This window comes from Peromyscus californicus, unplaced genomic scaffold (assembly GCF_007827085.1).
Source record: "Peromyscus californicus insignis strain IS unplaced genomic scaffold, ASM782708v3 Scaffold_18__1_contigs__length_77618521, whole genome shotgun sequence".
In the NCBI taxonomy this organism is placed as follows: Eukaryota; Metazoa; Chordata; class Mammalia; order Rodentia; family Cricetidae; genus Peromyscus; species Peromyscus californicus.
The window spans coordinates 6,286,618-6,430,796 of NW_026294480.1; the positions used below are offsets into that span (position 1 = coordinate 6,286,618).

The 144,179-nt window shown below is 40.7% G+C and overlaps 2 protein-coding genes and 2 pseudogenes across 4 annotated transcripts in view; 2 read left to right on the forward strand and 2 right to left on the reverse strand.

Moving 5' to 3' along the window:
• Nucleotides 1-4,183: 4,183 nt before the first annotated feature.
• Nucleotides 4,184-4,870, forward strand: LOC128113351 (protein PIMREG-like; annotated as a pseudogene).
• A 1,650-nt stretch (nucleotides 4,871-6,520) lies between these two features.
• Nucleotides 6,521-23,715, reverse strand: LOC128113349 (zinc finger protein 58-like). The gene is made up of 4 exons (XM_052742952.1): nucleotides 23,004-23,715; nucleotides 18,148-18,274; nucleotides 17,078-17,173; nucleotides 6,521-10,510 (listed from the first exon to the last, which is right to left on the reverse strand). Exons 1-4 carry the CDS (start codon nucleotides 23,007-23,009, stop codon nucleotides 9,324-9,326), a joined length of 1,416 nt encoding a protein of 471 aa, XP_052598912.1. The 5' UTR covers nucleotides 23,010-23,715; the 3' UTR covers nucleotides 6,521-9,323.
• Nucleotides 23,716-32,304: 8,589 nt separating this feature from the next.
• LOC128113812 (zinc finger protein 729-like) lies at nucleotides 32,305-120,058 on the reverse strand (annotated as a pseudogene).
• A 4,801-nt stretch (nucleotides 120,059-124,859) lies between these two features.
• LOC128113354 (zinc finger protein 58-like) overlaps nucleotides 124,860-144,179 on the forward strand; it is a 21,385-nt gene continuing 2,065 nt past the window's right edge. Inside the window, exons 1-4 of one of the 3 annotated variants that reach the window (XM_052742967.1) lie at nucleotides 124,860-124,985; nucleotides 131,258-131,384; nucleotides 131,892-131,987; nucleotides 138,299-144,179. The exon at nucleotides 138,299-144,179 is cut by the window's right edge and continues 2,065 nt beyond it. In XM_052742967.1, the coding sequence (XP_052598927.1) occupies nucleotides 131,261-131,384; nucleotides 131,892-131,987; nucleotides 138,299-140,442 (2,364 nt within the window). In that variant the 5' untranslated portion in view covers nucleotides 124,860-124,985; nucleotides 131,258-131,260 and the 3' untranslated portion in view covers nucleotides 140,443-144,179. Of the gene's footprint in view, nucleotides 125,066-127,517; nucleotides 130,508-131,257; nucleotides 131,385-131,891; nucleotides 131,988-138,298 lie in introns of those variants that run through there. The other 2 variants (XM_052742966.1, XM_052742968.1) reach the window with 2 other exon arrangements.

A 144,179-nucleotide genomic window follows, 5' to 3' on the forward strand; every position in this document is an offset into this window, starting at 1 on the left:
TCTTTGTATTTTTTCAGGAGCAATTTTCAGTCCCCAGCAAGGCAGAACTTTTTTTTTACTTCTTGAAACATGCTTTCTAATGTATCTAACTTTGGATCAGCTAATAGGATATCATCCATATAGTGATAAATTATGGATTGTGGAAACTTTACACGAATTATCTCCAATGGTTTCTGCACAAAGTATTGGCACAAAGCAGGGCTGTTTAACATTCCCTGTGGGAGGACCTTCCATTGATATCTCTTGACTGGCTGAGAATTGTTATAATTAGGTACTGTGAAGGCAAATTTTTCTCTATAATTTTCTTGTAAGGGTATGGTAAAGAAACAGCCTTTTAAATCAATAACTATTATAGGCCATTCTTTGGGTAGCAGAGAGGGCAAGGGCATCCTAGTCTATAGGGGGCACATTGGCTGAATTACTTTATTAATAGCTCTCAGATCTGTCAGCATTCTCCTATTACCAGACTTTTTTTTTGATAACAAATACAGGAGAATTCCAAGGGCTGGTAGATTCTTCAATGTGTTGAGCACTTAACTGCTCTTGAACCAGCTGTTCCAAAGCTTGTAGCTTCTCTTTTGTCAAAGGCCATTGTCCAACCCAGACAGGTTTATTAGTTAGCCATTTTAAAGGTAAGGCAGTTGGTACTTCTGAGAGTTCAGCAGCAGTTGTGCTCCGTTTGTATACAGCCTGAATAGTTGGTGACTGTTTTTTATAGCTTGTTATGATATTATTCCTAGAAACATGCATTGGTCTGTATTCCTTTTCTGAGAGTGTAGGAATTTTAATCTGGGTATTCCACTGTTGTAACAGATCTTGGCCCCAAAGATTTACTGCTACATTTGCTACATATGGCTTCAGCCTTCCTCTCTGTCTTTCTGGCCCTATGCATTCAACCCATCTCGAACTCTGTTTTATCTGAGATAGGGTGCCAATCCCTAAAAGTTGGACATCTACCTCTTGAAGAGGCCAATCCAGATGCCATGATTTTGGTGTAATTATACTCACATCTGCACCTGTGTCTACCAGGCCCTCCAGAACCAGGCCATTAATTCAAATTCTAAGCTTTGGTCTTTGTTCATTTATGGAAGTCTGCCAAGATATTTGTTTTATATTGTTCTTTGTAAACTGTGATCCATCTATCAGAGCTGTTTTATCATCCATTGCAGTATCAGTTTTTACATTAGGCATTGGTTTATTCAGTTGTCCTGGAGAGGAATTTCTTCCACAGTGGCTGGGAATGTTCGTACTACATTTGATTTGGGGGCCTGCAAGAGGCCCCCTGAGGCATTTCCTGCCAGTAAAGGGTTGCCTCGTATATCTATTTTTGATCTGCACTCACTGGACCAATGTCGGCCTTTGACACACCTTCTACATAATCCAGGAAGTGGTTGGGGTCTCCTGTTTAGGCTATTCCTAAAAGGAGTATGACTTCTAGGAGTACCCCATGTACAGTTTTTACTTATATGACCTGGTGTATCACATTTAAAACATTTGGTACCACAGGGCCTTCTTTCACCTCTGGGATTTGTCTCTCCGATCCAAGCCTCATTACTGTAGTTAAGAGACTCAACACCATTAGTATACTGAATCCATTCTTCCAAAGGAGCTGATCTGATCTTTAATGGTGTAAGTATTCTTCTGCATTCTGCATTAGCATTGTTGAATGCCAAGGACTCAGTTAATACTTTTCTTAATTCTTTATCTGATACAGCTTTTGTTATAGCTGTGTTCAGCCTTTGTAAAAAATTGGTGAAGGGTTCGTGCAGTCCCTGAAATATCTTTGTGTATACCTCAGTTGGTTTTCCAGGTTCTGGAATTTTTTCCTAAGCATTTAGAGCTGCTGTATGGCATAGGGATATTGTATGCTCATCATAAGTGGCTTGTACATTCCTGTCAGCGCAACATCCCTCACCAAGTATTTGATCTTGGGAGATCACAAAACCTCTGAGTTTACCTTGTTGTTCTAAATTTTTTGCCTCTTCTCTCAACCAGCTTTTCCACTGTAACTGCTGGCTATATTCTAGAACAGCTGAAATTAACTGATGCCAGTCATCTGGAATGATTCTATGTGAGGTAGACCATGAATTTAACATCTGTTTTACGTATGTGGAGTGTATCCCATATGTAACTACTGCTTCCTTTATATTTTTAAAGTCCCTTGTTGAAATTGGTTGTAATGTATATGTATTATATGGCTCGGGGTGTGTGTCATCTGCTGGCTTCTCATGGACAACAGGATAAGCCATTGTATGAGTGCCATTTGGAGATGTTACAACCTCTGTGGTCTTGCCCTTCTGCTTATTAGGTCCCTTGTCATGTTTACTGAGAGTTTCTTCTAGGGCTTACAAATGAGCACCTAGGGTCTGTTCTAGGGAATGAACCTCCTCTCTTGCAAGGGACCCCAGATTTCTCATGGAATCATAGAAGTTTTTATGTTCCTCAGAAACACATGATTCCATGGACCTTATCTTATCAATTAAGGATAATCTTTCTTCCTTATATAGTGTCTGGAGAGTTAGTGTCCATTAAATATTCACATTTACTATCAATAAGAACAATTTTCGGTACAAGCCTGTTTTGTAAATTCTGATCAGCAGATTCCAGAGAAAGAATCTTTTTCTGTAAGTTTTCATTGCTATCTTTTAAAGCAGATTCCAGAAAGAGAATCTTTTTCTGTAAGCTTTCATTGCTATTTTTTAAAGCCTGTATCAGTCCCAATAATGACTCATCTTTGTTCTTGTTATTAAACCAGTGTTTGAACACTGTATGAATTATTATGATGAATGCCAAAATGGTACAAGCCAGATATGCCTTAGGAAGGTTGTATATTTCCAGGAAGATGTCATTCATCATACAGGCAAAAAGGTTTTCAAATTCTTGTGAGGTAATGTTGTCAGCCATATTACAAGAATTACTCAAAATTTGTTAGTCAATTTTAAGGTGTAAAATTATCAAGTACTTTTACTTGAAACAATACTCTTGTTTGCCTTGTTTACCTTTCGCGGTTTTGGGGGGTGTAGTAGCACTTTTCAGCCAGCAGGTGGCGTTGGTACAGCTCCAAAGCAGGACCTGCGGGCGACCTGGACTGAACGCAGCTGAAGGCAGGAGGTGAGATGGCGGGAGCCGGAGCTGGCACTCAGGGAGCAAGGGAATGCCTCACTCACAGCGGTTTTTCTTTTTTCGCTGGTCTCGGGGCTAAGCTAGGGAACTGAGACCAGACTAGCTGCTCCCTTTTTCGGGAATGGAACCATGTAGGCGTTCTCTGGTTATATGGAACTTTGCAGGCGGGTTTAGGTACCCGCCAGCTGGGGAGGAGGCTGAGGGTGGGAGACCCCCAGGCCTTTGGAATTTGCCCCACGTGAGCGCCAGATATTGGTGAAATTATTAAGGCCACTCCACATAGTTAAAAGGAAGATTTATTTAGTGGGTAACATACAAATGAAGGGATAGGTAGGTCACAGGGTCTGGGGAAGGTATATTGCAGTCCAGAGGTGTTCTCTGGAGCTCTGCTTGGTCAACCTCCACCGTCAAGGGTCCAGTAACAGAGCGTGAGCTGGCCCATCCCAATCTCGGGTCTTCAGGGTCCTCCCTTGGCCCTGCCTTGTAGGCATGACAGTTGCCAAAGCCTCAATGGGGGTTAGAACTTCCAAATTAAAGCTGGAATGGCTACCTACTACATATATTGCTTACAAACTGTATGGCCATGGCAGGCTTCTTGTTATCTAGTTCTTATATCATACATTAACCCGTATCTATTAATCTATAAGTTGCCACATGGCTCGTGGCTTACCGATACCTTACATCTTACTTGTCGTGGCGGCAGCTGGCAGTGTCTCTCTGCCTCAGCCTTCCTGTTCCCAGAATTCTCTTCTCTGCTTGTCCTGCCTATACTTCTTGCCTGGCTACTGGCCAATCAGCATTTTATTTATACAGAGCGATATCCACAGCAGTGCTGTCATGTTCTGCTTCCATCTTTTAACAGTGTCCAGCCTCATAGCACATATCGACAGCAGGGGAGGCCACTGTTCATCATTCCTCTGTTGTTCTCATGGCAAAGTCAAGTGGAAGTTAAAAGGTGAGTCTGGAAATCTGCTGTGGTGGGAGAAGAGTGCGTGTCAATCTTCAGGTCTCAGGTATCAGGCAGGGAGGATCTAGCTGCAGAGGAGACTAGACCAAGCACATGGCATCTCAGTGGCAGGGCATGACTGCCGCCATGCGCAGATGATCACTCCTAAAGGAGGAACATCTAGAGAAGGTGGTGACCCGGTCTGCTGAGGGCCATCTGGTGACAGGTCCCCTGGGCTCCCTGTGCAGACAGTTCCAAAGGAGGCTGCCACTGAGAGCCGTCAGCCTCAACCTCGGGACTGGCCCCTCCTGCAAATGCCTGGAAACCCCAGAGCCAGAGCAGCAGCATCTTCAGGCTTCAGCTCGCTCAGCCAAAAGCACCTTGGGTGCTATGTCCCAGAGAATCCAGGAGTCCTGCCAAAGTGGCACCAGGTGGCTGATGGGAACACAGGTGAAAGTGAGGAAAAAACGAGTCCAGGACAGAGGGTCCTCACCACCCAGTCTGAGCCAGAAGAACACTTGGCTATACAGGGCCAAACAGGATGCCAGAGTCAGGGGACATCCACGCCTCTCTGACCAGATGGGTCTACGTGCCCAATGATGTCAGTGGCTAAGGAGGGAGGCTGCCCTCTGGAGCCCCTGTTTCTCCACAGAACCTTTCTGCTCTCCCAGTGAGTCTGACCGTGACCTAGAGCCTATGGGGGCTGGAATCCAGCATCTCCAGAAGCTGTCACAAAAACTAGACAAAGCCATCAAGGCCGAAGAGAGTGGTGACATGACTGTCTCCCTTATTCGTGAATGAGGACAGCAGGCATCCTACAGAAAACAGGCCCTGTCCAGCCACCAAGCCATCAGGATGTCCATGCCACCCACCCCATGAACTTCCAGAGGAGGCACTGGGCTCATCAGCATCCCCAGGCCACTGCTAATAAGGACTTGACTAACAGGGGATCCAGAAGCCTTCTATTTCAGCCATATCTGGGCCCACTGATAACCACTGGCCACAGCCCAAGAGTGATTTAGGAAGACCTTGAAGAGGTAATGGGAACTGCCCATGCTCTCCAGGAGGACTCATACAGCACCCTGTTCTTCAGCCTCACAGAGGCCCACACATATTAGGAATGTAGCATAAGATGCTAGACATTTCTGAACCTTGTAAGTAGGACCAAGGCCCTGCAGGAGTCATCCCATGAAACCACCCTCTTTATTCCCAGTGCAGAGATTCTTGGGGACCACTTTTACCCCTGATCCCACAGGGTCCCATAGAAAGAGGAGATATTTGTAGACTGCAAGCCTGAGCTCTTGGGCCTACTTATCATCTCAGTGTGGGGAACTGGGGTGTGCAGGAAGGGGAACACTGTTCAAGACCAGTTTCTGCTCTTTGTAAATTATTTAGGAAATCTACTATGTCATTTTATTAGAAAGATACCAGTGTGGCAGTTTCTAGATCACATTGCTTTTTCATAATGAAAAACTCTCTTTTGGAAAAAAAAAAAAAGGTGAGTCTGGCTGAATCTTATCACTGCAAAGCCATCCCTGTCTCCTCCTGAGGTTACACTAATACAGGGCTCCTTAGTCCTCACATCTGAGCCTTTCTGGGAGTCCACTCACTTCATCCCTCATGACGCCTTCCCAGGAGGATGCTGACCCTCTGTAAACTTTATGACAGCCAGATTCTTTTGCTGTAATCATTGTTAAAACAGGTCAGTTTGGACATATCCAAAACCAACAAGGTTTAAAATGATATTAGTTTGGGAGAATTTAATACATGTATATTGAATGTTTTATTCAGGTCTCCACATTCCTTCACCTATTGCTTCTTACCCTTAGAAACACATTATTCTCCCACCTTCCTGGGCTTTTTCTTCATTATTTCTTCATTCCACTTAGTGCTCCCTCCATGTGTAGGGGTGTAGGACAACTGACTGGAACCTGGAAGCCTCTCAGATTGACTGTCTCCCTCAGGAGCCATCAATTGCCAGAATCTTCTCCACAAGATGAGAGACAAATTGAGGCCCTTAGGCAACCATGCTTATTGTATGGTGGGGTTTAGCCTGTGGAAGTGTTATCCATGTAATAACAGACACAGTGTGTTCATGCATGAAATGGTACTGACATTCCTATCAATGTTTCAGGGTTCTAGAAATGTTTCTCATTTCTACTGTCTCACTGCAGACATCTACCATATCTGGCTTTGACATTCTTTCTGCTGCTTTTCCCTTAGGAATCAATGACTTTTGGCTTTAGATGTATGTGAAGCCAATGTGTGACACAGGTGTCACTTTTAGATTAGGGCCCTCCACAGGCTAATATTCTCTAAACTTTGACCAATTTGCATCTACTTTTATTCTTCATTTTTGGATCCTGCCGACAATTAGCTGGGTATCTGGGTGAGGGCATGCAAACTGTAGAGACAATGAAGAAGACAGAAAAGAGTCGAGAAGATTGCAAGTCAATGCCCGACAGTCCCTTGTTTATTTCACAGCCAGCTTATATACAGTCTTGAAGGACAGAGGTAGAACAATGCACAGCACAGGCATTCAACCACTATCTGTCCTGCCTTATGTCAAGGAGCAAGTAGTCTCATTTTCTATCTCCATGTACCTCCGGCTGGCATCAGCAGTCTGCATCTAGCTAGATAGTGTGTGCCTTCTTATGGGCTAATCAGGACATTCTCACAACCCTCGAGCAAGCAAGATTGAACTCTATTGACTAAGAATAGACTTCAGATTAAAACTGGGAAACTGAGACAGTTTTGGGCTCCCATACTTCATCTATCACACCATATAATATTGTCTGGTGGGTGTTGAAAGGTGCTTGACTCTGTACATGTAAAGATAACTTGGGTTCATTTAGTTAGTATCCACTTATTAGAATAACAGCATTAAATTCTCCCTAGGACTTATCACCTAGCCAAGCAAAAGTATATCACCAAATTAACATCACACCAATTACTGTTTGTGGATAAGATTTAAATCCAATCAGAAAATAATTGGTTCCTCTCATAACTTTCCTGTTATTATTGCTCTATGGGAACTGTTGTTTTTTATCTGAGGCACAGCAGCTGCACCTGATGCCATCTCTGCCTCAGCTGATGACTGCGTCTCTGCAGCTGCTGCCTTGCTGCTGAGGCCTAAGACCGGAAGAGCCTTCTTGTAGTTTTAACTAACTCTCTCTCCTTTTATTTTACCAATAAGGATTCAGGAGCCAGATACTGCTAGAGAGACAGAGATTCTTACACACCAAGGGGAGATATTACAGGAGCTTAGATGACTCCACTGGGAAAAACAACAGTAACTATGCCACAGCCCAGATCTCAGATTCCAGGTACCCTGTGGACAAAGTTAGGACATGTAAAGGTTTCATGTAATACTTATAGTTACAGAAGAAAGGGACTCATTAGTCAAGGCGGTTTAAAACATATTGCTTGATCAAACTGTTGGGGGTTACAACAAAAAGAAGTCTCTACTCTTCTCTGATGACATTCTTTTTTCTATAATATTCAAGGTCCAGCCTTAAATTTATACAAATCCAGGGGCCCAGGAAAGAAACTACCAATAGCGTGGGAATAAATCCAGTTGCTCAGAGCTCTTTAGTTCAATTCATTTATTCCTCAGTTACCATCATTCAGTCACCAGTTCAACTCTCTCAGATCTCTATTTCCTTAGTTCCCTTCTTGTTCCTTCAATTCTTAATTCCATCTAATCTTCAGTTCCTCAATTCCTCAATCCTTCAATCTTCACTTCCTAGTTCCCTCAATTCTTCATTCCCTCAACTCTGTTCCCTCCATTCCTAGTTCTCTCAAATCCTAGCTCTCTCCCATCTTCAATCCCTCAATCCTCCATCCTTCAGTCCTTCCTTCCTTCCTTCCTTCCTTCCTTCCTTCCTTCCTTCCTTTCCTTCTCCCGGGACTGGTCTATATCCGATCCAAGACAGTAACACCTTATATTTTGTATACAGCATAAGATTGTAGGGGTCTCCACTAGAGGCTTCCTGGCAATTTTATTTGCAACCCAAAAGGGGAGAGATTAAGAGTGGAGTCAGTTAGCAGTTGGGATAAATCAGAAAAGGAATTTATGTGCTATAAATATATCCTTATTGTGGTAAGGCCAAGGCATTATGAATCTATCAACTATAGACTTACAGGTAATAGGGTAGGCAAAGTCTGTAGGTCACTAAAAGTTAAAACTGTCACCTTTTTCCTCTGCCACCAGTTTCCTGATGGGGTGGGGGTGGGTGGGGGTGGGGGAGAGGGGGAGAAGAGTACTGATAGCTACTCAATCTGCATCACAGCTTGAAACACCTGCTGAGGGGAAACTCCCTTTGATCTAAGAGATTCTCTAGCGCAGTGAGAGAGAGAGGGGAGGCCTTGATTTGCACAAGAAACAAAGCTTGTTCATCTAGTTGGTAGGCATTTGGCCTATGAGACATGTAGTCTCCAAAAGGACATTTTATCTAAGTTGGGGGGTTCTCAGGCATCTAACAGATGACCTGGTAGCTGTCTGTTGCTTGTTCATCTTTTAAGACTTTGTTTGGGGTTGACTTTATCTTAGGAAGTAGCTAAAGGAGGGTATTTGCAAATGGCAGATACCCAAAACAAATGATAAAGAGGGGGCCTGGAGCTCAGAGGCAGAAGGTTCTGCTATGTGACTATTCAGGTGCTTTGAAAAGGAGACTCACACACACATACACACACAAACACTTTAGGAGAATTATGAGCACAAAGAATTCATAGCAAGACACAACTGAATATTAAGCCACAAAACACCAATAGACCTTGCTGATTGGCTTTCCCACTTGACCCTTGGCCTCGTCAAGGTATAGCTTATTATATACAGCTGGACTTCTATTTCATATTCCTGTGGCTCGCATAATTCTTAGCATTTGTGCTCTTGGAAGTTAGGTGTTCATGTGGACATTCCAACATAATTAACTTAATATTCTCCACTATGGATTCATTAGAGGTGGATAAAACCTGAATTATCAGCAAAGATTTTACCACACTTCACACATTCATAGAATTTGTAGTCAGAATGAATTATTTGATGTGTTTTAAGGATTGAAGAAGTAAACTTAAAACATTTGAAGGATTTCTCTCCTGTATGAACTATATCATGTATTGAGTAAGGATATAAAAATTAGCAAAGTCTTTGGCACATTCCCCATACTTTTAGGGATTGTCTTCAGAATGAATTTTTTTTAATGTCATCTAAAAGTTAAAAATAAGGAAAAACATCATCACACTCTTCACACTTTTAGGGTTTGTCTCCAGTATGAACTCTCTTGTGTCTCCTAAGGCCTGATCGATAACAAAAGGCTTTGTGACATACTTCACACTTGTACAGTTTCTCTCCAGTATGAACTGTTTGATGTTCCTGAAGACGCCTAGAACAGGAAAACCGTTTACCACAGTGTATACACATATAAGGATTGTCTTCAGAATGGATTGTTTGATGTCCTCTAAGGGATGAAGATGAGCAAAAACGTCTGCCACACTCTTCACACTTGTAGGGATTGTCTTCCCAGTGAATTGTTTGATGTCGTCTAAGGGATGATGATAAGGAAAAACACTTACCACATGCCTCACACTTGTAGTGATTCCCTTCAGAATGGATTGGTTGATGTTTTCTAAGAGATGAACATGAGGAAAAACATTTACCACACTCCTCACACTTGTATGGTTTCTCTCCAGTATGGACTCTCTGATGTGCTTGAAGGTGTGAAAAGTAGGAAAACCTTTTGCCACACTCTTCACACTTGAACGCACTATCTTCAGAATGGATTGTTTGATGTCGTCTAAGGGATGAAGATGAACAAAAACACTTGCCACACTCTTCACACTTGTAGGGTTTTTGTTCAAAATGGATTATTTGATGTTGTCTAAGGTATGAAGATGAACAAAAACACTTGCCACATTTTTCACACTGGTAGGGTTTCTCTGCAGTATGAATTCGCTTATGTACCTGAAGGATTGATGATTCATAAAAAGCTTTGCCACATTCTATACACTTGTATGGTTTCTCTCCAGTATGAATTCTTTGATGTTGCTTCAGCACTGAAGGAGTATAAAAGGATTTGCCACATTCTTCACACTTGTAGGGTTTTTCTCCAGAATGAATTCTTTGATGTTGCTTCAGCATTGAAGGATAGTAAAATAATTTGCCACATTCCTCACACTTGTAGGATTTTTCATCAGTATGATTTTTCTGATGTATAAAAAGTGATTCACGAGTATTAAAGGTCTTATGACATTCTATACACATGTAGGATTTTTCTCCAGTATGAAGTCTCTTGTGTATGGAAAGTGTTTTATGAGAACTAAGGCCTTTACCACATTCTTCACACTTGTAGAGTTTCTCCCTTTTATGAATTCTCTGGCGTTGAATATACAGTGAGTTACAATCAATGGTCTTGTAAATGTTATAATCATTGGTGGTTATTCCTATTGAGCAAAAGTTGAGATATCATCAGAGGCTAGGAAATATTCTTCATATTTAATGTTTGTCTTTTTAAAGGAACCATTTACTTATATATATTGAAACATCAGTGAGAAACTACAGTACATTTCAAAACCTATAGTCACTAAGCATAAATGACAAAATATTGGAGGTAGAAATAATCTATACTTCTACTAGAATAAGGGCACAACCAAATACAACATAGATATACTGGCATATTATTCAAAGTTTAATAGCTAAGCAAGGTATAAGGGAATTTTAGTAACAGAAATAAAACCACTAAACAGTAGAGATGTTCTATGGCTGGAATGGAAACCCATGAAATTATAAATGAACCAAGCCAGGAAAGGAGAAAGTTAATTGTGACTGTGTGAATTTGTATCATCTAAATACAAAATTTTTCTCCCCATAGAGTTTTATTTTAGAAGGAATAAAAGATATGCTGCACAAGAAGTAAATGGTTCACGAAAATATTGCATTTATAACTCATAAATTCAGGACAGTATTTTATGTTTTATTTCGTTGACAAAAAAATAGAAACCTGAAACATATCAAGTCGTGATTTAAAAAAACTTCAGGCTCACCTGTACATTACACAAATTTTACCGGAGACAAGATATTTGTCAGTGAATAGATGACAACATTACTGATTTCCTTGTTTGTTTATTTTTGCTTTTTCAAGATAAGGTTTCTCTGTGTAGACCTTCCTGTCCTGGAACTATCTAGACTAGGCTGGCCTAAAACTTAAGAGATCTATCTACTTCTGATAGTTGAGGATACCGAGGGGATCCTTATACCTATGCCTCCCACCCAACTGGTATGCAAAATACATTCTAGTTTAAATGTGACAGACTACTCCAGACAAGACCCAACAATTATCCTGGTGTTCTCAAGGTTTCCCCCAAAATAGCAGTGCTCATATACAAAAGGAAGTAGTCTACAAAACAACATCCACATTCCCAAAATATGAGTTATGGATGCTTATTATTATTTAAGGGGGATTGGTTACAAGTATGTATTGGTCATATCTTTTTTGTAAAGGCTGAACAAAAGAATTAAATTCAAAGATCTCTTTCTAACGGAAAAAAGGGGGATATGATATAGAAATGATGGGGTAAAAGGGTAGATTATTGAATCTACTTTAAGCCAAAAGACAACCATTGTATGCATTTTAGTTTATTGAATCAAATTTGAAGTTAATTTTTAATACTGTATGTATATTTCTACTCATTTCGTGTATTGTGTTGATACAGCTCATTTAAAAATGTAATGTGTAATTAAAAATACAGAAAAACATATCTGCTCCTGGTAGCACCAATTTACTTCAAAGAAAATGACAGGCATTGAAGAAACTCTGTATGGAGCTTGTTTTCTTTATGGCAAAAGCCAGCCCTTAGGGCAAAGAAACTGCCCTTTGTGGTGGTAGCTTGTTTGTGCTCTAACAAATAAAGCTTGCCTGGAGATCAGAAGGCAGAACTAGCCACTAGTTAACCATAAAAGCCAGACAGTGGTGGCACACACCTTTAATTCCAGCACTTGCAAGAAGGAAACAAGAAGTTATAAGGCAGGGGGGAAGAGAAGAATTGGTAAGTGTTGTTCAAATACTTAAATGGTATCATAATAAAAAACCTGGAGCCTGATATTGGGGTAAATGCTGAAAGATCAGAGAGACAAAAGAACAAGCCACTACTATGTCTCACCTCAACAACTCCATAAATCCTCTGACTGAATGTCTCTGAGACCTCAGCCAAAAGCTCTCCAGCCATAAAGCTTCAGTGAAAAGGCTTCAGTCAAAAAAGTTTTAGTTCCTGTCTCTTTAAGCCTTATATAACTTTCTCCATCCAGCTATATTGCTTCCTTCTTAGTGCTGGGATTAAAGGCCTGTGACTCCTGAGAAACGGATTAAAGGTGTATCGACCAATGCCTGTCTCTGTTTCTCTCCTAGACTCAGTCAATCTCATGTGATTCATTCAGGGTGGCTTTGCACAGCACCCTGGAATGCTTAGGACAGAAATGAAGAAGTAGGAAAGAAAATTGACTTATTTACTACAGTTATACAGGGCCCAAAAGAAACCTTCAATGATTTTTTTTAAACAAGCATTGACTTCAGCAACAAACAGAATGATACCAAATTCAGAAGCCAGACTAATAATAATTGAATCTCTACCTTTTGAAAATGTTAATTCACAATATAGAAGGGTAATTAGGCCACTAAAGGCAAGATCAGCACCCACAGAGGAATAGATTTGAGATATAGTCAATATTGAATCTCATAACTATGACGATGCTTGGATAGGAGTAGTTTTCAGAAGTTTGAAGAAACATCAAAATATTAGGTGTTTCAATTGTGGCAAACAAGGTCACCTAACAAAGGATTGTGCTCACAACATTGCTAAGAATAATCCAAACAGAATGCCCCTCCCTTCTGGGGTATGCACAAGGTGTGGCAAAGGTCAGCATTCAACTAAAGAATGTAGATCAACAAGGGACAGACAAAATAACTCTTTGACATCTAAAGTTATTTGGCCCCTGTACCAAATTTGGTTCAGTCATTTCCTGTGACCATGGGGGAACACATTCCTAGAGCAATTGAAGAATTTAATGCCTATTGTAAAAAAAAAAAAAAAAAAAAAAACTGCTCTGGTGCTCTGGATGATATAACACCTTTAGAAGATAAAACAAAAAATTCTTGAGAAACAGTAAAGCAAATATTTTGGCAAACTTCTATAAATGAACAGAGGCCAAAGCTAAAAATGTGAATAAATGACATTGCCATTGAAGGTCTTGTAGACACAGGTGCGGATGTAATAATAATTGCACCAGAATCTTGGCATCCAAATTAGCCTATTCAGGAGATATATGTTCAGTTTTTAGGGAATAGATCATTATCTCAAGTAAAACAGAGTGCAAGATGGGTCAAATGTGTAAGGCCAGAAAGACAGAGAAGAATATAAAAGCCATATGTGACTAGCACAGTAATGAATTTATGGGTATGTGATTTGTGACATCAATGATATATTCAGATTAACATCCCTCAAATCTCAAAAACAAACCAAAACTATCATATATTTCTGGAAATAATATAAAAGGTTATTATAAAGAACAGTCACTGACCATTCAGGTTGTTCAAGAACAGGGCACAACAGCTGCTGATCTGTCAAAGGCAACAAAAGCCCTACCTTTAAGATGGATAATCAGCAAACCTGTATGGATTGAGCAATGGCCTTTAACATCAGAGAAATTACAGGCCTTAGAACAACTGGTATAGAAGCAACTAGAAGAATCAACCAGGCAAGAAATGGAATTGGAATTCTCTTATGTCTGTTATTAAAAATAAATCTGTATAGTTTAAGGCCAGCCTGGTCTACAGAGTGAGCTCCAGGACAAACTCCAAAAGCTACAGAGAAACTCTGCCTCAAAAAATAAATAAATAAATAAACAAATAAATAAATAAATAAATAAATAAATAAATAAGAAAAATGGGGAATGGTAACAGATATAAGAGCTATAAATAAGGTGATTCAGCCAACTGGCTCTCTACTGCCTGGAATTTCTTTGTCTTCTCTATTACACAAAGAAGGATCTCTTATAGTTATTGACTTAAAAGACTGTTTCTTCACTATACCTTTAAAAAAAAAGCACAGAGAAAAAATTTTCCTTCCTGTTTTCTATTTATAATAATTTTCAGCCTGCTAAGAGATAACAATGAAAGCTTTTCCCATAGGGACTGTTAAATTGCCCCACCCTGTGCCAACATTTTGTATAACAGCCATTGGAAATGATACATAAGCAAATTCATCAATCTATAGGTTTCCATTATGTGAATTACATTTTACTGGCTGACTCAAACACAGATACTTTAGATTGTTTGAGGAATGAAGGAAAATTGTGCCTTTTCTGGGGTTACAAATTGCTCCTGAAAAAATTCAAAGGTAACATTCTATTAATTATTTAGGATACAAAATAGGATTTAGGATACCCTAAATAGGGTACCCTAAAGATTCCATTGCCCACAGACAGCAGGAAGTAAATTTAAGAACCATATTCCCAAGAGGTGATGTGTGTAGTTTTTGGTCATTCAATGGATTATGGATATTTGTCATCATTTAGGGTGGTTGGTTACAAGTTGTTATTGGTAACGATTAGGAAAAGAGCTGAACAAAGGAGATTCAATTCAAGGATCTTGTTTTGAACAGAAAAAAAAGGGAAATATGGATATGATAGCATAAAAGTATAGATTAATTAATATACTCTGAAAAGAAAGAGGGGGTATAGACATGATAGGATAAAAAGATAGATTGTTAAATCTGCTTTTTAACAAAAAAGAACAACTACTAGTTATAAAAACTTTACATTGGTTTGAATTTTTGTATATTGATATAAATCTGAGGTTATTTTTATTAGAACATACTGTACATACAATTCTACTCTTGTTCAAGGCATTGTACTTTTGCAACTCATTTAACAATATAATGCAAATTATTAGTCCTTGAATGTTATTATTATAAACTATTTAGGATAATGAAAAATGCAAGGTTATTAATTAGTCACGAATTATAATCAAACTTGTATTAAAGTTAGGTATGTTTTCAAGGTCAAAGAGAGATATATTTTAAATAGACAGGTCATCTTCAAACATTTCATACATCTACAGAATGTGGCATTTAAGATGTTTTAATAACATAGATTCCTTTTTTTTTTAATAACAATGAGACATTTGTGGTCTTGGCATCACCAATCTACTTCAGAGAAGATGGTGGGCATTGGGAAAACTCTATATGGAGTTTCCTTTCCTTGTGGGAAAAGTTAAGACACTGGGAAAGAAAGTGCCCTTGCCTCAATTGCTGACTGTATGCTGTCCAAAATGGACAAGCAGGGCACACACACACAAAAAGAACTGCCTCTTTCCCAAGAAATGGAAGGACAGCCTTTCAGAATATCCTGCTTCACATAAACATTTTTGTTATACTTAGTTTTACTTTGTGAAATTAAAACATTCCTTTTCAATTAGACAAAAAGGAGGAAATAATGTGGAATAATCTCTGCACACTGTGAGAATGTGTTGTTTTTATTGTTAATAAAAAGCTGATTGACCCATGGCTAGTAAGAATTTTGGGGGCAGAGAGATTGCTGGGAAGAGTAAGGGCAGAGGAGAAGGAGATAAACATGCCATATGGAGAATAAAAGTACCGTCACATGGCAGAGTGTAAATACAAAATATGGGTTAATAAAAAATATAAGAGCTAGTTAGTAATAAGCCTGAGCCATCAGGCTTATATAATATATAATTATTATATAATTATAAATATAATTAATTTATAATGATAAGTGTCTGAGTGGTTATTTGAGAGTGGCTAGAGGGACACAGCTGATCATGGTCCATTAAAAAATATCGCCTACACTCCACAGTCCTGATCCTATTACAAATCTGGAAGCCAATGAAAATATACACTTAGAGGAAGTTTGAGAATCAGCAAGAGACCTTGAGAAGAAGAGACCCCAAGAGCTCATTGGACTCATGGTAATGTTCGCATTAATGCTTCCTGTAGGGCTAGCCACAGTAGCTACCCTGACTGGATGTGAAACAAAACATTTTACTAGCTCTTATGTATCTGGGATTACCAGGGTTATATGTAAATGTTTCTAATTTCTCTAACAAGTTGTGACCTAGAATATATCCAAATAACAGTTAGACCTAATATATGATAAATATGTTTATCTGAAAAAAGAATAGAAAACAAACCCAAAAACCAAGGAGTCTTACAACACACTGAAATCTAAATCTACTAATTGCCATAAAAGTAAAGCACAAAATCACTGTATACAAACTAGTTTGATGGGCATGCTTGAGTCAACAGTTTAAGGCCTTGTAGCTCATCCTGTCCTACTCTTCCTAGGTCTGATGGTCAGGCCCTGCTGAACGAACTGGTGGTAAATGGGTTGAAAATACCAAACATCCTCGGTAAATCAGTGCACATAATGGCCCCATACAACCCCTTCTACAATAAGTAAGAACAAGTGCCGAATGAACTGTCCAAAGTGTCTCTGGTTTGTATGAGTTTTATCTAACTGCTCCCCTCTAATCAGTAGAACTGAAAGTGTTGCTGTTTCTGTCTCTGCCTGCCTCTCAGTGATGGAATTGTGGGTTTGGCTTAATAAATCCTATCATGCTCACTTTGGTGTAGAGATCTTTTTGGCATGAGTCTACTCTCACCTCTGCTACAAAAAAAAAAAAAAAAAAAAATCACTCTCAGTGTCACCAGCACTCAATTCTTGTTGCCTGAGTCTTACACTATAATACAGACTCAACAACAACAAAAACCCTGAAAGACACTGTAAATACAAACACAGCTCTCTGTTGGGGAAATACAAAGCTTAAGAGCCTCAACCATCATAAACAAATGAATGATGTGCTTTGATAAGAAAGACATGAAGGAGAGACCCAAAGAATGATTACCATAGTATCATGTTTCAAGACACATGGGAAAGCCTGCCTTTCTGTTAAATATTTGGACCTCAATTCTGCTCCCAAACCCCTCATGCCTACACACCTGGATGCACATTGGCTGCTGCTTGTCTCTTCACATATGAAGGCTCTTGTCTTTGCTCCAAAAATGTCACTAGGTATGGCTTAGACATAGCAAGACCTGTTTGTAGGAAAAGGGGAGAAGATTGCTTATGTGTTTTCTTACTTGGAATTGACAAGTCACTTCCAGTACATGGCTTATAAGGAAAGAAATGTAATAAATGATTGAAGACAATCAGTTCCTTGAATGTTTTCTGATAGGATCACTACACTACACAAAGAAATTTACAACATTCAGATTATGAGTTTCATTTAAAGAAATAACATTAAAACTGAATTATAAAACACTTTAGTAAGTGTACTCCAAGTCTCATGCCACTGAATTTCTAACAGTCCCACTAGAGTGAAGGAAATATACATCCAACAGAGAAAAGTTAAACACAAAAAGAGAACAACAGTGAAATGATTCTTATTTTTTTCACAATTTATTTTTCTTTTTCATATGTATTAGTGTTTTGCCTGCATATATGTCTGTGTGAGGATGAAGCTTTAATTTAGTTAACTTTATCAATAAAAAATTGAGAGTCAGATATCAGGAAAAGAACCTGAAAGATCAGAGAAGCAGGGGAGCAGCCATCACTGACTTGCTACATCTTCCATTCCTCCATCCAAAAGGACTGAGATCCTGCTCAGCCCCACCTTACCACTTCCTGTCCCTCTCTCTACAGTCCTCCAAACCTCTATGGCCAGATAGTGGATAGCTCTGCCCTCTGACTAAAGCAAGCTTTATATGTGAGAACACACAAAAAAAATATCACACAGCATGAGGGCGACAAGTCTTGGGATCACAGACAGTTGTGAGCTGCATATGGGTACTGGGAAATGAATCCGGGTCCTCTAGAGAAGCATTCAGTGCACTTAACAACTGAGCAATCTCACCAGCCCCAAAATTATTTTTAATACAGCAATCTCCCTAATTTTTCTGAAAATGAAGGATATGAAACTGGCTGTTAAAATGCTCCCATGAGATACCATACAAATTGAGGAAGCTACATGTTGATGGTAAAATAAGAATTTACAATATATGATCCTCACCAAGGAACACAAGGTTGCTGTAATTCTCCAACATCACATCCCTGTACAAATTCCACTGAGCAGGCTCCAGGCATTCCCTCTCTTCTGGAGAGAAATCAATGGCCACATCCCAAAAAGACAGCATTTCCTGAAATAAAGATCAATGAATGATATCACATTTTAGTTTAATTAAAACCATTAATAATATAAATACCAAGATGCATTGGGCTGGAGAGTTCTCCTGTCAACTTGACACTAGCTAGGGTCACTTGAGAACAGATTTCCTGTAGCTAATCCTAGGTGGCATTTTACTAATTACTGATTGAAACGACATAGCACAGCCCATTATGGGTGGTGCCCACCCTAGGCATGCTTTTCTGTATGATATAGGAAAGCAGGCAGGACAAGTCAATAAGAAGTGTTCTTCTGTGGCCTCTGCTCCATTTTTTTCCCTCCAGTTCCTGCGTTGACTTCCCTCAGTGATAGACTGTAACCTGAAGTTGTAGTCTAAATAAACCCTTTCTTCTCCAAGATGTCTTTCATCATGGTCTTGATCACAGCAATAGAAACCCTAACACAGGCATCATGGGTCAGTGGTAAAAAATGTAGGTTTTTGCCAGGATGAAAGAGAGCTAGAAATGTTTCTTACATAAGTGAGTAATATTCCTCAGACAAGTCTGAAGTGGTCACATGATCTTACACTGCACCTATCTTCTAGGAAACACAAGGTAAGAGCTCCTATAAGACCAGTTGGACATAATTCATTAAAGACAGATGGAATGTAAAAATAAATGCATACACAGAACATGCATTTAGTACCATATGCTACTATACACCACACATACACACATATCTCACAGGAGAAAGTCATGGTCAGGAAGAAGGAATTCCTCAACAGTTAATATGCCTAGCTGCTGCAAGCCATAGGAAAACATAATGGAACTCAGCTACTATCACAAAAGCTACTACTTGGAAAAGCAAAGGACTTCTCCAAAGGTCAAGCCATGGCTTAAGGAGTCTTGGTGATATTTAGCTAAAATAATGATTGTTTTGCATGCTTCCAAGAACTACCAGTGTATTTATCTAAAATGCCTATCAAGCATCCAAAGCCATACGAAACAACACCTGTCTCCTAGGTCAGGCAGATAGCTTTATTTCTTGTGCAATTTAGGGTGAGACCATTCTTTCTATATAACCTTACTAATAGAACCCTAACTTCTTACCTAACCACTTCTAGGAATGCAGACTGAGCACATAGATCCCTTTTCCATATACTAACCAGTCATTAGCACTCAGCTGACCTCCTCTTTTACCACTCCCATTTTTAGGACATAAAAGAAAGGCTGGTGGTCACTGCCTGAGGAAAATTTTTACCCAATAAAATTAACAGCAAACACTTCAAGGGCCTTTGATACTGGCAAAGTTCACTTTAAATGGAGAAAAAAATGCAAATTATGTCTGGTCTGAGGGGCACATTGCCATTCATTAAAAATTGTTACCCATTCTTCCTATAATTAGGAGGTAGATAGAGAACTCCACTTGAATGGTGGCTGGTCCTAGAGGTGAGCCTAGGACAACAAAATGAACAGGGCAGATGTAATAAGAACTCCTGAATCTTCTGTCGGTGTCCCTTAGAAATATCTTTTCAGAGAGTCAGATAAAACTGAAGACTAGCAGATCATTGGTGGGAAGTCAAAATGATAGGCAAAGAGAGGACTGGATTACTGATCAGGAACTAAAAAAAAAATTACTCTCTATTCAAAATCACCAATCTACAGAATATATAACACAGTCCTTTAAATACACAGCACACACATCATGGAGAAGCAACTCCTAGATCTTTTTCCCAGGGCTTTACTCACACAACTGTGCCATGAAATAATGACTAATTTTGGCTTCAAGCCACCAAGTTGTGCAATTTTATGACACAGAAAGTTGGTTAAACCATGAAAAAAATATGGTAGACAAAATATAGTATTGGCTTTGGTAACATGAATTATATAACTTTAGTTTCATAATGTATCACATGTTTTGCTCTGTACATTAGATGTCTAGCTATATTTGTGGATTTTAATTGTCAATATATTGTTTCTGAGTCTTCTTCAAGCAACAGTATGTGTAATATATCCAATAACGATTTGGGACATGCATCCTCATAAATCCAATTTAAATTCATATAGATGCTGCAAAGAGAACAATGGGATGCAGATTTTGAAAGAGTTGGCCTTGCAACCACACACACCTATCAATTCAAAATATGTTGCTGCATTTGATAATGATTATGGAGGACACTATGGCAGACACTTTTATAACCGGTAAACGACAATGTGATGAAAATCTGAGCAGCTCAGGTTTAGTCCTTTGCATGTCTTTGACCCCTGTTCAAACCTTGCAATGTCTCTCCAAGGCCTCTGACATAGTCATATAGCTCGACCAACATGAAATGAATGTCATCACCCAGCACACCTCCCCTCCCCAGTTTCCCAGATGTCTTACACGGCAAGGTTCATGCATGAGTTGTAAACACAAGGAACTCCTTCCCTCACATTGACATTAGGTGACATTAGAATACAATGAAAGAAGCCTGGGAGGAAAGAGATAGGATTGCTCAACAAGGGGAACTGGACTGGACCTGTGGAAGAGCAGGAACCAACATGAATAGTCTGCTTTACTGGTTGGATATGGTAGTGCCCCATGTGAAGGATAGTGAGGAAGGGGTTTTGTTCTGGCTGACTGTAAGAAGCATCTGCACACAGTGGAACCTCTGGAGTAAGGACAGGGGAAGGCATCCCAGTGCAGAAAAAGACCCAGGAATGTAACCACAGCAGCCACATCAGTCAAGAACTGCAGAATGGAAATGAAGAAATAATGGAGTCTCAGATTAGATATGAAAGGAGCAAACTGGAAGAAATCAATGAAACCAGAAGAAATCAGCATAAGGTCATTAAGTAAATAACCCAGATTAATATCCAGAAAGAATGAACAATCACTGCATATAGTGATGAATATTTAAGACAGGCAAAGAGGAGTTTTTCCTCACAGAATACATGAAAACAAGTATGTAATCACAGAAATTTAATACCTACAACAAAAGCATGATAGTGAAAAAAGTTTACATTACACATGGAATGGGCAACACAAGTAAAAAACATGAAATTAACAATAGAAAGTATTTATCATGTCTATAAAGTATGGTCAAATGTTTTCTGTCACAGACTTAGGTATCCTAGGCATCCTTGAATTTGCTATGAAGCAGAGGATGACCAGAGGTACACACACACACACACACACACACACACACACACACACACACACACACACACACACACACAAATGCAGAGACTGTAGCACGAATCTTAACAGGTCTTATTAATAAAATCAAACCTGAAGCCAGGTATTGGGGTTAATGCTGGAAGATCAGAGAAGCAGGACAAGCAGAACACCTCACCTTGCCAATTCCTCAGCTGATACTGCTTCCTCAGACTAGAAGTCTCTAAGTCCTCATCCGAAAGGATCTCAGCTGAACTGCTGCTAAAAGCCGGAAAGTTTAACCAGGCTCTAGTTCCTGGTCCTCACGCCTTATATACCTTTCTGCTTTCTGCCATCACTTCCTGGGATTAAAAGCGTGAGTAACCATGCCTGGCTGTTTCCAGTGTGGCCATGAACTTACAGAGATCCAGACGGATTTCTGCCTCTGGAATGCTAAGATTAAAGGTGTGTGTGTGAACATTTTCTGGCCTCTATATCTAGTGGCTGTTCTGTTCTCTGACCCCAGATAAGTTTATTAGGGTGCACAATATTTTGGGAAACACAATATCATCACAAGAGATGACAGGGATGTGCAATACAGTAGACTGGAGTTTCTTTCCTATCACAGGTCTGTTTACTGTAAATCACATGAATACACACAGTCTGTGAGTTCTTCCTCACCCCGCTGACCTGACAAAAATGCCTGGCACTGGAACCCAAGGCCATGAGAGTGTTTTACCTGTGTCTAGGTACCCTACTATTAGACAACTCAATAATTTCAATGAAAACATGTTGACACAACCATTTGGGGACAAGCAGACATCAGCACTTTCTTACAAATACTCAGACCTAAATTATGGATGAAGGACCTTTCAAAGATTTAAGAAAACCCAGCCATTAAGGTGAAGCTGGGTTGAGCTTCCCTAATCCCCATTCTTCTGTGCACTGGGTCTTCCCCTCCATATGTCTGCAGAATGTGTGTTCGCTCACCCTAGTCAAGGCTTTTCTACAGCAGCTGATTCTGGTAGAGCTGTCAGCTGTGTTCCAGAATTTCCCACTGGCGAGTTATTGGGACTCAGGTTTTTTTCCTCTCTTAATTCCTTAACTGGCAGAGAAAATGAACACGATCAAGACCTCAAGACCGTCACACTAGGCTGGCTACAGAGTTCAGGAAGGATCCAAAACACCATTTGCTCTACAGATTCTGAGAAATCTGACAGCGTCCTCCATGTGAGAACGGCTCAGCTAGAGAAGCATGCTTCCCCACCAAAGCTGCTCACTGAGCTCCCCAGCTCCACCTCAGGAGCAGGCAGTCAGCTGACCATCATTAGTTTGCAATCCAGGACTTGCACTATCATCTACTCCGCGCTACCAGGCAGCTCTCCTATGCCAGAAGCCCAAGGTGGCCTCGGGCTGCGCGCAGTGTCCTAAGGAAACTGTCACTCAGGGCACAGTCCCTATCGCCCTCTCCCCAGCCCTGAGCTGCAACCTCAGGTGACCCAGTCAGTTCAGCACAGCAGCTCCAAGGCAGCTTCTTCCGCCCTGCCACCCAGCCCAGGTTCGCTCCCTCCAAGTCGGACCCCGGCACCCCGCACAGTGCGTCAGGCCGCGCTGCACCCTGAACTAACCTCCATGTCTGAGACGCGTTGTGTAGGGCAGGACTCTCGCCAAACTTTGAGGAAGCTGTACCTGTGAGTGCTAGACGCCGGAAGGGGATTTCTTGGTCGGCTCCCTGTGATGTCACAGTCGCATGGACTACATTTCCCAGAAGTCTGAGCAAAGGAATTCCTGTTCTCCTAGTTTAGATGATGGTTAGTCTTCCTGGATTAGTTTGGCTGCCTGCAGAAGAGTTTGGGAGGAAGAAACACAATCCGGTGGACAGCTGTTTGGCCTGAGAAAAACCAATTGCACGAATGTCTGATTAAAGCAAACTTCATGTTACAGGAGCACCAGGAACTGGCCCGTTGGCTTTCTCTCCCAAAGTCGGTATTTCAGAGAGCAGCACCCCCCACCCCCCATAGTCTTTTCAGTTCCCTTGATGGGGGTTATGGTTAATAGAAAACAGATGTCGAGATAGTTGGCCGTTAGAAAGGATAAAATAAAAACAGCTGAAGTTCAAAAATAAATCACGTGGGAGGGGAAACATCAAGGTATCTAGAAAAACATGTTCATAAGGCAAAAGTGCAATCATTCCACAGGTTATTTTTGTAAGGCAAACGATGGGCAGGCATCATGGGGCCACAAGTTCAGAAGAGTTGAAACATGTTGTAAGACAAATTGCTAAATGATCTTATTAATAAAACCTGGTGCCAGATATTGGGGTAAATTCCGAAAGATCAGAGGTATAGGACAAGCCAAAGCCAATCTCACCTTACAGACCTCCAGCTTCCAAAGAGAGCTACTTCCTGTATACCCACACCTAGATGCCTTTCTGTTCTGCCATCTCATTTCCTCTATGCCCAGCTACATCACTTCCTCTTCCTGCCTAGCTCTGTCACTTCCTGTCTGTCTGTATAGACCTCCAGACCTTCATGGTTAAGTAGTGTTGGAATTTAAGGCGTGTTTCACCATGACTGGCTCTGTTCCCAGAGTGGGCTTAAACTCACAAAGATCCAGACAGCTGCCTCCGAAGTGATAGGATTAAAGGCTTATGCTACCATTGCCTGACTTCTACTTAATATAGTGCCTGGCTTTTTCCTCTGATCCTCAGATAAACTTTATTGGGGACACAGATAAAATATCACCACACATGTTTTGGAGGGTACATTAGGCTTAGGAAACAGAAACTTATTCTTGTAAGATATGGATCCTTAATAACTGTATAAAAATGTGATTTCTTAACAACAATGTGGCTTCTATTTTGGTTTCAAATGCCATGGGAAATCAGTCTGGTGTTCACTTCCAGATCCACAAAACACACAGAAATATTGGGCTTACTGATCATTTCTGGTCCATATGTTCTGATTTTAATCTTACTACAGCAATAAGAATCATGTTGACTCAGTTGTACTGTAAAATGATAAAGCAATACTGTGCGGGATAATCTCTTTGTACACTGTGAAGATCTGGTTTGCCAAGGCACCTTCTGATTGGTTTAATAGAGCTGAGTGGCCAATAGCTAGGCCGGAGAGGACAGGCAGGAATCATGGGATAGAGCAGAAGAGATGAATCCAGCTGCAGGGAGACACCAGTTACTGGAGGACCAAGTCGGGCATACAGAATGGTGGAGACATTTAAAGAAAAGCCATGGGGCAGATCGTAGATTAATGAAGGCAGGTTAAATTAAGTTATAAGAGCTAGCTAGGGAAAAGCCTAAGCTAAAGGGCAAGTGTTCATAATTACTAAGAAATCTCCCTGAACCTGTTCCTCATGCTGGATTACCTTGCCTAGCCTTTATGCAGGGGGAGGAGCTCAGTCCTACCTCAACTTGATATGTCATGCTTTGTTCAAGCACATAAGAAGCCTGCTTCTTTCTGAATGGAGACAGAGGAGGAGTGGATGGGGAGGGGGGTAGAGGGGAGTGTGAGGGGGAGATTGGAGGAGAGGAGGGAGGGTAAACTGTGATTGGTATCTAAAATAAATGAAAAAAAATGTTAATAAAATAAAATAAAAGGAACTCTCCCTATCTTTATTTGCAAGCTGGCAGTTCAGACAAGTAAGTAAAACGTGTATAATACACTAACATGGAAATGAAAAGTATCTTTAAAGATGATTTTGAATCCAACCTTGGTTCAAGGCTCAGGTGAGTGGATTCACAAATGTCCGTTGAATGAAGACACAGAGGCACCTTAAGAATGAATCTAGCCTTTTTCTGGCTGCAGGGGGATCCAGCCTCTAAGGACTGAAGCCCTTTCCCTTTGCCCAAGGCATTTTTACTTTTCTCCATATTTATACTTTAGCCAGTTGATTTCCATATGTTCAAAGCAACCTGAAAGAAGCTTCCAAAAATACAGTGCCAAGTGCAAATTTTTCGATTCATCAGGTACCACAGTTTTCCCTGTTTCCTGAACCAAGTTTTGCATAGGCTTTGTATCCTTGGGAGACTCTGAGACAAGATTCACATGGGACAACAAGAGATACAAAGGGTATCTGCAAAACAGAAGATGAATTAGGACCAGGTGCTACTCTCAAAAGCAGGGCCTGGCATGGCCCAGTGGGAATGTTGCCATAGATCTCTTTCCTTTATACAAAAATTAATTTTCTTGAACGTTATAAAGCCTCATCATAAATACTGCCTTTCTTTTATCTATTGGTCTTACAATCTCACATATGTAGACCAAAACATTTTAAAGCCAATATAGTTACTACTGCTAGTGTTAATGCCCACATCACCGGGACCCCCAAAAGACCACCACAGAGACTGAACCCCATATGTAAAAGCAAAGAGCCTTTATTTTCAAGTTCAGCGAGCTTGGACTTTCTGTCTGATGCAGTGGTGAGGACAGAGAGCCCGAGCCCAGGCAGGGTGGGGTTTTTATCATGGCAGAGGTTAGGATCAGGGGGTTTCCAGGGTTCAGGATGCTGATTGGCTGACATTTGTCTAGAGGTATAAGGAATGTTTGGAATATCAGTTATTTCTTCTCCAATGCAGCCCCTCCCTGGGTGGGGTCAGCTCATGGCTTTTCTGGATATGGGTATTACCTGCCAGTAAGCCTGGTGCAGAATCTGTGTCTGGGTCTCTAAGCCTGTCATATAGTTGTGTCATCAGTCTCTTTTGGGCACCCCCACACTAGAACAAGAGCAAGACCTGCTAGGATAAGAAACCTATTAAAGTGATTCATAGGAGTGTATGAGGCTATGGTGTTGGTTAAAAGACACTGCTCATGGCTGGCCACCGTGAGTGGCGGCCATGCGGGCGGAGGAGAGTGCTGATCGGAAGAATCACAAGTCATGGTTACCTTTTTAGAGCTTTATTGGGAGAGGGGGGAGCAAGAGAAGGGGAGAGAGAGAGAGAGAGAGAGAGAGAGAGAGAGAGAGAGAGAGGACAGACGGAAGGAGAGAGCAGAAAGAGAAGAGGGGAAAGGATACACAGAGGGCCTGCTCGCTTTTTAGGCTGGAATGCCATCGCAGGCTGGTGACGTAATTAGGGACAGAATCCTTACATCCCAGACTTTCGCTTATTATAAGAAAAGCAGACAGATGGGAATAGGGGCGTCATTCCTCTCAAAAACTGCTTCCAGCTGACTTTTGGATGTCGGTTGGCTCTGGGGGGGAATGGAGATGAGGAGTCTTCCGAGGTAGACAGGCTTTGTGGGATGCTGTCTGTCATCCGTTTGCTCTTTAGACATGTATCCCTCTTGGCTGTGGCTGGGAACTTTCTGTTTGACAAGATGCTGGTGACACAGAAAAAAGCTTAGAGAGAAAAGAATCATTATTATTTTATGTTGGTAGATCCGGCCTGTCCAGATGGATTTTGAAACATGTTAAGCTTTATAAGAGACAGATTATTTTAAAACACCTGTTTCCTTTACTAGTTTGGCATCCAGGAGACAGGAGATCAATTGTTAAAAGCATCTCACAGTAATAGATGTTTACATTAAAGTCTTTTTTGTAGCGCCCAGATGCTTTTGGGTCTGGGGGTGTAAATACATTTTAGCTGTTACAGTTTTTTACTTGATGATCTCTGGACTCTGGTTCTGTGGTAGTCCTGTATCATTGGCTGAACAGTGAGTTAGAACAGGGAACTGGGAAGAGAAAAGCTTGTGGTGCGTGAGAATTTATTATTATTATTATTATTATTTTTTGGAATTAGGGACAAGGGAAAGATCAGGGCCCTGTCTGTATGCATGTGAGAAACACAGGCAGTAACTCTAAAGGTGCAATTAAATCTGGTGAGGTGGTAAGGCTGTCCTCTGCATCCGACAATAAAGGAGAGGTGACATCCCAAAACTCCCAGGACTAAGTCAGTGGCTCTGGTGTCCAGAAGGAAAGAAATGGATTGCTTCCCTGCTGCATTCTGGATTCCCTGCCATGTCTGTAGCCAAGCCTAGGTCTGCTGGAGGTCTTAGCTGCTGCAGGCTGCAGGAATATATCATAAGAACTCAGCTGGTTATGGGAAAGTCACTACCTGGAGGGATCAGGGAATTCCTCCAGAGGAAGCCAAATCCCAAGGAGTTTTTGGTGTTACTTGGCTTGTTATATATCAGCTGTATTCTGTTATGAAGATCATGTGTGCCTTCATAGTTTTCTGAATTGACTTTTCCCTAAGAAGGGCTAACAGTGTGGACTAATCACTCTCTGGACATACACACTCCAGGTATTTGGAGAACAGCCTCAGGAAAGGCTTTCTCTGGAATCAGATTATCTCCCTTACCACTTTCAAGGACTACAGGAGACACCACCCAGGTGGGCGCCCAACTTCCGAGGATAACAATGATAACAGCCCACCTGCAAGTCTCCTGACTTAAATTCCATAAGGAGACACCACCCGGGGGGTGCCCACCTACTGAGGACTAACAATGATAACAGCCCACAGGCAAGTCTCCTGACTTAAGGTAAATTCCACAAGGAGACACCGCCTAGGAGAGGTGGACGTTAAGTAATAGCTTTACACAATTTAGCTCAGACCCTCCCTTTATATACCGGGACTTCCTGGGCACAGGACGGAGAAGAGAAAAGAGACTGGAAGAACTAGATGGGTAAGAACTTGAGAGGAACAAACTGAGATGGGGAAGAACTAGATTGAAGGGCTAGAAGAGAGGACTAGAGGAATGAGATGGAAGATGAGGATGAGCCAGATGGGGAAGAACAAGATGAGGAAGAGCCAGATGAGAGAGAAGGAGATGGGAGAGGAGCTCATAGGGGAAAGAATAGATAGATGAGAACCTAGAAGGGACAGAACTAGATGACAGAATTAAAATAGAACCTAGAGGGGACAGTAGATAAATATAGAGAAATCAGGCAAGAAAGGAGCTAGACATGAGAGCAGAATAGAAGCTGTGTAGAGAGAGAACTATCACAGAATAATAAAGTATATGAACTAAGGAGTCTTGTGTACATAGATTCATTACTTTTCATCAAAGATTAATTATCAGCTGGTTGTAGATTCTTCCCGGACCCTGGGAGGGGACTATCGAGGGGCTGGACCCCCATAGACCCCGATACTTAGCTTGATGTACTGCTGTGGAATGTTCTGTATGGCAAATGTGTTGCTAATTAGTTAATAAATAAAACACTGATTGGCCATTGGCTAGGCAGGAAGTGTAGGCGGGACAAGGAGAATAAAGCTGGGAAGTGGAAGGCTGAGTCAGAGAGACGCTGCCAGCCGCCATGATGAGAAACAGAATGTGAAGATACCGGTAAGCCACGAGCCATGTGGCAAGGTATAGATTAATGGAAATGGATTAATTTAAGCTGTAAGAACAGTTAGCAAGAAGCCTGCCACGGCCATACAGTTTGTAACCAGTATAAGTCTCTGTGTTTACTTGGTCGGGTCTGAGTGGCTGTGGGACTGGCGGGTGACAGAGATTTGTCCTGACTGTGGGCCAGGCAGGAAAACTCCAACTACAATGTACACATGCATCTTGGTGCCTGGGGGCAGTCAGCTGACTCGTTGTCTTTCTAGGAGGCACTTTTAACAAAGCTGTTGATGGCCTGGCAGGGCATTTGCTAGCCTGTGGCCTTTTCCTCACTTAAAACAGGGACCCAACAGCTTTTGGGAGTCAGTGAGTGCCAGCACTTGGCAATTTTGTTTTCGGGCATTTACCTCTTCCCTGGCACACCTTAAATGCCACAGATGACTCTCTTGCCTGTGGGGTCAGGAGCCTTGCTCTCCAGATGCTTAAGTTTTAGTTGGGGAGGTGTGGGGAACAAGAGATGGATTTTACTCCATGTCCTGATTTGTTTTTTTCCTGATGATTGGTGGCTTAAGGACAGATTTTAGAAGATCTGCCAGGAGACAGACTATAAACTGATCCTTTTGGAAGACTTGTCTGAGGCTATAAGCTGATTTTTGGCTTAGGAGCCATCCTGACTACTGTAAACTTATTTGTTTGGATCTTAGCCGCTGCCAGACCCGTCTGTGCTTTTCAAGGCAGTTTGAGAATGAGTGGGTGGAGTTAAGGTAAGTTAGGGTGAGAGTCGTAGAAACCACACAAGCCCGCCCATTTGTGCCCGCCCACTGCCGATGGAAGTCAGACAGAAAAGATTGCATGTGGCAGACGCAGAAGTGGGGAGGAAGAAGGGTTTAGAGCTTTAGCAGAAAGCTTGGAGATAAAGTAAATTTTTTATTTGTCCGTTCGCTGGTAGAAGTTCTCGCAACTCTGTTATGCATCCAGGTTTACCAGTACCTGCCCCTTTGTTCTATGGCTTTTGCCCATTTGCTGGCAGAAGTTCCCACAAAGCTGTTATTCAGCCAGAGTTATTGGTACCTGCCCCTATCCTCCAGTGTAGGTGGTAAATGTATCCGCCCCTTTGTGCCATGGCTGTAGCTGAGAGAAAAAAATAAAATAACAAACTGGGATCAGACTCCAATCTTGGGCATCCCCGAGAGTGGAGAGAGATCTAAGAATCAGCTCAAGTCACAGATCCTCTTCATTAAGGGATTGTGAGGGCTGCAGCTGTGCTGGAGTCGGTCCACCGTTGTATCCTAGACAGCATTTACCCCCTTGTCAGGAGTGAAAATGTGCCTGCCATTGCCAGCACAGCCCAAGGACAACCCCCGGGGTGTCCGTCACAAAGAATATAGCTCAGACTACAGCTTGGAGAATGGCAGACTCACTGTGTTAAAGAATCATCGTGGCTATAAACGAGATTAATGTCTTTAGAAGGCTGAAGGGATCAGGGAGATGGCCCAGTGGGAAAGCATTTGCTGTGTAAGCACAAGGACCTGAATTTGAACCCCCAGAACCACACAAGAACTGAGTACAATAGTGCATATCTATAACCCCAGCACTCCTAGGGAGAGATGGGAAACAGACACAAGAGAATCCTTGAAACCAAGCATTCAGCTAGCTTGGCACACCCAGTAGCAAACAATAAAGAATCCCTATTGCAAGCAAAAAAAAAAAAAAAAAAAACATGGTGGTATCATTAGTGCTAGCTGTGTAGGGGGTCCAGTGGCGAGGGATGCGCGTGCACTCACGGTCTCACGGTCTTGCTCTATGGTGGAGGAGGTGGCAAGCGGCAGCAGTCACAGCAGGTCTCGGTGGTGTATCCGAGTCTGAATGGCACCAATGTTGGTTACGCAGCAACACTGGTGGCTGGCTGGTGCCCGTGGCAACCATGGTGATGGAGGAGAGTGCTGGATGTATCCATGACAGGAAGAGTCAAGAGCCATAGTTACCTTTTTAGAGCTTTATTGGGGGAGAGAGAGAGAGAGAGATAGATAGAGAGAGAGAGAGAGAGAGAGAGAGAGAGAGAGAGAGAGAGAGAGAGAGAGAGAGAGGGAGGGAGGGAGAGAGAGGAAAGAGAAGAGGAGAAAGGGATGCACAGAAGGCCTGCTCGCTTTTTAGGCTGGGATGGCGTCACAGGCTGGTGAAATAATTAAGGACAGAATCCTTACAATGGCATCTGCCAAACTTCCTATAATATCCATTTGTGTCCTATCAGGTAATTTTTTTTTTTTTTTTGCAAAAGTCTCTTTAATTTCGTTCTGTAAATCATAAACCATTTGAGAATTAGGGTGACCCATCAAATATCTTAAACTTATCCCAATCATACTTGCTTTCATTAAATCATAAGGGTCTGATACAATAACAAGAAAACATTCCAATCACATTTTAATTTTATCTGCTCCTTCAAAATTTCTAACTGATCCCCTAAGAATACAACAGCTTGCCTTAACTCAGCTAATTCATTTACTATCTTATTATCAATCTTATTTTGTTCAGTCCAAAATTCTTCTGAATGTCTATGCCAGTGTCTAATGAATTCAGCGGTTTGGATTTCTTTATGAAGTGCTACTCCAGCTGTTGCTGTTGGACCTGTCAATGCAATGATTCCCATAATAACTGCAACATCCAATTCAACCACTGGATGTGTTATTTTTAATATTCATTCAGTGAGCTTCTGTACCATGATCATCACAAGGTAGTCTTACCGTGGCCTTGACAATTTCACTGGTATCCAGATTGCTGGCCTTGCTCTAAGAATATATAAACTATCAAAGGTCAAATATAAAACATACAAGAATTAAAACAGGTATGAAGGGTACAGTATTCAAAAGTGATGTTGTAATTATTTGGGTGCCATTGTACAGACTCTTTCAGAAGCAAGTAAGGTAATGGTACACATGTCATAAAAGGATGGCTTTGATTTAGTCTAAAAGACAGAGTGTACTTATCATTGTTAATGTTTAATTTTCCTTCCCATGCCTTAAGAGGGTGGAAAGCACTTGACAAGTTCTATAAGTTAGTCTGAATTGAATTGCCAAAACTGCAGGAAGACTTGCCATTCTAACTCCACACCACCAAATAGGTTCATTAACAGAAGCACTGATTTCTATAGTTCCGATTGTATTATATCATTTCCATCTTAACTCGAGTGAGAATCTTTTCCTTGAGGGAAGCCATGAGGTCTCCAGTCAATGAAGGCTCCTTAGGAGATTAATTAGCACTTGAAGTTTCTCACTCTTACATTGTGGCCAATGGACCCAGTCAGATTCCTTGTTGGTAACCCTCATCTTCCAGAATAGTAGATTTATGGAACTAGTAGCATTATTCTCCTGTCCTTTAAAACCAGATTCATGAAGCATATAAGACTTATTATGATAATCTTGGATAATATTGACTATGGATAGCCATATTTGAGAGGTTATAGTTAGGCCCTGAATTCCATTTCCCATGCAAATAGGAATTCCCTGTACTCCAACTTTGTAATTGTCAATCATTTTACCCTCCTTCATTGGTTGAACAGGACCTCAGTTGTCATGAGTGTTGGTTATTTGCGGCGCTCTTATCCTGCAAGGAAATGTCATGAAACACAACAGAATCCACTAACAAGAGTTTTATTAAGATAAGGTAAAGAGACAGAGGTGCACAGGCCTGTGGAAAGGACACATGAGTAAAGATGGGACCAGGAATCATGGCACCAGCCTATAAAGACTGGGCCGTGCCTGCGCACACAGGCCCATGTGGCTATTCCACCCATGCGAGTAGACCACATGGTTGTGCTGCGTGCTTTACACAACCACGCAAAGCCACGGGGTCCTGGTCATGTGAGACCTTTTGATTAGGTGGAAGTTCAACCATGCCCAACTGTGGGGGCATTTTGTGAATCCATATCAGTGAGGACCAAAAAGATTAATTACATTATTACAGAATTAATACAGAATTATTCATATCTCCCCAACTCACTGCTAAGTTACTTGGGGGGTTAGGGATAAAAGAGCAATAACTATGCTCCATCCCTTTTACCTGTACAGTTACCATGGAAAGCATGGCAAGAAATAAGTTTGTAGCATTTAGACTCTTGTGAGTCATGTGAAATATCATTTTTCCTTTGTTAGACAAATTCTTAAGCTGTTCCCAGTTGTGAAGATTAGTTTGTTGCAAAGGTCTCCTTGTGTCTCAACTTTGGCAGAGGCATCTCTGCATCTGCAGTATACTTGGAGATGTCTCTTGTGCATGCTAGATTTTTATCAATTTTGATTGGATCTGCAATTTTTCCATCTCCTGTGGAAATGTAAGCATAATCTAGGCCTCAACTTAACACTTTCCCTGGACTATTTTGATGTTAAAAGATTTACAATAGATGGCCTGATTGAATTAACATTTTGGTTTTTTTTTTTTTTTTCCAGAATCCAATAGTTTTTAGCAGCTTGGTAAAGCATTATGCAATCTATCCCTGTGGGTCCTCATATCCCCCTTTTGTTTAACAAGTATCTCTTTTAGAATGTGATTAGATTTTTCAATAATTGCTTGTCCTGTAGGATTGTATGGTATCCTAGTAATGTGTTTTATCTTGTAATGTGCAAAAAAATTGTTTCATTTTATCGGAAATGTAAGCTGGAGCAGTATCAGTTTTAACTTGTATCAGTATAGAATGTAAGAGCCCCAGAAATAGGTGCCTGCTGTGAGATGTCTTTCTGTACACTGTGAATACATGCTGTTCCCATTGGTTAGTAAATAAAGCTGTTTGGGCCTATGTCAAGAAAGCTTACAGCCAGGAGAGACAGAGAGAAGGGCAGAGTGAGACAGATGCCAGCTGCCACCCAAAGAGCAGCAAGATGCCATCAGACTGGTAATGCCACAGCCACATGGCAACTTATAGATTAATAGAAATGGGTTAAGTTATAAGGGTTAGCTAGCAAGAAGCTTGAACCTTAGGCCATCTAGTTCATAATTAATATAAGCCTCTGAGTGATTATTTTGTAAATGGCTATGGGTCTTGGGTAAGAGATTTGTTCTGACCATAGGCTGGGTGGAACACAGGAAATCTTCTGACTACAGGTGTCCTTTTCACTATGTGAGGGAAAAAATCCATTCAGTTCTTTTTATAAACCAAATTCACTTACTTTTTGGATATTTGTTGTTAATTTCTCCTAAGAAATTACTACAAGCTCTTTGCCAATCATCATTAACCTCCCATAATTGCCTAATTTCAGCATTGGCATAGGGTGCCACAGTCTCAGCTGGATCCATACCTGACAATTGATGAAGTCTTAATCTTCCCTTTATGATTAGTTCAGAAATGTTTTCTATATAGTTTTTTAATTTTTTTACTCTGTGAGCTAAGAAAATCCATTCCAAAATATAATCTTCTTTCTGCAAAATGAGTCCAGTAGGAGAATGATTTAAATGTAAAATTACTAAAATACACCTGTTTGTGAGGTTTAATGTATCCATATAGTCATTTTGTAATTTTCATTCTACCTGGGCTAATTCCCTTTCAACTTCAGCTGTTAACTGTATTGAACTGTTTAAATCTGAGTAAATTTGAGTCACCTTGCAAGATTTGAAACAAATTACTCAATTCTGAGGTAGACAATCCAATTGTAGGCCACAACCAATTAATATCACACAATAAATTTTGAAAATCATTAACAGTGTGCAAATGATCTTTCCTAATCTGTACTTTTTGTGGCTGAATTCTCTGTTTACTCAATTTAAATTCTAAATAATTAAGAGAATCTCCTCTTTGTGTTTTTTTCAGGAGAAATCCATAATCCCCAATAGGGTAAAAATTTGTTTATTATATTAAACATTTTTTCTAAGGTATCTATAGCAGAAGCAGCCAATAATCTACCATATAATGATAAATAATAGACTAAGGAAATTGTTTACATACCATTTCCAGTGGTTGATTTACAAAATATTGACATAAAGTTGGGCTACTTAGCATTCTCTGTGGGAGGACATTCAGTGATATCTTCTTACTGGTTGAGCATTATTATTAGTAAGCATTGTAAAAGCAAATTTATTTCTAGCCTGTTTTTGTAAAGGAATAATAAAGAAGGAACCCTGTGAATCAATCACTATAATAGGCCAATCTTTAAATAATAAAGAAGGTAAAAGGATTCCAGGCTGCAAAGTTCCCATAGGTTGAATTATATTATTAATAGTTCTCAAATCAGACAACATTCTCCATTTTCCAGATTTCTTTTTTATTACAAGCACAGGAGAATCCCAAGGACTAGTAGTTTTCTCTATGTGCTTAGCATTTGTTTTTTTTTGTTGTTGTTGTTTTTTAGTAATTGTTTAAGTGCCTGTAATTTTCCTTTAGTTAAGGGCCACTGCTTTACACATCCAGGCTTCTTAGCCATTTTAAAGGCCGAGCAGTAGGACTGCTGGCAGCGGCCCCTACTCTAAATTTGGATATCCAATTCCTGTCCAATCTTGCCTTTGTACAGCCTGCATAGCCTATGACTTTCTCTTATAATTCTTTTCAATACCTTCCCCAGGAATATACTCCTTTTTTTTTTCTTTTTGGTTTTTCGAGACAGGGTTTCTCTGTGTAGTTTTGGTGCCTGTCCTGGATCTCACTCTGTAGACCAGGCTGGTCTCAAACTCACATAGATCTGCCTGCCTCTGCCTCCTGAGTGCTGGATTAAAGGTGTGTGCCACCACCGCCGCCCGGTGCAGGAATATACTCCATTTTTAACTTCATTTTATGAACTGTTTCTGAAATTGTAGGAATATTAATTTGGCCTCCCCATTGTCGTAACATCTATTCCCTATAAAATAATGGCCATATCAGCCACATAAGGCTTTGATATCCCTTCTTGTCCTTCTGGTCCTATATATTTAAGCCACTCTACACCCTTGTTTTACTTGAGATAAGGTTCAAATGCCTACAAATTGAGTGGAGATTTCTTGTAAAGGCCAGTTGGGAGCCCAAGATTCTTATGAAATTATAGATATATCAGTACCAGAATCCAATAATCCTTCAATCACAAGCCCATTAAGTTTTACTTTTAATTTAGGCCATTCATCATTGATAACTGTTTGCTAAAACACCTTTTTTCCCTGTACTTCCAAAGCCTCCAGTTCTACATATAGGCACCACTTTGCCTTTAAGATATGGAAGCAATAATAATTGAGCATTTCTATCACCAGCTTCTATTTCCATGGTTCTTTTTACATATGCCATCTATAAAAGCAATAAAAGCAATCTCTATAGGATTTTAAGAGGTAACTTTAGGCAATACTCTGGAGTATTTTTATAAAATCTTAAAAAGAGTATCCTTTTTTATAGATCCCAAGTAACACATTAATGCAAGCTGCCAATTATTAACAGTGTGGATCACACTTTATCTGTATTTTATTTAGTGGAAAAATGATCTTCTAAGCTCTTTATTGGTGAGAGATTATTTTCTATGAGTTTTTATCATAGCAACCTCATTAATAAGCTAACAACCCAATCTGTTTCAGGTGTTAACATTTTTAAAAATTTAACCAAAATTTTCTAGAAAGCAACTTAAAGAGCAGAGCCACATTCTCAGTAATGATAAGCAGACAAGAGCATACTCAATATATACTTTAAAATTGTGAATCCTGTTCCTTCAATTTATCTACCATGAAATTCAAACATTCATCTAAACAATTATTAGACAATCAAAAGAAGAGAACAATCTCCATACCGTGGATGATTAATACCTCTGGAAATTCAAACAGCATGGACATATCATTCCATTTCTCAACTGCAACCCTTCCTCACCAGATGTTGGACCCATTTAAACTTCCTTTTTCTCCCATGAAGGAACTACTAATGATTTATTGTGGGGGTAGTTGACCACACAACTGCCCTGACAGGATTGGAGGCCCAGACATAGCTTCTGTGACAGGCTTGCTGGCACACAACACCTGGATCCAGAAAAGTTCATAAGCTGACCCCACCCAGGGAGGGCCTGCATCTAAGGGGAAATACCTGACATTCCATAGCACACACCTATACCTTAGACAAAAGTCAAGCAGTCAGGGTCCTGGACCCTGGAAATCCCCTCACCCCAACCTCTACTATGATAAAAAAAAAAAAAAAAACCACCCTGCCCGGGCTCAGGCCTCTCTGCTCTCACCACTGCACTGGACAGACAGAGAGACCAAGCTCCTGTTATGCTCAGATCACAGGGATCCCCAAAAGACCACCACGGAGACCAAATCCCACATGTAAAAGCAAAGATCCTTTATTTCAAGCTCCAGAGCTTGGTCCCTCTGTCTGTCCAACACAGCGGTGAGAGCAGAGAGCCCTGAGCCCAAGGAGGGTGGGATTTTTATCGTAGCAGAGGTTGGAATGAGGGGATTTCCAGGGTCCAGGACCCTGATTGGCTGACAATTGTCTGGGGGTAGCTGTAAAACAAAAAATAGGTGTGTGCTAGACTCAAAGACATCTGGCCACCCTATCTAATGGTTGGAATGTTTGGGATGTCAGGTGCTTCCCCACCCCTGGGTGGATCCCTGGGTGGTGTCAGCTTAAGGCTTTTCCTGGATCTGGGTGTTGCCTGCCAGTAAGCCTGTCACAGAAGCTGTGTCTAGACCCCTAAGCCTGTCATGGCTGCTGTGTGATCAAGCTGTTTTGGGGCCCCTCCACACTCCAAGCTTGAAATAAAGGCTCTTTGCTTTTACAGATGGGATTCAGTCTTCGTAGTGGTCTTTTGGGGGTCCCTACCATCTGGACATAACAATTCCCACCATTAGGAAAAAAACTAAAAACATTACTCATGAAGGGATATTTAATATTGAGTTGTCCCTGCTCTGAGGGAAAAAATAAAAAAATATTTAAACCAAAGTTAAGCAAACAGACAAGAAAACTCTAAGCTCCGGGCTGTGCTTGTTGAGGCGGAAGCAGTGAGGCCCCAGCTGTTGATTCCTTGTTATTCAGATGCTGCCGCTCTGTGCTGGCAGGCAGGTCTGTGAAAGAGCTGACAGGCCGAAAGAACTCAGAGTTTTTTATCCTCAATTTCTTATATCAGAAAGAGTCTTTTCTTCTTCTATTTCTACTGGGTGTGAAGATCTCGACTTGACTTTTACAGACCCCATCTTAGGGAAAGGGCCACCATCTCAGACCACCTGCTGTACTCAGGTGAGATTCCAGGAAGAATCTCAGGAATGTGCCATGGCAACTAGAACAGATCCAGGGAAGTAAAGTTTAACAAGATCCAGATGCTCTTGCAGACATCCTGTCTGAGATTTATGGCCTTTGAAGATATCTAGATAATCCTGCCGGGCAACCCAGATAATCCTGCTCAGCAAGTTGTGGTTCCCCACCAAAAGTCTAATCCAATGGTTTCAAATGTGGTTTTGTGCCCAAAGTCTGGAGCAGTAGTTTCAAAAATTCACCTGGCCCCATACCCCTTCTACCCAATCCCAAGTTGCCAATTTCCAGCTTATGGTGTTTCCCTATAAAAACTTTTTACTCCTGGGCATGTGGCCTCTGAATTTTCCTGTATTCATTGCATGGGAGCATAGGTTAAAGGCCCAGGTTCGAATCTGATAATAAAAAGACCCTTGTGTGTTTGCATCAAAAACTGGATCCTTGGCGGTCTCTGGGTGTTCCAAGACACAGGCACAACACTCCGAAGAGGCTTTTTCTTTCCTTTATGTTTCTTTTACAAGGCCTCTTAATCTTCAGCCCTAGTTTCCACATTTTCCCCCTTTTCACTGGGAAAATCCTTTTTTTCTTGATTAAAATTTTCTCCCTTTTGCATAGAGAAATTTCCTTTCACTTCCCTTTCCTTCCTTCCTTTTTTTTTTTTTTGTTGTGAAGATTTCCTTTTTTATTTTCTTTCTTTCCCTTTTCTCTATTGAGAAAGGTCTTTTTCCTTAATTTATTTCCTGTCCCAGGAGCCACTCTATTCCTATGTTTAAAAATTGTGCAATTACCAATTTTTTTTTTGACAAGCATTTTAGCAACTGCACATTTTGTTGCTCCTGAGATGGGGAGTTTAAATCCCCCATGACCCTGCCAATCCTAGAGTCCCCTTACCCTGAGGGTACTTCCTTCCCGTTCTTTAGATAGCTGGCTCCTCTTTACTTCCTCAGTGGATCTTTTGTCCTTCAAGCCACATGTTGGCGGCCAATTGTCATAGCACAGATGTGTGGGTCACCAATGTCCATTGAACGAAGACTCAGAGGCACCTGAAGAATGAATCTAGCCTTCTGCTGCTGCAGATGTGCTTGGGATGCTGTGAATGTGTTGCTCTGATTGATTGATAAATAAAATGCTGATTGGCCAGTAGCCAGGCAGGAAGTATAGTGTAGGCGGGATAAGGAGGGAGGACAATTCTGGGAGGTGGAAGGCTGAGTCAGGAGGTGCTGCCAGCCACTGCCACCATGAGAAACAACATGTAAAGATACCGGTAAGCCACAAGCCATGTGGCAAGGTATAGATTAATAGAAATGGGTTAATTTAAGATATAAGAACTAGATAGCAAGAAGCCTGCCACAGCCATACAGTTTATAAGTAATATAAGTCTCTGTGTGTTTACTTGGATCAGAGAGGCTGTGGTACTGGTGGGTGAGAGTGATTTGTCATGGCCATGGGTGAGGCAGGATCAGGAAAACTTCAGCTACACAAATGGATCCAGACTCTAAGGACTGAAGACCTTTCTCTTCACCCAGGGCATTTTTATTTTTCTCCATATTTACACTTTAGCCAGTTGATTTCCATATGTTCAAAACAACCTGAAAGAAGCTTCCAAAAATACAGTGCCAAGTGCAAATTTCTGGATTCATCAGGTACCACAGTTTTCTGGATTTCATGAACCAAGTTTTGCATAGGTTTTGTATCCTTAGGAGACTCTGAGACAAGATTCACATTGGGAAACAAGAGAAATAAAGAGTGTCTGCTAAACAGAAGATGGATTAGGGCTTAGTGCTACTCTCTGGAACCAAGCCAGGTATAGCCTACCAGGAATGTTGCCACACCTTGGTGTGCCTGAATGTGCTTCTAAGTGCTGACAGCTTCTGACAAATGGACCCAATCCAAACCTGTACTGGAAAATTTAGAGACCTTCTGTATAAATAAAAAGGAAAAAAACAAAACAAAACAAAAAATACAAAAGAAAAGAAAAAACAGAAATTATAACAACAAAAAACTAAAAAAAAACCCAACAATATAAATGAATAAAACATACATGGTAAAGCAGTTTGAGTACAAGTTAGGCTTTGTCTTAATATGCAGTTCTACATATAAATAATCCATGTTGCTCTGTACTGACACTTCATGTTCCAGACATGGATTTGCCACCACAGCTTGTAAAACAGTTTTCCTGTGAACATTGGAATCCCTACAGTGTAGGAGATTCCTCAGGGACACAGAGATGATCACTGAAGGAAGTTAAAGTTCAACTCTCTGACATTTCCTTATAAAGATCTCCATGATCCCTCTCAGGCTTTGTCACCTGTCCTTAGTCCCCTGAAACTCTCAACTGTTAATGTAAGTTAAAAAGTTGAGTTTTGGGAGGGCTCTACTACAATTTTAACTATGCTCTCTGAGCTTTGGTTTCTGTCTTTTCACAATGCCAGGTGTGTATTTGGCACCAGGTGTGCTGTGAGCTCATGCTTACAAGCTGCTCCTCTCCAAAATGGAGGGACTCAGCTCCAGGCTCAAACACGGGTGTGTAACGACACCTCACCCTTATCCATTGCTGAAATTCCCTCTGTAGAGATTTCATCTGCTGTGTTCAATTTCCTCTTCTCTGATGCTGAAAGGATTCCTATGTGACAGTATCTTGAAATTCATGGCTTCTGCCTTGAATTTACCTCAGTTTCTCAAAATCAGGACACAGAAATTAGTATTTCTAAAATACAAACATATCAAATAATCTTATTGGAATGTGACAATCAAATACCTAACTATATACCATAACCTCTACCCTGGCAGCTTCTGAGAGTTTCACTTTCATCTCTTACTGGGAAAAGCAGTCCACTTCTCTATGTTCTTCTAGAATCTAATACTCCAAAGAGTCAAACTGACTTTGTAACTCAAACAATTGCTTATCCCACTGTACTTACAATATTATGGCTTCAACATGCCATGGAATAGTGGGGACCTGCCATTCCACAAGGCAGATGTCATCTAGCAAGAAAAGATAAGAATAAGTGAGACAGAAACGCAGTGGGAAATTGCAAATCCTGCAACATCGCATGCACGCTATCTGAGGATCCTGATTGAAATGTCTGAATTCCAAAGAATTGTGTAAACTCCAACTTTCATCTCTTCACTCTGAAGAAAAGATAGCTTTTGTCTAGACTTTGCTATGTTTCTGTCATGAGTGTAGGATGGGTTTCCTGTAGCTGGAAGTTTCTCTGGTCCTGCCTGGGCCCAAGATGGATGAATCTCTCCCACTTGAGTCCCACAGCTGTTTGGTCCTATGTAAGCATACAGAGACTTATATTATTTACAAACTGTATGGCCTATGGGTCAGGCTTCTTGTTAGCTAGCTCTTATAACTTAATCCAACCCATTTCTATTAATCTATATGTTGCCATGTGGCCATGCATTACCAGTCTGCTGGCATCTTGTTGCTCCTTGGGCAGCTGGTTCGAATCTCCCCCGACTCCACCCTTCTTCATCTTGTCTTTAGATTGTATGTTCCTCCTAACCTTATCCTGTCCTGCCATAAGTCAATGCAGCTTTGTTTATCAACCAATCAGAGCAACACATATTCACAGCGTACGGAAAGACATCCCACAGCAGTTTCCAAGACAACTTAGCTGTCATTTCCATCTTTCATATTGAATCAGTTCTCTTTAACCCTGCTGCAAAGCTCCATGTTGACTTACATGTTGCACCTTAGTGTCTACATAAGTAGTACAATTTGGACAGTGCCATCAAGTTTGGCTTCAATCTTGGGATAGTTCCAGATCCCATAGCAAGGTTTCTTTTGTTATCTGGATTCTGTCCCTGAAGAAACTTTCCTGGAAGTATAGTTTAGAGCCTGAAACTCTACGAGGGCCACTCACCTTTCAAATTAAATTGCACTTCCAAAAGATAGAGGCTTCCATGGATGTGCTCTTGGCTCAGAACACATTTATCTTTGGCTCAAGGTATTAGAATTGCCAATATTGACCTTAATCTCTCTGACAATTACATCAGATTTCAAATGGTCTATGAATTTAAAGTCACTGTGGTCTTAGAATGAGAATGGCACCTATAGGCTCATACAACTGAATGCTTGGGCACCAGTCGATAGAAACTATATGGGAAGGATTAGGTGTGGCCTTGTCTTAAGGGATGTGTCACTGGGGGTGGATTTTGAATATGCAGGATCCCAAGACATTCCCAGTTAGCTTTATCTACCTCCTATTGTGGATAAATATGTAAACTGTTACTGATTGAAGGAAAGGCCTGCCCACCAGATACTATGCTCTCCAGCAGAGGACATTTGCACAATGAAACAATGAGCCATGATTTATTAATGTATCATCTCATGGCAATTAAAAAGACACTTATTTCTGTGATTTTCCAATGGAGAAGAGAAAGAATGTGTACTCACCTCAGAAATCACAAAATTTTACAGAAAAATGGATGAATGTTGAACATGTATCAGTTGAGATCACCCAGTCATATGAAGAAATATATTGCATGTTCTCATATGGTTAGTATAGACAGTAATATATCTACATATGTGAAGAAATGTGTATGTGCGTATACTATTTAAAGTAGAAAAGAGAATAAAGGCTAAATATTAGGAGATGAGGAAGATTTAAAGCAGGTAATGAACATGGGTTGTGAAAGAGGACATAAGAACTGATTTTCAGGTTCCAACTCTGCCATGGATTTTAGTTTTCATGGTGTATAAGTGCATACATTCAGTGCAGACAGTGTCAAATCCAATGTGAATGCCTCAGAGTCTGTTCTGAATGTCCCTTCTAACTGAATGTCCCTTCTAACTGCACAGAAATTCATGACCTCTGTAGTGTAATAGGCTGTCTCTTGGGCCACCAACCAGCTCCCAAATCATGCACGGAGACTTATTCATTATGAATGCTCAGCCTTAGCTCAGGCTTGTTTCTTGCTAGCTCGTATAGCTTAACTTGTTTCTCTTTATCTATATTTTGCCTTGGGGCTCTTTATCCTTCTTTTTTTCTGTATATCTTCTTTTCCTGCTGTCTCTGTGGCTGTCCGGTGGCTATTTGGTTTCTGGCCCTGGCATGTCCTTCTGTCCCTCATTCTCTTCTACTTTTCCTCCACCCTAGATTTTTCTTCCTATTTATTCTCTATGCCTGTGAGCTGCATATATCACTATTCTGCCTAGCTATTGGCCATTCAGCTTTTTATTGGAGCAATCAAGTGCCTTAGGCAGGCAAGATGAAACAAATGCAACACATCTTTACATTGCTAACAAAGGAAGCAGAAACAAATGTAATACAACTTTACACAGTTAAAGTAATGTTCCATAGGATAAACAAATGTAACACATCTTTGTCTGCTGTGGGATGGTCTGTATGTCAAATTACTCTGATTGGTCAATAAATGAAACACTGATTGGCCAGTGGCAAGGCAGGAAGTATAGGTGTTACTAACAGAGAGGAGAAAAGAAAGAACAGGAAGGCGGAAGGACACTGCCAACCGCCACCATGACAAGCAGCATGTGAAGATTCCGGTAAGCCACGAGCCACGTGGCAAGGTATAGATTTATGGAAATAGATTAATTTAAGCTATAAGAACAGTTAGCAAGAAGCCTGCCACGGCCATACAGTTTGTAAGCAATATAAGTCTCTGTGTTTACTTGGTTGGGTCTAAGTGGCTGTGGGACTGGCAGGTGACAAATATTTGTCCTGACTGTGGGCAAGGCAGGAAAACTCTAGTTACAAATTTATCTAGTTAAAATAATATTCCACAACATTGCAGTTTTCAGCTCTTGATAATTTTCACATATAAATCATTCTTTACTTTCAAATTAATAAAGTTTAAAAATAAAGCCAGGCAGTGGTGGCGCACGCCTTTAATCCCAGCACTTGGGAGGCAGAGCCAGGCGGATCTCTGTGAGTTCGAGGCCAGCCTGGGCTACCAAGTGAGTTCCAGGAGAGGCGCAAAGCTACACAGAGAAACCCTGTCTCAAAAAACCAAAAAAAAATAAATAAATAAATAAAAAATAAAGATTTAAATGAGAAATGCCAGCTGAGATATGAGTCTGTGCTATACTATTTAGTCCTGAGAGTATAAGTTTCTGCTATACTATCTACTCTTGATAGTGTGAGCCTTTGCTATATTATTTACTCCTGAGTGTATCTCTGCTATATTTCTCACATACACTGGTCCCTTGAGAAGCTTTCTCTACAGACTGTAGCTCTAAAAAATCATTCTCTTGTAGAACGAATGTACATTCATTAAGGTTATTTCCATTCATAATGAAATCTTCTTATATTCTGAAAAAATTACTAACTAGGTACAGACCCAAGCAGGAAGAAAACATTGACTCACATACACATAGCACACCCAACCTTTGTTCAAGGTGTACTGCTGACCACATCTTAGATATTTTTAAAAAAGAAAACTTTCCACATATCAACCTTTCTTTGTTATCAACTCTGATGGAGATTAAAGCCAGAATCATAGACTCTTTCATTGCCATGTAATCTAGAGGTTTGTTTTTCTGTTTTTTTTATTGTGCATATCATGTTAACAAAACTCAATGACAGAGATATGTGATGTGTTGTCTTGTAACTTTCTACCCACCAAGTTTATATGACTGTTACACCCTTTTCCTAACTTTAGTAATGATGGGTAACAGGAACAACAACAACTGTGATCACTATGAAGGTAGGAGGGAGGTAAAACCACTGTTCATCACTACTCTATGTAGTCATGGCAAAGCCATGAGTGGACAATATATGGTGAGTCTGCTGAATCTCATCTCTGTAAAACTGTCCCTGTCTCTGCCCTGAGGTTACACTCATGCAGGGCTCCTGAGTCCTCAGCATCTGAGCCCTTCTGGGAGTCCTCACACTTGATCCCTCATGACGCCTTCCCAGGAGGATGCTGACCCTCTGTAAGCTTTATGACAGCCAGATTCATGTGCTGTAATCGTTGTTAAAACAGGTCAGTTTGGATATGTCTAAAGCCAACAAGCATTAAAATGATATTTATTTGGGGAGAATTTAATACATGTATGTTAAATGTTTTATTTAAATCCCCACATTCCTTCACCTATTGCTTTTTACCCTTAAAAACACTTTACTCTCCCAACTTTTGGGGCTTTTTCTGTGTTATTTCTTCATTCCACTTAGCTTTGGATCCTATTCTGGAACTTGCTCTGTAGACCAGGTTAGCTTGGACCACCTGCCTCTGCCTCCCAAGTGCTGGGATTAAAGGCGTGCACCACCACCTGGTGCCACAGTGTGTTCATGCATGAAATGGTAGTGACATTTCTAGTAATGTTTCACTCTTCTACAGATGTTTCAACATTTCTACTATCTTAGTGGAGACATCTACTATATCTGGTTCTGACATTCTTTCTGCCTCTTCTCCCTCAGAAACCCATGACTTTCGGCTTTAGATGTACGTAAGGGACCTCTTTTACAATATGTGCCACAGGTGTCACTTTTACATTAGGGCCCTGCACAGCCTAATGTTCTCACACTTGAACCAATTTGCATCTCCACTGACAACACAATTAAATTTTCTGGTGGGTGTTGAGAGGTGCCTCACTCTGATGGTATAAAAATGAGAACTTGGGTTGATGTAGTTAGTATCCACCTATTAGAATAACAGCATTAAAAAAATTCTCCCTAGCACATATCACCCAGGCAAAAGTGTATCATCAATTTAATGTCACATTAGCTCCCGTTTGTGGAATAAGCTTTAAATCCAATCAAAAAGCGATTGGTTCCTCTCATAACTTTCATGTCATTATTGCTCTACGGGCACTGTTGTTTTTTATGAGGCACAGCAGCTGCACCTGATGCCATCTCTGCCTCAGCTGATGACTGTGTCTCTGCAGCTGCTGCCTTGACACTGAGGCCTTAGACTGGAAGAGCTTTCCTGCAGTTTTAACTAACTCTCTATCCTTTTATTTTACCAATAAGGATTCAGGAGCCAGATACTGCTAGAGAGACAGAGATTCTTACACACCAAGGGGAGATATTACAGGAGCTTGGATGACTCCGCTGGGAAAAACAACAGTAACTATGCCACAGCCCAGATCTCAGATTCCATGCACTCAATGGACAATGTTAGGGCATGGTAAAGGTTTCAGGGAACATTTATAGTTGCAGAAGAAAGAGACTCATTAGTCAAGGCAAGTTTCAAACACACTGCTAGAACACACTGTTGGAGGTCACAGCAAAGAGAAGTCTACTCTTCTCTGATGACATGCTTAGTGTTTGTGCTCTTGGAAGTTAGATGTTTGTGTTGACATTCAAAATAATTAACCTAATATTCTCCACTGTGGAGTCATTAAAGTTGGATAAGACCTGAATTCTTAGCAAAGACTTTAACCACACTTCACACACTTACGGAGTTTGTAGTCAGAATGAATCATTTGATGTGTTTTAAGGGTTGAAAAAATAAACATTTTAAGACATTTGTAGGATTTCTCTCCCCTATAACTATACCATGTGTTGAGTAAGGACATAAAGATTAACAAAGTCTATGCCACATTCCCCACACTTTTAAGAATTGCCTTCAGAATGAATTTTGGTCTTTTTTTTATGTCGTCTAAGGGTTGCAGAAGAGGAAAAACATCTGTCACAGTCTTCACATTTGAAGAGTTTCTGCCCAGTATGAACTTTCTTGTGTTTCCTAAGGGATGAGAAATAATGAAAGGCTTTGTGACATTCTTCACACTTGTAGGGTTTCTCTCCAGTATGAATTGTTTGATGTTCCCGAAAACTCCTAGAATAGGAAAACCGTTTGCCACATTCTACACACGTATAAGGATTGTCTTCAGAATGGATTGTCTGATGTCCTCTAAGGGATAAAGATGAATAAAAACATCTGCCACACTCTTCACACTTGTAGGGATTGTCTTCAGAGTGAATTGTTTGATGTCGCCGAAGAGATGAAGATAAATAAAAACATTTGCCACACTCTTCACACTTGTATGATTTCTCTCCAGTATGAATTGTCTGATGTTCTTGAAGGTTTGTAAAACAGGACAACGTTTTACCACACTCTGCACACTTGTAGGGATTGTCTTCAGAATGGATTGGTTGATGTCGTATAAGGGATGATGATGAGCAAAAACATTTGCCACACTCTTTACACTTGTATGGTTTCTCTCCAGTATGGACTGTCTGATGCTCTTGAAGGTGTGCAAAGGAGGAAAACCTTTTGCCACACTCTTCACACTTGCAGGGATTGTCTTCAGAATGTATTATTTGATGTCGTTTAAGTGATGAAGATGAGCAAAAACACTTGCCACACTCTTCACACTTGTAGGCTTTCTCTGCAAGATGAGCTGCCTTGTCCTCAATGAGGAAAGCAGTCTTAGTAAATTCTTTTCCACTCAGTTTACACTTGTAAAGTTTCTCTCCAGTATGAACTGCCTTGTGGTTCTCGAGGCCAGAGTGATAACGAAAGGCTTTGTGACATTCTTCACACCTGTATGGTCTCTCTGCACTATGAATTGTATGATGTTCCTGAAGCTTTGCAGATTGGGAAAACCTCTTGCCACACTCCTCACACTTGTATGGATTGTCTTTGGAGTGAACTGCTTGATGTTGTTTAAGGTACAAAAGTGAGGAAAAACATTTGCCACATTCTTCGCACTTGTATTGTTTCTCTGCTGTATGAATTCGTTGATGCACCTGAAGGAATGATGGTTCATAAAAAGCTCTGCCACATTCTTCACACTTGTAGGGTTTCTCTCCAGAATGAATTCGCTGATGTTGCTTCAGCATTGAAGGATAGTAAAATGATTTGCCACATTCTTCACACTTGTAGTTTTTCTCATCAGTATGATTTTTCTGGTGTATAAAAAGTGATGAGCGAGTACTGAAGGCCTTATGGCATTCTTTACACTTATAGGGTTTTTCTCCAGTATGAAGTCTCTGGTGTATGGAAAGTGTTTTATGAGAACTAAGGGCCTTACCACATTCTTTACACTTGTAGGGTTTCTCCTTTGTATGAATTCTCTGGTGTTGAATATGCAGTGAGTTACAATCAATGGCCTTGTTGTAAATGTTATAATCATTGGTTGTTGTTCCTGTTGAGGAAAAGTTGAGATATGAACAAAACTAGGAAATATTCTTCATACTTACAATGCTTAACTTTTTAAAAGGAAATTTTTACTCATACATCAATGAGAAAGTACAGTACTATTGTTGTTTATTTGTTTATTTTCTTTTGGAGCCCAAAATCCAGCTCCCAAATCAATCACACACAGAGGCTTATTCTGACTTATAAATGTCTAGCCTTAGCTTGGCTTGTTGCTTGCCAGTTTTTCTCAACCTAGATTATCCTGTCTCACTTTACTCTTACTCTGTGGCTGGTTTGGTGACTGGGTGGCTGCTCCCACCCTCCACGTCCTTCTCTCACTCCTAGATCTCCTTTTATTAATTCCTTCTGCCTGCCAGCCCCACCTGTTTTTTCTCCTGTCTCACCATTGGATGTTCAGCTCTTTATTAGACCATCAAGTACTTCAGATAGGCACAATAACACAGCTTCACGAGTTAAACAAACACAACATAAACAAAAGTAACACACTTTAAAATAATATTCCCCAACATAGTACATTTCAAAACCTATAGGCACTAAGCATAAATGCTAAAATATTGTAGGTAGCAATGATCTCTACTTCTACTAGACAAAGAGCACAACAGGATAGACTATAGAAATAATGGCATAGTATTCAAAGTTTAATAACTAAGTAAGTTGTAAGGGCATTTTACCAAGAGAAATAAGCCCATTAAACAACAGAGAAGTTATATGGCCAGACACCCATGAAATTATAAAGTAACCAAGCCTGGAAAGAGAAAGTTAATTGTGATTTTGTGAATTTGAGCCATCAACTAAATATAAGATTTTTATTAAAAAATAAATAAATTAAAAAAACACATAAGAGTTTTATTTTGGAAGGTACAAAAGGTATGCTGCACAAGAAGTAGATGATCCACAAAAAGATTAAGTTTATTGCTCAAAACTTCAGGACAGTATTTTGTTTTATTTGGATGACAAGAACATATATACCTGAAACATATCAAGTCATGATAAAAAAAAAAAAAAAAACTTCAGGTTCACCTGTGCATTACACAAATTTTGCCGTGACAACATATTTGTCAGTGAATAGATGGCTGATTTCCTTTTTTGTTTGTTTTTGCTTTTTCAAAACAAGCTTTCTCTATGTAGACCTTGCTGTCCTAGAACTAAATATCTAGACCAGGCTGGCCTCAAACTCAGAAACCCATCTACCTCTGTCTCTCAAGTGCTGGGATTAATGGAGTAGGCCACCATGCCTAGGCAATAAAATTAGGTATTTCTAAGATTTCTTTACTTACAAGAGTAAACTGCTATTGAGCACTAAATAGAGAGACAGGGAACAAGACATGAAAACAGGAAACCTGTGTTTACCTATGAAGTAACAATTCACAGAGCAGAGCTTGTAGATATTTTGTAATCTTACACTGTCCTTATGTACTTTACCAATATGTTCTATCCATCCACCAAAATATATAGGGCATGTATAACAAATGATTATAGGTTATACACACCTCTGAAACAATACCAAAGAATATCAAATTGCAAAGTAAAGAAAAACATTTTGAAACCACAAAATTTTGAAAGCTTAGTGGTAAGCTATGAAATCCATACTCCTAGATATGGACAGTTTTAATCTTTGAATACATATCCACAAAAGGCATGCATTTTAAACCCTTATTACCAAGTGTGTGATAAAGAAAATATTTAGAAGATACCTTCATCAAAGACAAAAACTCTGATGCGGTCACTTTCCTAAACATGTGTGTAAGTAACATGAAAGAAACTCATGTGTGAGGTTAGTTTCTTATACTGGTTTCACACCTAGGTATTTAGAAATGTGTGCAATTTTTTCAGATATGTAGAAAATAGTACAGAGTCTGTTCTTTAACTGTCTAAAGTAACTCTATTTTATCTGAGTTTTACCCAACTGGTTCCCCAACTAAACAATCCTGCTGAGAAAATGTTCTCACACAGCCTCACTGGCAGGTTTGGAAGATCCACTGTTTTGCAACGAGAAACAAATTGTTTGAATTGACGAAGGTAAAAGTTTTGGATTTTAGGTCCATGGCCTGTGTGTGGTATGATGTAATTGTGGGTTTGGCTTTATAAACACAATTAAACTAGGATTAGAGAGTGCTGGAATGACCAATGTATTTCCTGACACAAACCCAACATTGTCCTTCTGGTCTTCCAGGAGGGTAGGTGTGGGTATTTTTGGCTGGTCCAGATTCTGGTAAAACAGCTGACAGAGAGCCCTTCCCCGGTCACCTTCTAAGAGTAAAGATGTTGACTGAAGAGGTAAGGGATAAAATTCAGTTAAATCCACACCTTCTGTCATCTCTGTGGATGCTGAAGGAGTGACTGTGAAGGAGTCCACTCCATCTGTGCTCGCTCTGCTCTTGTTCTGGGCCTTACACTTTGTCACCTTTCCTGACCCTCCTTGTGGAACAGAGTCAGCCACTCTCTGAGCTCACTGTGGATTCAAGGCTACTGGACGCTGTGGGGTTCCTCTGTCCTCCTGCCTGTCCTCCATGGGCAGTGCCAACATCCTTTCTGAGGCTGTATTAGTGGGTCTGGAAACTCCATGTCTATTCCTCTTTAACCTGCTCATCCCTGGCACTGAGCTCCCTGTTATGGTATTCTCTATTATAAAAGAAGCTACTTAATGTAGAAGGTCTACAGGACTGACTTAGATTTTATACAGTACACTATAAAGGGATCAGGAGACTGAAGTTCCCAGTTCCTCCATGGGACATATTTATGTTTAAATTTTGTTTTGGTATAAAAGGTTTTCAGTTCAACAGTCATAATTTTAGAGTGTAAAATTTTTAACAGATAAATTACTTTTATTTATCAAGTCTTACTGATGAGAGTCATTATTTTGTTGTAAGCTGTTACAACAAAGGTAATTTAAGGCATAATAGTTAATGAGTCACCTAATGAATGGTGAAAAATACTTAGTGTGCCCAAAGGTGTGTTTATATTCATGCTAAATACAAATATAATTCATTTACAGACACAATATTAGAGGGAGAGAAAATTTTCTACCTTCCATTATCCAGTCCTCTGTACATGTCACCAAAGTTAAGCCTAAAGCAGGTAACTGAAACAAATTTAAGTTCAACTTCTTTTTTCCTTACTATGGAATAATATTAAAATCAGATATACTTAAAGTAACTGGTTATTGGGCCAGGGGTGGTAACTCATACCTTTAATCCCAGCACTCAGGAGCAGAGGCAGAAAGATCATTTTGAGTTCAGTGCCAGCCTGGTCTAAAAAGCCATCTCAAGGAAAGCCAAGGCTATAGACAAACCCTGTCTTAAAAAACAAAACAAAACAAAACAAAAACATAGAAAACTGGTTATTGAAATTGAACGCTTAGGTAAAAAGAATTAAATCTATACTACACTTGTACGGCAGGACACAACAAGATAGATTAGCATACTTATTCTCACATGGGACACAGATCTGCTGAATTAATGGCATTCTAGTTTCAACACAGGAGAAGGATGCATAGGGAATAGGACTTGTCAGTGTCTGCTTCTCCTTTCTCCCTCTGGCCTGCGAACCAGACCAGGAAATCCTATTCCTTATCTGTAGAGAAGATGAATCACTTCTCATGTTCCACAAGATGGAGTGGATTCTATCACTCTGAGGAGGATCTTAGATTCTGCACCACATTCTAAATGTGCCAAGCAATGGAAATACTCATTGCAATTTCTTAGCACTCCATGTCTCCTGAACTGATAGTTGACGATACCAACTATCAGGGGATCCTTATACCTATGCTTGACACCCGACTGGTATGCGAACTACATGCCAGTACAAATGGCCATGCCCTGACCCCTGGCTTTGAATTTGCTCTTCCTAACAAAGCTAACCCCAGAGCTGAGCTGTCCATGTTTGATTGTGGAAGGAGTCCTCAGCAAAGTGGTAGATAATATAAGACAGAGGCTCTGTCACAGGGCCAGTCAGCACAGCAGGATGAACTGTGGCACTCATTTAAACTAAGCTGCATGTGCCATGTGTGGACCCACCACATCAGGTAAAGAAAGCAATATGGCCTGAGGAGGAGGGATGTGAAAGTTCACCCAAAGTAGTCATTCTGAGTTACCTTCCAGAGACATCTGGGACCAGCTCCTCTACTGTGGAACAATCTTTTTGTACAATGGGAATATGTATTACTCTCACTGTTAATAAAAAGCTGACTGGCTGATGGGTAGGCAGGATTTTTTAGGCAGAGAGAACGGTGGGAAGAAGAAGAGTGGAGAGAGAGGAGTTGCCAGTAGATGTAGAGAGAAACAAGATGAATGTATCCTGTAGAAAGAAGACACCATCACGTGGCAGAGGGTAGATACAAATATGGGTTTATTTAAAATGTGGGAGCCAGCTAATGATGAGCCTAAGCTATTTGCTGAGCATTTATAATTAATATTAAGTCTCCACTTTGGTTATTTTGGAGCAGCTGCTGGGACAGGGAAACTCTGCCTACAAATGGCATTTCAACTTGGTGCACCCACAATCACATAAGAACTGAGAAAGCTTAAAAAAGATACTGAACACACAAAAGTGGGGCCAAATGCAGCTTCCTAGTCTTGTGTCCCTCATGTGGGAAGAGATGAGTCTCCTGGCAACTGCCTACAGACTTGAGCCACCTGAGCTCTGAAAGCACACTGTGTGGCAGGTTTGATGTTTTGCTCATGCAGACAGAAAAGGTTACACATGTTTAGGAAAGACAGATCCAGACGGGGAAAAAAAAATCTCTAAATGAGTTGCAGTGTGTTTAAAAATGTACAAAGGTTTGGGAAAGAAAAGTAAAAGGGTATAGACAGTCACAAATACATTCATATATAACACTATGTTTAAAGTAATAAAGTAAAAGCCCTTGGAAAGAGAGTAAAGTAATATAAAAGAAAAAAGCCACATAAAGATGGGAAATACACAGAGTGTCTAGATTCTGTATGTTGTTTTTGGATTTTCTGATTGCTAATGAAGGAACAACAGCTGCTAAGACACATTGGACTATGAAAACTGCTGGATTAAACCAACCTATACATTTTAAAAATGCCTTAACTTTAAAAAAAACCCAGGAAATTTCCTGGCTACAAACATAAAGAAATAAACATAGACAAACTACAAAACACGTGACATATATTTTACATGCTCAAACATAAAACAAAAAATCATCTTTGCCTGACTTGTGTATACCACATACTCCATACTTGTATTAATACAGATATGTGCCGGGCGGTGGTGGCTCACGCCTTTAATCCCAGCACTCGGGAGGCAGAGACAGGCGGATCTCTGTGAGTTTGAGGCCAGCCTGGACTACCAAGTGAGTTCCAGGAAAGGCGCAAAGCTACACAGAGAAACCCTGTCTCGAAAAACCAAAAAAAATAAATAAATAAAAAAAAAATACAGATATGTAGGTTACGTTTAAAAGTTTATGTACTTTCAGAAGGGGACCAGGCAGCAATAAAAATGGATGGCCCACATAATCCAACATCTCAGAGCGCCTCTGTTGCAATTTCTTCAGAATTGTGTATCCAAAACAGTTTCAAGGCTGTTGGCTGAGATGATCCAGCCTCATAGACTACACTAGCCAAGACCTACCAATTATCCTGATTTACTCAAGGTTTCCACAAAGATACCAGCACCCAGAGAGAACAGGAAGTAACCCAAAGAACGACACTCACATTCCCAAAATATGGTTTATGGATGTTTATTATCATTTAAGGGGGATTAGTTACAATTTTTTATTGGTCTTAGTAAAATAAAGAAAAAAGCCTAAACAAAAGAGTTAAATTCAAAGATCTCTTTATAAAGGAAAAAGAGTGACATGATATAGAAATGATGAGTTAAAAGGGTAGATTATTGAATCTACTTTAAGCCAAAAGATGATAATTAATCTAAAGTTTACATTGGTATGGATTTTGGTTTATTGATACAAATTAAAAGTTAATTTTTTTGTACTGTGTGTATGTTTCTACTCTTGTTTGGCATATTGTGTTTCTGCAGTGTGGTGATACATTGTGTACACTAATAAAATTTGTCTGAAGATCAGAGAACAGAACAAGCCACTAGATTAAATACAGAGGCCAGGCAGGGGTGGCACACACCTTTAACCCCAGCACTTGAGATCACACACCTTTGCTACCAGTATTTGGGAAGCACACACGCCATTAATCATAGCACTGGGAAGGAAGTGGTGGCTGGATGGAGAAAGGTATATAAGGTGTTAGTAGACAGGAACTAGACGCTTTTTGGATGAAGCCCTTTTGGCTGAGAGCCTTTCAACTGAGGACTCAGAGGCATTTAACAGAGGCTTCATGGAGTTGGGGAGGTGAGTCGTGGCAGTGGCTTGTTCCTTTGTCTCTCTGATTCTGAGTCTTTTATTAATAAGACCATTTTAGAATTTCAAGCAACAATGCAGCTCATTTAAAAATGTAATGTAGCCGGGCGGTGGTGGCTCACACATTTAATCCCAGCACTTAGGAGGCAGAGGAAGGCAGACCTCTGTGAGGTCGAGGCCAGCCTGGGCTACAGAGTGAGTTCCAGGAAAGGCGTAAAGCTACACAGAGAAACCCTGTCTTGAAAAACCCCCCCCAAAAAAAAAGAAAGAAAGAAAAAAAAAATGTGATGTGTAATTAAAAATAAAGGTTGGTAGTCATTTATAATAATTAAACTAAAAGTCATGCTAGGTATGTTTTAAAAGTCATAAACAGTTTTATTTAGATAGATAGATGGCCTTCAAAAACTTCACAGACCTATAGAATATGGCATTTAAAATGTTTTAATAACATAAAGCTTTTCTTGACAGCGAGACATGTCTGCTCCTGGCAGCACCAATTTACTTCAAAGATGATGGGCACTGAAGAAACTCCATATGGAGTTTACTTTCTTTTCTTTTTCTTTTTGGTTTTTCGAGACAGGAATCTCTGTGGAGTTTTGGTGCCTGTTCTAGATCTCACTCTGCAGATCAGGCTGGCCTCAAACTCACAGAGATCTGCCTGGCTCTGCCTCCCGAGTGCTGGGATTAAAGGTGTGCGCCACTACCGCCTGGCAGTTTTACTTTCTTTATGGCAAAAGCTAGCCATTTGGACAAAGGAACTGCCTTTGCCTCAGTGGCGACAGTATGCTATCCAACCTGGACCAGCAAGATGCAAAAGAAAGTAACTGCCAAACTTTGCCAAGACAAAGTAGGGCAGTCCTTCAAAATTCCCTGCTTCTCAAAATTGTCTGTTAGATATTCTAGGCCTGTAGGCCAAGGATGGATGCCCCAATATTACAATAAAATTTTCCGTGACTGTTCAGGCAGCCAGATGTCCCTGTCATTAGGTAACATTTCACCTTTCTGAGGTCTTTGATTAAGTTAAAGAATAAATAATTAGAGTTAAAGATTTCCTTAGTTATAATAAAAGGTAAATTAGATATAAAACTTTTTTGATTCACAAAGATGGAATAGATAATCTCTAAATTTGTCAAATACAAATGAACTGGATATGTAATTCTTACTTGAGAACTTTTGTTATACATAGCTTTACTATGTTAAACTTAAAATCTTCCTTTTTTTTTTTTCTTGAGACAGTATTTCTCTGTGTAATAGCCCTGGCTGTCCTGGAACTCCCTCTGTAGAGCAGGCTGGCCTCAAACTCACAAAGATACTCCTCCTTCTGCTTCCCAAGTGCTGAGATTAAAGACATATGCCACCACCACCTGGCAAAACCATCCTTAATAAGACAAAAAGGAGAAAAATGGTATGGAATAATCCTTCTGTAAAGCGTGAAGATGTATTGCTCTCATTGTTAAAAAAAAAGCTGATTGGCCGATGACTAGGTAGAATTTTCAGGGCAGAAAGAATGTTGGGTACAAAAAGGACAGAGTCAGAGGAGTTACCAGGATACAGAGGAGAAAGAGATAAACATTCCATACAAAGAAAAGGTACCGCCATGTGGCAGAATGTAAGTAAGACATATGGACTGATTTAAAATGTAAGAGCTAGTTGGTAATAAGCTTGAGCTATTAGCTGAGCATTTATAATTAATATTAAGTCTCTGAGTGGTTGTTTGGGAGTAGCTGATGGGACAGAGCTGACTGTGGTCTCGACAAAACCTCCACCCACACTCCTCAGCCCTGCTCCCATTACAAATCTGATGCCAGTGAAATTATACACTTGGAGGAAGACTGAGAATCAACAGGAGACCTTGAGAAGAAGGGACCACAAGATATCTTCCTACCACTGGACTACTGGTAATATTAGCTATAATGCTTCCTATAGGGATAGCCACAGTGTCTACACTGACAAGATCTGAAACAAAACAATTTACTAGCTCTGACATATCTGGGATCATCAAGCTTACACACAAAAGTATATAAATTCTCTAACAAGTTGTGTTTGGAAATATATGCCAATAGCAGTTAGACCTAATATATGATAAACATATTAACTTGAAAAAACAAAACCACAGATCCTTATAGCAAGTGAAAGGCCTAAATAGACTAACTGGAATGAAAGAGAGGCACACAATCACTGTACCCATAACTGGTTTGTAGAGCATCTCTGAGTCAACAGTGTAAGGCCCTGTAGCTCATTCTGTCCTCCCCTTCCTAGGTCTGATAGTGGGTCCTGCTGAACCAACTGGTGGTAAAAGTGTTGAAAAAAACAAAACAGCCTCTGCTTAATCAGTGTACCTAATGGTCCAACACAACCCCTTCTACAATAAGTAAATGCTTTGACTCTTCCCTACGATCACTGGGGAATGGGGCTGTCCAAATGAATCCAGGTTGTCTTAGTTTTATCCAACTGCTCCCCAGCCCCAAATTGGTCTAATCAACAGGACTGTTGAGCCTTCTGTCTCTCTCTGCCTGGCTCTCAGTGATGGAATTGTGGGTTTGGCTTAATAAACCCAATCATGCTCACTTTAGTGTAGAGAGCTTTCTGTTATGAGTTTGCACGAAATGTCTGCAAATAAATGACACTCAGTCTGACCAGCACTGAGTTCTCTTTCCCTGAGTCTTAAACTACAAGGGAGACTCAACAAGAAGAAAAATGCTAGAGGATGCTGTCAATGGAAGCACAGCTCACTGTTGGGGAAATACAAAGCTCAAGAGACTTAAACCATCATAAACTTTTGAGAGATGAGTTTTGACAATAAAGACATGAGGAGGAGACCTAAAGAATGATTCCCATAGTGTCATGTTTCAAGGCACATGGGAAAGCCTGCCTTTCTGTTAAATATTTGGACCTCAGCTCTGCCCCCAAACCCCTCATTCCCACACACCTGGCTGCACGTTGGCTGCTGCTTGTCTCTTCACATATGAAGGCTCTTGTCTTTGTTCCAGAAATGTCACCAGGTGTGGCTTAGACACAGCAAGTCCTGTTGGTACAAAAAAGGGAGAAGATTGTTTATGTGTTCTTTTACTTGGAATTGACATGCGCCTTCCAGTACATGGCTTATAGGGAAAGAGATGATGAGATAAATGATTGCAGACAATCAGTTCCTTAAATGTTTTCTGACAGGATCACTACACTACATAAAGAAATTTATAATATCCAGATGCTGAGTTTCATTTAAAGGAAAACCATTAAAACTGAATTGTGAAACACTGTCATTAACAAGTGTACTCCATGTCTCGTGCCATTGAATTTCTAACAGTCCCACTGGAGTGAAGGAAATGTACCTTCAACACAGAAAGGCTAAACACAAAAAGAAAAACAGTGAAATGATCTTTTTTTCATAATTTATTTTTATTTTTCATATGCATTGTTGTTTTGCCTGCATGTATGTCTGTGTGAGGATGAAGCATTAATTTAATTCTTTTTCAATAAAAAACTGGGAGTCAGATATTGGGGTAAGAACCTGAAAGATCAGAGAAGCAGGGGAGCAGCCACCAGTAACTTCCTACCTCTACAATTCCTCCATCCAAAAGAGCTGAGATCCTGTCTCAGCCCCACCTTACCACTTCCTGTCCCTCTCTCTACAGTCCTCCAAACCTCTATGGTCAGCTAGGTGTTAGCTCCATCCTCTGACTCCAAGCAAGCTGTGTCAGAAAACAAGCAAAATATCACACAACATTAGGGTGTCAGATCCTGGGATTACAGAGAGTTGTAAGCTGCCATATAGGTACTGGGAATTAAACCCAGTCCACTAGAAGACCCGTCATTGCTCTTAACAACTGAGCCATCTCACCTGCCCAGAAATGATTTTTAATACAGCAATCTCCCTAATTTTTCTGAAAATGAAGGGTATGAGAATTGCTGCTGAAATGCTCCCATGAGATATACAAAGTGAGGAAGCTACATGTTGATGGTGAAATGAGAATTCACTATGGATGAGATTCTCACCAAGGAAATCAAGGTTGCTGTAGTTCTCCAACATCACATCCCTGTACAAATTCCACTGAGCAGGCTCCAGGCATTCCCTCTCTTCTGCAGAGAACTCAATGGCCACATCCCAGAAGGACAGCATTTCCTGGAATAAAGATCAATGAATGATAGTGCACTTTAGTTTAATTAAAACCATTAATAATATAAATACCAAGATGATTTGGCTTGGAGAGTTCTCCTGTCATCGTGACACTAGTTAGGGTCATTTGAGAAGAGAGAGGCATAATTGAGAAAATGCCTCCCTAGGACTGCCCTGTAGCCAAGCCTAGGGTATATTTTCTTAGTGAATGATACACGAGATAGCACAGGCCATTAGGGGTGGCACTTGTGTCCTGGGCAGGCAGTTCTATACAGTATAGGAAAACAGGCAGGACAAGTCAGTAAGCAGTGTTCTTCTGTGGCCTCTGCTCCAATTCTTGCCTCAGATTCCTGTGCTGACTTCCCTCAGTGATGGACAGTGACCTGAAGTTGTAGTCTAAATAAACCCTTTCTTCTCCAAGATGTCTTTCATCATGGTCCTGATCACAGCAATAGAAACCCTAACACAGGCATTGTGTGCCTGTGAAAACAAATCTAGATTTTTCCCAGGATGAAAGAGAGCTAGAAATGTTTCTTACATAGGTGAGTAATATTTCTCAGACAAGTTTCAAGTGGTCACATGATCTTCAAGTACTGGACCCATCTTCAAGGAAAGTCAAGGTAAAAGATTCAATAAGCTCAGTTGGACACGATCCAATTAAGACAAATAAAATGTAAAATGAACACACACACAGAACATGCAATTAGTGCCATATGCTACTATACACCACACATACACACATTTCTTACAGGAGAAAGTCATGGTCAGGAAGAAGGAATTTCTCAATAGTTAATATGCACAATCACGAATGTGAAGTGAAATGAACATACAGAGTCTGATGCAGCAGCTCGGGCCGTCATCTGGGTTTCAGGATTTCTACAGATTCACTAATGGTGCAAATGATGGTGACACGGGACATGAGAAGGAGCAGGCAGGGGAGGAACTCACAGACTGAATGTCATTTAAGTATCTGATCACGTGAGAAAACAGGCAAGTACAGGACTAACAACACAGTTGAGAATTTAACATAGAATAGACATCACTTGATCTTTTCTGCCATTTTCCCTTTCTATATTTCTCTGACAGGTATTAACTAATATGTTTGTGATATTCCTAGAGCATGTTTTGCACATATGAAACCTGTGTATCAATGTGCTGAAGCTGAGAAATATAATTGATGATGCTATTTCCTTATATCAAAATTTGCTAATTTTAGAATTTATAGTTTTCATATTTTATTGAGTAAAGTCCCAGAATGACCTAAGAGAATAGTCACACATTATTTTTCCTTTTTATCAATATAGGAAATATCAGTATTTTATGTAATATTGAGGTATTCTATAATAACTTCATGGTTAACCTTTGGATCCTCTTTCTCAGTTATGGTATGGTCACCTCCTCAAACACTATCTTCCGGATTTCTGAAATGTACCGTACATAATGCTTACAGACACCCAGCGCTCGGGACAACAGTACCGGGGGCTTCTCCCTCCTATCACACTGGCCCAGAGCATTCATTCTTCAGGAAGTGAAGCTGGCGTTTTTCTTTAGGAAACCAACCAGCTCCCAAATGATGACACGGAGACTTCTTATTAATTAGGAAAGCTTGGCCTTTAGCTTATGCTTGTCCCACTCACTCTTATAATTTAATTTTCCCTGTTTCTATTCATCAGTTTGGCCTTGTTGCTTTTACTTTTCTTTCATTCTGTATGTCCTGCTTCCTTCCTGTCTGGCCAGCTGGCCCTTGGCATCTCCCTTTGTCTCTGTCTCCCAGAATCCTCCTCTTGCTTTCTTTGCATTGAATTCCCAACTGTACCTCCTGGCTAGTTATTGGATGTTGCTGGAGTTTTCCTGCCTTGCCCACAGTCAGGACAAATCTCTCTCACCTGCCAGTCCCACAGCCCCTCAGACCCAACCAAGTAAACACAGAGACTTATATTGCTTACAAACTGCATGGCCGTGGCAGGCTTCTTGCTAACTGTTCTTATATCTTAAAATAATCCAATTCCATAAAGCTATACCTTGCCACACGGCTCGTGGCTTACCGGCATCTTCACATGCTGTTTGTCATGGCGGCAGCTGGCAGTGACTCCTTCCGCCTTCCTGTTCTTTCTTTTCTCCTCTCTGTTAGTCCCGCCTATACTTCCTGCCTAGCCACTGGCCAATCAGTATTTTATTTATTGACCAATCAGAGTAATATGACATATAGACCATCCCACAGCAATTGGACATTTAGCTTTTTATTAGATGAATCAGGTGCCTTAGGCAGGCAAGGTAAAAAAAATGCAACACATCTTTACACAGCTAAACTAATAAACCACAACATAAACAAATGCAACATATCTTTACACAGTTAAATTAATATACAACAACATAAACAAATGCAAAACATCTTTACATAGTTAAACTAATTTTCCACAACAAGGAAGTCCCCAAGTGTGGGCTTCCTGAGGTCGCTGGTCAATGGAAAATACCATTATATCTCCAACTTCTGTTAGCTATGATTCTTTATGTTTAACATATCTCTGTCTTACATAAGTTTCAATTCATTACATTTAACATATTGATGAGATCATGTGTTATTTATCTTTACTGCCTAAAATAACTTACAGTTTCACCAACATTGTCACAATTGGCAAGAGTGACATATAATTCAGAGAATTAAAATTAAGTATGTCATTTCCCCCTCTATCACCTCACTGCACCTTCTCTCATGTCCAATAGTCCGTCTCAAATACATAGTGTATACTTCTGTAATTATTATTGTTACAAACATGACTGGCCGATTCTGTTCACTGTTGACTGTGTGTATGTTTGAGGACTGACCACTTGTTACTCCATGAACAGTGAGCGCTCTCCTCCTGGAAACACTAATTCTCCCTCTCTCAGCAGTTCTCAGGTGCCTACACTTGGATGCTTACCCAGCAGACTGCCCCCTGCAGGGGATCTTGTGCCACTGTCACTGTTCAGGGCTTGTTCAGGTAGCCATGTTGTTGGGGCATCATGGGTGCGGCTTCCCTTCACTTTCTAGAAGGCACAACCTCACATCAGACTTCCTGGACCTCTGGCTCTCATAATCAATATGCCCCCTGTGCAGAGATATTCCCTGAGCCTCATGTGCGGGAACTGTGGTGCAGGGTATCTTTTGGGTCACGGTACCAAAGACAATAGTTATGTGCACTTTGTAAGTTTTAGTTTTCTGGAATATTCTCTGTGCTGCAGAAAGAAGTGCCTTTGAGGAGCAGTGACAACAACACTCAGTGTGGGTCTAAGGAGAAGTACTTGGAGTGCAGTTAGGGATTATGATGGTTTAGTGGCATTAGTATGTTCTCCTCTATGATTTAAGACCTAACAAGTCATCAGAGGCAGCTCCAAGCATTCTGTAGGTCTCCTGTCCCCTCTAAGTCCCTTTGACAGCTGCTGCTAAGGCCAAGATGTGAGAGGCACTGTGGCACCTTTAGAGATATCATGCCACACTGGTCATTGTTATGGTTCACAGGCGTAACAGCTAAGCAGGATTATTTATTACTTCTCTCCCTTGGACTGTCCAAAGCACCTTCCAGCACTAAGCAAACTCACCTTTAGGCTAAAGACATTCAGGTCAGATCCAGCTCCAATCCCCTGGCTCTTGTGTCTCAAGGGCATTATATTTTTCACAATTGGGAGGAGAGAGTACCTTATCATCACAAGACTTTAGGGACAACTGAAATATATCCTCCATAAAGAATGACTACATAGAAATTTTTTTTAAAAGAAAGTGCAGAGTTGAGCAGCAATGAGGAGGCCTGCAGATATTCAAGAAACAGGCAGAATGAAGCAATTTGGTGAATAGAACACCCAGCACTTTCTCAAGGGAAAAGAAATTGAATTATTTTGGAAGCTTCTTTGTAGCTAGTATAGAATGTTGCTACTTTTAGAAGTAAGTAAAAGAAAATCAGATCCCACTCTGTTTAAACTAGGGCACTAGTTCTCAACATGGGGGTCATGACCCCTTTGACAAACCTTCATCTCCAAAGTATTTACATTACAATAAATAACCTTAGCAAAATTACAGTTATGAAGCAGCAAGGAAAATAATTTTATGGTTTGGGGTCACCACAATATGAGGAACTGTATTAAAGGGTCACAGCATTAGGAAAGGTAAGACTGCAGAACTAGGGGGTCACCAAGAATAGGGAAAATTACGAGAGTGGAGTAGGGCCAGAGCCCAGGAAACATTAACCTCTGAGAGAACTTAAACAGGTCCAAAGCAGAATCAACTGTAAGGATCACTCGCCATATTGCCCAGCACAGCATAGCACCATTCTACATTGAGAAGCGTCTGCTGTCCTGGGGCCAATCTCCTGTGAGACACTATGCATGAAGGGCATTGTGCTTGTAAACAGGATATGATTTAGGATGGATTTTACCCAATAAAATTAACAGCAAGCATTTCAGAGGAATTTCAGACTGGCAAAATTCATTTCTATAATGAAGAAATTTTAATGCGTAGCTTAAGAGGGGCACATTGCCATCCATTTAAAATTGTTACACATTCTTACTGTAATTGTGAGGTGGAAATCTGTACTCCAATTGAATGGTGGCCTGTCCTAGAGGATTGCCTAGAACAACAGAATGCACATAGTAGATGTAATAAGAACTCTTGCATCTCCTGTCAGTATCCTTCAGAGATATCTTTTCAGAGAGTCAGACTAAACTGAAGACTAGCAGGACATTGGTGGGAAGTAAAATGATGGGCAAAGAAGGACTGGATTTCTGGCCAGGAACTAAAACATAGTGACCCTCCATTGAAAATTGCCCATTTACCAATTACATAACACAGTGCTTTCAATACACAGCACACACATCATGAAGCAGAAACTCTTGGATCTTTGTCCCAGGGCTTTACTCACACAACTGTGCCATGAAAAAATCACTAATTTTTGCTTAAAGCCACCAAGCTATACAATTTTATGACTGAAAAAGTAGATTAAAGCATGAACAAATATGGGAGACAAAGAATAGTATCTGCTTTGGAAAAATGAATTATATAACTATAATTTTAGTTTAAAAATAACTATCACATCCTTTGCTCTGTATATTAGATGCCTAGTTGTATTTGTGGATTTTAATAGTCAATATACTGTTTCTGAGTCTTCGTAAAGCAACAGTATGTGGAGTATATCCAATAAGGATTTGGGACATTCACTCTCATAGACCTGAGTTAATTTCATACAGATGCTGCAAAGAAGAGAACAATGGAATGCAGATTTTGAAAGAGTTGGCCTTGCAACCACACACATCTTTCAATTCAAAGTGTTGCTGCATGTGACAATGACTATGGGGGACACTATGACATGCACCAATATAACCAAAAATGACAATGCAATGAAAATCTGTGCTGCTCAGGTTTATTCCTTGAACATGTTTGGCCCTGTTCAAATCTTTTGCAATGTCTCTCCATGGCCTCTGACATAGTCATGTAGATCGATCAACAGGAACTGAATGTCATGACCCAGCACACCTCCCCTCCAGAGTTTTCCAGATATGACATGTCTAACACAGCAAGGCTCATGCATGAGTTGTAAACACAAGGAACTCCCTCCCTCACACTGACATTAGAACACAATGAAAGAAGCCTTGGAGGAAAGAGACAGGACTGTTCAACAAGGGGAACTGGACTGGACCTGTGAAGAGCAGGAACCAGCATTAGCACTTGGCTTTACTGGTTGGACATGGCAGTGCCCATGTGAAGGACAGGGAGGAAGTGGTTTTGTCCTGGCTCACTGTAAGAAGCATCTGCACACAGTGGAACCTCTGGAGTAAGGACAGGGGAAGGCATCCCAGTGCAGCTGCAGAAAAAGACCCAGGAATGGAACCACAGCAGCCACATCAGTCAAGAACTGCAGAATGGAAATGAAAAAATAATGGCGTCTCAGAGTAGATATGAAAGGAGCAACCTGGAAGAAATCAGTGAAACCAGGAGAAATCAGCATCAGGTCATGACAGTAACAAACACAGATTAATATCCAAAAAGAATGAACAATCACTACAAACAGGAATATTTAAGCAAGACATTGAAAATTCTTCCTCACAGAGTGAATGCAAACCAGTATCTAATCACCAAAATTTAAAGTCTTAACAAAAACATGTTAGGGACAAAGTTTAAATTACGCTTGGAATGAGTTAATAGAAGGTAAGCACACCTAGTAATCAATAAAGTGCTGATTGTATGGATTTGTCATGGCACTCAATGTAAGAAACATGAAATGAGCCATAGAAAGTATTTATCCCATCATTTAAGTATGTTTAAATGTTTCCTGACAGAGACTCTGGCTTTCAATTTGCTATGAAGCAGGGGAGGACCAGAGGGTCCTGCCTCCCCCTCACAAATGCAGAGATGACAGGGATGTGCAATAGCGTGGACTGGAGTTTCTTTCCTATCACAGGTCTGTTTACTGTAAATCACATGAATACACACAATCTGTGAGTTCTTCCTCACCCCACTGACCTGACACAAAAGCCTGGCACTGGAACCCAAGGCCATGAGAGTTTTTCACCTGTTCCTGGGACCCTGTTTATGGACTACCTCAAGGCCAGATCAAGACATATTGACACAATCATTGTTGGTCAAGCAGACATACTGCTGTTTTTATAGTTAGTTTACCCTACATTATGGATGGAAGATCTTTCAAAAGTTAAGAAAACCCAGCCCTCCAGGTGAGGCCTGGAGTCAGTTTCTCCAGTTCCCCTTCTTCCCGCAGAGGGTCCCTCTGTGTGTGGGAGTGTGTGTGTGTGTGTGTGTGTGTGTGTGTGTGTGTGTGTGTGTGTGTGTGTGTGTGTTCTCTCTCCCCTTTTCTCTAGCAGCTGATTCTGTCTGCTGTGCTCTAGAATTTCCTACATGAGACCTATTGCACCTTGGATTTTTCCTCTCTTAATTCTTTAACTGGCAGAGAAAATGAACACAATCAAGACCTCAAGACCGTTACATTAGGCGGCTACAGAGTTCAGGAAGGACCAGACCCCGTTTGCTCTACAGATACTGAGAAATCTGACAGCGTCCATGTGAGAACGGCTCATCTAGAGAAGCATGCTTCCCCACCAAAGCTGCTCACTGAGCTCCCAGCTCCACCTCAGGAGCAGGCAGTCAGCTGACCATCATTAGTTTGCAATCCTGGACTTGCACTATCATCTACTCCGCGCTACCAGGCAGCTCTCCTGTCCCAGAAGCCCAAGGCAGACTCTGGGTGCACGCAGCGTCCTAAAGAAAGCATCACTCAGGGCATAGTCCCTATCACCCTCACCTCAGCCCTGACCTGCAACCTCACGTGACCCAGCCAGTTCAGCACAGCACCTTCAAGGCAGCTTCTTCCGCCCTCCCACCCAGCCCAGGTCAGCTCCCTCCAAGACAGACCCCCCACTCCGCGCCCCCTCCTCCTCCCGGACCCCGCACAGTGCCTCAGGCTGCGCTGCACCCTGGACCAACCTCCATGTCAGAGACCCAACAGGAATGTAGAGCAGGGCAGGACTCTCTTCTAACTTTAAGGAAGACTCACGTGTGTTGACCAAAAGCGAAGTGCGGATTTCCTGGATGGCCCCCCGTGATGTCACAGCTCCCAAGACTACATTTCCCAGAAGTCTGCGGGAAGAAAATTCCGGGAACTCATTAGGTGATTTCTTCAGTTCCTAGATTTGTGCCTGTTAGTGTTTTAGAGAAGTCCCACAAAAGACCACCATCCACGAATGCAATCAGCAAAAAGGTTATTTATGCCAGCATGCCTGGGCCGTCCATTCCACACAAAGGCAAAATGATGACCCCTAGAGGAGCTCGCAGGCTCCTTTTACGCACAGCTGAAGGGAAGTTCTTAGGGCAGTTAGGTCATTTTATCTACAATTGGCTTAAGCAAGTGGCAATCATATTAGTATGCTCTAATTGGCCAGGGCTAGTTAGGGACTTGTCAGGGCTACAGTTTTCCATTTTGGGGCAAGCCTGGACAAATCCCAGGCTTTGTCCTTATTTGGTTATCTGCTGACTGTGGTTCAGGCCTGGCCTAGAACTGCATGTACTAGGCCTCCTTGTCTTTGCTGTGGGGGGCAGGGGTGGGGTCGGGGGTGGGGAGCGTGTGTGTGTGTGTGTGTGTGTGTGTGTGTTGCGGGGGGGGGGGGGGGGGGGGGGGCGGGGCGGGGGTGTTGGAGATTGATATTCCTTTGTTTGTGGCTCTTTCAGAAACTGAAATTGAGGCCTGATCTCTTACAGAAGACTGAGCTGCCTGTTAGGGGGTCTGCTTATTATTCTCATTCCCCCCTTGAGTAGTGAGTGCATCATCTCAAATCGTGGAGATGTTTCTCTTTGGTTCATGGGCTTGTATTGTTGTTTGAACCCATTAATTGGACTGTAGAGATCTATTCCTTAATAAACCTGATTAAAGCATTAATTGTACATGGTTCCTAGGTTAGAGTTAACAGTAAGATGATTAAGGTTTCAACTAAGGCTGACAAGGTGACCAGTAAAATAGAGGTTCATACCCTTCTTCATTTTGTTCTTTCCAGTTGTCAATCATGTAGCTTCTTCCTAAGCAGGGCTATTGAGTTCCTGATAACCCAGAATGGTTAATATAAAAGCAGTATTGTGCTGTGGGATGTTCTGTATGGCAAATGTGTTGCTGATTAGTCAATAAATAAAATACTGATTGGCCATTGGCTAGGCAGGAAGTGTAGGCGGGACAAGGAGGAGAATAAAGCTGGGAAGTGGAAGGCTGAGTCAGAGAGACACTGCCAGCCGCCACGATGAGAAACAGCATGTGAAGATGCCGGTAAGCCACGAGCCATGTGGCAAGGTATAGATTTATGGAAATGGATTAATTTAAGCTGTAAGAACAGTTAGCAAGAAGCCTGCCACGGCCATACAGTTTGAAACCAATATAAGTCTCTGTGTTTACTTGGTCAGGTCTGAGGGGCTGTGGGACTGGCAGGTGAGAGAGATTTGTCCTGACTGTGGGCCAGGCAGGAAAACTCAAGCTACAAATGGCGTCCAACGTGGTGGCAAGAGTTTCCACCTAAAACCTGAGAAAAAAAAGATTCTAAAACGGAGCTAAAAACAGTTCCTAATTGTCTCTTTCAAATGAGCGGCAGCTGCCTGTTTGAGCTACTGGTGGGTTCCTAGAGTGCGCGCTCGACCTGCTGTATGGCGGGAATGAGGCCTCTGCAAGTGGCACATTAAGCTGTGTTGTGGATTTAGCCTTTTCTAGTACAAAACAAAAAAAAAGAGGTTTCTGGGCTACACGCTGCTTGGATAAAAAGCATAGACCCACAATAGCTCCCAGAGCTGGTGGTAAACGTAGCCATTTTGGGAAGCTGAGGTGGGCGGAGCCAGCAGCCACAGCTGCTGCAGCTTAAAGCAATAGATTCACAATAAGACAGATTCAGATGTAATAGTTTAAAATGTATGTAAAAATACGTAGGCTTGAAAGAGACAAAAAAGGTGATATATACAGTTATATAAACAAATACATAGTTTTAAAAAATAAAGTCTTTAAAGAGACAGTAAAATTAATATAGAAAATAAGCCACGTAAAAATGTATATTACACAGAGAATCTGCATTGTGTTGTCTTTGGGATTTTTAACTGCAGAAAAACATTTGATTGTAAAAGCTGTTGAGTTATGCCGAAATGTATATTTTAAAGGTACCTTGACTTCAAAATTTGGATATAAGGATATGTTGCTTTGGAAAAGAGTCTCTGCTTTTGTTCCCACAGAAAGCCAAAGGCTATGGATTTGTTCCAGATTAAGATACATCAGGTTTGACCAGCCAAGACCCCCTGAAAGGTCTCCTATGACACCATGGCCCAGATGACCCAACATCCGGAATGGTTTTAAGGCAACTGGCTCAGATGATACACCCTCATGGACTATTCTATAATTCTAAAATTTTCTTTGTATCCCCATAAGATACAGCGCCCCCCTCCAGCAGGAAGTAGTAAGAGAAGCTACGCCCAAATTCCCAAATTACATGTAATTTTACTTTGTTAAGGTTAAAACCTTCCTTTTTGAAAAAAAAAATGGGGGAAGTGCTGTGGGATGTTCTGTATGGCAAATGTGTTGCTGATTAGTCAATAAATAAAATACTGATTGGCCATTGGCTAGGCAGGAAGTGTAGGCGGGACAAGGAGGAGAATAAAGCTGGGAAGTGGAAGGCTGAGTCAGAGAGACACTGCCAGCCGCCACGATGAGAAACAGCATGTGAAGATGCCGGTAAGCCACGAGCCATGTGACAAGGTATAGATTTATGGAAATGGATTAATTTAAGCTGTAAGAACAGTTAGCAAGAAGCCTGCCATGGCCATACAGTTTGAAACCAATATAAGTCTCTGTGTTTACTTGGTCAGGTCTGAGGGGCTGTGGGACTGGCAGGTGAGAGAGATTTGTCCTGACTGTGGGCCAGGCAGGAAAACTCAAGCTACAGTATTGTTCTCCTAAGTCCTTGCATAGGCTCCTTCTATTTAGGAGAACTATTTCAGTTAAAGAGGAGGGTGGTTTCTCTATGTGTGCAACAGATTTTACTCTAGGACAATGACATTTGCATCTATTGCCATTTTCAAGGTCCTGTAGTTCTGCTCTTGTAATACCAAGGCTGAAGTTCCAGTACCTATGGCCCCAGTTAAGCCGACTCCTAGGAGAGTGGATACAAAGGTTGTGAGGACTCTTCGTTTTTACTGTCCTGGTGATGTTTCTAATTGCTAAAAAAAAAAAAAAAAAAAATTATCATCAGGGTAGTAGGCTATTCTGGGCACTAATTGGACCAGGACGCAAGAGACTTTTGTTCTGACCTAAAACCTGAACATTAACATAGGGAGTCAAGCCAGAGGCTTATGCCCATCAGGCATCATCTGGTGGGATTAGGAAGCTGGCTCCCATTGGATTCTGAGTGAGATTACGGAGGTGGGGAATAGCCATGCAGAGGCTGTTTCAGAGATCGTTTCCTATTACCAACTGCAGAGTGAGCCTTCCCTTATTCATTTGTTGCCATCTGCAAGTTTGTATGTCAGGGGTTTGGTTCAGGGGCTGATATTGGGATTCTAGCATCATCAGTTAGTGGTACCCAGACAGGAATTATCATTTAGTCAAGGCATCAATGACATAAGAGCCAATAGAAATTAGCAGAAACAGAAGGGATAAAGCCCTGTGATGGCTGACAGAGGTCCTTTTCTAGAAGGAACCTGGAAATGATAGTGGGAACCGGTTATTATTCTATGACTCAGGTTTCCAATGGTAAAAAATTCCTTTTTGATCTAACATTCCAAGATGGTGGGGGAGGGGTGATATATTCACTTCTGTAATTACTTCCTGCTGACATTAGGACATTATTGTCAGGGCCTTGGAAAGCAAGTATGTTAGTCACAGTCAAGGAGGGAATTTAGAAGCATCTAGTTCATTAACCAGTTGAAGAGACAGCATTTATATTGGCTGGATTGTCCCTATCAGCTTTCAGCAAGTTCAGGGCTCACAGTCATTTGGAGCAGGTTGTCATGAGCAGTTATGTTTGGATGTGTCTGTCAGCCAAGTGGAAACCTATAGAGACAGATACAAGCTAGGAACAGAAGTTAAAATTTATGAACTTATTTGGAACATTTAGACCCATAGTCTCAGTAATTGAGGAAGGGGAGGGGTCCCAAGAACAGAAGAGAGTGAGATGACATCCTCATGAATAGACACATAGGGAAACTTAGGCTGTATTTATCTGGAATCCTTTTGAGCTGTGAGAAATAGACCCAAGTTTTATGACTTTGTGGATTTTCTGAAGTTTATATGAATATACATTTCATGAAAAGGCATAAAATTTCAGATATATTAGTATTATCAATCTGGATTGAAATCCATATTGTAGAAAAAGCAGATAACAGGTACCTGTAAAACAACAGTAGACTCACATCCTCGAGTCCTAGCCACAGCTATAGACTTGGGCTTAAAAGCATGGACATTGTATATTATATTCTGTCCAGAAGGCCAGGTATAGATTAAACTGAAATGTTTTTAGCCCGATGAAAAGCATCTATGTCTATATTTAGAAGACAACCAAAAGAAATCTAAAATATTGAGCTTGTGACTCAGTCAGCAGTCATTGCTCTATTAGCTTGTCAGAATTCTATTAACGTCAAATTCTGAACTTTTGAAATCTTAATATAACAATATCATAAAAGGGCAAAGAAATCAGAAGCATTTTTCATATTTTAAATCATTTTTAGACCTTGAAAATTTACATAGCTTTTAACCCTTTTTTAAATTTAATCATTTATCAAAGATATAAGTAGTTATTATTAAGAACAGCCATTTTAAGTTATGTCTGAAACCTCTTTATCCCTTAATATGAAGCCTGTAAGGCAATCTTGTTTGCCTTCTCTTATCAAGAGACTTACTAGCTTTAATTAATCAATGAACTAATAAGGTGTCTGCAGCCTTGTGGAAGAATCTGGTTGTCTGGTGCTGCTAAACTGACAAAGTTATAGCTAGCCTAGTCATCAATACCATCAGAGATCTCAGAAGAATATATTCTAAGTGCAGACCAAACAGCTTCCAAATCTATTTTAAAAAAAAAAAAATGACAGAGATTACCCATTACCCAGACCACCATCCCAGTCTCCTGTGATCTTCATGGCATTGGAAGCAGAGGTATCAGGAGAGTCTTTGGTTGCCAATCCCATAAGGTGAGAGCTTTCCCTGTGGAGGAGGAACCTGGGAAAGACTGGCTTTATTTTGTTAGTGTCTCACTTGTCCACAATCTGTGTTGGGTCCTGGCAACAGGTATTGTGTTGGGACATCTTGCCCAGTGATCAGTGTTATCAACAATCCAGGTGGTGTCATTGTGTTGTTTCATATCTTCTTTGGTGACCTTGGGAGCGATTGCTAGAAGCTGGGGGTTTCCATCTGTCATAGTAATTTTCATCAAATAATTTAAATGCCATATTCATCAGATCTTTGACGGGTTTGAGGACCATTCTTTATTAAATATATCTGAACTAAACAAACCTAGGCCTAATCTAGAAAATACATCTAAGCTTGGTAAGAACAACCAGGCTATTGCTTTATCCTGAGGATATATTAGTCAAATGGACCTGTCAGGTTTTGTTATGTTATTCTTATTTTATATGCATTTTCCCTATTATAGATATTATAGGAGCAGTTAGATTGCAGTTTTCATTTAACCAAAAGCAATCTAAAATATTGAGCTTGTGACTCAAACAGTCAGCAATCTATTGCTCTATTAGCTTGTCAGAATTCTATTAACATCAAATTCTGAACTTTTGAAATCTTAATATAACAATATCATAAAAGGACACCTACCATGAAATGGAGTTTCTTTAGCCATCACAACATCCCCTTTAGGTTACACTGAGGCATTGAGTAAAGAATTTGCCCACTGGAGAACAGTGGGAGGCAGTGCTCATTTCAAAGAAAAAAACTCCCATAATGTAAAAAGGTCACTTTCACTAAACAATCAGGGCTTGGGGCCACATCACAGCTCAAAAGTCTCTAGAGGTCTGGGGATCCCATGGGATCATTGTGAGAAGTGCACCTTGAGATCCAGGGTAGCTTTAAGTGCCGTGTAGTTTGGAGCTTTCCAAATGCCCAGAGCAGTCCTGCATAGTGTTTGCTGAAGGAAAACTTCACATTCATAGTGTGCTTCCCCCGGGTCCTGTTAGAAGACAATCTGGGAAACTACTGCGGCTCTGTTTGAAATTACTCAAATTCTGATGCTTCTGAGACAACAGGTTGGGTGTGTATGACCAGTGTGGCTATGGTGTTGTAACCATCAATACCAGTAGGTGGAGAAGTTGCTACATATTGACTCATTTTAGAGCCCAGAAAGTGAAAATGCAGAGCTATTGGTAAAAGGGCCAAGAGAAAATGAGCAAGTAGGAAATTGATGGCAATTTCTTGAAATGCTCTTTCCATCTCCCGAGGAAACAAATTCAGTTCCACACTTGTGTACTGATTGCTCACCACACCAAATCCACTATCCAGCAGGGAGACCCTGCCCTGCTCCCAGGTTGGGCTCCAAAGGTATTAATTCATTCTTCTCAGCTGGAACACAGCTGGATGCTGGTAAGGCCACAGAAAATTATCTCAAAACACCTTCAGGAAATACAGAGAAGTAGATCCCTTGATTACTAAACCCCCCTCCCTACTAGAAATTCAGTCCTTTCTTGTGCCTGTTGTAAAAGAAAACAATAAAACAATACAAAAGCATGCAATCTTATTTTAAGCCAGCAGTACAATACCCTCTCATTCCTCATGCCAGGTGCCATCTGGGGTCTTATAAGTCACTTACATTTACATAGAATGTATTATCAAAGCATTGCCATATTGGCCGGAACTCTCATGCTTTCTCACATAATAACATTCACCTTAACATTCACTCTTCTATGATGCTCTAAGGACCATTAGGATAATTCATTCAGTGTTTCTAGTAATTCTATAACTGATCAAAACTGGATGAAAAGGGGCTGGCTCTTTCTAGATTAATTACAGTCTGAAAAAAAGACAGCGGGAGTTACAAAGCACTGGGCGCTACAGAGCAAATCACCTACTGAGGCTTTGTGATCGCACCACTGGTCTTGCTGCTGTTCCTGACACATATGACAGGGACCATGTCAGCTTGGAGACAGAGTAAATAAACTGTGAGCTACCGCTCCACGGGGGCTCTCTGTGGACGCTGCGGGCCATGCAGGAGAAACATCTCAGCTCTGATAGCAGAGTGAGATGACCAGAGACACTCTTAAGTTCCGGAAGTACGCCTACCTCGGCATGGGTGGAACTGACTCCTTGGGCCTCTATTCCATAGAAAGGGATCTGAGCAAAGAGTCAGTGCTCTGGCTGGGCAGCAAATCCCCGAGGAAAGAGAGAGAAGTGACCTGGCACACATCAGAAAAGTTACCTCTACCTTCTTGTGCAGAGGAATTTACGAAGTGAACGAAGAGACTGGGAGTCCCACTCCAAAGCAGATACAACACGGAGAATCTAATGTTCACTCCCTCCCATACATCGGCCCATGATGCTCTAGCCTCCTACTCGCTCAGCCCACTGTGGATAAAGCAAAAGCCTTCAGTGTGCAGGGTCAGTGGGGCCTGATCTTCTCTTTGGGGCAGGGCAGTTACATCCCCACAGTTATGAGCATGTACCCAAATACCAGTTTTGCTTCTCTGTGTACCCCATGAGACATTCTACGTCAGGCATTAGTGAGCACTGCAGATTTCTTCCTCACAATCCCCTGCAAGGAATCCGAACAGCACATTAGTTAAGATAAGTTCAAAATTACCTTTATCCATAAAAGAAAAAAAATCACCTTTTATTTCATTACCTTCCCACATCAGATTAATGTGGTGGTGCATCATTAGTGCTAAGGAAATCCAATCACAGAATTACAAGTTATATAAATAAACAAAGACGTTCCATGGATAAAAATCCAAATTCCAAAGCTGAGTATCAATCACCTCACTTTATTAAAATTTCCCGAATTTGGCAAGATTCATGGACTAATTCCTCTTGGAAAGATAACCTTTTGGTGGCAAGTCAAATGTCTTGCTTCTCCAAGTTAAAAATCCAAAGGAGCCAGGAGGTGGTGGCTCACACTTTTAATCCCAGCACTCGGGAGGCAGAGGCAGGTGGATCTTTGTGAGTTCGAGGCCAGCCTAGTCTACAGAGTGAGATCCAGGAAAGGCGCAAAGCTACACAGAGAAACCCTGTCTCGAAAAACCAAAAAAAAAAAAAAAAAATCCAAAGGAACTAGATTTTATCCTCCCATCCATTGGGTCTGCTCTCAAAGTTCTCTGTCCCTGAGAACTTCAGGACATCCCCATGGCAGAAGACTGGAGAACTAGGTCTGAGTATGTTTTCCTTTCCTGTTACCTTTCAAGAAAGAAATAACTAGGCTACCTTCACTGACAAACTAGCAAAGTGTTTAAAAATAGCCACTAGCCCCCCCCCCCACACACACACACATACAATCTCCTTCAGGAAAGAGAACAAAATTGGTGCCACCATTATGTTAGCAGTAAATTAGATAAGGGGCTTACAAAAATAAATAAATAAAAATAACTGCCATGAGCCAATATTGCTCCTGAGCTTGTATGCAAAGACTCAGAAAAGATTATCAGACTGAAGGAGACAGTCTGAACAGGATTATACACCACAGCCAGGAGCCATTTTTCCTAAGGGTATAAGACTGATTTGTATATATATATATATATAAAATTATCAATCCATGCAAAACTGCATTTGACAAATCCAGCATCCATCCAGTGGCTGTGCCACTGACAAATGTCCTCCACGTACTGCGACAACTTCAGAAACGTCAGCTAACACCAGGCTTAATGGTGAGAAACTGAAGCAATGTGTCTTAATGTCCCTGTGATTAGCAGGGAAGCAAAGCAGAACTGGGTTTATCAGGAGCTGAACTGTTGTTGGAGTTTTTCTGCCTGACCCACAGTCAGGACAAATCTCTCTCACCCACCAGTCCCACAGCCGCTCAAACCCGATCAAGTAAACACAGAGACTTATATTGGTTACAAACTGTATGGCCGTGGCAAGCTTCTTGCTAACTGTTCTTACAGCTTAAATTAATCCATTTCTATTAATCTATACCTTGCCACGTGGCTTGTGGCTTACCGGTACTTTACATCTTCCTTGTCCTGATGGCGGCTGGCAGTGTCTCCCCCACCCAGCTTCCTGTTCTCTCAATTCTCCTCTCTCTTAGTCCCGCCTATACTTCCTGCCTGGCCACTGACCAATCAGTGATTTATTCATTGACCAATCAGCAACATATTTGACATACAGACCATCCCACAGCACTGAACTTCTTAGCAGTACCAACAACAAGAAAAGGAAAATAAGAGCTTTCCAGTTTGGGGAGATATAAGACAACAACAATAACAAAACCACACACACAGGAGTATGATTACAAAGAATGGACCAAAAGAAAACAAATGACTGAATCAAATACCTAGAGCCAGTAAGCAATGAAGGTAAAGTTAACTGGGTCCAGGATCAGCACACAGCAGTCAGCTGCTTTCCTACATACCAGCTGGGAGTAATCAGAATTTGAAAATAAAATAAAAAGCAATCGAAGGATGGTGGTGGTGCACGCCGTTAATCCCAGCACTCAGGAGACAGAGGCAGGGGATCTCTATGAGTTCGAGGCCAGTCTGGTCTACAAAGCAAGTTCCAGGATAGTCAGAGCAATTACACAAGAGAAACCCTGTCTGGAAAAACATAAACAAACAAATAAATAAATGAACAAACAAACAAATAAATAAATAAATAAAAAGCAATCAAACTTCAATAAGTACACTAAATACATGGATATAAATCTAACAAACTATATGAAGGATCTATATAGTGCAAACACTGATGAAATAAGTCAAAGATACAAACGCATGGTACACACTGTGACTAGGAAGACTCGGTCTGGTTGTGCTGCACTATGTCCTGGCTGCATATGTAGAAGCAATGCAGTCTCCATCACTATTCCAGCTGTTCTGTAGACAGAGACAATTATTTCCAAGTCTTGGATGGATGGGAGCCAACATCACTCCAATCTCTACTTCCCAATCCATCCCGTGGTCAATCTCTCTCTGCGTCTCTTATAAGGAAACTTATATTTAGAGCCTTCTTGAATAATACAGAACAATGTCCCGGCCTTATAATCCTGAACAGTATCTGTGAAGTGTAATTCTCTGTATAAGAGGGATTCACGGGTTCTAGGATTGGCACTTGTGTGTCTCAGACAGCCATTGCATAGCCTGTGGTTATTTTCATAATCACCCCAGATTGGAAACAACTAAGTAACCTTTCAAGAAATGAACAGATAAACATACTGTGGTACTTTCATAAGTTAGGAATATAGTTCAGCAATATAGTTGAACTACAAGTTGTTAATGTTGATCATACATTAATATTGTGACATGGGAGGAGCCAGTGTGAAAATCTGGTTACTATGGTTCTGTCTATGCAATATTCTAAAACAGGCAGAACTACAGAGATGGCAAAATATTGATACTTGTCAGTAGTTCAGGATGATGTAGGAAGGTTTCATGGGTCTTGAGTTGGAGATATTTGGGGCAGTAACACTATTCTGTGTGATACCGAAATTGTAAAGTTCATCACAATCAATGGAACAGCCAGGGCAAACCTAAGGAAACATGACATACTAACCTGGGTAGGGATGTAAGAATCAATAAATCTTGACATAATGTAAATATGTGTGTGTGTATATATAATGTATAATGTATGACTATGTATAACTTTGGTAAGGCTATCAATTCTCTATTTTAAATAATTAGTTGAGCCGGGCGGTGGTGGCGCACGCCTTTAATCCCAGCACTCGGGAGGCAGAGCCAGGCGGATCTCTGTGAGTTCGAGGCCAGCCTGGTCTCCAAAGCGAGTTCCAGGAAAGGCGCAAAGCTACACAGAGAAACCCTGTCTCGAAAAACCAAAATAAATAAATAAATAAATAAATAAATAAATAAATAATTAGTTGAAATATATATACATATATACTCACTGAAAATCTTCATTATTATTTAGGGGATGCAACTTACAATATACAGGCCTTATTTAACACATAATTAAATTAAATATGGGCAGGAGCATTGTCATATAAAGAAAAGCAGTTTAAACTTCAGAACTATCCATCATCTACACAAGATCAACTCCTTTCCCTTATTTTTCAAGGAAGACAGTAGAGGCTGACAGCAAGTGAGTCTTCTGAAAGAGCTACATAGTTATAATGGAAAAGAGGGAGAGGGGAAGAAAGAGAACAAGAGAGAGAAAGGGGGTGGGGAAAAGAAAAGACAGACACACAGACACAGGGAGAGACAGAGAGAGGAATAGCAGAAGTTTCTGTTGCCAAAGAATGGTTTTAGAAGGCTGACAGGTCTTCTATCACTTTCAACTTGTAGTTTTAGTTCCAAGAGAACTGTACAGGTTCCTATGCACACATCCAATGATGAATCTGTGTGTGGTGGTATCCTCTGCAGGGACTCATGTAAATGCCAGCAAAGGATCAATAAAGTAAACTAAAGTATAGTAGAACCCACAGACCAAAGAAGGGACTTGTTCACTTTGTTATTCATATATCCCTACGTGTATGTGTACATACCCTAGGAAGGTATCTACAAAAATGATTTCTGGATGTGCAAATGGTCTTGTACCATACAGAGTAAAAAGAGGCAAATACAGGACTGTTCAGGTAAAAGTACACTTTAAAAGGTCGTATTTTAAAGGTGAAAGTCACCTATTTCAAAGTAAATGAGGCTGTGTAGGAAATTCTTATTTGAATAGTATTTCCAGGTGGAGTAATGAAAATGGCAAATACACCCAGATTTACTGTGCCCCACCACAAAGCACCTTATTCCCTACCTATTCCATCAAAAGTCAATGCAGACTGACTTCAGTCTTCTGTTCTCTCCCTGGTTATCAACTTTAAAATGTAGTAAACTTCACAGGTGTTTGTGTGGGCAGGTCTCTGCCAACTCTGAGCAAAGAGTCTGCACAGTCAGTCGATGGCTTTAAATTCTTTATATAGGTTTAAAAGGTGCTTAGAAAGTAGTGTGAGAATTCACTGCTAGGATGCTGGAACCCCCAGGAGAAGTAATGCTGTAGAAAACAGGGGGCTGAGATGTGACTTTAACGACACGGAAGGAGTTTGCAACAGCCCTGGGAGGATCATAAAAATGGGGAACTATATAAACTATTAAAATGTAAGCCCTTATGTCTCTTTAGAAAGTAGCAACCCCCAAAAGCATACAAGTGTGCCATTAGCCAATTGTAGCGATGCATGGTGGGGCCTAACAGGTTACCAGGCCGATATCTCCAGCTCTGCCCCCCTGAACATTTTCTCAGAAGGAATGTGCTCTCAAGGTTAGCTGTCCTAAGAAATAAATAGGAGTGCTTCAAAAACAACCCGAAATGATGTAAGCTGGTAAATTATGCATGGGAACACTGAAAGGAAGCTGCCCAGTAGAAGTCAGATCCTAGGAAATAAAACCTAGTAGAGCAAACCCCAGCTGCGTGGTCAGACAGGCCCTTGCCTCCCCATGTTGCCTGCTCTCCACCACACCATGAAAGCCACAGCAAGAGTTCCTGCCAACACAGTGACTCAATACATCAGCAACCCCAGAGTGGACCCCTAAATGCCACACAGTAAGTAGAATCATGATTAAGCTCATTGAGAAACTACTCTAACCTAAAACACATTATATGTGAGTCTCCTTCCAGGAAAATCTGAGCAAAACCAGGCATTTAGGTGGGAAGGGAGTCGGGAAGCAAGAAAGCTGTATACATGTGCAGGTTAAGGAAAGCTGTATACATGTGCAGGTTAAGGAAAGCTGTATACATGTGCAGGTTAAGGAAAGCTGTATACATGTGCAGGTTAAGGAAAGCTGTATACAGATGCAGGTTAAGGAAAGCTGTATACATGTGCAGGTTAAGGAAAGCTGTATACAGATGCAGGTTAAGGAAAGCTGTATACAGATGCAGGTTAAGGAAAGCTGTATACAGATGCAGGTTAAGGAAAGCTGTATACATGTGCAGGTTAAGGAAAGCCCCGAACACACACTCTAATCTCTACTTGTCTTTAATCGAAGAAGTCCACTCACAGAGCAGCCCTGGGGAGGACATTCACACAGTCCGGCTATCAACAGCTGTGGTGATGAGGGACAGTTACTGTGAGAATCATGACAAATCTGTGATTGAATCAGAATCTCAAGCGGAGAATTTTCTATAAATAATTAATACACTGTCGGATCAATAAAAAGCTGAGTCGTGATCAACATAACACCAGAAGGTAGTAATTGCTGAGTGCTTCAACTTAATTTTGTAGATCTGAAATACATGGCAGCAATCTCTTCTCTCAAACAGGTCAGCATTTAGATGAGAGACGAAGTTATATATATATACTTAGCTTTTTCTGGGCAGAGCTGGGAATGCAATTCTTGAGATTTAGAATCTAGCACTGTGTACTTCACAATGCATTCATTTCATTCAGCCCTACAGGGTTAGGTCTGACCAAGAGAGAATGAAATAACCGTCTACTTTCCTTTCTGTCGCTATGATAAAAACACTCTGACCAAAAGCAATTAGGGGAAGAAAGTGCTTATGTCAGCCTACAGGCTACAGTCCATCACTGAAGGAAGTCAGGGCAGGAGCTCAAGTAGGAGGAATGCTGTTTGCTAGCCATCTTCTACAGCCCAGGACTACCCATTCAGGGAATGACACCTCCCACAATGGGCAGGGCCCTTTTACATCAATAAAACAATGAAGACAATTAACCCACAGATTAACCTGGTCTGGGCAGTCCCTCCACTGAGACCTTCCTCAGATGACCCTAGGCTGTATGAAACTGGAAATTGGAAGAGAAGTAGGACGAGGACTGTAGGCAGTTTTTCCGTCCCACATCTGCTTTCAAGTAAACACACTGAGGTTTATATTAATTACAAATGAACAGCCAATAGCTCAGGCTTGTTGTAAGCCAATGCTTACATTTTAAATTAACCCATTTCTATTCATCTATATGCTGCCATGTGGCTCATGGCTTGTTACCTCATTTTCTGCACGTTCTGCTTCCTCAGTGGCTGGCTGGGGACTCTCTGACTCCGCCCTCCTTCATCCCATCATTCTCAGTTTGGCTTTCCTGCCTAACTTTATCCTATTCAGCTATTGGCCAGTCAGCTTTTTATGAAACCAATCACAGCAACGTATATTCATCTAGCGTACAGAAGGATTATTCTGCAGCAGATGACCTTGTATCGGTGATTCTAAAAGGGTGCACTGCAATAGCACAGTCAGCATTATTTGAGAGCTAGTCACAGGTACAAACTGTCTGGGTTTTGTGTTGATGAGCCTCTGAGTTTGTGTGTCAACAAGTCCTCTGTGTGTTTGTAACACCTGCTCTCCGCTTTACCAACACAGTATGGGAGATAATAGGAACAGTAGAGAGCAGGAGGAAACACGGGCACTAAATGTGCCTCATCAGTTCTTTGAGGCATTTTTCTGTGAATATAGTCAACATCTGAATACTTGTTTTGGTTTGTGTTCATGTAAAAGGAAACTTGGAATTAAAGTTGGACAATCAGTCATGGGACAAAAATAAAAGGTCATATAATAACAATTCGCATTGCAGCTGCACATGACTCATGCAGGTTTTGGTTGTACGTTTCTTTACACACAGGCACTGCGGTTAGACTCCAAAGCATCCTTAGTGGATTGATTCTGGGGCTTGTATGTTCAGAACATTGCTTCCAGTCCCAGTTGACAGAAATGATTTGTGCAGTTTACATATTCACGCTTAATTTTCTTTAAATGTGGAAATTAAAGAATGAATTCTGATTTGAGTATGGACTCTACTTTTTAAGTTCATTGATAATAGATTTTATTGTGAAAAAATGTATAAGAAGGAAAAAATATGGGGCTGGAGAGATGGCTCAGTGGTTAAGAGCACTTGCTGCTCTTGCAGAGGACCTGGAGTCAGTTCACAGAACTCACGTGACATCTCAAAACCATCTGTAGCTCCAGTTCCAGGCGATCCTACACTCTCTTCTGGCTTCTTCAGGTACCAAGCATGCATGTGGTGCAGACACAGACATACAGACAAAGCAGTCATACACATGAAATAAAACAAACCTCTTAAAAAAGAGAAGGAAAAAATAAATGCTAGGATCGTTGATTCGGGAGTGTAAGATCATGTAAGTTTACTGTCCTCCTGTTAGTGAGTATATTTAATAAAATTGAGTCAGTTTCTCAGGCACTCATCTCCTTGGAAATAGGGTGGAAAAAACACAAGAGAGTGTGAGCAGTGAGGTTTTTTTTTTTTTTTTTTTTTTTTTTTTTTTTTTTTAAACAAACCACCACACTCATCTTCCCTCTATCAATTAGCACAGGGATAAGGCTGGGCATGGGATGGGAATATTTTATGATCATCACAGGTGATGCTGATATAGATGGTTCAGGCTCTGAAGGACAAAGACTGTAATTTAGAAATGTTGCTAATTGTGTCCTTAGTGATATAGCAAATAGGAATGCACATTAATATTTCCTGATCAGAATAGAAAAGCATTGTAATTCTCCCAAAGAGGAGTCTCTAGGTTTTAGTGGTTTGGGGTTTGGGGGAAACAAAAAAGAGAAAAGTTTCTCCTTCACTGGGATGGGTATGGGATAGTCCAATGACCTTGGAATAAACTTTCCAACATCAGAGCAGTCACGCACAGCTCATGGAAATTGCTCTGGAGTATACAGAAATTGTAGACAAAAAAGCTGTCATTGAAAAGTCATTTGCAAAAGGTTTTGCAACCATGTAATTCTGTGAATTTGTACCATTCTACCATCAAGCAGGAGTTTATTTCTGAGTAGCACTAGAAAGCCGGCTCGACTCTGAATCTGATTCTGTTCGAGTGGGACTTCGTGCCCGACTAAATGCAGGGGAGAAAAACTTTGATGGAAGACTGTCTCAGTATCAGCCCTGATCCTTTCTATCCCTAAGCTATACTCTAGACTCAAAGCTTTGATTAGTCATTGGCACTTTCATCATCAAAATGGACGTAAAAAGCAATGCTAGGATTTAAAACTCTCCTTGAATTTGTTCCCTAAAGGATCTGATAACTATTTCCTGTCTAAGAAGGACCTTGTGTGGGATCAAGTACAGAGTACCTTAGGTTTTCTTTGGAGACATAAAGTTAGCTCCATGTGCATGTGTGGCATATTTATTTATCAAGAACTCCTGAGGGTGAACAGTCTTACATTAGTTTACTTTTAAAACCCTCCAAAAAAGTGACAGTGTGTAAGTAACACACCTTCTCTGTCATTGAAATGACCTGAAGGGTTGATCAGAGTTTTAAAATGTGACCAACATTGCTGTCTTGCTTAAGTTAGGGAAAGAAAGAGAACACTCCTCTAACAGACAGGACTGAGAAAATTTCTTGTGTTCTAAAGGCTGAAATTCATGTAACTAAATGCAAATCAGTTTTCTTGTTTGAAACTATTGTTCACCATTAACATCTTCCCACAATTTTTGTTCTTTGAGAATGTCATGCATTTTGATCATATTCACCCCTCCACTCAGCTCCTCCCATATTCCTCCACTTCCCAGCCTACCCAACATTATGCCCTCATGTTTTGTTTGTTGTTTTTTGCTTTTTAACTCATGAAGTTTATGCTGCTTATATGCTCTTGGATGTGTGGTCTTCACTGGACAGTGGTTTACCTGCCAGGGCTGCCCCCATAATGAAAACTGAGTTATCCTTTCCCAGCCACTGCCAACTGCCAATACCTCCATAGCTGGGGGTGGCACTCTGTGGTCTGCTCCATGCTGGGGTTCTGTCTGGCCTGAGTTTGTGAAGGTCTTGTGTATCATGTCTCAGCTGCTATGAATACACAGGTGTCGCTGCCCTTCTGTGTCAGAAAAACAGTTTCCTTGGAGTTATCCACCATTTATGTCCTTTACAATCTTTCTCTCCTTCTTCCCTTGTGATCCCGAAACACAGGTGGAATGGGAATAATATAGATGTCCTGTTTAGTGCTGAGTATTCCACAGTCTCTTATTCTTTGCACCTTGATCGTTTGTAGATCCCTGTGCTAATCTCTATCTACTGCAAAATTAAGCTTCACTGATGAGAGTTGACCAATGCACTAATATGTGGGTATAAGGATAAATCATTAGGAGTTAATACTATGTCCATTTAGTGGAATAGGTAGTAGGTTCTCCCTGAGGACCTATGACCATCTAGTCATAGGTTCTTGGTCCTGAAAGTGCTAGGTATGTGCTTTAACTTGTAGGGAAGTCCCTGCATCCAATTAGAGAGTTCTTAATTATTCTCACAACAGTGATGCCTCTATTGCACTAATGATCACGTCTTACAGGCCGGGTCATTGTTGCAACTTAAAGGCTAACCACTGGGTAAGATCAATGATTTCTCTACTTCTCCAGTACTGTGCACAGCACCTTATACCACTATAAAAGCTAGCCAGTAGAGATGACACTTTCAGGTGAGAACTAGCTGGATTTCTCCATGTTATATGACTCAAATATATAGTGTCTTCAACAATATAGTCTTACTGTCAAGATCTGGATGGTAACTAAGAGCATTGGCAATAATCTTAAATGTTTGAGGGTCTATGGAACTTCACTTTGCCAACAACCCAAAAGGAAGTCGCCCCTTCCTGGCACTTGGCTTTTTACTTGTCATCTTGTGGTATCTAATAGGGACATTGTTGTCTCTATTGAATGGAGCATAAAATGTAGCATAACTATACTTTAACTCTTTTATAGATGTGTTAGTATATATTTTAGGAAGCTTCTATATTTCTCCCAGTGGACTGAAACACCGCAACAATTTGTCTATGAAGTACAGAGCTGAAATTACCGTGCAGTTCCTTTAACTTTCTACCTGAGGATTGCGTGTATGCTGTGATTGCCTGTCACCTTCATTCTTAGGGTTCCCTTCTTGGCTGACACAGCAGGGCATCTAGCTCTAGTCACTACTCTTAATTTTATATGTGTTTCCAGAGACAAGTTAGTGTATACTTGTGAACGCCTGCGGAAGTGGCGGATTCAATATATACTTAGCAATTTAAGTAAGAAAGTTTTATAAGGGAGTTTTAAGGGGAGGGGTAAGAAGGAGAGGGTAATGCAGCTGAAACTTTCTCTGCCCCTTGGAGAAGTAAATCTGTTTCAGAGCCTCTATTCCACAGACTGCCCTTGTTACAAACCTAACTATCCTTACACACCTTTGAGATGCAAATATTCCGGAAAGGTGGGCCCAATCGACCTTCGAGTCTCTGAGGGAGATGAATCTCTGCAGTCTCTGAGTTAATGAACCCCGAGGGCTTCATCGGGGAAAGAACTCACTAACTCAGCACCAGCTAGGGACATAGTGCATCTTACAGGTCGTGCGACGACCCGATGCTCTCTCCTCTCTCCCTCTAGCTCCTCTCCATTGAAAACTGTCCCTCTCGGTTCTGAGTTGAGCTCAGACTCCACTTTAGCGCTGCTCTCCACTGCAGGAGCCTAGTACAGCCTTGGTTAGGTCCAAATCCAACCCACCAAATGGCAGTGTTGGCGACAACGTCCAAAACAGAAGGAATCTGAATAAACAGAAACCTAAACTCAGCATTCCTCGGGAATCTCAGTAGGGCTGGTTTTTGTTTACCAGGAAAACTACTACGCCCCTTAATTCTCTCTTAAAAGTCAACTACCCATAGACTGTATCAGCTCTGAGACCCCACCCACCTATCACTCAAAATCCGCTTGCTTTTCTGCCGTTTTGTTTCTCTTTGCCGTCCCCTCACCCCCAAGACAGCCTGGCAGGTTGATCCCCATAAGACTTTCTTTCGACCCACAGAGTTCATTCCTACCGCGTCCCTTCCTCCATTCAGGATAGCCTCATTAACTCCGAAGTCCAGTGGGAGCCCACTCCCTGGGTCCCTTCCTGTTGTACAGGGGCTGTGCCTTCTTTCTCAAACATCCTATAACAAAATGCTTCTAAAAACATACCTTCTGTGGTCCACGAGCTTCATTCTTTGAATTCACGGGGCCAGAAGCCCAAAGCCACTGGCTTGGCGTAGCTTTGGTGGCTGTTGAGTTTCTGGGACCCTCGCCTCTCAAGCGTCTAGGCACTGAAACTCTGTCACACTGGTATTCGGTGCAAGTTGTTTGCGGTCACTGATTCAGATGCCACATCTATAAAGTGTTGAGCTCAAAACTTGATCAATTTATCTCATGATGAGCAAGAATTTGAAACATATAAAATGCTGTGCTGTACAATGAGATTAGTGTGTAATTTAATAACGGTTACTTTAATAACCAAGAGCTGATATAGGTCAGCATATATGATTTGTGACATTAAATAATTAAATGATGGCATATTGAAATATAGGCTTATGCTAATACACACCATCAATCCACAATTACTTTGAAATTCTAGATCATAAGTCCTCCTTTCTTGTTAACATTTGTGCATGAACACAAACCATGCACACACACATACACACACACACACACACACACACACACACACACACACACACACACACTGTCTAAACAAACACAAAATGGAATCAGAACAAGATGACATTATCTTAGCCATTTCAATTTTTCATTCGGAAAAGGTGGTATTCAGTTCTTCAATCAAAGTATGTAGGAATAAAAAATAAGGTTCTTAGGTGTATAAAATCTTTTAAAATGCTTTAGCACTTCTGAGATAAACAACTTTAAGAGAAGCTAATGTTTATGGGGAACTAAGCTCCCCAAGGAAAGGAGAAGAAGGCTTTGCCAGAGCCACAGCATCTGCTCTGACAGTTTTGTCAACAAGGCTGGTGCAGATAGGACAGTTTTCATAATTTCTACTTCACACTTCAGGAAACTTCAACTGGCGACTGCATTTCAGACATATGTTGTGACATTGTGTGTTTGTAATTTATCTCTCATCTTGAATATTGTGCAAAAGCATTGTGAAGAAAGGTCACTCTTGAGATGTTTTTAAAAATTATCAAAGCTCAGAATATGTTTGCTATAAAAGACAAATAAATGTAAAAGAAAACTACTCATAGCTTGCATAAAGTATCATTTAACACTCTGGTTAACAGCTTAAGCTTGGCTTGTTGTATTAGTACATACTAATATCCATACTAAATTTGACCAAGTCAGCAACTCAGGATGATATATATGCACATAAGTGTGTGTGTGTGTGTGTGTGTGGGGGGGGGGGTGATGTGTGTGTATCTCCAGTCTACAGATCAGGAAATTGTATTTCCAGAAAAATAAAACAAGTAAGACTGATGTGTACTCCCATAAATCACGGTCCTAGAATGGCACATATGGAATACCATTTTAATTTCAATGAAAGTGATAGGAATAAAATTCTGCAAGGACTAATTCCAAAGTGTTACTTAAAGCAACATATACTGAAAAACCAATGTGACAAAATGGAAGAGGTTGTTCTGTGTAAATTGCCCAACTCCTATGCCCAACATGTCAAATTAGTAAACTGGTTTCCCTCTATGAAAAGGGGTCATTTCCCTTATCACTGGCAGAGGGACAAATGGCTACCTGTGGTGTCTAGTAACATGCCAAAGTTCATGCTGGCTTGCTGTGGGATGTTCTGTATGGCAAATGTGTTGCTGATTAGTCAATAAATAAAACACTGATTGGCCATTGGCTGGGCAGGAAGTGTAGGCGGGACAAGGAGGAGAATAAAGCTGGGAAGTGGAAGGCTGAGTCAGAGAGACACTGCCAGCCGCCACGATGAGAAACAGCATGTGAAGATGCCGGTAAGCCACGAGCCATGTGGCAAGGTATAGATTTATAAAAATGGATTAATTTAAGCTGTAAGAACAGTTAACAAGAATCCTGCCACGGCCATACAGTTTGTAACCAATATAAGTCTCTGTGTTTACTTGGTCGGGTTTGAGCGGCTGTGAGACTGGCAGGTGAGAGAGATTTGTCCTGACTGTGGGCCAGGCAGGAAAACTCTAGCTACACTGGCTCCAGGCTCCCTCAGTATCACAAGTACCTGTTACACATTTCCAAGTCCACATCCTAGTTTTTCTGTCACCTTCTCTCCCCTAAACTCCCTTCAGCTCAAAGGCTTCCCTTCCCACAGCTATTCATTCTCCTTATCACCATGCTATGGCCTCTCTTTGTGTGGGTCTTCATCCTTCCTCTTCCTCCTCCTCCTCCTCCTCCTCCTCCTCCTCCTCCTCCTCCTCCTCCTCATTCTTCTCTCTCTCTCTCTCTCTCTCTCTCTCTCTCTCTCTCTCTCTCTCTCTCTCTCTCTCCTTCTTCTTTCTTCATGGCCAGGTGAAGTCTACTTCTCTTTCTGCTCTGGACTCTTCCTGTTCTCTCTATCTACAATAAAAACCTTCCCCTTAGCCATTCCATGGAGTGGTCATGTTTATACAATTTTCAGTTACAGAAGTCAAAAGGCACTTCCCGAAGACAGAACCAATAAAGAACATTTCCTCTAAGCACCTCCCCCATGCATACATACACACACCCACACTCACAGAGGCATGCATGCACCACCACACTCCCCACACACGGTAGGAATTTTTAAAAATTCTTCATATATACATGTCACTGCCTTCTTTTAATTTCTTCTTTTTCTTTCCTCACAACTAAAGGAAACATACATTTTTGTGTGCAGGTATGAGGCAGAAATTATACCTGCATAAAACAGTAACCAGCTCCAGTGATGATGATTATCTTTGACAAGGGATAGAGATTCCACGTGAACACTGACAATACTGATCCCCATGGCTAAGATGCTTTTTGCAAACTGCATTAGGTTGAATTGGAATTATTGAAGGAGTCTGTATTTGATGTCCCACTAATATATTCAAGAGGCATATTTAATGTTTGTCCCATGGACCCAATTACTGCAAAGGAAAAAGAACCTTGGTATTCACATCTGCTACCAGCTGAGCATTATTAGTGCAATAAAAATAAAATACACTCTGCTCACTGGGCAGCTAGTCACCATAGCAATAGATCATTATACAAAAATCCATCAGTTCAGCTGGTCGTTATCCCAAAGCAGCAGATAGCTAATACATTAAGAAAGTTCTTTCTTCTTAATTAGTAACTGAGCAAATGATTTAAATTAGTTTTGGCATTGGAACTCAGGGATAAATTTATGTAGCAAATGGGAATTCAGAGGAGAAAATGAAATAGGTCTTCTTCCTTAGTATACGCCTTAAAAGGAGATTTTAATTAACTCAATTATCAGATTCAAATAATGGCTTTGTTTTTGGGCAACACAGTTAATCACTGTAAGCATTCCTAGTCACAAATTAAATGCAATGTTCTTTTATCACCAAAGTACTATTTTTAACTGTGTTCCTTTTCTCTCATCCTTGACATAGAGTGAGTCCCAGAGATACAGGTCCAACATGCAGCCTGTCTTATTTACTTGTTAGCTTTCAGAACTGTGTCTGGCACACAGAAGGGCCTCTAGACCCTGGGGACCTGAGATTAGACTTATCTAACACTTGGAAGACAATGTGATCAACAGCAGTTCACTAACATCTCTGTCTCCTTTACCCCAGTGTCCGGATTACAGCTTTGAGACCACTAAATGAATTTACCTGTTCAAAGTTATACAAGACATGCTCAATATCATTTGCTGTATTGCTACTTTGGGTCTCAGATCAAAAGTCCTACTCAAGTTTTGTTTAAAAATGTGCCAGCTCATTGCCTCTGTCAATACCCATTGCATGTAAACAAGAAACTGGAAAATGACATCTCCTTTACAGAAGCCTCTATTGTTTTGTTGAGATGCTTTAAAAATAGCCATTGAAGTACTCAAAATTGTAAGTTGTGATACCATCAAGTAAATTTGCTATTATATCTCCTGTGAACGGAAAACCAGTTTATAAGCAAGGGTGCAATAAAGTCAGTCTCCAGGGTATGTTGTTGTTTGTTTTTTGGTCTTTTGGGGGGCCCACAACCCAGTTCCAAAATAAGTCACATACAGAGGTTTATTCTTAATTATGAATGCCGAGTCTTAGCTTGGCTTAGTTTCTAGCCAGCTTTTCTTAAATTATCCCATCTACCTTTTGCCTCTGGGCTTTTCCCATTCTCTTCTGTAAACCTTACTCTTACTCAGTTGCTGGTTATGTAGCTGGGTGGCTGGCCCCTGATGTCCTCCTTCCCAGGTTAGTTCTCTCTCATCCCTCCTCCCAGATTTTTCCTTCTGTATATTCTCTTTGCCTGTCAGCCCTGCCTGTCCTTTCTCCTGCCTTGCTATTGGCCGATCAGTTCTTTATTAGACTATCAGGTGTTTTACACAGGCACAGTAACAGAGCTTCACAGAGTTAACCAAATGCAACATAAACAAAAAGTAGCACACCTTAAAATAATATTCCCCAACAAGGTTATCTTTTCTAAACTCCCCACTAGCCAGGCTTACAGGTTGTAACTCCAACCACATTAAAAAAATTATTTTATTACGGAGACAACACACAATTCCAATGGGAAATTCCTGCTAAAGTTTTATCATGTCTAAATTACAGACTAGCCACCCAGTGGTATCACTGGCACACTTTCTCTGACATTGACCAGGAAGGAACACAATGAATGACTCTTACTATAGTGGTAAAGTGTATACTGTCACATCCCATCAGTTTGGGTTGGGAGGGCAACCTGCAAATATTTATACATCATTAATCCAAAGGAAGAGTAACAGGGATTATACATTTAATTGAATGAGAAAGTTTTCTTCTTCTGGGTTGTTCCAACCTATTTGATGGTAAGGGTCTGCTCAAGCTTCTCTCATACATGATCTTTCCATGCTTGTGGTGTTATGGTGATTTTAAGCTTCTATACTAGCCCAAACCTGTGAGCCCAGATCGAAAGAAACATTTCTAACACAATATCAGATCTACCACAGCAACTGGAACCCCGCAAATGCAAAAGTGCTCAACGTGTGTTCCACATGGAACAAAACAGGCCCAGGCCTAGAAACCCTAAATTCACACCGTAGGATGAAATGCTCATTCTGGCCCACTCCACCTGCCTTTCCACTGATAACTGCAGCTGATTGAGATGTTTCACTTTCCAGAAAGCCTGGCAGATGTGCTAATTATGTTTAACCTTCCCCTTTCCAAAGTCTTATCTCTAGTTTTAGATCTATCTTTAACTATTAACTCAGAACTAAAAGGTTTCTACTTACAGGTACATCAAGCTATGACTCAGGATGCCTAGTTACCGAGTGCACTCCCCTGCCCTGCCAGAATATGGCAGGAGCTGAGATAGCTTGGACAGATAAGGGGACCAAAGGAAAAATAGAAGGCAGTTTTATTTTCACTCATGACCTAGTGACTTACAGATTTTAAAGGTTCTTAACATTTCAACTGAACACTTCTAAGAATACAGTTTGAACACATAAACACCCTTTGCTTAGATAGTAACCAAATTTAGCCCTTAGTTGATTCATTTCCCAATTAGTTACTTCCCTTTTGGGTTGCAGATGATAGCTGACAATTACTAATCTTTTGTGTGGATCTTATTGCCCCTCCTTTTGACCCTGAGGGAATTAAAGCCTGGTGACCTTGCCTTAGCCAGAGCATTAGTATTGCATGAGTATATAACTGTAAACCTCAGAGACTTGAGTAGAACATTTATTGGAAAAATTAGATGAACTAGAAGGATGAGATGGAAGATGAGGAAGAGCCAGATGAGGAAGAATTAGGTGGGTAAGAATGAGATGAGAAAGACCAAGATGGGGCAGAACTAAGATGAAAGAATTAAGATAGCATTTAGGGAGTACAGCAGATAAATGTAGAGGGAAATCTGGCAAGAAAGGAGTTAGGCATGAGAGCAGAATAGAAGCCGTATAGAGAGAGAATGACTCAGAAGAATAAAGTGAATGGACTAATGAGTTATGTGTAAGTAGATTTATTAGAGTATCCCTCAGATTAATCCACCACTGGTAGCATCTCTTCTGGAGCTCTGGGAGAAGACTATTGAGGGGCTGGACACCAATAGGTTTTGTTAAGCTGTCTTAAAATCTTCTCCACCAAAGAAATTAGTCCATTACTTTTCAATTCAGCCTAAGGCAGATTCTTAGGACAAGGGCAGAAAGCAGCCACATTCTTTGCCAAAATATCACAAGCATGGTCTGTAGCTCAGTTACTAATATTGTTCTTCCCTGAAACGCTTTGAGTTCGGCCTCCATAGTCCAATTGTTCTCAGCACTATTGTCTTCCAAGCTCCTACTTCCATGATCTATTAATTACTGTTTACAGAATTCAACTGCTTTCCTAGACCTGTAGCTAGAGTTTTCCTGCCTGGCCCACAGTCAGGACAAATCTCTGTCACCCGCCAGTCCCACAGCCACTCAGACCCAACCAAGTAAACACAGAGACTTATATTGGTTACAAACTGTATGGCCGTGGCAGGATTCTTGCTAACTGTTCTTACAGCCTAAATTAATCCATTTCTATAAATCTATATGTTGCCACGTGGCTCGTGGCTTACTGGCATCTTCACATGCTGTTTCTCATTGTGGCGGCTGGCCGTGTCTCTCTGACTCAGCCTTCCACTTCCCAGAATTATTCTCCTCCTTGTCCCGCCTACACTTCCTGCCTGGCCACTGGCCAATCAGTGATTTTTTTATTGACCAATCAGCAACACACTTGACATACAGAACATCCCACAGCATAGACCAAAGTCCCAAAATCTTCTACCAAAAACAGCATGGTCAGACCATCACATAAATAGCCCAGTCTCTGGTATTAACTTCTGTCTTAATTACTTTTCTGTTGCTGTATCAAAATATTGGCATCAGCCGGGCGGTGGTGGCGCACGCCTTTAGTCCCAGCACTCGGGAGGCAGAGCCAGGTGGATCTCTGTGAGTTTGAGGCCAGCCTGGGCTACCAAGTGAGTTCCAGGAAAGGCGCAAAACTACACAGAGAAACCCTGTCTCGAAAAACCAAAAAAAAAAAAAAAAAAAAAAAAAAAAAAAAAAAACAATTATTGGCATCAAGACAACTTATAAAAAAAATATTCAATTTGGCTTACATTTTCAGAGGTTTAGAGTCCATGATGGCAAAACAAAGGAACAGCTGAGAACTCACATCTTGATCTACAACCATGAGTTCAAAATTGAGCCAATGTAATAATTTGGTTTTATAACGAATTGATACACTCAGACTTGAGACATCTGCATGATTCTGATATCTGTGGTAAGTGTTTCAGTCATACCAAACAACAATATCTTATAAAATACAAGCAATATTTTCATGCTTTGCTAATATCCCAGTTTACCTTTGGTTGCTGTGTTAATACATGGACCAAAAGCAACTTGGGGAGGAAAGGGTTTATTTCAGCTGACAGGCTACAGTTTCATCATGAGGGAAACCTAGACAGGAATTCAAGGCAGCAACCTGGGGACATGAAATGAAGTGGAGGCCATGGAGGAATGCTGTTTACTGGCTTTTACCATGGCTTGCTCAGTTTGCTTTCTTATACAGCCCTGGACCACCTGCCCAGGGTTGGTTCCATTCACAGTGGACTTGACCTTCCAAATTAGTCATTAATCAAGAAAATGCTCCAAAGACATACTTATAGGCCACTCTGATGGAAACAATTCCTCAGTTGAGATCCGCTCTTCTCAGGTGGCTCTAGTTTATGTCACAATGATAAAAAGAAACTCAACAGCACAATTGATTCTTTGTCAACTTAATACATTGCCATTAAATTATAACCTTTCCTTTGTGGTTTATCCCCAAGATCTCATGTTACTATCATAATATAAAACATAGTATAATTTTAAAAGCCTTGTAGTCTTTAAACAAATTCAAACAATTTAAAAGTCCAAGGTCTCCTTACAAATCTGAAGTCTCTTAACTGTAAAATAAATAAAATCCTTCCTATTAAATTCAAAATAAATTCATGCTTTCTTATTTCAAGAGGGAAGAATCAGGATACAATTACAATGAAACCAAAAAGTCCAGCAGTGTAAATATTCAGTGTTCAGTGTCTAGGATATGCTCATGATCTTCTGGATTTGAAGGGCTATAGCCCTATTTGTCCTGCTATGGCATCTGGAAACATAAGCTTGTCCCATAGGCTCAGGCCTACTCCACTCTATATATGCTGCTGTCCTTGATGGTCATCCCATGGTGTTGGCATCTCCAATTCTGGAGTCTCTGATATAAAACTAATCCAGCCCATTCAGCAATGGATTTTGCTGGCTTTTTCAGGAACCACAACGATGCCACATATCACCAAGCCTCAGTTTTTCTACATGACACTTTTAATCCGGGGATTTCCACTACAACTGAGGCTGCACCTTCACTAATAGCCTCTTCACTATGGCCTCACATAGTGCCAAGAATCAACTGCTTTCTATGACCTCCTAAGTCCTGCAGTTTTCTGGCCAACAAAATCATCACCACATGGGAGACTTTTACACATTGCCAAGTTTGGATGACAGCTTGAGATGCAGCCTTGGCCCCATCTGGACTACAGATTCTGGAGGCTGATACTGAGGAAATAACTTTGCAGAAGGTTTTAACTTGATGCTTGTCTCTTACAAATCACAGCCCCAGCTAATGAGCATCAATTGTCTTAATAACCAAACATTTTAGTTCAATGGTTCTGGACTCTTATTATTTAAAGCTGTTTCTTCAGACCCACCTCAACAGAAATCACAGATTCATAAATTAAATATATCACACAGACAGCTCTAAAAACAGTGGAAAAACAGAACTAACCACATTTAATTTGAAGACCTAATTCAAGTTGTTATACTCTTAGCTTTTCTCTGAAACTTTACAAGCTAGATTTCCATTGTCTGCACCTCTCTCAACAGTCCTATTTTTCCAAGCTCCTTTAACATCCCAGTTAGCTCTGAGTACTTAATGGCCTTTCCCCCTAAAAGCTCAAACTGTTTCCATAATCCTCCCATGGATTGTGGAATCCTTTCCAGGAACGTGGCCAGGTTCATCACAGGAATATCCCATGATCCTAATCTCTGACCTAGTTTGCTTTCTGTTGCTGTGATAAAACACTGACCAAAAGCAACTTGGGGAAGAAAGGATTTACTTCAGCTCACAGGTTACATCACCAAGGGAAGTCAAGGCAAGAACTTAAGAAGGAATCTGGAGGTAGGACCTGAAGTATGGACCATAGTTAAACACTATTTACTGGCTTTTCCATGGCCTACTCTGAACTTTCTTTTTGTTTCTTCCTTCCTTCCTTCCTTCCTTCCTTCCTTCCTTCCTTCCTTCCTTCCTTCCTCCCTTCCTTTCTTCCTTACTCATTCTCTGTTTCTTTTCTTAATAATTTTTTAGGTTCATTTATTTTATATATTTGTGTGTTTTGCCTGCATGTATTATGTGTACCAGATGCATTCCTGGTGCCTGTGGTGATCAGAAAAACATGTTGGATGCTCTGGAACTGGAGTTATGAATGGTTGGTGCCGCGGACTGGGTCTCAGTAGGAACACCAGACCGAGGGAAAACAGGTCGAAGGTACTCAGGATAAGTGAGATTCGGCGAATGACAGACAGACACAGACACGAGAGTATGCTGTGAAACTGCTGCAATTTTACTCAGATCAAGCAGTGTTTTTTATACAATCATTTGAGGAAACATGGCAATTGGCCAGTGGGGCAATAGACTTAGAATTAACAATGTGGTCACACAATTTTCTCAGAATGATTAATAGATCTCATGAGTACAGGTATTATTTCCTCTATTGTGATTCCTCATCCAGACAGAGAACATTACGGCACTAGCTGAAGTTTTTCCTTCTACGTAATTATTAGACCTTTGTTTTGTATCAAAATTAAACCCTTCCCACCATTGTTCTAACCATGGTTTCATTTGTGTGAAAATATTTAACCTTTGCCTGCAGGTGAGAAGGCACCAGGGGGGTTGGGACCTAGCTATTCTTTCCATGAACTGTAACTTATGCCATTCTGTTTTCATACTATTATGATTCACCCATTGGTTCCCATGTTTATCATAAGCTCTCGTAAAGGGCAATGGCTCCAAATAATTATTATATCTAGGATTAAAGTTAGGGGGTTGCCACCACCGACCCTTGATGAGAAACTCTATTTGTCCCTGGATAATTCTTGTAGGACTGGCTAGTTCCTGTAACTGCTTCCTTGCAGCTGCTGTTGGCTGCGCGTGTGGATTGCTTATGAGTTCCTGGACTTTTACTTTCATTCTCTCTTCGCTAGAATCTTCGTCCCTCTGAGTCATAAGTTCTTTTTGCTCTAAATCATTCATAAATTCCCCCAAACTTCTAGGACCCTCTTTAACTGTTTGCCTAAAAGCTTGAATTATAGGTGGGGGTATTGAGGCCACTTTTGAGGAATCATTATTCTCTTTATGGGGCACATCAGAAACATTGAGAGCTAACTCCCTGAAATCAATACACAAGGAAACAGCAATAGTCACAGCTGCAAAGAGAAAAAAGCAGAGTGCCAGCCAGCCTCTGCAAGCAGATTTTACGTGGTTCCGTGTAGCCTGGCACCATGATTCGGGCAGATTGATAAGGGGTCGCCGGGGGCATAGACCCGAGGGCCACGAGCCCCCCTTTCCCACGTAACCACCTCATCCAAGGCATCTGTCACGCGGGTGACACCGTCGTGGGCGTGGCAGGTTGGGAGCCACATGTAGGTGCTGGGAACTGAACTTGGATCCTCTGCAAGAACCAAGAGTGATGTTAACCACTAAGTCATCTCTCCAGACCCTCAACTTGCATTCTTATACAATCCAGGGACCACATTCTCAGGGGTGGCACCACCCCCAGGGAAAGAGGCCCTCCCACATCAATCATTAATAAAGAAAATCCTCCCAAAACATGCCCACAGGCTGGCAGCCAATTCTCCGATATAGGTTCCTTCTTCCCAGGTATCTCTAGTTTGTGTCAAGTTAACACAAACTAACCAACATAGCCAAAACAATTCACAGGGTTTGTCTCCAATAACATCCATATATTTCCTTATATGTAAGTGATTGGGTAAGGATTGTTACACTATTTACACAGTGATTTCTACTACAACAAATTTTCTCTTTTCAAGTTTATATATTTGAAAATGATCTTCCTGTGTACATGTGTAGTGTCTGTGGATTCACTCAGAGTTAATGAAGATCTGGCTTCACTTAAAGGTAGCCACATTGTATTGGAAAGGGTTTCTCAACAATACTTCTGTTGATTGTGTTGTGAAGAATAAAGGATTTCTTGTGTTATTTGAATTTGTAGGATTCCTCTCATACGTGCATTTTTGATCATGTGTATAAAATATTATTCAACAGTTGAGACCCCTTTCTTTGCTTTTACAAGATCGTTCCAGTACTAAATTGATGGTGCTGAAGAAGGGTTGAATTATTAGTAAATTCCTTGCAATTCTATCGTATTGAATTATTCTTATTGTATTGAGTTATAGGTGAACATTACTGAAGGCTTTGCAGCAGTGTTTGCATTAATCTGGATTTTTTCTAGTATGAAGTCTGTTGTGTCTAGTAAATCCTGAACAGTTTTCAAAAGTGTTGCCATTTGCAGGGCTTGTTGTTCTCATTTGCAGGGCTTCTCTCCCCTATGAAGTCTGCAGTGATGTTTAAGGCTTGAAGAAGAGTTAAAGGCCTTGCCACATTCATCACATGTGAAGGGTTTCTCCCCAGTGTGGATTCTCTCATGTTGAGTAAGGCCCGTAGTACAAGTGAAGGCTTCGCCACATTCTTTGCATTTATAGGGTTTCTCTCCAGCATGAACTCTTTGGTGTCGAGTTAGATTATGACAGTAATTAAAGGCTTTCTCACATTCATTGCATTTATAGGGTTTTTCTCCACTATGAATTTGCTGGTGCTTCATATAGGATGAATGAATGCTAAAGGCTTTTCCACATTCATCACATTTATATGGTTTCTCTTCAGTATGAATTCTCTGATGGTAAATAAGACTGTATGAACAGTAAAAGGCCTTGCCACATTCCTTGCATTTGTAGGGTTTCATCCCACTATGGATTCGCCGATGCTTATACAGATAAGAAGAACAGCTAAATGCCTGGCCACAGTCATCACATTTGTAGAGTTTCTCTCCACTATGTATTCGTTGGTGTTGGTGAAGGCTGGAAGAACAGTTAAAGGCTTTGCCACACTCTTTACATTTGTAGGGTTTCTCTCCAGTATGGGTCCTCTGGTGTTTAGAAAGAATGCAGCGAACGTTAAAGGCCATGCCGCATTCTTCGCATTTGTAAGGTTTCTCTCCAGTATGAATTCTCTGGTGTTTAGAAAGTGTTGAGTGAACATTAAAAGTCTTTCCACATACTTCACATTTGTATGGTTTCTCTCCAGTATGAATTCTTTGATGTTTAGAGAGTGCTATGCGAATAGTAAAGGCCTTGCCACACTCTTCACATTTGTAGGGTTTCTCTCCAGTATGAACTCTTCGGTGAACAACAAGGCCATAACAGTTAGTAAAAGCTTTGCCACAGTCTTCACACTTGTAGGGTTTCTCTCCAGTGTGGATTCTTTGATGCTTACCCAGATATGAAGAACAGCTAAAAGCTTTGCCACATACTTCACACTTGTAGGGTTTCTCTCCGGTATGAATTCTTTGGTGCTGTTTAAGGTTGGAAGAATAGTTAAAAGATTTACCACATTCTTCACATATGTAGGGTTTCTCTCCTGTATGAATTCTCTGGTGTTTTACAAGCAGCGATTTCCAATCAAAGGCCTTCCCACACTCTTTACATGTATAGGGTTTTGATCCTGTTGAGTAAAGGTTGAGGTATCACTAAAAGCATGTCACTAAACTTTAAATTTAAAATACTTAGTTTTAATATGCATACTTTTCACTCATAGCTACGTATTTAAATGTAATTAAGAATCACATAAAAAAGAGTGGGAATCATTCAAATCACACAAATGGGAAACTATAGGCATTGAAACACCTATAATCTTTCAACATGATTTGAAAACTGTGGTAAGTGAAAACCACCTAAGCTACCACTGAAGTGTGGACATGAAGACAGTGAAGAACAAACGAATAATGGAGTACTATGCCACCTAAACAGCTGAGCCCGACATGACATCTGTAATGAGGACGTTCTGCTAAAGGAAACAAACCCATTCTGTGAGGGCAGCTGACTGTATTACTGGTCTTAAATAGAAACTCAAAGTAGAAAAGCTTGTGAGACTCCCAATCAAGTGGTGACTGTAACACACTGGGTGGTTGAACACCCTGGCAAAAATAAAACATTTCTTATGTGTCTAGGGTGTCAGCTCTCAAAGTTATAAAGCTGTATACAGATGCTACATAGAATGTCGCTAATACTACAAAACAACATACTTGAAATATGTCAGACAATGTTATGTTTTAAACACAATTTCTAGAAAAACTCACTTAACAGGATACAACAACCATTAAATAATCAATAAATGACTCAGCATTAAAAATGCCTGTCACAGCCGGGCGGTGGTGGCGCACGCCTTTAATCCCAACACTCGGGAGGCAGAGCCAGGCGGATCTCTGTGAGTTCGAGGCCAGCCTGGTCTCCAAAGCGAGTTCCAGGAAAGGCGCAAAGCTACACAGAGAAACCCTGTCTCAAAAAAAAAAAAAAACCAAAAAAAAAAAAAAATGCCTGTCACACAAGCATGAAGACTAGGGTTTGGATCCTTTTGTAAATGCAAGGTGAGCATGGTCACCAGCTTGTAAATTCAACCATGGAATAAGGTAGAAGAACTGTTAAGGAACATATGAACACATGCAAACATACACACACTTCAAGTACCACACAGACATAAAGTTAAAATAAAAGAACTTCGGCAATCATCATAAATCCATGCAGTACTGCGTGAAGTGGTAGGGAGAGGCTGGGCATGATAAGCATCTGGCAGGAGATGTCCTTTAATGGTAAGTGTAATAACTATAAAATATTATCCACTAAAACATAACTTTTCCATGCACATTGGAAGGCCATGCTTTCTCTCATATTTTTGGATGACTCACTTGTGCGTACTGATTCATTCATTCCTACATACCTGAGTGTGTGCCTACTTTTGCTTGTCTCTTCACACTCCAAGGCTCTTTTCTTTGTTCCAGAAATGTGACCAAGTATGGCTTAGAGAAAGCAAGACCTGTTTGAAAAAGGGAATTAGATGCTTGGCTACTTTGTCATGGAAATTAACATTTGAACTCCAGTATTATGCGTCAAAAGAAAGAGACGATAAAAGATTGCAGGAAATTCTATCTTTAAACATTTCCTGAAAGACAGGGCACTAAGGAGTAATTTACCATCTGCAGATTCTGACCTTCATTACAAGGAAAAGTATCAAGGCTGGAGGGTTGTGGGGCGTTTACCCAAGGTTCCCCAGAGTTTTCTTGAGTGCGAGCAGCAGGAAATATTAGATAGAAGGATTTATTGCGGAGAATATCGCGGAGATAAACAGATAGAAAATAAAGGATAGCCTCGAGAGGGCCTGGAACCTATTCCAACGGGCCCTGACTGTCTCTGCCCCAGGGTTTTTATAGAGATGCCAAGGGGTGGAGCAAAAGACCTCCTCCCCCAGCACAGCCAAGTGCAGACCATCCCAGACACCTGCACTCAGGCCCGTGGTCTAATCATCCTCTATGCGGACATGCTGGGTAAAGCCACGAGGAACCCGAGAACGGGCTCCCACAGGTCCCCCTTTCTTAATATATAAAAAAAATAACTATTAATGGCTTACAGCAATCTCCATAGCTGTTACACCTCCCACTATGGGAATAGAGGATGATAAAGATGGCATTTCTCTTTTGAATTAGGTCCAAGGTGACTACAGCAGTCTTAGCTGCCTCAAGCCCTTTCTAAACCAAAAACTCTTAAGGTGACTACAAACTTAAAGAATCCCTTAGCTTCATCATTACCATTAACAGGTTAACATAAATATTGCTATACATAGTCACAATTCTCTCAGTCTTACAACACAAAGCAAACTCTTAACAGAACCATTTGAATTAGCATATATGGTGCTAAATATAGTTAACAATTTTCTCCGTCTTACAACTTTAACTGTTAATCATTTGAATTTTCTTGCTAACAGAACATAGGAAAACTTCAATGTATTCACATCAAACTTAAATATTTTCTTAACTCCACAAAACCAGGGTGCATTAATATCAATAGGGTAAATATAATTTCTGCAAACATAATTCAACCTCATAACTCCTCTTTTTCTTTATAATTTTTTCAACAAAATCTCAAACCTAGTTAGAAGACCCAAACTTTTCCATTTAAACAGTTCCATTTGTAACACAAAACCAGTCCCAGAAAACAGTTTCTGGGTCATTACTGTAAGTAAACTCAAAATTGTCCCATTGCAATGAAATCTATTGTTCAGTTCATTAAGTCCTAGAATTCAAATGATAAATTCTGGTACTAGCCTTCCAAATATGAAGAAATCCAGAACCAAAATCTTTCTGTAGTTTTATCTCATTTTAAGTTCAAAAAGTTCAAACAAGAAATAAATTCTGGTATCAGGCTTTCACTTCCAAATATGAAGAGACGTTTTTCAACCAAAACTTTTTGCAGTTAACAATTTTTGTTCAAACAACCATCTCCGAACTTTTATTCTCAAGCCAGAGACCTTTTTAGGTACAGTAGTATTCTAAACTGCACCGTTTTTGATGTTAGTTCAGGTTTTTCTGTGTTGCGTCGGTTTTCCACGGATTTCAGCTGCGGATGCCTTGTGCTGGTTCTTAGCGGCTTCTGGAACTTTTGAAAACCACTCAGACTGCCTGCTTTGCAGTCTTCTAGGACACTAACTTCTAGATCTCAGGTTTTTTCATCATATACATTAATAGACTCACACTTAACATTTACACTTTTTTTTTTTTTTTTTTTTTTTTTTGGTTTTTCGAGACAGGGTTTCTCTGTGTAACTTTGCGCCTTTCCTGGAACTCGCTTTGGAGACCAGGCTGGCCTCGAACTCACAGAGATCCGCCTGGCTCTGCCTCCCGAGTGCTGGGATTAAAGGCGTGCGCCACCACCGCCCGGCAACATTTACACTTTTTCACAAACTCACATATAACATTTTTTGCCTTGCAAAGCATTTAGACTCACATTCAACATTTACATTTTACAAACTCACATATAACATATTAACATCTACTTATTTATACTCCTTAAGGAAACTATAGAACTACTTTAGCAAATATATTTCTCATTACTTATATACTTATCAAATTTCTTATTTAAACTTACATTTACAACTAGCATCTTTACTTCTTACAAGCTTATTACTACATGTCTTAAGACTACCTTAGATATTTCTTGCAAGCTTATATTCTTAAAGGAACTCTATAGATCTATTTTACAAACTTATATAGGGCTACCATTAGCATATATTTAACTTAGCAAACACCTAAAGATTTCTTAACAGAGATCTAACAGGAGAATTTTTACAAACTCACATATCTTATTTTCATCTTTTGTTATTTCTTACTCTTAATTATTATCACTATCTCTATTAGATTCTCTTAACTAGACAGGAAGTACGTACATCATTTCTAAAGTTTAGAGTTTATAGTCAGCTTTGTTATAAAGCACTGGGATTTAGTGAGTGTTGTTGTTATAGAATTGTGATAGTTGTTGCTAGGGGACTGTAACCTTCCCAGGATGATGCCACACTCCAAAGTTGCCAGTTCTCTCAGCCGTTCCGGACCGGCAGAGATGCACTGTCAGCGGTAGATGGTTTTTAACTAGAGGCTGTCCCTTCACCCAAATTCATAATAGTTCCCCTAAGTGCTTCAATTCAGACAAACGTTTCTATTACAGCAGTACTTTTGGTTTGTTCTACGGAAAAACTTCACACTGAGGGTGAAATTACCGTATTTAGCTGCTGTAAGGTCTTTGCCAAATACCACACAGCTATTAGGTGATATAAAGTATTTTTCCAAAGGAGCTAGTAAAGCCAAAAGCGGCACAGCTCTGAACTCTGTTTCCTCACTGCCTGCATCAACCAGTGACAAAACCCCAGAAACACTGATCTGTAGTGGGTAGCCATTCCAGCTTTGATCTGGAAGTTCCAACCCCCATTGAGACTTCGGCAACTGTCACGCCTACAAGGCGGGGCCAAGGGAGGCGCCGGGGGACCCGAGATCTGGATCGGCGGGCGCTCTCTCTGTTGCGGGACCCTGGACTGGAGAGGTGGACCAAGCAGAGCTCCAGAGAACACCGCTGGACTGTGATACACCTTTCCCAGACTCCGCGACCTACCTATTCCTTAATTTGTAAGTTACGCCATTAAATAAATCTCCTTTTAACTACGTGGAGTGGCCTTAATAATTTCACCAATATCTGGCGCTCACGTGGGGCAAGTTCCAAAGGCCTGGGTGGCTCCCGCCCTCAGCCTCCTCCCGGGCTGGCGGGTACCTAAACCCGCCCGCAGAGTTCCATATAACCAGGGAACGCCTACAGGGTTCCATTCCCTAAAGAGGGAGCAGCTAGTCCGGTCTCAGCTCCCTAGCTTAGCCCCTAGACCAGCGAAAAACCGCTGTGAGTGAGGCGATCCCCCTCCTCCCCGAGTGCGGGCCCCGGCTCCCACCATCCCGGCTCCCGCCATCCGGCTCCCCGCCATCCGGCTCCCACCATCCCGGCTTCCGCCATCCGGCTCCCCGCCATCCGGCTCCCTGCCATCCCGGCTCCTGCCTCCAGCTGCCGCCCGCCAAGGGTGCCAGCAGGCCCTGCTTTGGAGCTGTACCAGCGCCTCCTGCTGGCTGAAAAGCGCCACTACACCCCCCCCCACCACCGAAAGGTAAGATAGGCAAACCAGCGTTTTATTTCAAGTAGAAGTACTTGATAATTTTACACCTTAAAACTGACTAACAAATTTTGAGTAATTCTTGTAATATGGCTGACAACATTACCTCACAAGAATTTGAAAACCTTTTTGCCTGTATGATGAATGACATCTTCCTGGAAATATACGACCTTCCTAAGGCATATCTGGCCTGTACCATTTTGGTATTCATTGTAATAATCCACACAGTGTTCAAACACTGGTTTAATAGCAAGAACAAAGATGAGTCATTATTGGGACTGATACGGGCTTTAAGCGAGAGCAATGAAGGCTTACAGAAAAAGATTCTCTCTCTGGAATCTGCTTTAACAGATAGCAATGAGACCTTAGAGAAAAAGATTCTTTCTCTGGAATCTGCTAACCAGGATTTACAGGCTTTCAAAACTAACAATGAGGGCTTACAGAAAAAGATTCTCTCTCTGGAATCTGCTAACCAGGATTTACAGGCTTTCAAAACTAACAATGAAGGCTTACAGAAAAAGATTCTCTCTCTGGAATCTGCTTTAACAGATAGCAATGAGACCTTAGAGAAAAAGATTCTTTCTCTGGATTCTGCTAACCAGGATTTACAGGCTTTCAAAACTAACAATGAGGGCTTACAGGAAAAGATTCTATCTCTGGAATCTGCTTTAACGGATAGCAATGAGACCTTAGAGAAAAAGATTCTTTCTCTGGAATCTGCTAACCAGGATTTACAGGCTTTCAAAACTAACAATGAAGGCTTACAGGAAAAGATTCTATCTCTGGAATCTGCTTTAACGGATAGCAATGAGACCTTAGAGAAAAAGATTCTTTCTCTGGAATCTGCTGATCAGGATTTACAAAACAGGCTTGCACCAAAAATTGATCTTATTGATAATAAATGTGAATATTTAATGGACAGAACACTAACTCTCCAGACACTATATAAGGAAGAAAGATTATCATTAATTGATAAGATAAGGTCCATGGAATCATGTGTTTCTGAGGAACATAAAAACTTCTATGATTCCATGAGAAATCTGGAGTCCCTTGCCAGAGAGGAGGTTCACTCCATAGAACAGACTCTAGGTGCTCGTTTGCAGGCCTTAGAAGAAACTCTCAGTAAACATGACAAGGGACCTAATAAGCAGAAGGGCAAGACCATAGAGGTTGTAACATCTCCAAATGGCTCTCACACAATGGCTTATCCTGTTATCATCCATGAGAAGCCAGCGGATGACACACACCCCGAGCCATATACTACATATACAGTACAACCAATTTCAACAAGGGACTTTAAAAATATAAAGGAAGCAGTAGTTACGTATGGGATACATTCCACATATGTAAAACAATTGTTAAATTCGTGGTCTACCTCACATAGAATCATCCCAGATGACTGACATCAGTTAATTTCAGCTGTTCTAGAATATAGTCAGCAGCTACAGTGGAAAAGCTGGTTGAGAGAAGAGGCAAAAAATTTAGAACAACAAGGTAAAATCAGAGGTTTTGTGATCTCCCAAGATCAAATACTTGGTGAGGGATGTTTCGCTGACAGGAATGTACAAGCCACTTATGATGAACATACAATATCCCTATGCCGTACAGCAGCTCTAAATGCTTGGGAAAAAATTCCAGAACCTGGAAAACCAACTGAGGTATACACAAAGATATTTCAGGGACCACACGAATCCTTCACTGATTTTTTACAAAGACTGAACACAGCTATAACAAGAGCTGTATCAGATAAAGAATTAAGAAAAGTATTAACTGAGTCCTTGGCGTTCGACAATGCTAATGCAGAATGCAGAAGAATACTTACACCATTAAAGATCAGATCAGCTCCTTTGGAAGAGTGGATTCAGTATACTAATGGTGTTGAGTCTCGTAACTACAGTAATGAGGCTTGGATAGGAGAGACAAATCCCAGAGGTGAAAGAAGGCCCCGTGTTACCAAATGTTTTAAATGTGGTACACCAGGTCATATAAGTAAAAACTGTACGTGGGGTACTCCTAGGAGTAATACTCCTTTTAGGAATAGCCTAAACAGGAGACCCCAACCACCTCCTGGATTATGTAGAAGGTGTGGCAAAGGCCGACATTGGTCCAGTGAGTGCAGATCAAAAATAGATATACGAGGTAACCCTTTACTGGCGGGAAACGCCTCAGGGGGCCTCTTGCAGGCCCCCAAATCAAATGTAGTACGAACATTCCCAGCCACTGTGGAAGAAATTCCTCTCCAAGACAACTGAATAAACCAATGCCTAATGTAAAAACCGATACTGCAATGGATGATAAAACAGCTCTGATGGATGGATCACAGTTTACAAAGAACACTATAAAACAAATATTTTGGCAGACTTCCATAAATGATCAAAGACCAAAGCTTAGAATTCGAATTAATGGCCTGGTTATGGAGGGACTGGTAGACACAGGTGCAGATGTGACTATAATTACACCAAAATCATGGCATCCAAATTGGCCTCTTCAAGAGGTAGATGTCCAACTTTTAGGGATTGGCACCCTATCTCAGATAAAACAGAGTTCGAGATGGGTCGAATGCATGGGGCCAGAAGGACAGAGAGGAAGGCTGAAGCCATATGTAGCAAATGTAGCAGTAAATCTTTGGGGCCGAGATCTGTTACAACAGTGGAATACCCAGATTAAAATTCCTACACTTTCAGAAAAAGAATACAGACGAATGCATGTTTCTAGGAATAATATCATCACATGCTATAAAAATCAGGCACCAACCATTGAGGCTGTTCACAAACAGAGCACAACTGCTGTTGAACTCTCAGAAGTACCAACTGCCTTACCTTTAAAATGGCTAACTAATAAACCTGTCTGGGTTGGACAATGGCCTTTGACAAAAGACAAGCTACAAGCTTTAGAACAGCTGGTTCAAGAGCAGTTAAATGATCAACACATTGAAGAATCTACCAGCCCTTGGAATTCTCCTGTATTTGTTATTAAAAAAAAGTCTGGCAATTGGAGAATGCTGACAGATCTGAGAGCTATTAATAAAGTAATTCAGCCAATGGGCTCCCTACAGACTGGGATGCCCTTACCCTCTATGCTACCTAAAGAATGGCCTATAATAGTTATTGACTTAAAAGACTGTTTCTTTACCATACCCTTACAGGAAAATGATAGAGAAAAATTTGCCTTCACAGTACCTAATTATAACAATTCTCAGCCAGTCAAGAGATATCAATGGAAGGTTCTCCCACAGGGAATGTTAAACAGCCCTACTTTGTGCCAATACTTTGTGCAGAAACCATTGGAGATAATTCGTGTAAAGTTTCCACAATCCATAATTTATCACTATATGGATGATATCTTATTAGCTGATCCAAAGTTAGATACATTAGAAAGCATGTTTGAAGAAGTAAAGAAAGTTTTACCTCGCTGGGGACTGCAAATTGCTCCTGAAAAAATACAAAGAGGATATAAGATAGAGCTACAAAAAATTAGACCCCAAAAGGTACAGCTAAGGAGAGATCGATTGAAGACTCTTAATGATTTTCAAAAGTTATTAGGAAGCATTTCCAACTTACTGGGTATCATGGGAATACCCAAAGAGGGACTACAAAATTTGGCTAATACTCTAGAAGGGGACAAAGAATTAAATAGTCCAAGAGAATTATCAGCCGAAGCTGAGAAGGAATTGGCCCTAGTAGAAAAGACAATTCGAGAAGCACATGTGGATCGTGTGGATCCAGAACTTAAATGCATTCTTGTCATATTCCCCTCCAGACATTCCCCAACAGGTATTTTGATGCAGAGGGAAGATATTATATTGGAATGGATATTCCTACCACGTAAACCAAATAAGAAATTAAAGACTTATATAGAAAAGATCTCTGATTTGATTCAAAAAGGTAAACTAAGACTTCGCCAGTTGACAGGAATGGACCCAGCAGAAATTGTAGTACCTTTAACTAATGAAGAAATTTCATCACTATGGAAAGATAATGAATACTGGCAGAGAGCCTGCAGTAACTTTTTGGGAGAGATTAACAACCACTATCCCAAAAGCAAGAGAATAGAATTCATAAAGAAGACCGAATGGGTCCTTCCTCACATTGTACGGCAAAAGCCAATTTCTGGAGTCCTCACATTCTATACTGATGCAAATAAATCAGGGAAAGCAGGATATAAATCAGGAGACCTAAGTAAAGTGGTACAAAGTCCATACAGCTCTGTACAAAAGGCAGAACTGTATGCCATTCTTATTGTACTGAAGGACTTCACAGAACCCCTCAATATAGTCACTGACTCTCAATATGCAGAGAGAGTTGTTTTACATATTGAAACTGCTGAATTTATTCCTGATAATACAGAATTAACTTCATTATTCATACAATTGCAGGAAATCATCAGAAAAAGGGAACATCCTATATATATAACACATATCAGATCCCATACAGGTCTGCCAGGACCTCTAGCACAAGGTAATGATGAGATTGATCAGTTACTAATAGGTAATGTGCTAGAAGCTTCAGAATTTCATAAGAAATGCCATGTAAATAGCAAAGGTTTGAAGAAGGATTTCTCCATCACTTGGCAACAGGCTAAGGATATTGTGAAAAAATGTCCTACTTGTTCCATCTATAACCAACTTCCATTACCTGCAGGGAGCAATCCAAAAGGTATACAAAGAAATGAAATTTGGCAGATGGATGTGTTTCATTTTGCAGAATTTGGAAGATTAAAGTATGTACATCATACCATTGACACCTATTCAGGATTTCAATGGGCAACTCCTATGAGTTCTGAAAAGGCTGATTCTGTGATTACACACCTATTAGAAGTTATGGCCATCATGGGAATACCTGTACAAATTAAGACAGACAATGCCCCAGCATATGTCTCCAATAAAATGAGACAATTCTTTGCTTATTACAATATAAAGCATGCTACAGGTATACCACACAATCCCACAGGCCAAGCAGTCATAGAAAGATCCAATCGAACTTTAAAGGATATGCTAAATAAACAGCGACAGGTAACAATGACTCCTAGAAATAGATTGCATAGTGCTTTATTAACCTTGAATTTTCTCAATGCTGATGAGAAAGGAACAACAGCTACGGAGAGACATTGGACGACAGACAAAACTCCTGAGCTAAATCAACCGGTTTATTTCAAGGATGTGCTGACCTCAGAATGGAAACCTGGATATGTTCTACGTTGGGGAAGGGGTTTTGCCTTTGTTTCTGCAGGAGAAGAGAAGCTATGGATACCAACAAAATTAATAAAAATTCGATTTGAACAGGAAAAACCCCTTGAAGAGGTGAAGTAAAAGATCATCCACCAATGTGACATCTCTACAAGTTGTAAGAAAAATTTAACAATCAAGGTTGGGGTAGGGTTCTGTTTTTGTCTTTCCAGAATAATGGAAATACCCATCTTCCAAAAATCATAAGGCCTTGGATATCCGGATGTTTACAGCAGAAAGAAAGAATCTATTGGTACCAATCTACACACGGTAAAATCTCACTGTCTAACATCTATCTCTCTATCAATCTAGAGAAGTTGTGGTTCCAATTCAATTATAAGCCAAGCTGGCTTTGGAGATGGAATTGGCTCACTCCTTCTCTAAACCCAAGCACATTGCTAAAAGAAAAGTTTGAGAGATTCTTCAGTTCCATATCAGAAGAGCCCTCTGGTGTGGGACAGAAGGAAACCAATAAAAGGAACCATTGTCTTCTAGATTCTAATTCTCTGCATGCTTACTCTTGATTTCTCAGAATCCTTTCTTACATGCTATGTCCTCTTTAAATCCAAATCTTCCATTTTGATAACAAATAAGTTTTTCTAATAGCAATCTCAGAAGTCTCCAGAAGGAAGATGGGGCCCCAACAACAACTCTACCCAATCCAGAATGATGCCATGGTAATCATCATCATACTACACTTCTTACCGGAATTTCAGACAATCTTACCCATTACTCTAAGACTTACTGCAGAACCTACAGTTAGTCTAACTGAGATTTAACTATCTGAGCTTTCTCACAGTACCCAACAGAGACAACATCACCCCCTAAACAGCAGGAAGCAATTCTAAGAAAACGACGCCCCTTCTCCCTTAGGTTTCATAATTCTCAGGGTTATGGATGATGGTTATAGGGTTGGGGGTGGAAGGAAATATTAAACTCAGTATTCAAAAAAAAAAAAAAGAAGAAATGGAATGGATAGGTATAAGATATTATGGTAGATTATTATGTATACTAGTAAACAAATTTAGTAAAATAGTAGCCTTAAATAATTTGCACTGTAATTTGCACTGTTATGGGTTCTTATATGTTGATACAAATGTAAATTATTTTTATATTCCTGTTTAAGATAATTTGTATATTGATACAAATACGGAACTATATTTGTTATAATGTACATATATTTCTACTCTTATTTGAAATACTTGTATATTGATACAAATGTAAATTTATATCTGTCATACTTTATGTAGGTTCTACTTCTGTTTAGGATATTCGGTATATTGATATATATTTAAGATTATTGTCATATTGCATATCACACTATATACTCCCACCTCTGTTATAACATCTTGTGTATTGTCACAATTTTGAAGTCATCGTTCTTTACCATACACTTGCTTATAGACTGTTTACCTTGTTTACGTGAAGCCTTAGTCCTTAGGTTATTTCGGTAGATAAGACTTATAGATTGATAGTCACCTATGCTTGTCATCTCTATAGTTACGTTAGTTAGGTTATCCAGATTTACAGATACATAGGTCAGATGGACAGGTAATCTTCAAACACTTCATAGACCTAGAGAATATGGCATTTAAATAACTTAGAATTCTGTTGATGTGAGACATAATTGCTCCTGGCTGCACCAATTTGATCCCGAGAGAATGTTGGGCTTCTAAGACATTTCCATTTGGAAGTTTGTCTTCTTGGCACAAAATGGCCTACTGGGCAAAGAGCTGCCCTTGCCTCGACGGCTGACAGTACTAATGCAATGCTATCCTTTCTGGACAAGTGGGACACAAGGAAAGCGACCACTGTACTCTGCCAAGACAGGGTAAGATGGTCTTTCAGAATTCCTGCTTCTGAAAATGGTCTGTCAGATACTTTAGGCCTGTAGCCAATTTGAATGCACCAACAATGCTGAGAAACATTAGGTGACTGTCCAGGCTGCCAGCTGTCTCCGTCTACTCTCGCAAGATTCCCGAAAGTTGCTTGCATCCATCTACCATTTCTCAGGTACCATTATATTCCTTCTCAGGTCTTTGATGGGATTGAAGACTAGCAGTTATAGTTACAACTTAGTAGATAGAACATATTAAGTATTAGATTCAGGTTCTTTAGGATAGGACACCTTTTGGAATGAACTTTGTAACATGCCATTTACCTATGCTCTATACTTCTCTGGACTTTAGTATGTGTTTCTTGCTTGATATTGTTTGCATTGGTTGTACTTCCATCTTATCTAGGTCATTATCCCTCATTATTCCTGGACAATATTTGATAACCATTCCTTTGTATATAGTCTTGTATTAGGTTAGAACTTCCTTATTTAGACAAAAAAGGGGAGATGTAGTGGGTAGCCATTCCAGCTTTGATCTGGAAGTTCCAACCCCCATTGAGACTTCGGCAACTGTCACGCCTACAAGGCGGGGCCAAGGGAGGCGCCGGGGGACCCGAGATCTGGATCGGCGGGCGCTCTCTCTGTTGCGGGACCCTGGACTGGAGAGGTGGACCGAGCAGAGCTCCAGAGAACACCGCTGGACTGTGATACACCTTTCCCAGACTCCGCAACCTACCTATTCCTTAATTTGTAAGTTACGCCATTAAATAAATCTCCTTTTAACTACGTGGAGTGGCCTTAATAATTTCACCAATACTGATCGAGCCACTTTCATTCTGGTTCCTTTATAGGAACATCATTAGAGCTGACCCTTCCTTAGTTCCATGCTCCTTACCAGATGCTCCGGTAACCACCGAGCTTCATTCTCCTCTTGTGAAAAAACACAAACATGTCCTCGACCCCATATTAACACAGGATCGGGACCCTTCCATAATCCTGAGCAGGGATCTTTCCATTTCACTTGAGCAAAAGTCGCTTGGGTGCCACTGTGCCAAAATCTATCTGCAGCAGACTGTTCATAGACATCCATATTCAAAAAGTTCAGAACAAAAAGAGCATGACTTAATGCATTATGTGGCGATAGAGGGTAAATTTCTTCCTTTTTTATATTTATTTTTTGAAGTTGTATTTTAAGACTGCTATGAGCCCTTTCCACAATACCTTGTCCCTGAGAATTATAAGGAATACCTGTTTTATGTACAATTTCCCATTGGGTACAAAATTGTTGAAATGCCTTACTACTATATCCAGAACCATTATCAGTTTTAATAATTTTTGGTAAACCCATATACGAAAAACACTTCAAGCAGTGCATAATTACATGTTTTGTAGCTTCTCCAGGTTGTGCACTAGCCATTAAAAATCCTGAATAAGTGTCAATGGTCACTTGTACATATCTTAATTTGCCAAATTCTGCAATATGTGTAACATCCATTTGCCATAGATGATTGGGAAGAAGACCTCGAGGGTTTACCCCTAAGTGAGGGACAGGAAAATATTTTGGACATACCCCACATCTTTTAACTATTTGATGAGCTGCTTCTTTGGTAAGATTGAATTGCTTTAAGCTTTTGCTATTTTGATGATGAAGAGCATGTGACTGTTGAGCCATTTCCACTTGGGATAATGCTACTATCTTTGTTAACTTATCAGCCATCGCATTGCCCTCAGCTAAAGGACCAGGAAGATTGGAGTGAGTTCTAATATGGCCCACAAAGCATGGCAGCTTTCTTTTGTGAATAGCGTCTTGAATTTGTTGAAACAACATTTGGACTTGGTTGTTATTAGCGTCAATATAGGGAACAGTTTCTATGACTTGAAGAGCTCTATAAATATATTGACTGTCTGTGTATAAGTTCAATGATCTGTCTTCAAGAACCTGAAAAACCATGTTAACTGCCCGTAATTCCACTATCTGTGCAGAGGCTGGGGTTGTTTGTACTACATAACTTTTTCCATTAATAACATAAGCAGCCTTTCCATTAGAAGATCCATCAGTGAAAACTAACACAGCATCTTCTACGGGGTCTTTCATAACAATTTTAGGAAATACAAAGGAATGCATTTGAACGAATTGCAATAATGGATCAGCTGGGAATTGATTATCAATTTGGCGTGAAAACTGGGAAACGGCAATTGCCCAAGAATCACTGTTTTGAAAAAGCCAATCAACTTGCTGCTTTGTAAAAGGAACATTAATTACCATAGGTTCTTTACCAAAATAATGTCTAGACTCAATTCTGCTTTTTTGTACCAAGCAAGCTACAGACTCATAGTATGGATTTAATGCTTTAGCTGGTGAAACAGGAAGATGTAGCCATAAGAGAGGCTTGTTTTGCCATAATACTGCTGTAGGAGTATGTCTAGTGGGCAAAATATGTACATACCAAGGTAGGGCGTAATTAATGTAATGTACTTGCTGGTTTTGAATAGCCTTTTCAACTTGCAGAAGAACTTGTCTACCTTTTTCAGTTAACTCTCTGGGTGAATTAGGGTTATTATCTCCTTTTAAAATATCACTTAAAGGTTTCAAATCACCAGTAAATACTTTTAAATAAGGGCACAACCATTGAATCTCCCCCAATAATTTTTGAAAATCATTTAAAGTTTTTAACTCATCCTTTCTTATTTCCAATTTTTGAGGCTTTATCACCTTAGGGTATAAGACATGTCCTAAATAATGAAAAGGCAAGTGTCTTTGCACTTTTTCTGGAGCGATAATTAACCCTGCACGGGTAAGACAGTGCTGAAGCCGTCCGAAAGTGTCAAGCAAAATTTCTTCATCTTTATGTGCAAGCAAAATATCATCCATGTAATGAATAATATAAGCCTGTTGAACTTGCTCTCTAACTCTTTGGATAGCTTGAGCTACGAATTTCTGACACAGTGTTGGGCTATTAACCATTCCTTGGGGCAAAACTTTCCAGTGGAATCTTTTCATGGGTTCTTTAAAGTTGACTGAGGGAACACTAAATGCAAATCTTTGACAGTCTTGGGGAGCTAAAGGAATGGTATAAAAACAATCCTTCAAATCCAAAATAATTTTATAAGTATTTTCTGGTATAGCAGTAGGGATAGGCAATCCAGGCTGCAAAGCTCCCATAGGTTGTATGGCTTCATTAATCTTTCTCAAATCCTGTAATAATCTCCATTTCCCTGACTTCTTTTTGATGAGGAAAATAGGAGAATTCCAGGGAGAATTAGACGGTTCAATATGACCACTATCCAGCTCCTCCTGTACTAACTGCTGGACAGCCTGTATTTTTTCTTCTGTTAGGGGCCATTGATCTATCCACACAGGCTGATCGGATTTCCAGGTTATAGGATCTGCATGGAGTACAGGCTGCTCAATGACCCTTCCTAAAAATGCTCCATAACGTCCTTATCTTTAGGAGTTAAAGATGACATTTCCATTAACTTTTGGTCAGGAACTTCTTGTTCATAGGTAGTTGTATCGGGACTATATAAGTATACTCCCATACGGCTCATAACATCTCGACCCCACAAATTTACCGGCAAGTGAGGGACAATGTATGGCCGAAAAGTCCCTTCATGACCCTCCTCATCTCTCCAGGAGAGCTCATTGCTGCTCTGTTCGGGACACTGAGTTTGACCAATCCCTTGCAGCTGTGTAATAGTCTCCATTTTGGGCCACATAGTGGGCCATTGACTAGCAGATATAACAGATAAATCTGCGCCTGTATCTAAAAGACCCGAAAAATTTTTCCCATTTATGACTAATGTAAGTTCTGGGCGCTGTGGTCCTATGGCTTGTAGCCAATAGGCATCTGACGAACCGAATCCAGCCTCTCCTCTCTTATGTCTTTTAATTGGATTTTTTGTTTGTATTTGAGGAAGTAAGATTAACTGTGCAAGTCTCTGACCGATCTTCATTACTGAAATTCTTGCGGGTGAATGAGTCATCACCTTTATTTCTCCCATATAGTCAGCATCAATCACTCCAGGGGCAACGAGAATTCCCTGCATGGTAGTACTACTTCTGCCCAACAATAACCCCACAGAGCCCTGTGGCAAAGGTCCATAAACACCTGTAGGGAGGGCTTGCATTCCCATTTCAGGGGTCAAAACTGTATAGATGGAAGAACTGAGGTCTAATCCAGCACTACCTGGTGTTGCCCTATAGAGGTCTTGAATATATTTCTTTGCCGGAGGATTGACTGCTGAATTACCCCAAAGGTCTATTTTGCCGGGGCCTGGGGCGGGCCCCTCCGTCCGTTTCCCTGAAACGGACTCTTCTGGGTATTTGCCCTTGATGTGCATTCACTAGCCTGGTGTTTCCCTCTCCGACATCTTGGGCATAACCCAGGCTCTCTATTTGATCCGAAGCCCCTTCTCTTGCTAGGCAACTTCTAATATAATGTCCCATCTGTTTCTTCAGAGTCTTTCTTCCAGACAGTTCCCAGTTTGGTCTCAGTTTATCCCCTCTACCCCAGAAACAGTTTCCGACACTACAGCGGCGGCTTTCCCTGCTACTGAAGGTAGGGGCTTTTTGTCTGTTTGTTTTCGGGTCTCTGTGGTTTGCATACAGACTGAGAATCTAACAAGGGAGGTTTTTGCCATCTCTAAACTCCCATTAGGACAGGTGTTTTGCCTCATCAGGCCTTCACCTGACCCAGTCCCCCCAGTGGGTTGCATTTGCTTGTCTGGGTGCTCAAGGACAGAGCTTATGCCAGAGGCAATCACCCCTTAGGGCCACATCATCTCACGGGAGTCAGTTGAAACAAAGCTTTTCTCAAAGAGGTGCTTTCTCTGACAGAAAAGAAAGCTTTACTCCTGGATAGTTCTGTTCTGCCCTGGCTGGGCTCTTTCCCCAGACAGCATTCTGACTCAGCAGCACAACTGCTTCAGACACAGTTCAGCTTTACTGTTTTCCCAGAAAGGTCCTTACTCTGATAGGAAAGCTTTTTTCTCAGATTTCCTTTTTGCAGCTGTGGACCTATCAACCCGGGACTTGTAGGAAAGTGGACAACTTTGCTGTTCCCACCGGCTTTAGTTTTGTTTGTTCATTGGCAATATTCCCCTGGGTCCTGCACCTTCCTGCCTCAGCTCTGTGCTCCAGGAAGTTTGCAACTGCAGGAACCCTAGTATCCCCGAAATGCACTGCAACTCAGAGACGCTGGCCAGTCGCCTCTGGGTTTTTGGTCAGAAGTGAGGATACAATGCTAACAGTTTGCATTGCTTCAGGGGATCTTTGCATTAGGATGATTAGGAGCACCTTTTCAAAGATGCTCACTCAGAAACAAAACCCTTGATGCCTCAGCTGGGCTGTAACTGAAAAGCTTGGCTTTTTGCTTTTCTCAGGTAAACTTTCCTGCCCTTTTGGGCTCTCCATAGCTCTTCACCCACACTCTCCCAGGCATTTCCCTCAGGGTACTCTGACCCACTGTCTTTTACTGGCTTGAAGAGACAGAGCTTAGAAGAGAGGTTTTTAGGAACTTGTCCCTGCCTCCTGCATTGCAGGGAGGATTTTTAAAGCTTGAAAGACAGAACTTAGAGGTTTTGCTGTCTTAAGAGGGTTGTTTTCCCTTAGAGCTAATCACAGTTGGTCCCCATACTAATATCTTCAGGTGATTCTAATTTTTGTCCTGAGAAAGTTAAAGGCTTTAGTTTTTAAGTCTGAGAGCTTTTAGTTTGAGAAAGATTAAGGCTTTTTAGAGATTTTTTTTCCCCAAATTTTCCAAGAAAAGCTTTATAGTTTAAAAGATTTTTTTTTCCCCAAGAGAAAGACCAACTTTTCCCAAAACTTCCCAACTTTAAACTTTTTGGCTTTTTACACCCCCATTTTTTGCCTCAGGGAGAAAACACTTTCTCCTGCTGCTTGGACTTAGCATTTCAGCTGTCCCCAGGTCAAAAGCTTCCATAGGAAACTTTTTCTTCCCCATAAGCTCAAACAAGAGCTTTTTTACTACCCAAAAAGCCCAAAGAAAGATTTTTTCCCCCAGTTTGCATTTATAGCCCCCAAAGTTAGAAAATTGAAGAGTTTTTCTGTCTAGTTGCCTTACTTATTTTTTCCTACACAATCTTACACTTCTAAGTTTTTCCTAAACTATATTACTATCCTATGTCTTATACTTGTTTTTCACAGATAGAAGTTGAGAAAACGATACAAGATAGAAAATTTTGACAGAAAAGAATTTCGCTGCAGCATCGGACATCCTTCCAGTCCGCTTTCCTTTTCTCTCGAGGATAAAACCCCTGCCTCTCAATATATATATAAAATATATATTTTCCATAACACCGGCATGCCTTATCCACTGGCAGGGCTGACTCAGCACTTTCGCCAAAAACTCTGTAATAAAACTGTTATTTTCCTTTATCTTTAGTCCCTATTACTTTGTCTTTAGTCCCTGTTCATTTGTCTTTAGTCCCTTTTTTTTAGTCCCCCCTTTTTTTCTTTAGTCCCTTTTTTTTCTTTTTTCTTTAGTCCCTGTTCATGGCGCCATTCTGTGGGGCGTTTACCCAACCACCCCCACAGTTCCCCAGAGTTTTCTTGAGTGCAAGCAGCAGGAAATATTAGATAGAAGGATTTATTGCGGAGAATCTTGCAGAGAGAAACAGATAGAAAATAAAGGATAGCCTCGAGAGGGCCTGGAACCTATTCCAATGGGCCCCGACTGTCTCTGCCCCAGGGTTTTTATAGAGACGCCAAGGGGTGGAGCAAAAGACCTCCTCCCCCAGCACAGCCAAGTGCAGACCATCCCAGACACCTGCACTCAGGCCCGTGGTCTAATCATCCTCTATGCGGACCTGCTGGGTAAAGCCACGAGGAACCCGAGAACAGGCTCCCACAGAGGGTGGGGCATTTTCTTTAACACATGGACTATGTGCCTCATGCCACTGAGCTTCTAACATTGCTACTACAGTGAAGGACACATACTTCCAAAAACAAGTTAAAAACACAGGAAAAAAATACAATAAAATGTTTCTCAGTTCCATCACATTCCATTTTTCCTTTGGAAGCAGTCACATGAACTGCACTGTTGGAGATATTCTACAAATGGAGGCAGTCACATGTTGACAGTGAAATAAGAATTCACAGTGACGCAGGGCGGTGGTGGCACACGCCTTTAATCCCAGCACTCGGGAGGCCGAGCCAGGCGGATCTCTGTGAGTTCAAGGCCAGCCTGGGCTACCAAGTGAGTTCCAGGAGAGGCGCAAAGCTACACAGAGAAACCCTGTCTCGAAAAAAACAAAACAAAAAAAAAAACCAAGAATTCACAGTGGAAGTGATTCTCACCCAGGAACACAAGGTTGCTGTAATTCTCCAACATCACATCCCTGTACAAATTCCACTGAGCAGGCTCCAGGAATTCACACTCCTCTGCAGAAAAATCAATGGCCACATCTCCGAATGAGAGCAGTTTCTGAAATTAAATGAAATCAACAGCACAATCAATAATATAAACACTGAAAGTCAATATGCTTGGAATCACAATTTTAAATTTTGCCAAAGATGAAATCAGAGCTAAAAATTTTTCTGACATGGGTGTGTAGTATTAGATACTTTTAAATGAAATGATATCTCATGAATTTATCCTCTTTAAAGAGAAAGATATAAGGCTCAAAACTTACATGAATATAATTTTATAATAAAATGTTAACTGTAGTAGACCACAAAAATATGTACTTAGTGTGGTATGCTTGTATTAGACACCACACATTACATCCATCCTCACAGGAGAAAGCCATGGTGAGTGTGTACACTCAGCAGAGCGTTGTAACCACAGTGGAGTGGGTCCATACACTCCAGCACTGACTTCGGTAATGTACTCAAGGTGCAGAGACAGTGCTAGTTAGTTCCAACCACCCCACTTCACTAATGCTCAATCCTGCAAACCATCAATTTCAACTGCTGCGTAACTATCTTCTCTCTTCAATTTCCCCACAAACTGAACTTGTCCTACAGCAAGCAGGCCTTCAGAGAACCTGGAGACAGAGATCAGCTCCTAGCAACCTCAGGATGCCAAAGGTCATGCGAGTCTACCCTCTGTTTTCCAGTTGTGCATCTGATTTGTAAAGTCGACATACCCTGCACTACTTACTGTTTGAGCACAGGGTCACGTCCAGATCTCACAGGACCTTAGTGACAGGAAAGGTAACTAAGATTGTCAGTCCTTTTAGGAATGTGGGGACGTGGTGGATTAATATGTTAAAACTCCATGGGGTCTTCCTGTCTTAAAGTTTCTCTTAGTCTCTTCATGAGGAAGTCATTCCACTGGTGTAGAGATAAACTCCCGTCGTGTGTACCAGTCGTTAATTCCAGAACTAAAGACCATGCATTCCTAACTTGGTCAGGATTCCAAAGCCACTTAATATATGTCCCCTGGTAGGTGGCACCTCAAATGTTGATAATGACAAAGATGTTGTTTGTGGTAAACAGGCAAGGTTGTTGTTCGTCAAGTTCTGTTTACTTTTTAAAATCTTCACCTAATTTATTTTCTATGTGAAGTTAGCATTACTCTGAATGTATAAATGAAATTATGCATTTATTCTACAAAGTTGTTAAAGATCAGTGAGCATTTGATTCGTGCTGTCAACTCATTAGCAGTATCTCACCTAAAAATATAATAAAAATATAGTTTAAAATACTTAGGTGCGTTACTTAGGTGCTTCTTGAGTATTGAAATTAAAATGAGTTTATTTGTTGAGCCCAGATGCTTTCTTTATTGATTGTTAATTTGGGGTTAACTAGGTATATTTATTTGTCTACTCTCTATATAAGGCTGTATCCTGTTTAAAAGAACTGTCTCTTTGGGAGTTAGCACTTAACTACATATTTATACATACATACATATAGATATATGTAGAGCTTGGTAGATAAGCAGAGTTAAACTAAAGGGCTGATCTGTAGAGGCATTCTTCATGAGGCCTGACATCTACCTATATCTCACTATTACGTTACATAAATGAGTCACTCTAAAAATTGGAAGAAGTTCATCCAGTTTCAGATATTTAGCTTAATCTTTTATGCTAAATATATAATTAACTTTAACTAAATAAATTTATCTAATTCATTTATTGTGCAAGAGATAAAAGTCTTGTCCTTTGCTCCTTATTATTATTAAGTCTTTCATAATTATTTTGTGGTAATATTTCTATAGCATAATGAGAGCTGGTTATAGATTCTATACTTTAAAGTGTAAATAGATGTTTGGATTCATATAAAAAAGAACTGATGGAAGGTTGATGGGCTAGCCATTTGTTCAAATTGGTTATTAGTTTGAAATACTTAGGGTGCAGACTGGGTGCTTCAATTAGTCCACGCATAGTTTCTGCCATGCTTATTTTGTAGCATGTTATCTCCTCTCAAATATGGTTATCAAAATATGGGTCATAACTTACACAGAACATTAGAGGAGAGTGAAGCATAGTAGTTATGTGTTTCATTGCCCAATTTCATTAGATTCTATATTCTACTTTGTGAGGGTGGTTTCCATGTGTAGCTCTGGCTAGCCTTGAAATCACTATGTAGACAATATGAGCCTTGAAATCACTTGCCTCTGCCTCCTACATGCTAGAATTACAGGCATGTGCTACCATGTCCAGCAATTCTATATTCATAATTTACTATTAAATCATCATCTTATTTTACACTTCATAAATTTCTACATACACTCTTGCATAGAAAATGTAGCTCATTGCATCCACATAATGGCTACACCTTGATCTAATATTTTTATGTTTGTATTTGTGCCTTCTTTTAGACCTTTTTAGGGCATGCTGACATTGGTGGTGTAGATGATGAATTAACAAGGGGCTGCTGAGGTAACTGATTACAAAACTAACTCTTCTGGAAAGGTATAAAACATTGTCACCGTACTGGATGTTTTGTGTGTCAAATTGACACAAGTTAGAATCATCAGAGAAAAGAGCTTCAGCTGAGGAAATGCCTCCTGGGCCCTGAGCCAGCTCGCCTATCCAGAAGCACGGGGTGGACTCTGACAGAAGCCTCGTGCTAACAAAGCAGTCACCCTCAGAACCAACCCCATTGCCCTCTCCGCAGCCCTGACCTGCATCCTGTGGGGCTTGGCCCAGCCTAGGTCAGCACAGCACCTCCAAGTCAGCTGCTTCCGGCTTCCCACTCACAAGGCCTCCCTCTCAGATCCGAACCCTCCACCCTGCTCGGTCCCTAGAGCCTGGACCAACCTCCATGTCAGGGATGGAAACCAAGTACTGAGCAGGACCCGATTCTTGCCCAACTTTGGGAAAGACGCACGTGTGCAGACCGAATGCAGAAACGCAGTTTCCGGAGTGTCTCCTTGTGACATCACAGTAAACGAGACTACATTTCCCACAAGTCTGTGCGAAGGAGTGCCAGGATCCCAAAGACGGTGCGATTCTACAGTTCCTGGGTTTCTGCCCTTCTTAGTGTAGATAAGGATGGGAGAAAAGAATCAGCTTCTTGCCCAGGGACACAGGGAGTCAAGCTGCTTTTAAAATGCTGAATTCACTACAGGAAATGTTTGAATGTGAAGTCAAGCCTTTGACAGTAATGTTTATTAAGTTTGCTGGCTACTTCTGGTCCATATGTTGTGATTCAAAACTTAAAGTCAATTTATTATGGAATCTTATTTCCATGTATAAAGTTCACATCAACTCCATTTTACTTTAAAATAATTTAGCAAAAAAAAAAAAAGTGTAAGTGACTACCATCTCTAAGATGAGTTTTGAAACCAGCCTATGTGGCGTTCCCTGTTGTCGGAGCTGCTCAGGAGCTTAAGACAGGAGGACCCCAAATCCAAGGCTGATCTAGGCAAAATGAAGAGACCTTGTCTCAAAGTACAAAAAGGGTTAGGGAGCATCTTAGTGTAGACGAATTTCTAAACAGTCTTATTAAATAAGAAACACAGAGCCAAATACAGGGGTGTAAGCCATAGAGATCAGAGCAATAGCCACCAACTAACCTTAGCTCACCATGTTGCTTCCTAAGAGAGCTTCTTCCTGTCTAACCTGTGCCTTTATTGACTTGCTGTTCTGCCTTCTCATTGGCTTTTAACCCAGCCACTTCATTTCCTCGTCACTGCCTGTCTATACAGACCTCCAGGTCTCTATGGTTGTTACCAGTATTAAAGGAGTGTGTCACCATGCTTGGCTGTGTCCTTGAATACACAGAGACTCTGCCTGCCATGTGATGGGATTAAGGGTGTGTGCTACCACCGCCTGACTTCTGTTTATGATTGGCTATGACCTCTGATCTCCAGGCATACTTTATTTATTAACATACAAATAAAATGCCACATTTCAGCACAATTAAAATATCACCACATCTTAGGGATAAAGAAAGCCCTCGATTACAATGGAGGCTTTGGCTTAATACCCAGCACCACACACACATAAGTACTCCATGTACATGGATAAGACTCTGGAATCCATATAGTGAGGTGAGTGGGTCAGGGACACAGAGATACTTTAAATTATTGAACGAAGTTAAAAGTCCAGCTGTCTGATGTTTACTTGCAAAGAAATCCCAGACTCTATCTCAGGATCTTTTTGATCTGCAAGTCCTTGCCCACACTTTCATCCACTAATCTGTGTGAGCAGGTTAGTATTGTGAAGGCTCTACAAGAATTTCATTCACCTCTCCCCCCACTTTTCATACACTCAGGCAAGTTTTCCTGGCCAGGTGCACTATGAGCTCATGCTTACCTGCCCACCTCCTCTCCCAAGTGGAGGGACTCAGCTCCTGTGAGCACATCAGTGTGTGTAATTACTCCTGGCCCATCATCCATTGTGAAATTCCCTATGCAGAGCTTTGATCGGTCCCATCATCCATTGTGAAATTCCCTATGCAGAGCTTTTGATTGGTCTTCTTCACTTTCCTTTCTGATCCTGAAATTGTTCCCTTTTGACAATAATCACAGAGTTAAGAGTATCTGCCTTGAATGTCCCTCAGTTTCTGCAAACCAGGATGCAGAAATAATTCATTCATAGATGCAAAGGTATCAGAAATAGCTTCATGAGAATATCAAATGAGCCCAGTGGAATAAGCCAGATTGTCACTGTGGAGTATGAAGACCTCCTTTCTCTTAATAGGAATGTTTATTCCTGTACAGATCATGTCAGAAACCAAAGTGCAAATCTCTAACAGAAGGAGTTCATGCTCACATGATGGACACTGATTTATGAGGAAGATGTTTCTGAAGATCATACAGCTATTTTTAATCACCATAAGGAAATCATATTGTCTTTCTTCAGTGCTATGATTGAGCATGAGTTTTAGTAATTAGTGACACAGATGCCAGTATTTGTGTAGTATTAGGCGTGGGAGAATGAATTAAACAGGTTCTATGGTAAACTATGAAGAGATGCACATGTGATGGCCTTAACTACAACTTGTCTCACAAAGGCTCATGTCTTTTTATCATTTGGTCCCTAGTGAGTGGTGCTGTTTGGGTAGCTGTGGTGGTTTGAAAGAAAATGGCCCCCAAAAGGAGTGGCACTATTAGGAGGTGTTGTTGACGGTATGACCTCTTTGGGGGAAGTGTGTCACTGTGGTGGTGGGCTTTGAGGTCTCACATATGCTCAAGCTATGCCCAGTATCTCAGACCACTTTCTTGTTGCCTGGGTATCAAGATGTAAAATTCTCAGCTCCTTCTCCAGCACCACATCTGCCTGCATGTCTCAATGTCCCACCAGGATGATAATGGACTAAACCTCTGAAACTATAAGCTACCACCTCAATTAAATGTTCTTTATAAGAGTTGCCATGGTCATGGTATCTCTTCACAGTATACAGATTTGAACTAGAAACATTGCAATATAAAAATATTAAATTAAATTGAGATAACTCTGTAGGTGGGCTTTTTTGTCCTACCTTCCAGTTCCCAAATAACCACGCTGAGACTTATTATTAATTATAAATGCTCAACCAATAGCTCAAGCTTGTTACTAGCCAACTCTTACATTTTAAATTAACCCATATTTCTTATCTACACTCTGCCACATGGCTTGGTACCTTTTCTCAGTACAGCAAGTACATCTCCTCTCTGTATCTCCTTGAGATTCTGAGACTCCTCCCTTTTCTTTCATGCTCTTTTTGTTTGCAAGTCCCAACTATCTGTCCAGCTATTGGCCAGTCAGCTACTTTATTAAACCAATCACAGCGACATATATTCACACAGTGTAAAGGAATATTCCACATAACTCAATATATGTACTGTGCAAGTTTGAATGAGAATGACCCTCTGGGTTCATATATCTGCTTGCTTAGCCCCCAGTTCAGGAACTGTTTGGAAAGATGTAGGAGGTGCACTCTTTACAGAAAGTGTGTCACTGGGAGTGGGCTTTGAGGTTTCAAAAGCTCACCAGGCCCAGTATCTGCTTGCTGCCTGTGGATCGGGATGTACAGCTCTCATCCACTTCTCCAGCACCATGATTGCCTACCACCACGCTTCCCACCATGTTGATAATGAACTCATGCCCTAAAACTGACGTAAGCCCCAAATTAAATGCTTTCTCTTATAAATTGCCTTGGTCATATTGTCTCCTTACAGCAGCAGAAGAGTAACTAAGCCATGTACCATTAATCAAGTATTATAACCTTTGTCTATTTTGAGACAAAGCATACAGCCCAGGTGAAACACAAATGTAATGTTTATCTGAGGGTGACCCTGTATTCCTGATCTCCCTTCTATGTGCTATGATTATTGGTCAGCAAGACCATACCTGGCTGTCATAACCTACCTGTATTTGTCAAGTGTTGTTCCGATAGAATATCTTCAAGCTACTTTGTAGAGGGCAAAAAAGTCCTGTGCATACAGATAAGCACTGGCATAGCCAGGAAAGTTAAATATGCAGGCATCCTTCAAAAGAAAGAGATGTTTAACCTGTTCCTCCTGGAATGCTAGGTATGGATGTTGACGGGGCTACTATCAGCTTAAGACACCCTAGACTAAGTTCTCAGCACCAAAGAGCTTTATCTTCCCCAGAGGGTTGACAAACAGAGGCTTCCTGAAAACACAGGGATGAATAGGTATATGCAGAAAGAAAGCCCCCTCCCAAGGGGAGAATGTAACCCAGTGGCCACAAAAATTAAAGGCCTGGTAATTCGTTAAAAGGATTGGCCTTTGGAAAACAGGGAGAACTTGGAGAATCATACTCTCTGCCACAGAAAGGGACTCTGGGGATAGATTTACAATCTAGGTCCCCAGACCAAAGATCTCCTACCTGTGTCAAGGCCCAAACCAACTCTGCCCTCTTAATACACACAGGGCCAAAGTCCTCCAACTGTTTAGGAAGCTGAGGGATTCCCCGAACCTCTTTTCCATTGTCAACAAGGTCCACTGCTGGATCAACCATTCCCAGCTAGAAATTGGCCAGAATTATCAGTTATGCTTAGACATGCCCCGCCCCCTAGAATGCCCCGCCTCCTAGACATGCCCCGCCCCCTAGACATGCCCCGCCTCCAGGCCCTTTCACTACATAGGGATAGGACTGTCAGCCATTGACTGACAAATCTCACTGTGACTGGGGACAGCCCAAATTAACGTCAGAAGGCTTACAGGGGACTGTAACATATCTAATATTGAAAACATTAGCCTGGGCACTTTCTCTTATTCTAATGTCTGCTATTCACCCTTGTGGGTTAACTTGTCTGGACAAGAGGAGTATTACTGGGCCCCTGAGACTACTTGGTGGGCATGTATCAATGGTTTAACTAAATGTGTTTTTTCTTGATGATTTATATAATGGGGGGGGGGGAACATTTTAATATGGGCCATGGACTGCAAAGAAAAGAAGAACTGCGCCTGCCCTCACTCCTGAATGGAGCCGGCACGGGCACACGGACAGCCTTAGAAACATCAGCTTTTATCACGAGAGATAAAAACTTTAAAAACTGTGTAGGCGTGATGATCAGGATCTAGAGGTATAAAGTTTCTGCTTTTGAATTAAAACAACAGTTGGATTCCCTTACAGAAATGGCCCTACAAACTCCATGAGGCTCAGACTTACTTCTCATGAGATGAGGGGACTGTGTGTGGCTTTGTTGTGAATCTGGAACTTTGAAAACAGCTGTCCAGCTGCAGACTCCGGCTTTCCCTCTCCAACCGGTTCTGTAGAGGTAGGGGCAGAAACCCAGGAGAGTGGAAATCTCTCTCCCATGGTTCCTGGAATTCCCAAGACCTCTGGGAAATGTAGTCCCTGAGACTCTGACGAAACAAGGGGCTACTCTGGAAACCGCCATTCAGCTTTTGGTAAGCACACGTGCATCCTCCTCCAAATCTGGCGAGAATCCAGTCCTGCTCCGCTCTCGGGGTGCATCTCTGACATGGAGGTTGGTCCAGGGTGCAGCGCCACCAGGAAGGCCAGAGGAACTGTGCGGGGAGGGCGTGGCGTAGTGGGGCTTGAAGGGAGCGGAGGAGGGGTGGAATCTAAGCCGTTTAGAGGAGCTGTGCTGGACTAGCCTGGGCCACAATCAAGGTGCAAGTCGGGGTTGGGGAGAAGACGATGGGGCTGATGCTGGGAATGACCACTTTGTAAGAAGGCATCATGCTGCCTTTATCCTCCTTGTGCTTTGGGGACAGGAGATCAGGCTTGGTACTTCAGGCATGGGGAAGCTTGCAAGAACCAGGATTGGCTGGGTGGGTTTCTGACAGTCTTTGGCTGGAGGTGGTGTTGGGAGCTCATTCACACATGGTTGTTCTTTGATTTCTCAGTCTGTTTAGGCAAGGAGATATCTGGTCCTTTCTGTAATTTATGGTTGGCCAATATTCTCGTTTTAGTGGCTAGGTTTCCAGGACAGAGTTCTACAAGGAAGACTGGTGGTGTACAGGATGTTTCTCCCACTTTCTTTGGAATGAACTGTGTACTTAAGGGCGGTTCACTCTGAAAAGGAATCTCCCATGTCCAATCCTGTGAGCTGAATCCTCACAGTAACACTCCCATAGGGAGGCAGAACCATGCCATAAAGGGGATAGGCTGAGCTTTGCATTGTCCCAGCAATGTTGATCCTACAGTGTGGGGTGAAAAATAATAGAAAATAACAGCCCACCCTGTTCTGCCAGAGACTGTGTGATGTTGGAAGTGTGGACACTTTTCAGAATGGAGACATGAGTCAGTGTGAGGACAGACTTGATTTTTAGTGATTGGAGGGGGGCTTGAGAGACTCTGTGGAGGAACCATAGCCCTGCACACCTGACAGCCTGTGTGCATTGTTCTTCATTCACAACCTCCCCCATTCTTATGTGCACTCTGACATTTCTGTTCAACCGTCACTGAATGTGGCATTCAGCTTCCGTGATGTCCCTGTAGAGTGCTTATGGAAGTTTCTCCAAGAACTTATACTATGTCATAAACACTAAGAGATGGAAGTGAATAGCTCTGCCTCACTCAGGGTCCTGTGATTGGCACGGTGTTCGCTCTTCATCCTGTCCTTTGTGCTTTTCACTTTTCAGTCAAACCAAGTGTTTGTGAGCTGGTGACTGACTTAGGACATTGAAGTCTATGTAGCATGAATCTTAACAGTTCTTATTAATAAGATCAAACCTGAGGCCAGTTATTAGGGTAAATGCTGGAAGGTCAGAGTACCAGAACAAGCCACAGCTAACCTCACCTGGCCAACTTCTCAGCTGGTCTTGTTTTCTCAGCTGGAAGCTTTTGTGTCCTCATCCCAATGGCTCTCAGCTGAACTGCTGCTAGAAGCCTGAAAGCTTAACCAGCCAAATGCTTTTAGTTTTTGGTCTCCACGCCTTATATATCTTTTTGCTTTCTACCACCACTCCCTGGGATTAAAGGCGTGTGTCACCATGCCTGGCTGTTTCCAATGTGGCCTTGAACTCACAGAGATCCAGAGGGATTTCTGTCTCTGGAGTGTTAAGATTAAAGGTGTGAGTGCCGCCATTTTTTAGCCTTTGTATTTAGTGGCTGTCTGTTCTCTGACCCCAGATAAGTTTATTAGGGTGCACAATATTTTGGGGACCACAATAACACCACAAGTCTACTCTTAGGAAACATGGGCTTCAAACCACCTCATCTTAAATACCAGTATTTTCTGTGTCTTTTGTGACTATAATTAAAATAATAGGCACTTGATCATTAATGTTAATAAATTGCAAGAAAATGGTAGCGTGTTTTACGTTTTTAAGACGGAAAAAGTATGCTGCCTTTTCCATCAAAACTGATTCTTTCTCTGTACAGCATGCAGGTGCAGCAGCATGCTTACTTTATGACGTACAGACCTGTGTGTATTCATTTAATTTGTAGTAAACAGACTAGAAAGAAAAGAAACTTCAGCTTACTCTGTGGCACATCCCTGCCGTCTGCATTTGTGAGGGGGAGGCAGGAGCCCAAGGTCATCTCTCTAGCAAATCAAAGCCAACCTATGCTACATGAGTCTGTGTCAGAAAACATTTATTTATTTATTTTAAATGATTTATTTTTATTTCATGTGCATTGGTGTTTTGCCTGCATGTATGTCTGTGTGAGGGTGTCAGATGCCCTGGAACTAGAATTATAGACAATTGTGAGCTGCCATGTGGGTTCTGGAAATTGAACTTGAGTCCTCTGGAAGAGCAGCCAGTGCTCTTAACTGCTGAGCCATCTCTCCAATCCCATCAGAAACCATTTAAACATAGTGTATAGATGTGCTAAAGTCAGGTGAGAATGTGAGTCCTGACGTTTGATATTCCACTTACTATTTCATTAAGAGCACTCACGGTAAAAAAAAAAAAAAAACAAAAAACAAAACCCTAAATAAAAGAAGACTTAGGAACAATGTACTGACTCTTTAAAATCCACAGGTACATCTAGACATCTAACATACAAAGCAAAACATGCAATATATATTTTGGAACTAATATTCTAATTATACATTCCATGTTTCCAATAAAAACATGACATATGGTCTTCCATGGGTCTTTTCCATATGCTAAGTTGTAGTGTAGCCAAATGTGATAACTTAAGGCAAAAATTAATTGTTGTGCGCCACACTCACATGAGTCAAAAGCTGGGACAAAGACCTGGGAGTTCCTTCTTCACGTTCTTTGTGGTGAGTTTTTAAAGCACTGTGTTCTGGAATTGAGAGACAGGCCAGGCCTGAATGGAGGGTCACTGGGGTTTGGAACCTGCTCAGTAACACAGCCCTCTCTTGCAAGGAGCTTTGATTTCCCCACAGTCTCCGGGTAGTCAGGTTTGTCTGGATGGTGCAAGAAATATCTCCCTGGGGACACTGAGAGGGCCTGTGGTTCGTAGGAGTTCTGCTCTGTCTTTCTGTTGTTGCAGGCTTGTCTCTACGACCAGCCTCCATTCAGGGAGGGACAGTTGGTCTCCAGTGACCCATCTGGTAGTTAGTTTGAGTTTGCAGCAATCTTGAATGAATCACAGTTTGTCCTTCTCAGGCCTGATATTGTTTGCCTTCCTTCTCCATGGAAAATGGACGTTGCCAGTCGCAACTGCCCCTGAAATGTTTGCTTTTAATTATATCAGCTAAAATCCAACTGAGTGGGACCATGGTGGCAGGCCTTCTGCCCCGCATCCCCAGGCAGCCCACAGTGCGGAGAGTGGCACAGCAACACTTCCCCATCCAGAACAGTGGTAACAGGTGCTGGGCAGTGTTAGGGAGAGGTCCTTGCAGTCAGTTCACCACTGGGGACTTGCTCCAGTTCTGTGAGAGAACGATGTTTCCATCTTCACTCTGCCCTGAGTTCCTGCAGTTCTCCAAGCTGACCTGTTGTCGGTGATCTGCTAAGTATGGAAGAGTGGAATCTGTGGTTTTCATTTACTTGAAATGTGGGGACGTGTTCTACTACCTGTAGAGAAATTTTCAACAGAGTTTAGTTGCTTTTTCTTGAGAAATTACTGGATTTTTCTATTCACTAACTTTCTTCAATGTGCTGTGATTTGGGGATCCATCTTCCTCCACAGTGCCTCTGTACTCTGCCCTTGAGATAAAAGATGTTTATTTCAGTGTAATCATTCTTTCCAAGGCATACTTTTCCTCTGTGCCAAAAGTCTTTTGACTATAGCCATCCTCCTACTGATGCTGAAAACACCTTGCACTTCAGACACAAGACTCAGAGGACTGGAGCTGGATTTGACCTGAAATCCTCCTACCTGAGTCCAAGTTTTCATAGTGATGGAAGGTGCTTTGCAAGCTCCCGAGGGAGAGAGGTGATAAACAGTTTTATTTAGCTGTTGTTCCCATGAACCACAACAATGACCAGTATGGCAAGATATCACTAGGGGTACAACAGTGACTGTCATTTCGTGGCATGGACAGTAGCTGTCTAATTGGACTTAAGTCCTGCTCAAGAGTAGGCAAATCCTGCCTGGAATCATGGCTGCTACTCATGGTTAGTTGGGTCACGGATCTTTGAGGAGTTCCTGCTACTACTACTTTACCAAACCATCATAATACCTAACTGCACTCCAAATACTTTTCCTTAGAACCATAGATAAGTGCAGCTCTCACAGCTTCTCAAAGCTTCCCTCTGCAGTAGTCAGAGAGCATTACAGAAGACCAAAGTGACCAAAATGCAGAGTAGAATGATCGTGTGGTACCCTGCCCCAGTGGAAACATCTACATAGTAATCATCGTAATTCCTGCACCTAAGGCTCAAGGAATATCTCTGGAGATGGAGCTATTAGATCATATGAACCAAAAGTCAGTTGTGTATGGTGTGAGGTTGTGTCTCCTACAAAGTGAAGGGAAGTTGCACTCATGATACCTCAACAATGTGACTGCATGGAAATGATCTGAAAATGCTAATATACATGATTTCCTGCAGGGGGAATCTACAGTCTTCCCCATAGATGAGTCCTCTCACTGTTTATCCAACACCAAGGAGTCAGCCATCAAAACATCCATGCAGACAGCACTGAACAGAATCAGCAGTTCATATTTATTCATGTACACATATGTAGGTACCTACACATGTAACAATAATAATTAAAGGTGAAGACACAATATACTTCAGAAGAAGTAACCAGTGGGCATGGGAGGGGTTGGAATAAGGAGAGGAAGGGGAAAATTATGTAATTATATTTTAAATAATTTTCAAAAAAAGGATAAATTCATGGTGTTTGTGACAACATGGATAAAACTGAGAATTATTTCAGGCATAGAAAAGTACCACTTGATCATATTGAGATGCTACATGCAGAGTTGTAACTCACAGGAGTTGGAGATGGAATGGTTTTCCATCAGCAGGGACATCAGGAAGCCGAGGCTTGGGGACTTTTCAAACAATGGATGTTCTGGAACAGTGTGATAAGAGGGTGATCACTGCTCCCTGTACTGTTGCTCCAAATGTTGGATATGTGTAAGCTTTATCTAGTGTTCATTTCAGAAGCCTGAAATACAGTGTTTGGGGAGATGAACACACTGAAAACTGATGGAAAGGCTATGCAAAACTTACCCTTAAAATTAATACCAAATACCCCTTTGATATATAAATTCCCAATATTTTTCATGCAGTTAAAAAAAAAAAAAAGGAAAAATAATATTGTTGCTCTCATAGATTATGTGGTGGTTTGAAAGAAAATGGCCCCCATGGGAGTGGCACTATTTGGAGGTGTGACCTTGTTGAAGCAAGTGTGTCACTGTGAAGGTGGGCTTTGAGGTCTCTTTTGTACAAGCTTCCCTCAGTGTGACAGTCAATTGAGTTCCTATTACCTCTGAGTCAAAATGTAGGATTCTAAGCTATTCCTCCAGCACCATGTCTGCCTGCACGCCACCGTGCTCCCCATCCTGATGATAGTGGACTGAACCTCTGAAACTGTAAGTGAGCCAACCCAGTTAAATGTTTCATTTATAAGAGTTGCTGTGGTCATGGTGTCTTTTCACAGCAATAGAAAACCCTAACTAATACAGATCGTGTTGAGGCTTTACTCAAAAAATATATGAAAAGCAGAAAAATTTTGATTCATAGAGTATTTTGAAATAAGGAAATAGTTGCATCAGCAATCATAATTCTCAGCTACAGCACATTGAGGTACAGGTGTCAACTATTCAAAGCATGCTTTAGGAATGTTGCAAACCCATCAGTACCTGTCAAGACAAAGAAGTGGAAAAGGGAAATGAACATAAGATCAGAGCAATATCTAGTGTATTTTAAATATTCCCAAAGTATTTCTGTTTCTGTACTTGCTGATTATTATTCAGGCAACACTCCATCACTGTGGGAAGTCTAAGTAGGAACCTGGAGGCAGGAACTGGAGCAGAGGCCGTAGAGGAACACTGCTTCCTGGCTTGTTCTCCATGCTTTGCTCAGCCTACTTTTTTGTAACTTTGAGGACCACCTGCCCAGGCTGGCACCACCCCCAGTGGGCTGGGTTGTTCCATATCCATCACCAATTAAGAAAGTTACATCATATGGAGATCTTTTCTCAATTATGCTTCTCTTTTCTCAAATGGCCAATGTCAAGTTGACAGGGGAACTATCCAACCCAATGCATCTTAGTGTTTATATAATTTTTAGTGGTTTTAACTAATGAAAAGTGTGATAATATTCATTGGTCTGTATTTCAGGAGATGCTGTCATTCTGGGATGTGGCCATTGATTTTACTCCAGAAGAGTGGGAATGCCTGGAGCCTGCTCAGTGGGATCTGTACAGGGATGTGATATTGGAGAATTACAGCCACCTTGATTTCTTGGGTAAGGATCTCATCCATAGTGAATTCTTATTTCAACCTCAACATGTAGCTTCCCTACTTTGTATAGTATCTCATGGGAATTTGTGCTTTCCAACAGCAAATATCATATTTTTCATTTTAAGAAAAATTAGGGATGTTGCTGTATAGCTAAGAAACATTTCATTGTTTTTCTCTTTGTATGTGTAACCTGTCTGTGTTGGGAGCATGCATCCTTCACTCTAGTGGGACTGGGAGAAATTCAATGGCATGAGGCATGGAGCACTCATGTTAATGGAAATGTTTCACAATTCAGTTTTAATGTTTTCCCCTCTAACTGAAGCTTAGAATCTGCAGATTGTAAATTCCTCTTCAACATTCTAATATACCGATCAGAAATCATTTCAGGAACTAATTGCCTGCAAACATTTACTACATCATTTCTTTTCTCATAAGCAGCGTACTGTAAGTTGCAAGTTAATTCCTAGTGGAAGAACACTCAAACCATCTTGTTCCTCTTTCCTACAAACAGGTCTTACTGTCTCTAAGCCACACCTGGTGACATTTCTGGAGCAAAGACAAGGGCCTTGGGATGTGAAGAAACAAGCACCAGCCCCTCTGCATCCAGGTGTGTAGAAAAGAGGGGTCAGGGGACAGAGTTGAAAGATCCAACAGAGAGGCAGGCTTTCCCACGTGGGACGTCCTATTCCCCATTCATCCTTATTCTTTGATGAGGCCAGCATCCTGTTTACTCTGGTAGGGGATGTGTCAGATTGGAGGGTAAATGTGTTATTTGATTCTGAGTGTGTCCTGAATGCAAGTGTATTTTAGACTTAACCCTTTTTTACTCTAGCATTCAATAACCAGTTTTTTAAAGTATACCTCATATTTGAATATTATTGTGTATTAAACAAACTTTAAGTTGATCTTTGTTTGAGATACCTGCTTAGATAGGCTAAACTCTGATAACAAGTACAGAGGACTGTATAATGAAAAGTAGAAATTAATGTCTCCCTTTAATACTGTCTGGGAAAATGAATTACATTTGTATTTAGCAGGACTACAAACACAACTGGGGCACATTAAGGATTTAAATCACTGCTAAGGTGCTCATAAATAACTATTATGTCTTAATTACTTTTTTTTGTATCAGCGTTCAATAAATTAGTAACTGTCATAGATTGGAATTTTATAAATGAAAGTAAGTTATCCTTATTAAAATTTTGAGCCTTAAAAAGTCACAGTTTGGAAAAAACACCAAAGAAAAACAAAAAAACAAAGATGGGCAGTGGTGGCACATGCCTTTAATCCCATTTTTTGGGAAGTGTAGGCAGGTAACTCTGTGAATTCAAGGCCAACCTGGTCTACAGAACGAGTTCTGTGACAGCCAGGGCTACAAAGAAACCCTGTCTCTAAAATAAAAAAAAAAAGTCACAATTTTTATACTGAAGTTCTTTTATAGCAAATAAACTTTAAACCATAAATACAGTCCATGGAGAGATTTGAAACTTTAGTTTCCTAATTCTTTTATAAATACCTTTACAAGCCGGGCGGTGGTGGCGCACGCCTTTAATCCCAGCACTCGGGAGGCAGAGCCAGGTGGATCTCTGTGAGTTCGAGGCCAGCCTGGGCTACCAAGTGAGTTCCAGGAAAGGCGCAAAGCTACACAGAGAAACCCTGTCTCGAAAAACCAAAAAAAAAAAAAAAAAAATACCTTTACAAAATCTAAGTCAATCCTAAGATACTCTACATTAGTACCTTGCTTTGTCATAAAGAATACATTTGCAGCAGTGGGGGTGCATGCCTTTGATCCCAGCACTTGGGAGGCAGAGTAGGCAGATCATGGGGTTCCAGGCCAGCCAAGGATACCAAAAACCCTGTCTTTAAAAGTAAAAAAAAAAAACAAACAGAAAAACAAACTAACAAATGAAAAACAATAACAAAAAAATACATCCAGAGGAGAGAATAGTAAAGTTAACTGTTATAAGAAGACACCTGTAAGATTAAAAAGATGGAAAATTAATTACCCTCACAGTTCTTGTCATGAATCAGTTACTCCAAATGGCTAAAGTTTAACAAAGTTAGCAAAGACACTAAGTAACTAGATAGATATCTTTATGTCAGTTTTTGTTAGCAATAACCATTATAACCCTAGGACATTAACATCTTTTGACTATCAGGTATATTATCTTTAAGTCTCATCTTGCGTAAGTCCCATATAATGTATTCAGACCTACTGTGATTTCTCTTAAAGCTTTTATAATTTTGACCTCTTCTTATATAATTTATCTTATCTAAAATAATTTAACCCTTTTCAGAGATATAACTTCATATTTATATTTTTTATAACTTTTTTAAATGGTTCCACTGGTCCTGAGAAAAGAGTTACATCTCAGTAAGAGTTTTAGTAATATGAATAAACTTGGATGAGAGAACTTTTTTTTTTTTTGGTTTTTTTCGAGACAGGGTTTCTCTGTGTAGCTTTGCGCCTTTCCTGGGACTCACTTGGTAGCCCAGGCTGGCCTCGAACTCACAGAGATCCACCTGGCTCTGCCTCCCGAGTGCTGGGATTAAAGGCGTGCGCCACCACCGCCCGGCCCGAGAGAACGTTTTTTGTAAACAAGAATCTGAAAGGGGGAGTATAGAGCATGAGTTCAGTTGGTAACTGATTGTAAAGAATCAATTGAGATGATTTACTCCCTTTGAAAAGTCATCTGAACCTTTGTATATAGCCCCCTTGATTAAGCAATTTCAAATGAGACATAATAACATTAACAAGTAAATTTACCATATGATGTAAGACAATTTCCCAGAGTGGAGGGTGTTAGGCAATAGTTATTTTCATGGGGACCATTACTCAGTACACATGACAGCTTTCCCATGACTGCAGAGGTGGACTTCCAACCCAGTTTTAGTTTTTCTTGCCTATATACCCTAGTGTCTCCAGAAAACCTTGAAACCTCATAAAATTGAGTCCCAATTCCATAACTAGCTGGGAGGAATGAGTGGGGACTCAAGTGAGGGTTCAGTGACGTTGCCTCTATCCTCTGTTTTTGAAAGAATATTAATGTTTAACAAGCCCGGCTGTGATTACTTTTATCCGACACAGCTCTAGTTATGAAGGTGGTCGTTGTTCAGCTTAGAAGATACTGTGCAACGTCAGTAAATAGAAGGTTGAATCCAAACTACCCAGCAAGGGTAATGTGACGCGTTCATATTACCTGTGCATACATTCTGTTAAACCATTGAGCTTTGAAAGTTTAGAGATAAACCTTATAGAGAACATAAGACAGTCTATGATTTAGATAGTATGTGGACTTATCATGATCATGATGTTAATAGCTTCTAACAGAATTTAGCCGATTATGATTTTAGAGTTATTATTGATCGATTTTAAAGAGAATGTCCCTCTTATCCTTCTTAATGATGAGGATCCCATTAGTTGTTTTTATTCTACACATCTTCCTACCATGAGGTAAATACCAGTAGCCTCTCTTGGAAACAGTTCACCTCTTAGCTATTCTCAAGTGCATGGTGTCTTTTCCTGTTGTTGTCCTTCTGCCTGTCAGAGAGTCAGGGAGCCAGCCTGACCAGGACAGGGCATTGGGAGAAACTCTGAGACAATTATCCTTGGGTGTGAAGTGGGTGGTGCATATTCTATCTCTGGAGCCAGCTTTTCAGTGAGCTAAAACAACATATGACAATTCCAAAAGCTATTATCTATATTCAAAAAGCATTTGTTTCTCTATTAGACTGAAGCCAGTGATTTATATACCCATAAGTGTATTGTGTGTCTGTAGATATGGGCAGACAACCTGACTAGTACTTTATGTATTTTCCCTCTTATACAGATTTACGTTTTTAGGATAATATAGTGATTTTATGGGCTAGGGACATATTGGTTTTGTAGGGTCAAACCTCTAAGTTTTAAATACATTGGTACCTGTAGCCTAGAGACATGTAAACAGAAAGCCATAAAACTAGACATCTAAGCAACTCAGAAAGTTCTAGAAATGAAACTAAAAGTATCCGGGCTTGGAGCAGAGGCAAGGGCTGACCTCAGCCATAGGGCAAATGAGTCCCAAGAACAGAAAGAATGTTCTGATTCCGGTCTCCCACAGAAGCAGTGCAGCTAAGGTGCTCTCCCCACAGAAAAACTGGCTGCCACTCTTTGCCCCTGGTAAGCTGGAGTCCTGGACCCACACCTGGGCAGCCCCTTTGATGCATGAGGACACTGCTCTTCCCCCACTGCCGGCACTGGCCCAGTGGCTCCCACAGCCACCTTGTGTTCTGCAGTAAAAGGGGCCCTGCCCTGTCTGAGATCTTATAGTTCATAGATGGGTAGATCTCTACTAGCCCAGGGGAGATCTTCCTGAGCACAGGGCTGGGAGCTGACTAGGTTTGCGCTCCCGATAAGACCACAATGGGGAGCTAAGTGCCGGTGATGAGCTGTTTGAAGAGGAACAGACATGGAGTTTTCCAGACCCATGAGTGCAACCTCCGAAAGGAGGTTGGCACTGCTCATGAACCACAGGCAAGAGGGCAGAAGAACCCTGTAGCTTCCAGTTGCCTTGATGCCAAAGTGAGCTCAAACAGTGGCCTGACTCTCTATTCCACGATGAAGGTCAGGGAAAGGGACAAAAAGTAAGGCTGAGACAGTAGCTGAGACAGCATGCATTAAATGAACTATTCAGTTATTAATTCAGCATCTACAGAAATGATATAAGACAAGGATTTAACCAAAATTTTTTTTTTAATATTTATTTATTATGTATACAGTGTTCTATCTGCATGTATTCCTGTAGGCCAGAAGAGGGCACCAGATCTCATTACAGGTGGTTGTGAGCCACCATATGGTTGCTGGGAATTGAATTTAGGACCTCTGGAAGAGCAGTCAGTGCTCTTAACCGCTGAGCCATCTCTCCAGCCCCTTAACCAAAAATTTTTATCTATTCTTCCATCAACATCTTTACTCTTAGAAGGAGACACAGGGAAGGAGTCAACGTCAATACTTTTCCACTTACCAGAGTCTGGACCAGAGAAAAATACCTTCACCTAGCTCCTTGGAGGACCAGAAAGAGTCAGTTGGTTTTGGTGTCAGGAAATACAGTGGAAATTTCTGACTCTCTGGCCCTGGTGAGATATTTATGGGGCCTAGGAAGGTCTCAGTGGGACACTACCACTGTAACAGTGAATGAAGCAAGCTAGGAGACCCAGAGTGTTCTGAAACTCTTGTCAGAAATTTTGCTGGTACCTCCAAGTGTTGTATCCACAGGAGACACAGTTCAAGGCCACTCAGTGAAGTTCAGATAAAGAGCCTTTTTTGCTGTTTTGGAGAACAGGCTCATGCCAGGGAGAATTTTAGCCACTCAACATGAGGCATGATTGGGTCATAAGGTTAAACCCATAATTAACTCATACCAAAGGCTGCTATACCCTGAAACTTCAAAAGTTTCATTTCCATTGATTCAAAGAATGTCTTTTATGTTGTAAAAGAGTGGATTTTTCGAAAGCTGTGGGTGAGGCTTCATGAGGGCATTTTCTCAGCAGGATTGGCTAGCTGAGGGAGTCATTGGGTAAAACTCATGCAAAATGCAAACACTTTGGGCACTTCAGTTACTGACTTTAAATTGTTTTCTACACCTCTGAAAGTTTGCACACATTTCTAAAATCCCTGGGTGTGAAACCATTGTGAGACAATAACTTCACACATAAGTTTCTTTAATATCACTTACACTCATTTAATGAAACTTGTCTCATTTATGAATGATGAAAATGTCTTTATAATTTTTTTGTGTCATACGGTAATAAGGATTTAATATGCATGACATTTGTGGATATATATATATATATATATATATATATATATATATATATGAGAATGTATTTTTTCTTTTTTTGCAATTTCATATTCTGCATTGTTATTTGGAAGTGTGCATCATCTGCAATCATTTGTCATACATGTTCTACCTATGGATGGATTGTCCATCCATCAGGACAGTGCAAGATAAAAAGAGTGTCTATGCTCTAAGAAATAGTATCTATGAGTACTGTTTCTGTGAAGTTTTACCTCATGGTTAACTACAAGTCTCCTATTTTCATGCCTTATTCATTGTTTCTCTCCATTCATTGCTCAATGGTTATTTAATTAATGAATAGTTCATAGAAATATGTAATTTTATCACTGGGCTTGGTGGTGCATGCCTTAATCACAGCACTTGTGAGGCAAAGGCAGGAAGAGTTTGAGGCTAGCATGGTTGACTGAGCCAGATCCAGGACACCCAGGCCTATGCAGAGAAACTCTGTCATTAAAAGCACCAAACGAAACAATTCATTGACAACTATGTTGCCTTCAGCATAGTTTCTGTTATTAATAAGTGTACCTGAAAATTCTTTTATAATTTGATATCTTTGGGGTATATATTTTCTTGTCAACAAAATAAAAAATAAAATACCATCCTAAAGCCCCAAGATATTTTATTTAATATTGATATTGACAGTCTACTTGTTATGGAGCCTATAAAAATGAAAGTCTATACTTGGGTAAAAATTGTGTGTTTCTATGTTGGTCCAGTCTCATAAATCTCAATTAACTTTTTCTTGGTTCTGTTGTAATTTCTTGGATGTCCAGCTATACTTCAGTGAGTTAACTTCTGTTAGTAAAATCCCCTTACAACTTACTTAGCTATTTAGCTTTGAAATATATGCCATTATTTTTGTTCATTTGGTTGTACTCTTATTCTAGTAGATGTGTAGATTGTTTTGCATACTGCTATATTTTGTGAATTATGCTCAGTGATGATAGGTGTTAAATTACACTATAGTTTCTGATTTATGGTTAAATATGTTTGAGTAAATCTCTCCATTTTAAAAGTAATCATTCTAAGTATAGAGAATATTGCTTAGCTTTTGATCATATTCTCAACTTTTGCTCAACAGGAACGACACCCAATAATTGTAACAATTATAGCAAGACCACTGATTGTAATTCACTCCTTAATCAACACCAGAGAATCCATACAGGGAACAAACCCTACAAATGTGAAGAATGTGGTAAGGCCCTTAGTTCTCGCTCAACACTTTCCATACACCAGAGACTCCATACTGGAGACAAACCCTATAAGTGTAAAGAATGCCATAAGGCCTTCAGTACTCGCTCATCACTTTTTATACACCAGAAAAATCATACTGATGAAAAAACCTATAAGTGTGAAGAATGTGGCAAATTATTTTACTATCCATCAATGCTGAAGCAACATCAAAGAATCCATTCTGGAGAGAAACCTTACAAGTGTGAAGAATGTGGCAAAGCTTTTTATGATCCTTCATTCCTGAAACAACATCAAAGAGTTCATTGTGGAGAGAAACCCTACAAGTGTGAAGAATGTGGGAGAACATTTTCCTCTGCTTTAATCCTTAACCAACATAAAGGAATTCATTCTGGACAGAAAAAGTACAAGTGTGAAGAATGTGGCAAATCCTTTTGCTATCCTTCATTCCTAAAGCAACATCAAAGAATTCATTCTGGAGAGAATCCCTACAAGTGTGAAAACTGTGGAAAAAGATTTTACTGTTCTCCACACCTTCAGGAACATCAAAAAGTTCATACTGGAGAAAAACCATATAACTGTGAAGAATGTCACAAAGCCTTTCGTAATCACTCAGCCCTTAGGAAACACAAGGCAGTTCATACTGGAGAGAAACCCTACAAGTGTGAACTGTGTGGAAAAGGATTTACTAAGCCCTCTGTGCTTACTGAGCACAAGATAGCTCATACTGGAGAGAAACCCTACAAGTGTGAGGAGTGTGGCAAATGTTTTTCCTCTTCTTCTGCCCTTAAAAGGCATCAAAGAATTCATTCTGAAGACAATCCCTACAAGTGTGGGGAATGTGGCAGAGCCTTTTCTACACTTTCTACCCTTACTCAGCACAAGTTTGTTCATTCTGGAGAGAAGCCATACAAGTGTGAAGAATGCGGGAAAGCTTTTTCTTATAATTTTTCTTTGATCCAGCACAAATTAAGTCATACTGGAGTGAAATCTTATCAGTGTGAAGAATGTAAAAAAATGTTTTACTCTACTTCAAAATTGAAGAAACATAGAAGACTTCATTGTCAAGAGAAACTGTACAAGTGTGAAGTCTGTGGAAAAGCCTTTTCTAGTAATTCTTCCCTGGTTCAGCACAAAATAGTTCATACTAGAGAGAAATGCCACAAGTGTGAAGAGTGTGGCAAAATGTTTGCCTGTACCTCAAAACTGAAGAGACACAAAAGAACTCATTGTCAAGAGAAACCTTTCAAATGTGAAGTATGTGGTAAGGACTTTCGTACTCGCCCAGAACTTTCTGTTCACAAGAGAACTCACACCATTGAGAAACCACACAAATGTGAAGAATGTGGAAAAACTTTTTGTACTTTCTCATACCTTACTGTGCACAAATTACATCATACCGGGGAGAAATCTTGTAAATGTGAAGAATGTGGCAAAATGTTTTACTCTACTTTAGACCTTAAAAAGCACCAAAAAATTCATACTGGAGAAAAGCCATACAAGTGTGAAGAATGCCACAAAGCCTTTACCACACATACAACCCTAAAGAGACACAAGACAGTTCATTCTGGAGAGAAACCCTGCAAGTGTGAACTGTGTGGGAAAGGATTTATTAAGCCTTCTGTACTTACTGAGCACAAGATAGCTCATACTGGAGAGAAACCCTACAAGTGTGAGGTGTGTGGCAAAGTTTTTTCCTATTCTTCAGATCTTAAAAGACATCAAATAATTCATTCTGAAGACAATCCCTACAAGTGTGGGGAATGTGGGAAAGCCTTCACTAAGCTGTACACTCTTACTCAGCACAAGATTGTTCATACTGGAGAGAAACCATTCAAATGTGAAGAGTGTGGCAAAGGATTTTCCTGCTCTTCATATGTTAAGGTACACAAAACAATTCATTCTGAAGAGAATAACCACAAGTGTGAGGAATGTGGCAAAGTCTTTGTTAATCATTATACCCTTTCTCGACACAAGACAGTTCATACTGGAGAGAAATCCTACAGATGTAATAAAAAGTTTACGCTTTTGTAGCCCTTCAAAGACATCAAATAATTCATTCTGAATAGAAGTTCCACAAGCATGTGGAATGTGGCAAAGCCTTTGATGATGATTTATACTTTATGCAGCACAATGAATGTATTGAGTAGGGAAGCTATGCACATGTGAAGAATGGTGAGTGCTTTAACTCTCAGTCAAGACCCTCTACCATCAGTAAATTTGAATCTGCAGCAAAACAGTCCAAACATGAATGGAGTGACTGACACTTAGTGTTTCCTTGTATCTTAAATAACACAACAATTTTTATCCTGAAAATCAAAGCTATAATGTGAAGGATGTAGTGAAGGTTTCAGTTATTATTCAGTCCTGATTCAACCTCAGTAATTCTCACCTGAGAGAAACCCTACTCATGTGCAGAATAGGACCAGGACTTAGCTGTTCCTCATGTCTATATAAGATTTGGAGAATTCATTGTGATGAAGCCAACAAAAGCAATCAACATAGCAAGTTCTCTACCTTTTCTTCACACTGTATATATCTGCAGATAGTTCATACTGCAGAAACACTCTGCACACTCAAAAGGTGTCCCTAAGCCTTGGATAATAATTCAGGTCTTCATCAGCAACAAAGTGTTGATATAGGTGAGAGACTCTGAAGGTGCAGATGTCTTTGTTAGCTAGCTGCAGATATCCATACCACACAACCCAACATTATCTGAAGGACTCTCAGTTAGCTATTTGCTTCTATCATATTAGCTTATAAGCTTGTGTTCAGGGTATTTTCTTGATTTCTAAGTGATATAAGAGAAGACAGCCAAGATAACCAGCACTACCCTGTACAGGAATTCCTTGGTTGCATAAGAATTGTGGTGAACATGAACCAGAAGAAGCAAGTCAAAAAGCAGTATTCCCCATGGTTTTTACATCACTGTCTGTCCTGGCCTCCCTGGATGAGGAATAGTAACTCATAATTTGAAATAAACTGATTATTCCCCCCACATTGTATTTGGTCCAGCCATTTATTATCAGCCCAACAGAAATCAATCTAGGACAGCCATGAATATGGAAGGCTTTTCAGTCTTCTTCATAACTCTGCTGTTAACATCCAAAGACATACTCGAGACAATGTCACAAAGCCTGTAGATGTGCCCAGCCTCCATTCTAGACCTGAGCATCCACACTGCAGAGAAGTAAAGAATATGACCAATTATTTTTTTATGTTTCCCCAAATCAACACCAAAATTTTCAGACTAGAGAGAAACCTGTGAAATCAAAGACAGTAGCTATGTGTGGAGCGATTGTTCCAAACTCAACATGAGAAATTTAGGCATGAAGGAAAACTAACATGCTCATTTGATAAGAGAACTGATTTTTCTTCATACCTTAGTATCAGAGAGTTTGTTTGGTTTAGAAGCCCTACAGATATAAATAGTGTGACAAAGCCTTATGAACAATCCTCATTACCCATGAATAAATTCATATTGTAATGAACCCTTCTATATATAATGACTCTGGCAGAATCATTTCTCACTGTTTACACCTCATAGTAGCATATCAGCTATCATTTAAAGCACTGTGTACATAGAAATACTGTAGCAATGTCTTTCCTCATGGCTTAGTAATGGATCTATTGAAGTATAGTTATAGGTGGATTTTCTGTCCTGCCAGCTAGCTCCCAAGTAACCACACTGAGACTTCTTATTAATTATGAAAGCTTGGCCAATAGCTTAGGTTTGTCCTATAAATTAACCCACTTCTATTTATCTACACATGCCACGTGACTCATGGCATTTCCCTGTCCTACATATCTTGCTCCTCTGGCTGACTGGTGACTACACATCCCCACCCTTCCAGTGTCCTCTCTGCCCCTAAAATCCTGCCTAGCTATTGGCCATTCAGCTTTTTGTTAAACCAATCCAAGTGACAAAAAAAAAAGAGTATTCCACAACATATAGTAGACACATGCTTTTAATACAGAATTTATGCAAACAGGCATTGCTTATAATTAATGTGAAATGTTTAATGTGATTGAAAGAAGTTATTACAAACATCAGAATCCTTCAGATCACTCAAGCCTAAAGATATTGATTTGTTATACAACCATATTAGTATATAGCCCAAGATACTGGAGACAGGAGTATGGGGCAAGGATAGGGTCTGCTGAGAAGACATTAAACAATAAGAGAGGCTGGCCCAGGAGAGAGGGTATGTGTCCTGCTGGCTGAGCAGGATGGGTGGGGCTTCCTAAGCCCTTAAGTCAACTGTGTTTCATCAGAGACCTCTCATACTAAACTGGAGCTATATGACTAGGTATTTGCCATCCAAGATGTTGGTCTTTGGTCTGATTCCAGTTTTGTCAAATTACTTGTTGAAAAGGCTGTCAATTCCAGTTCCTAGCTTTGGACACCTTGACACAATTACATGTCCATTTCATTACTGTTTATCTCTTGTTCTTACATTGTGTTTGTCTGTATGTTTATTTTTATGTGAGTCCAGTGCAGTCCTTTTCACTATGGCTATTCAGTAGAGTTTGAGGTCATGTACTATACATGGAATACATCTGCATGTCTTTTTGTTATCTATTGTTTTCTTTTGGTAATGCTTTTGATTAGTTGTCTTACCTTTTGTTTTTCTTATCGCCCTATGTGAATCTTATTTGAGAGTCAAGGATCAGAGAGTCCCCCAAGGATCAAAGGCCTATACAAAACTTTGTCCAGGAAACCCAGAAAACCGAGGTACCTGTTAATTCAAGTACTTTGTACCTGGCATTTGGTCCCTGGGAACTCCTTTTGGGTTGCTTTGAAGGTATGGAAATTAACTATCTAACAGTAAAAAAGAGTAAATAGATATGCCCTAGGTGAAGGGAAAAGGGCTTCAGTCCTTCAAGGCTGGACCCCCCTGCAGCCATGAAAGGCTAGATTCATTCTTTAGATGCCTCTGTGTCTTCATTCCACGGACCCGCGTGAACCCACACAACCGGGGAGTGACTCACACAGCTACAACTGAAAGATCAGAGGAGCAAAGGAGCAGCCACTAGTGTCTTCTTACCTCTCCAGATCCTCAGACCAAATGGGAGTACAAACTAGGAGCCTGTCTCTACCCACTTTATATTTCCATCTCCACCTCCCAAGTGCTGGGATCAAAGGGGTGAACCTCCCAAGTGCTTGAATCAAAGGTGTGAGCCTCCCAAGTCCTAGGATTAAAGATGTGAGCCACAACTGCCTGGCCTCTGGTTAACCAGTGGCTAGCTCCACAGTCTGATCCCCAGGCAAGATTTGTCAGAACACAAAATATCTCACAACAATGAACTAAGTTTACTTTAAACTTGTTTTGAGGTACATGTTTTATGATGTATTTTAATAACACCAGAAGTCTATAGAATTAGAGATATAAATTGGTCTCTCCTTCCAATCTTGTCTCTGTCAATAAATTTCATTTGTATTTAGGAATATTGTAAATACAATTTTGGACACATCAGAGCCATTAAAGTTATGTTTTAATTGTCCCTGTTTTAACAGCTTACAGTAAACTAGTAAACTCAAGAATGAGATGCTTTTTTGGGATATGTATCAATAGTAAGGTTAAGAACTGTATATCCAGTCCTTCGTACGTCACAATCAATATCCAATCATCCTGTCTTCTAGTGAGTGTATGTGGTTTTTGTCCTTTTTACAGTACGGGTCCTTGTTTCTATGACAATGGAGATGATATTGAAAGAAAAAAACACTGTTGTCAACTTACAGCACACGAGTGTGGCCGTCATAAAGTTTA

Bases quoted from the DNA above. Each gene is read 5' to 3' on its own strand.
- LOC128113349 (XM_052742952.1), bottom strand. The intron at 17,174-18,147 runs GTGAGGATCATA...TCCTACAAACAG, and splicing joins CAGCAACCTTGTGTTCCTTG to GTCTTGCTATGTCTAAGCCA. The intron at 10,511-17,077 runs GTGTGTAGGCAT...TTTGCTCAATAG, and splicing joins AGCAGCCAATGTGCATCCAG to GAATAACCACCAATGATTAT.